The 112,925-nt window shown below is 42.9% G+C and overlaps 3 protein-coding genes across 19 annotated transcripts; all 3 read left to right on the top strand.

Moving 5' to 3' along the window:
* Positions 1-457: 457 nt before the first annotated feature.
* GTF2I (general transcription factor IIi) lies at positions 458-81,302 on the top strand. 15 transcript variants are annotated; one of them, XM_072882589.1, is made up of 36 exons: positions 458-686; positions 3,174-3,252; positions 12,989-13,094; positions 14,505-14,643; positions 27,585-27,719; positions 28,146-28,329; positions 28,529-28,557; positions 29,742-29,790; positions 30,490-30,533; positions 31,944-32,021; positions 39,603-39,662; positions 40,432-40,488; positions 43,404-43,466; positions 45,189-45,290; positions 50,066-50,131; positions 53,177-53,360; positions 55,166-55,224; positions 59,668-59,739; positions 60,447-60,630; positions 60,946-61,004; positions 63,155-63,226; positions 63,761-63,944; positions 64,463-64,521; positions 65,233-65,316; positions 65,806-65,901; positions 67,518-67,583; positions 68,432-68,615; positions 69,224-69,276; positions 70,195-70,305; positions 71,087-71,170; positions 71,983-72,166; positions 73,304-73,332; positions 74,802-74,867; positions 76,276-76,314; positions 78,972-79,046; positions 80,785-81,302. In XM_072882589.1, the coding sequence occupies exons 3-35, from the start codon at positions 12,996-12,998 to the stop codon at positions 79,028-79,030; spliced, it is 3,033 nt and encodes a 1,010-aa protein (XP_072738690.1). In that variant the 5' UTR covers positions 458-686; positions 3,174-3,252; positions 12,989-12,995; the 3' UTR covers positions 79,031-79,046; positions 80,785-81,302. The 15 variants fall into 15 exon arrangements, with proteins under 15 accessions (XP_072738690.1, XP_072738691.1, XP_072738689.1 ...); XM_072882590.1 differs by having other exon boundaries at positions 3,174-3,265; XM_072882588.1 differs by lacking the exon at positions 3,174-3,252 and adding an exon at positions 1,530-1,679.
* Positions 81,303-84,785: 3,483 nt separating this feature from the next.
* On the top strand, positions 84,786-94,068 carry NCF1 (neutrophil cytosolic factor 1). Of its 2 annotated transcripts, XM_072882023.1 has the most exons (11): positions 84,786-85,329; positions 85,844-85,924; positions 86,275-86,350; positions 87,826-87,991; positions 88,125-88,180; positions 88,485-88,607; positions 89,151-89,258; positions 90,070-90,187; positions 91,049-91,156; positions 92,810-92,952; positions 93,605-94,068. In XM_072882023.1, exons 1-11 carry the CDS (start codon positions 85,258-85,260, stop codon positions 93,721-93,723), a joined length of 1,170 nt encoding a protein of 389 aa, XP_072738124.1. In that variant the 5' UTR covers positions 84,786-85,257; the 3' UTR covers positions 93,724-94,068. The 2 variants fall into 2 exon arrangements, with proteins under 2 accessions (XP_072738124.1, XP_072738125.1); XM_072882024.1 differs by lacking the exons at positions 84,786-85,329; positions 85,844-85,924 and having other exon boundaries at positions 86,300-86,350; positions 87,380-87,991.
* Positions 94,069-94,910: 842 nt separating this feature from the next.
* RCC1L (RCC1 like) lies at positions 94,911-111,440 on the top strand. Of its 2 annotated transcripts, none has more exons than XM_072882291.1 (11): positions 94,911-95,235; positions 96,087-96,216; positions 98,750-98,878; positions 99,758-99,824; positions 100,965-101,016; positions 103,363-103,447; positions 104,474-104,655; positions 106,126-106,210; positions 107,318-107,491; positions 108,808-108,893; positions 110,534-111,440. In XM_072882291.1, the coding sequence occupies exons 1-11, from the start codon at positions 94,951-94,953 to the stop codon at positions 110,609-110,611; spliced, it is 1,353 nt and encodes a 450-aa protein (XP_072738392.1). In that variant the 5' UTR covers positions 94,911-94,950; the 3' UTR covers positions 110,612-111,440. The 2 variants fall into 2 exon arrangements, with proteins under 2 accessions (XP_072738392.1, XP_072738393.1); XM_072882292.1 differs by having other exon boundaries at positions 95,217-95,323.
* Positions 111,441-112,925: the final 1,485 nt, after the last annotated feature.

Genomic DNA, 112,925 nt, shown 5'->3' with positions numbered 1-112,925 from the left:
GGCCCCGACAGGCGAGGGCCGTCTTCGGGGCTCGGCGCTGCCGCTCGCCCGACGGGCCACGGCCGCGAACGGCCGACCCGACAAGGTGAGGCCCCGCGGGGCAGCCGGCAGCTCTCCTCGCTGCCCCGGGCCGGGCCGCAGGGCAGGAGGGAGAGAAAGGGCCCGGCGGCGGCCCGCGGGAGCGGAGCGGAGCGGAGGGAGGCCTCCCCCGCGCACGGCCATCTTCCGCCCAGGCCCCCTCGCCCGGGCGGCCCGCGCCGCTCTCGCCGCGCTCCCCCGCTCGCCGCCGGGCTCCGGCCGCCCCTCCCGCGCGGGGCACGCCGGGAGCCGCAGTCCGCCGCCCTCCGCCGCCCTCCCCTCGGCCCGGCCCGGCCCGGCCGCCGCCGGACTACGGCTCCCGGCGGCCCCCGCGAGGGGCGCGCGTGCGCGGCCGGGGCGCCTGGAACAAAAACCCTCCCCTCCCCTCCGGTCCCCTCCCCCGGCGCGGCGCTGGGCTCAGCCCGAGACCGTGAGGGGAAGAGCGGGGCCGTGTGGCGGCCGGGCCCATCGCCCCGCCAGCCGCCGAGGGGCCGCGGGGAAACCGCCTCCCGCCAGCGGGGCTCTGCTGCGCCCGGCCTGCCCCCGCAGCCCGGCGGCGCCTCCTCGCCTCCACCCAGCGGGACCGGGCTGTCCGCGCCCGGCGGCGGGTGAGTGGGAGGGCGGGCTCGGGCCTCGCCGGCACGAGCGGGGCGGGGAACGGGACCGTTATCCCGCGGCTCCCTGAGGGGAGACCTCCCCCCGCCCCGGCCCGCAGCGCGGGGGCGCTTTGGAGCGGGGGGGGGGCCGCGGCCCCCGGCCCCAGGGGGAGCTCCTGCCGCCGCTCGGCGGGCCGCGGCCGGGGCCGGGGCCGGGGCCGTGCCGGGGCGCCCGTTCGCGCCGTCCCTGCCGCTGCCTGCGCCGCCCGGCGGGGGGGAGGGCGGGGGGGGCGCCCCCTCCTCAGCGCCCCGCGCGGGGGGGCGGGGCTCCGCGCCCTTCACCGCCCCCTCCCGCGGGACCCCGGCCGCTGGGAGGAGGGGGCGCTGCCGCCGTGCCGCCGCCTCCCATTGGCTGGCGGGGCGGCGCGCACGTGCCGGAGCCCTGCGCGTGGCGGCGGTGATTGGGCGCGGGAGGGGGCGGGGCAGGGTATGCAAAGGAGCTGCGGTGCTTCCCCCCCCCACTCCGGGGGCCGTGGCGGGGCCGGGGCCGGCGGCGCCGGCGGCCCTCGCGTAGCCGGGCACCCCTGAGGGGCGAGGGGCAAGGGGCAGGCCTGCGCTGCGGGTTGCGAGCTCGGGCTGAGGCCTCAGCCCCTCCCCTGGGGCAGCACGGACCTGTGTAGGCCGGTGCCCAAGGCCTGGGGAGGAAGCGCGCAGGCAGCTCGGGTGAGGAGTACATGCAGTTACCTGTAGTACGCAGAATGATTTTTGTTTATTTTTTTCTTAAAATCTAGAGGCGTTCAGATTTTTTTTCTACATACCAGGCGACCTAACTGTGAATTCAGTCTGGCACTTCAGTTTCACCCCGCAGGTGGCAAATCTACGCTCTAGTCAGCTCTCGAGGGGAGCAGATTGCCTGGGGAAGAGCGTTAGGGCAGGAGAGCTCGGCAGAGAGACCCGGGAGTGCGCTTCTGCAGGGCGGTTGCTTGAGGCAGGGATTCAGCAAAGGTGGGTTTCTGTGCAGCAACGCGGCCAGCAGCAAAGAACTTCCCTAGCCGGCAGCAAAGAATTGTTACAGAAGTCTGTCAGCCTGATGTTTAAAGGAGGTCGACGTAAAATCGTACACCTGCCTGGGTGTGTAACATTACCTGCCTCTCCTGGATTCATGACAATGTTTTTAGTCATCATGGTGTTTTGGGTATCAGCTGTTGTGTTTCCAGTTCTTTATTTGCAGGCTTCTTTTGCCAAAGGTTTGGTGTGTAAGTTGCTTGAGAGAAACATCCACGGGGTTGTAGTCTAACAGGAGCTGGTGGAAGGCCAGTGCTCACGTAAAGCTGATAAGGGGGATTCAGGCTGGAAAGCGGAACGTCTAAACAACAATTACTGTCCTTGGGAGTAAAGCACGTCCTGGAGAAATATGTAAGCTAATTAAGATGTTTTGGGAACCGTCTGAAACAACTAGTAGAAGTGTGATAAGAAGCACCCTCGTGTGAACTATCCTCATTATAATACTTTAAAGTCACACCCCTCGAGCTGGAGACCCCAGCCCAAGCAGAGACCCCTCACCTTTGGGCGTGTGCAGAATATTAAAGTAGCACTCTAGTTTTAAGTTGAAATAAGAGAAAGGTAGACCAATCAAAAACTGCTTTGTGTCATTACTTATGCATATGCATAACTAGACTGTATAAATACTGTACCTGTATGACCAAACTTTGTGGCGGCTTTGTGGGACTACCACCTAGCACCCATCTCTGCACAGACATGAAATAAAATACCTCTGCCCTGTGTGTATATTGGCATCTCGCACACCGGGTAAACGACCTCACACTTGTGGGATAACAGGGTGACTGTTTAATGAGTGCAGCCATCCCTTGTAAGCTAATCACGTAGCTGAGTTGTTGTCAGTGTGTAAAATCTTTGAGTTAATATCTCACAATAAGGAGCAACTTTTAGACTGTGTTTCTAAATATACCTAATATTTGTTTCTGCTTGTCTAACTCTGCAATTAAAATAACAAAGCCCTATAAAACATATTTTAAAAAAAGAACAAAAAGGAAGGTTGTAAATCCATTAGGTGAATTAGATGGCATAAAAGTTTGTCCCCTGTACGGCCTGGGAAGAGGCCACTTTGTCTTATCCATCAGGACATGAGAACCTTTTCATAGAAGTTTGGTTGAAACCAGAAGTTTCATTCCTCTGGAAAGACTGTGAATTTGTAATTTTCTGACAAAAAGTTACTGACACATTCCCAAACTCTTGGTTATGGAATTGACTTTTATTTCTGATCTTGGATCCTAGGTGGAGAGAGACTTCCAATAGGATTGACATAAATGCTTTAATTCAAGGAAGAACACGTGTAATTGATTCCATGGAAATCGGTGTTCTGGTTCATTTGGTTAAATACAGTAACAGCAACAAGGGAGAGACATGCAGAGGGAGTTAAGTGACCAAATAGAGGGGACTGATTACTGCTGAAGGGTGATGGGGTGATTGGTTTCCCAGGTTTCGCAGAGTGCCCTGATGCATGCAGCGGTGGGCAGCAGCACACCGGTGTGGACACGGGGCAGTTCACTGCATGAAGGTACCGTGTGAAGGTGTGTGCTTCAGATACTGGCTATATATTAATTGGATTACTTTTTTCCAGGTGTTAAAACACTACTGGGTGTTTAGTGTCACTTTAGCTCTTTGTGGGAACTCCGGGGGAATTAAAGGGGTTTTGTTTGCCCTTAAATTGATTTGAGCCTTTTGTTTCCTGTGACCATTGCAGTATGACGTACAAATCCTGTCATGGTTTAACCCCAGCTGGCGACTGAGCAGCACCTGGCCACTCACTCGCTCACTCCCTGCCTCGGTGGGATGGGGGAGAGAATCAGAAGGGTAAAAGTGAGAAGACTTGTGGGTTGAGATAAAGACAGTTTAATAATTGAAATAAAATAATAATATAATAAAAGAATATACAAAGCAAGTGGTGGCACGATGCAATTGCTCACCACCTGCTGACTGATGCTGAGCCAGTCCCCAGGCAGTGATCGCTGCCCCCGGTCAGCTCCCCCCACTTTCTATACTGTGCATGACGCCATATGGTATGGAACAGCCCTTTGGGCAGTGTGGGTCAGCTGTCCTGGCTGTGCTCCCTCCCAGCTTCTTGTGCGCCTGGCAGAGCATGGGGAGCTGAAAAGTCCTTGGTTTAGTGTAAGCACTGCCTAGCAACAACTAAACCATCAGTGTGTTATCACATTATTCTCATGCTAACTCCAAAACACAGCACTATAGCAGCTACTAGGAAGAAAATTAACTCTATCCCAGCCGAAACCAGGACAGATCCAAAGGACCAGCTTGCACTAGTGAGGACAACAATTTCTCACTCTGGAAAAAGTGCCAGCACCAATTTTCTTATAATTAAATAAATACCAATAGAGTTTAGACTAATTGACTTCTCAAATATTATGTGTAAGTGTTGATGGACACACAGAACTGAAGTAATTTAGCATGATACTCATGTTGACTAAGTAAATATAATTACACTGGTAAAGACAGAAATTATCAGATGGTTAGGACTGCTGTGATTAATATTTCATTTTGTTTACATGGTTTCACTGTAATTCACGAATGCTTAGGTGCTGCAGTAGGACACTGAGTACTTAAAAACTCAGTGAATTGTTCCCTGAGTCTGTCTGGCTTTAATACAGAAATGGAGTTTTACACTAATGTTTTCTTAACTACTCCAAACAGGTAACACGTTCACTTTTATATAATTGCCTGTGAGGTATATAGTTAGATACTCCATTTTTATTTTGTCTAAAATTTTGTGATTATATGTTGGTCTATATCAGAATCTTTAGAAATAGTGAAAATCAAATTTAAATATCTCTTCAAACGTGGTTATGCAGACTTATGAATGAGAGAAATCAGAGGTGCTTTTCAAATAACAGTTGCTGGAATCATGTTTTACTTTTTAAACGGTTCTTAAGAGTAGCAGAGTGTCATGGTTTAACCCCAGCTGACAGCTCAGCCCCCCCAGCCGCTCGCTCACTCCCCCCAAGTGGGATGGGGAGAGAATCAGAAGGGCAAAAGTCAGAAAACTCATGGGTTGAGATAATGACAGTCTAATAGGTAAAGCAAAAGCTGCGCACACAAGCAAGGCAAAGCAAGGAATTCATTTGCTCCTTCCCATGGGCAGGCAGGTGTTCAGCCATCTCCAGGAAAGCAGGGCTCCATAACCCATAACTGTGACTTGGGCAGACAAACGCCATCACTCCAAACTCCCCCCCTTCCTCCTTCTTCCCCAGCTTTACATGCTGAGCATGACGCCATATGGTCTGGAATAGCTCTTTGGTCAGCTGGGGTCAGCTGTCCTGGCCGTGTCCCCTCCCAGCTCCTTGTGCCCCCCAGCCCACTCGCTGGTGGGGTGGGGTGAGGAGCAGAAAAGGCCTTGACGCTGTGTAAGCACTGCTCAGCAGGAATGCAAACAGCCCTGGGTTATCAACACTGTTTCCAGCACAAATCCAAAACACAGCCCTGTACCAGCTACTCTGAAGAAAATTAACTCTATCCCAGCCAAAACCAGGACACAGAGGTAGTTGCCATCTAGGCTGGCTAAACAGTCATTGCATGTTGCTGAGTATCATAAAAGTACCTAGAAAAATGGGAATTAATTATTACTGGTTTCAGGGGGGGTATTGCAGTTGTGTAATGAACCATGCCTTCCCACCCCCCGAAAATGCTGCTGGTTTCGTGTGACTTTGTGCTTTCTCAGTGCTATCGGGTGTGCTGAACACCAGGTGTTTCCCTTCGGAGCTTTGTTTGTTAGGGGCCCTTGTTCTCTTTCCCGACTGCCTTTGGTTGCTGACCTTCTGCTCAGCTGCTCTTGGAGAAAAAAAATGAAAGCTTAAATCAGTGAGCGCTACAGTAGGGATTTAGGGCACTGTGTTGGTTTACAGCGAGATCGTATTTCTGAGTGACGTGATTCTGCGTAATCGTTTCATTAATTAGAGTGGGACGTGGTGCCGTAAGTAGCGTTTCTGGTGTGTTTTGTTGGGGTAAGTCCTAATGTAAAACACTCGGTGCTGCATCGTGTTGATTCTGCTGCGAGTTAAATCCCTGCGGTGGGAGTTGGATTGAAATGGCGACAACAAACGTCCCAGCTGCCGTGTTTAATGGGTCACTGTTGCTGTGCTTGTAATGGTGTCGGGTGTGAACAGCAAGAGTGTGCTTACCAGGGAGCCTGCTCCTTGGGTGAAACCAGTGCGTGCCGTGTCTGTATTCCTGGTGTCTCGGACTAGAAAGCGATATAGCTTAAGGTTAGGGAGATAAATGCACTTAATTTTTAGTGAGCAAAGGAGCAAGGTTGACTTTAATCGTGATGTGCGCTTTTCCTGAATCAGTTGCTCTGCTGCTCCAGATAAGAGGCTGGAAAAAAGGGCAACAGAGATACTTCAGGGAGTATGTGTGGAGGGGAGAGGTGCAGAGCCTCCCTGGTACATTAAGGCTTCTTCAGGGCTGCTCTGCTGTCCTTGAGAGTGACTTTTACTCATTTTCAGGGGGGGATAGTAGCCTGGGTTCATTCTTAGCTAAGAGCTGACCATGCATATATACATGACGCTGCCCTCTAGCCGATGAGTCCAGGTTTGTACCTCCAAGGGACCCAACTTCTGTCTGGAAGAGCTGACAGTAAGCCAGAAGAGAGAAACCCAGATGGGTTTGAGTTGACTAAATGCCCTCTGGTATCTCGATATTGTCTCTCCTTCCTGTTCCTGATGTCAGGAAGCTTCACCCTCTGGTTCTTGGTGTAGCCTGTAAGCAGAGTTAAACTTTGCCAGACCTGCCTCTGCCTCTTTGCTTTGGATTGAGCTGGCTCTGAACATCTGGAGCTGCTTTCGCTTGGTGTGGTCCAGCAGTGTTTGTGTTTTAGAACAGGCTGGTCTTCCACAAAGGTAACACGGATGTTGCTCATCCGAATTGATTAATAATCCACAAGCACCAGATGCAGATGGTGAAGAACTGGCAATGTTTTTGTGAAGGAACTCCAGATCCTTTGCTTCTATTTCTCTTGGGCTATGTCTGGTGAAAATATTTCCTTTCAAAAAACAGTTGCGTGTATCTGAAGGCAGGGGTGTCACACAGTCTGAGCACCCTTGCTGTTAAGCTTGTTGTGTTTCCACTACGCATAAGCAGTCTAGTGGTTAGAAGGAGCTGAAAATTGTTGCTTATAGACTATTTGTATAATTTTAAGATGATCAATGACATGTCATAACAAGGAAAATAGATCATCTTAACAGGATCGCGTAGGTCAGCTATGAACAGATGCTGGAGGGTGAAGGTGAGAATCCCCTAACCCTGTGTGCATTGCGGCTAGGGCGGATGTGTTACAGAAAATCAGAAAAAACAGTGGTAGTAGGTTTGCATCCCAACAGAGTTTCTATGCTAGGTTAGCTAAGAACCGTCAGACTTAACTTCCTCTAAAACACAGGATCACTGAACCAAATTGTAGGAAAAATAACACAGATTTTTAGCCAAGATCTGTTTAAAAAGATTAATTTCCGCTTAACAGCTTGTGAGTATTAATCTGTACAGTTTGGAAGGAACCAACTTCTGTCCTTTGTCAGAAGGCCAATATTTGGACAGTTAAATATGCTGAAATTGTGTCTTGGCCCAGAAGGCAAAGAAGCCAAGGGGTGAAAGCTGCAACAGCCAAGAAGCAGTCTAGCTTCGTTAGATTTTTTTTTTTTAATGGTATGTTCCTAATTGTTATGTTTCTTCTTGTTCCAGCTTTGTAATGAAATGTGTGTGCCCTGGTTTCGGCCGGGATAGAGTTAATTTTCTTCCTAGTAGCTGGTACAGTGCTGTGTTTTGGATTTAGCATGAGAATAATGTGATAACGCACTGATGTTTTAGTTGTTGCTAGGCAGTGTTTATACTAAGTCAAGGACTTTTCAGCTTCCCATGCTCTGCCAGCGAGAAGCTGCACAAGGAGCTGGGAGGGAGCACAGCCAGGACAGCTGACCCACACTGCCCAAAGGGCTGTTCCATACCGGATGGCGTCATGCGCAGTGTAGAAACTGGGGGAGCTGGCCGGGAGCAGTAATCGCTGCTCGGGGACGGGCTGGGCATCGGTCGGCAGGAGGTGAGTGGTTGCATCACTTGTTTTTCCTGAGTTTTATTCCTCTCTCTGTCTCTTTTGTTGTTTTCCTTTTCATTGCAATTTATTATTATTATATTTTATTTCAATTATTAAACTGTCTTTATCTCAGCCTACGAGTTTTCTCACTTTTACTTTTCCGATTCTCTCCCCCATCCCACTGGGAGGGAGTGAGCGAGCGGCTGGGTGGGGCTTAGTTGTGGGCTGGGGTTAAACCACAACAGTGTGCTTTTGTACTCTGCTAGAATAACTTTTTTTCCCCAGGTATTAAAAGTGGCCCATGGGGATCTAGCAGGAGCTGGACTTCTTTCCCCTGGGGAGAAGCAAATCTTCAGTCGTGTGTAAGGATGAGCTCACACAAACTCGCATCCATCTGTATTTTGGGGTTCTCGGGAGTTATGTTCTTTTCCATCAGCGTGGTAGGATTTCTTTTAGTGTTTGTAATGCTAGGTGAGGGCTTAGTGCAGAGCAGCTACTTTTCTGGAGAGCAGCAGACAATGGATAGATGTATCATTTTGGGAATACCCACTTGCATTACGTCTGGTGAATGGTAAAAACATGTTGCTATTGCTTATTAAGACTCTTCTCTAAGAAACACATATTCCTTCATTTTTTTCCTTTAGTTTCCCATATGTATTCTTTATATGCCTAAAATAACAGTTTTTCTTCATAAAGCTTAATTTCTTTTTGCTTTTGCTTTTTGTGTGTCTGACAAGCAACTACTAGAGACAGTATCTGTTACAGGTGGGTTTATCAAGATTGGCATGTCTGCCCCTGTATGAATACAGGGATGATGGAAAGTGGCTGTCTTTTGTGGTTTTGTTCTCTCTTGCCTTGAGTATTTCTATTTTTTGGTTCTTAAAAGTAGAAGCCAGCAATAAACATGTGGAATGAGATACATGTTGATTTGATTTGGCTTCCTGAAAAGCTACTGGTTTTGGTCTTTGTTTTTCTCCTTGTGAAAGGAAAACCCAGAGGATTTTTAGCTCTATATGGTGGTGAACTTCTCATCAGGCAGTGTGCTGGTTTTGGCTGGGATGGAGTTAATTTTCTTCAGAGTCGCTGGTACAGGGCTGTGTTTTGGATTTGTGCTGGAAACAGTGTTGATAACCCAGGGCTGTTTGCATTCCTGCTGAGCAGTGCTTACACAGCGTCAAGGCCTTTTCTGCTCCTCACCCCACCCCACCAGCGAGTGGGCTGGGGGGCACAAGGAGCTGGGAGGGGACACGGCCAGGACAGCTGACCCCAGCTGACCAAAGGGACATTCCAGACCATATGGCGTTATGCTCGGCGTATAAAGCTGGGGAAGAAGGAGGAAGGGGGGGAGTTTGGAGTGATGGTGTTTGTCTGCCCAAGTCACCGTTACGCGTGATGGAGCCCTGCTTTCCTGGAGATGGCTGAACACCTGCCTGCCCATGGGAAGGAGCAAATGAATTCCTTGCTTTGCCTTGTTTGTGTGCGCAGCTTTTGCTTTACCTATTAGACTGTCGTTATCTCAACCCACGAGTTTTCTGACTTTTGCCCTTCTGATTCTCTCCCCATCCCACTTGGGGGGAGTGAGCGAGCGGCTGGGGGGGCTGAGCTGCCGGCTGGGGTTAAACCACAGGCAGGAATGGCTAAATGCTGCATCCTCGGTACTCTACCAGTGTATTTTGCAAGGCTTTGTTCATTGTTACAAGCCTTTCCTTGAGCAAAGGCTCATCTTGGCACAGTTAAACTGAAGGATTTATAGGTAATTATAACTAATAATAACTGATCTGGAAGTTCTTTTTTAGCAATATGTGATTAAGATTAATAGATATGTTGTAAGTGGTACTCTGGCAGACAGCTTATAATTGTTCAAAGGATGGTTTTTAAATTGGCCTTTTTGTGTAGCATGTTGGTAATGGGTAAGGTGTTAGGCTTTTTTCAAGGCTTTGCACTGGGGATTTACGTTGGGCAATGGTGTTGTCACACACTTTCTAAGGGCTGGATCTTGGAAAGGCATCTAGGTTCATTAGATCTACTGAACCATAGCCTACTCTTTCTAATAATAAACACTGCCCCAATGGTATAGATAAGGATAGTGGAGAAAACTGTTGTTTGAAAGGGAGAAGCTGGCAAAATGTGAAATCTTTCACGTGTGACTTGCTGTCACAGAAAAAATATTCTTGGCTGCCATGGTGCAACAGGATGTCTCTTGAATCTTCATTACACACTGATCTGGCACCATGCAAACTGGTTAAAGAATGGGTATCCTAAAAATACAAGGCACTGTGACTTCATATGTTGGAAAGCCTCTTCCAAATGTTATTAGAAGAGTAGTCCAATGATAACCTAACCCAGCTGGTGATCCAAATGCGATTCTGAGATACTGAGGCTGTGGCCTCAAGTACAGCAGCAGGGTAGCCTAGGATGTGCTGTCCTCTCCATTGAGCCAGGTTGGCTGACAGTGGGGCTGTGCAGTGAATCAAAGTGGGACCTGGTCCACTGGAGTGCTTCTCCTCCCCATTCCCCAACAAGCTCCCTGACTTGGTTCACTGTGTGCCTGTGGATCAGAAACCACCTTCCAGGGACGGGAGCAATTCTGCATGGGGGAGACAGCCTGAGCTGGCACTTCTCTGATGTGCTTAGTGGATCCACAGCCTTCAAATGATCGCTAGAATTTCCTTGGTCTGTTTTCTGGACAAGGTACCTCTGCAAAATAGAAAATAAGTTTACTCTTGTTTTTACACAGCCTGATTTTTCACCTAGAATGGGGTAGGTGCGTATGTTCGTGCCACTGCTAGCTTGGGAGGTGTTGAACAGATGCAGAACAGCTGCATCAGACAGTGAGTAGAGACATGGGAGAAAGGGGAAATGTGTAGTTATGTTCTATTTCATCTTTCATATTGGATTGTTAAGGTATTGTTTTAAAAAGTCTAAAAGCTATCATGTTTAAAATCACTGTCAGCATCCCAACCCTAAAGGAGTTCCAAAGATGAGCTTGAGAACTCTATTAGGTACCAAAAATCATGGCTCAATGAAGACTGATTTATTTACCTCACATCATAATCTCCCTTTTCTCTCTGATATTCCACAAGCAATAAGTAAGATGCCCCTCTTCCTCTGGAGGATAACCCCATCAGCCTCCCCATCCCCAGCTGACCCTCTTTTAGGTCACTGAACACAGTTCAACCGTTGTTATTCCTTTACATTCACTCTTGAAGTTTAGCTCCTTCTCCAGACCGGAGGCAGGACCTGTTTGCCCACTCCTCGGTGTAGCAGGCGCTGGTGTTCAACCCCCTCATTACCTGCATCCTCAAACAGCTGTGACTACGCCATTGCCAGTTTATCCATAACACAGTTTTAAAGCTGTTTAAACCTTGCTGGCCTGTGCCTGTGTCCTGGTTTCAGCTGGGATAGAGTTAATTTTCTTCCTAGTAGCTGGTACAGTGCTGTGTTTTGGATTTAGCATGAGAATAATGTGATAACGCACTGATGTTTTAGTTGTTGCTAGGCAGTGTTTATACTAAGTCAAGGACTTTTCAGCTCCCCATGCTCTGCCAGCGAGGAGCTGCACAAGAAGCTGGGAGGGAGCACAGCCAGGACAGCTGACCCACACTGCCCAAAGGGCTGTTCCATACCGGATGGCGTCATGCACAGTATAGAAACTGGGGGAGCTGGCTGGGGAGCAGTGTCACTGCTCAGGGACAGGCTGGGCATCGCTCGGTGGGAGGTGAGCAGTTGCATCACTTGTTTTTCCCGAGTTTTGTTCCTCTCTATTTTCTAATTTTCCTTTTCACTACAATTTTTTAAAATTATTATAATATTTTATTTCAAATATTAAACTGTTCTTATCTCAACCCATGTGTTTTCTTACTTTTGCCTTTCCAGTTCTCTCCCCTATCCCACCAGGCCGGGGTGCAGGGTGAGCAAGTGGCTGGGTGGGGCTTGGTTGCCAACTGGGGTTAAACCACGACAGTCTGGAGATCCAGAAGGCTGCTGGATGTCTGTTGAGAGCTTGCAGTGTTGCTAGCTTCCCCCCCCCCAATTTGTAGTCTGGAGTGCTCTGAGTCCTATCAAAAGAACAACACAGTGCCAATTTTTCCAATGTAAGCATGTATTATTGCAATGCCATGGTTATTTGTGCTGCCCTGACTTGTCTGCCCATCTAATAGGATACACGTCACCTTTGAAAACTTGAGCCATGTCGTGGGTCCAGGTTCTACAGGAGCAGCAAGCTGTCTCATTGAGCTGTTGTGAAATGTCTCATTTATCTGAGCTATCTTGACTTTTGAGGTGGTTTTTCTCAAGACTTGCACATAGAGTTGTAACAGCCGAATCTCTACCAGTTCTCTCCTCCTCCAGGCATGTCAGGGTTTAGATATGTGTAAACATAACAAGTTGCAAAACTCCAATAGAAAAATGTGCTCTTAGCAGCTGCTGAAGCTTCATTCTCAATATATTCATTCTCATATAGACAATTCTGCCAGCAGAAGCATAAACAAGTCCTGCTTATTACTTATGTGTTAAATAAGTTGAAAGTCTCCTGAATGACATACAGAAAATAGGTTTAAATCTCTTTTTTGTGTCACTGCTGAAATTCAGTTTTTAATTTTAGCACCTTAATTGGGACTACTTAGCTTTGGAGTTAATCCTACAGCTGAAGAATATGGGAATAAAAACGTCACGTTCTGGTTAGTGATACTGTAGTCTCTGAGGCCATGATTTTGGGGCAGGGTGGTGGTGGTTTCTTTTGAGCTAGGCCATGATAATTACAGGAAGGATTGTTCTAATACTTGTGTCATAACTACGATTTGCCATTTCTTTTCTGTACGTTAATGCCAGTGTGTTTTGCTGCGTTTATCTAGACTGCTGGAGTTGCAAACATGCTTAGAAAGAAAAATCGATGTAAATTCGGCTAATTAATTAATATGCCTCTTTCTAGGCACAAAGGATTTGTGATCTAGTCGTGGCACAATATTTTAACTTTTGAATGTTTAGGTCCAGCTTTGGATGAAACAGCAGAAAACATGAAAGCGTAGACGAGCGAGCACGTCCTCCTGTTAACTTACCTTTATATTTGCTTGCTTTTGTGTGAGTGTGTTGGGGTGCATTCTGGGTTTTTGAATTTTTTTTTCTTTGCTTGCATAAGAGAGGTTTTAGTTTTCTTGCACTGTTGTGTGTGTCTGAACAGGTTTTTTATTTCATTTTCTAGGAGGAAAATGTCCCAAACTACCGCACCAGCAACGTCCATCCATGATGAGGACTCCTCTGAAAGCAGAATGGTGGTTACATTCCTCATGTCAGCACTTGAGTCAATGGTTAGTAGAGAAGTTAAGCAGCTGCGTCATAACTTTGTCTTGGCGTGTGCAGGATTACACTGATATATTGCCTCCTGCTGGGGAGCAGGAAAGGTGTAATGTTATATCTTTACCTTATTGCGTGCTGTCCAACCAGTTGTAACTCTGCCTCTTTGCTTGTGGAAAATCATGCTAACAGTCGTCTTAACAGTCATCTTGTTTCTTGTTGTGGTGTGGTTGTTTTAAAAATTATTTAGTCAAATAAACAAACGGGAAATATTTCTTGATTGCTCAGGTAGAGCGTGGTTGAAAGGCAAGAGTATGTTCTGGTCTTTGTCACCTGTAATATAGAGTGAATAAATAGTCTTGAGGCTAATGCCTTGTCCTGAGCTGCTGTACCAATTCAAAAAAACTCGTTCAGAAAATACTTTTTTTTTTTTAAGTTGGCATATCACCTGTTTTGTAGAAGTTATTTAATCATTGTGTGGTGGGGTTTTCGGTTGGCCAGAGCTGTGAGTGGAAATGCCTGTCCCGTTTCCCTAAAGTTGAGGCACTGTCAAAGATTTGGTTCTTTCAAATTGTTTTCTTAAATGATGAGGAAGAACAAAAATCTTCTTTTTAGCAATGAAAGTTTGAATGGGATGGTTATAAGATAATTGATTGCAAGCCTTTTTTCCCAGTGGGTATATTCTATTCCTAAAGGCTTTGCATCACTTCTTCCTCTCATGCTGCAGTTGGTGTCCTTATAGGTTGCAGCAAACTCTGATCTGAGTTCCCAGAAGAAATTGATTTTTTGTGATCAATTCTTGATGATCCCACTAATTTTCTTAGGATCTTTGCTCTCTCCTTGTGCCGCAGGCTTCCTGCCTTACTTCTTTGACAGAAGTTTCTCCTAGCAGAGCACACGTAGATGTTCACAGGGAACATGCAATCCTTCCGCTCAGGAGGAATTCACGTGAGCCTGAGCGCAGCAGGCAGGATGAGGCAGACTGCAGGCAGCCTTCCCGCTTGCACCCACACCTTTCTGAACAGCGCATGATGTGTGATAAGTGTGCTGTGAATGAACAAAACACCTATACGCTCTGTTGAAAGTTGGAGTAAGACACTCAGTATGATTATCTAACAGGGAAGTGATAATTTCACATGGATTGATGTCATAAATCATTTTAATTAAAAACAGTGCAATCTCTGAGTCTGGACAAGGCCTTAATTTCAGTAATATATCTACAGTGCTTTTAAGATTCCTGATGAAAAGCACTCCAGATGTATAAATTATCCTTTGCTAATGGCTGATGTTATGTTACTCGCAGTACCTTCTGAAGGGTGGATGCTGGCAGCAGAAGTAATAACTGTTTTACATGATACCACATACGTTTCTATTAACTGTACTCTTAACTATGGTAATAAAAGCTTTTTGTTTTTCTTTTATAGTGTAAAGAACTTGCCAAGTCCAAGGCAGAAGTTGCCTGTATTGCTGTATATGAAACAGATGTGTTTGTAGTTGGAACTGAGAGAGGAAGAGCCTTTGTCAATTCTAGGAAAGATTTTCAGAAGGATTTTGTTAAATACTGTAAGTTTCAATGTTGTATTTCTGTATTTCACAAGCTGCTTAATGTGTATTGCATAATACTAATAACTTTGGGGAGCAAAGTTCTGTATATCATGGCTACATGTTATAATTATGTTGGCTATGGCAAAACCAGCTGTTTAAGGACATAAAAATTATCAGTAACAGTGGTCTTGTTTGGAGTGTTATTTCAACTGTGGCTGGAAATGTTCATTTTTTTCTTAGATAATGTGACAAACTAGTACAATACGAAGTATTAGACTCACAACATGTCCTGCATTTGCTAGGGCATGTTAATTTTTCTTTGTATCCCCTCTTCCAAGTCTTTTTTCCACTCCTGAAGGCTGGGCGGGACATTGAACAGGTAGTGGACTACTTCTGTCAGCTCAGATGGTCCTGGTTCTTCAGATCACTTCATGCCTTATTGAAGCAGATGCACATTTTTGACAAGATATTATTTTTTATGTAGCTTTTTTGTATCACTGTTATTTAGTAGACAGAAATATGTATCTATACCATAATGACTTAAAATTACATGCGCATTACTTTTGTACTCCTTTAAGTACATCTAGGGTGTGTTTTTTGATTAATTTCATTTTTATAGTAAAACAGTGGAAGTTTTGTGTTCATAAAATATGATCCATTGAGTACAGGACAGTATTTTTAGGAGTTAGGTTTCAAAGATTCAGTGACTCTTTGGGGGAGCATTGATGTGCTCATTTAGGAAAGTGTTTTTGATGGACACTGCTTAATCAATAATGAAATGTACATTTACCTGCCTAAGGAAAGGGAGAAGATGCAGGTCAAGAGCAAGCCATGAGAGAAGAATCAGTCTGCAGGAGTGTTTAAAAGCAACAGCTGTAAAATGCTTGTCTTGACTAATTAAATAGTGCTTGGAAAGCAGCTATGTTTAATGTGTAACAGAAACGTTTGCTCCTAAAGATGCTTTTGCTGCTAGCTAAAATCCTCCTGGAGGTTTTGTCTCGAGCTCACTTGTTCATGGTGGGGCTCTGGATTTTTGCCACTGTCCTACTCGCTTGGACAGTGACTTTCTGTGCGTGTAAGTATATTTACTCTAAGGCAAGTCACCAGAATGTTGCATTGTAACAGGTAACTGATTGCAGAATGTAGAATTACGACCTCACTGAGGAATCAAGCATAAGAAGAATCAATTCCTTTTTTACTTGTTACAGGGGCAGTCTTCTGCTACTGGTATTTATGAAAACTGTTAGCTGAATAATGGGGGGGGAGTTCAGTTTTTCAACCTGATTTCTTTTGTTGTTGTTGTTCCTTAAAGGGCTTCCCTGAGGTCCTAGATACTTTGTTTTATTGCCAGTACAGTGGTATCATGGGCCCTGATATACTGCAGGCTTTGTATACTGGGCACATCTATTGGTAGGGAGTCTGAAATAACTGAGATTTGATGTTTGATCTCTCTGGCTAGATCTGTATTTCTGGTTCTGTACTGTGGGAAGCACTGGCTTCTCATCCATGTTTGTGTTCAACTATATCAGACATGTTTTCTATAGATACGTGCATGTGTTTAAATCTTACATTAGTTCTGATAATCCTGATCCTTTGCTTTATTCCAGTTACAAGATACTCGTTCTTGGGCAGTGTTTTTGTACTGTCAGGCTGACGATATTAAACAATATCCACTTTGAAAACAGTGTTTTCATTATGCTTCTTGCGGAACATCGTGGTGTAGACCTGTGTGAATAAAGCCAACTAACCTCAGTCATTGCTTTCATGGTTTCACTAAGTGCATATCCCCCATACTTTCTGGGGAGTTTTGATGCTGGACGTAGTTTTCTCCTGTTGCTGACAAAGATGTCGATAATTCCAGAAACCTTGACTTCAGAACACCAATTTTTAGGAATAATAGCATTACATATTCCTGGTGATGCTGATTCCATCACTGTCTTTGACAACTTTGAAGTCTTGATGAAGTTTATAGCGTAATATATTTTGATCTAAACCTTAGAACTGTGGAAGCAACAGTGCTTGCCCCTCACACCTTGTTTCTTCAGTTAAATGTGAAAGCTAGCAATAGACAATGTTAGCTACAATTCTAGTAAGTGTTTTGGAAAAATCCAGGGAGGCCACAGTTCTGTGTGTTTTTAATAAGTTAGAGTTGGGCCCTTTTTGTTCCTTTATGATTAATAAAGGCTTCCAAGAGATTCTTACATTGCTGTTAGAATTAAACCTTTAAAAATTCAGCTGTGATGTCAGTCTCTGGAACATGTGGTGCTGACAATATTGAGAATTAGCTCTCTGCTTGTGTGGGTCTCTTAATTTTTCTTTAAGTATGGAAACAGAAGTGTAGTTACTAAGCATCCCTCTGGATATGTCTGCCTCTGTTGTGACAAGCCAGCATACGTCTCCAGCCTTTACTTCCACTTTTCCCACAGCTCCTTTGTATAGTTTGAGTAAATATGAAGAGTTTTCAGAATTTGGAGGGCTCAGGCTTCAAACCAGCTGCTTATTTTTAGTAATGAGTATAATTTAGTGGGCTAAATTGATGATATGTATATATGAGGTTTATGAAGGAAGTAGCATGTACACTTTCTAGCAGTATAGGACTGGTAAAAATAACAGCGGTTCAGTGAAACCAGCACTGGAGTTTGGTTTCCTGTGGCTTTCATTCATAATGACTTTCACCCACATGGGTTCCCTAATGCCTAGCTGCAGGGGAAGGAGGAGCCCTCACACATCTCAAGTACCTAGTTACCTCAAGAAAATGTGTTAGAAACAAATTATAACAATGCTTTTTTAAATGTTAGTATGGGTTGTGTAGTGAGTGTTGAAGAACTGGTCAACAGGCATTAATTATTTAAAATTGGGTCAGATAATACATTATTCTGAACTGTGCTTAATTAAGATGGCGGTGAGACCTATGTTACAGTGAAATGGTGTGTTTCAATCGATGTAGAACTGCATATGCTTGTACGCATAACATTTGACTTAGGTAACCTGCAGTGTCAGTTATTCTAAGCCTGTGGAAGTTTGTATTGTACATAAAAAGAGTATATTCTTTGAGTGCCTGCTCATGTTCAGAATATGGACAAGCATGGATACTTGTGCACTGTAAGCAATCAAGATCATGCATGTCTTGCCCTACCAGTACCTCTTTGTTTTAGTTACTGTTCCCTGCTGAAGTGTATTGTATGGTCCTCAGTTCCTCTTGGATGGCCTCAGCAAGATGAAGTGCCTCCTTGCTCTCTGGATTGCTGCGGCATTGTGGGTTATCAGCCATCCTGAACAGGAGACTTATTCCTGGGGTGTCTCAAGAACGCCGTTCCCTTCATGTATTCATCTTTGTCATCTTGGCAGTTTCCCTTGAGGGTTGGTCAAAGTTTGGTGTCAGCTCTGTGGAATTCATTCTCATTTGAAAGGAGCTGGAGGTGGTCTATAAAACAAACAAACAAAAAACCCAGAAGAGGCCTCATCATCCCCAGGTTGTATTTGCCTATCAGAAGTGAACTTTGAGAAGAGCTTCCTGACTCAGAAACACTTTTTTGGTCATCTGCTCTGGACTTTGAAAGAGATTTACCCAGCACTGTGTGTTCCATCCCATCTGCCAAGGAGCTGATTGTTCTCCCAGAATCCCGGTTGCCTCTGCTAGCATTTCCACTGGTACCGGCTGTTGCGCCATTGGTATGTAGGTCACATGGAAGCGTAATCCTGCTAGTTCTGCAACTTTCTGTCAGCTCTCCCCGTCATGCTGCTTTTTCCTTCTTTGGTGCCAGGGCTCTGGGCTCACTTGCCTGAGGTGGGACCATCTTGCATCTGTAGATGGTTCATCTTGGATGATAGGTCCTTTATTTTTAGGAGCCTTTGTTTTCCTTCTGGTGGCCTCAGGTTTCCACGCTGATCTTAATAATGCATCTGATATGGGCCAGAGTTTGGCTTCAAGTCCTACTAGAGACTTTGGCCCAGCGTCTTTCACTCTTCTTACCTGTACCTCCATGTCCATTCAGCCACAGGTTGCAAGAACTCCTTGTAGCTTCGAGAACGCTCAGAATCCGAGTGTTTTTAATGGGCACAGCTGTTCCTCCTGCTCGTGATGAATGAATGGCACACGATGCTCCAAAGACCTTTTGGGAAAGATTGCTCAGCTTTGGCTCCTCAATGTGTTTGGTATGTGGATTACTGTTCCCTTTTGGATATCCTCCATCATCTGCAGGCAAGTAAAATGACTGTTCCCATCAACTAGGCTACTGTGGACCCGCTTGAAGTTCTGTGGCTAGGCTTCTGTCTCATTGAATCCTTCTGGCCTTTGAGCAAATAGAAGTAGGAGGTTTTCTGGGGAATTCTTCTTCTGACGTTGTGCTCCCTTATGTCTTTGACTCTGTAACTAATGCAATGCTTCAGCAGTTTAGAGGGAGGTGGAAAAAGCAAACAAAACCAGAAACCTGAAAGGCTAGATCTTACTGGTTTAAAAAACAAAACAAACTCAAAACTAAGTCTCTAACTGGATTGGCAAATGTTGGACTACTTTGGCCTGCTGTAATTTCTATCTGAATAGCTGAAATTGGCATTTCTGTCCTTGTAGTAGCTTGTCCCTATAGCCTAGAGAGAATTAAGCATCTCTGGCTGAAGTTATACCATGTCTAGCTATGGTAAATGCTGGCTTCCTACTCCATAGCTGTAATTATAGCTATGCAGTGAGTGTCCTCACTTCAGGCTTTGGCTTCCACAGAAGCTGCTCTTCACTGTGCAGGGTCTCTTCTCTGTGGAAAATGAGCTTTTTAGCTTAATATCTAAGAAGGTTTCAAATGCACAAAAAGACTGTAGATCAATCCTTTGGTCTTTAAGGATGTGCAAATGGGATTCTGAGTAGTCAGTGTGTACATCACACCTACACTGAAGAGCATCAGTCTGCTTCATCCCTAGCTGTTCATCCCCATAGGCTGGAGGATGCCTGCGTGGGATTAAAGCAAATCTGTTACTGCCTAGACCTTGTTTTCCAGGCAGCGTCTTCCTGGCTATGCTGAAGAGGTACAACTCGCTTCTTCTGTCTTTGCTTTCTGTGTTCCCTTCAGTGGCAGAATTTTGCTAGGCTGGGTGCTGTCTGTGCTGGACACCAGAGATGGAAAGTGTCATGACTCTTATCTCAGCTTTCCCCTCGTTGTTTGCTTTCCTGATCTGTTTCTAGGGATTCTCCTCATGAAGTCTTACTCTTGCTGTTCTCTGAGTGACAAAAATAGTTTGTTCTTACATTAAATGTTAATGCTTAAACTATGACTGCACAGGAAAAAGCTACTCAGATGTCCCAAGTGTCTGTCTTGTGTCCCTAGCCATGATACCCCAGCACAGCAGAAGTGCTGTCAGTGAACATAGTGCACTCCACCTGGGCTTGGGGCTGTTCAGTGGTATCACATACACCGTGCTGAGATCCTGGACAGCCAGAAAGCCATCTGAACACTCTGGATACGCTTTCATCAGAAGTGATGGCTTTGCTCACTTGAAGAGATCTCACCAGCAGTGACTATGAGCTCTGTGGTTGCTGTCTGCATGATGACTTTCCTACAGAGGAATTTGTGGCACTGGCTGAAGTCATCCCCCATGGAAAAGTGCATATGGACACTACAGCCCTAAAGTCCAGCTGTTTGAAGGCAGCAGCTTCCTTTGTTGTTTGTCTGCCTGTCATTATCCGTCTTATGTTGTTTCTTACTGGCAAGAGGTAGATGCACTCCAAATTGCCTGACTAATAAGTATTTTTCAAACTAGAAGCATTTTGTGAAATAAAATAGTCAATACTTCTCTTGCGATTGAGGTTTAAAAAATGTTCATATTCTCCATTGCATTACCGCAGGTGCAATTAGTTCCAATATTGGCAATTATAAAAGCAATGCTAGCAACAGGGCCAGATCTACAAAGCAACTTAGGTACCTAAAAATCTAGAGCAGAGCTGCTGAAGTCTCCATGACGTCTACCTGGAGGCATCTAAATAGCTCCTAAATCAGTATTTTTGTCTTGAACTGTGTTCTCTTTGTAGGTGACTATATCCAAAAAGCATGGTGTAGAAATACATTACTTCAGTATTTTTTAACCAAAGCTCAGTGAAGTGTATAGCATATTGGTATAAATATAAATTTTAACATGCTGAAGCTCTGATTGGCATGTCTTGCTGCTTTCTTTCATTTTTCTAATGGATAAAGCTATTTACATGTTTGATCCCATCTGTGTATCGTCTATGTACTTTCACTATAAGCAATGCTGAACAGGCTGTGGTATTGCAGGCCTGAGAGCATCATGCACAATCTTGTGTTTAGAAGACGATGGCTGGGAGTCAAGCTACAGTAGTGTGAATATTTTATTAATTCAGTAGCTCTGGGTTAATTTTAGACTGGTGCTTAAAAATGTCTTTGATGAAATCTGCTGAGATAGCCCCTGACACTGCAGCTTGCTAGTTAGTGTGTGTACTGGATGTAATCCTTTTATAGTACTTTATTTGGATGCTCCAGTAACGATGTAAATAAAGTATTAATACAGTTGATTTGCTTCTTCCTTACTATTGTGATTACCTCTGATTATATGCTGTATATCTTACTTGTCATGCCTGTGGTAATTCAGAAGCAGTATCTAAATGGGGTGTTTAGCTTTTCACCTCTAAAGCGGAATGTCTCAGACTTGAAACCGAGTACAGACTGAATCCCCTGACCTATACGGAAGCAGCCTAATACCTTTTCAGTATTGCCCTAATAACAGAGGTTATTAGTGGGTCTAACTGCTATCGATTGTATTTGTTTGTCCTCGTTATAATATCTGAAGGACAATCTTCATCATCATCTTTGTCTCTGATTATGTGCTATGGTATTATAGTGAAAATACCGTTCTGTAACTAGCTGACATCGTTTTATGTTGCTCAGAGGCTAATCCGTTGACACTGATGCAGCTAGTTGAAAAATACCAGTTCTTTTTGATGATGATGTGCTAGCGTGAAAGCTGGTTTCCCACAGTCATTTTCTTTGGCCCTAAACTATTCTGTGGCCAGCTGAGACTTCTGTGGCTTTTGCTGCTCCTGAAGCTACAGAATATTTTGGAAGATAAAGGAGTCATTAAATTGTAGACATAAATAGTAAATGAAAGAAAAACAATAAGAGCCAGACAGAGGATTAATCCTGACAAAACACTTGTGGAGTTGCCTGCATGCCATCACTAATCTGTTACCTATTTTAAATGCAAATGGGGGGCTGTATCTGTGATTCTTGCTTTAGCTTTGGTCTTCCAGTGCGCTTCAAAATGGGTACACTTTACAGAATGCCTAGCAGGAAAAAAGGATGTTGGAATAGTTGCTTTTTAAAGCTGTGACTGTCAGGATGCTTTCCTGTTGCCAAGCTAGAGCTGTTTTACACCTCTGTAACTCTCAACCTCTTTTTTCATGCCAGATTTCTTTCCAGCTATTTGGGAGTGGCCACTTTAAAACAACCTCTGCTAAATGCTTATTCTGTTTGAGTGTTTTCTGGAACAGGCTCTTCCCAGTCACTTTTAATGGGAACTTACTCAGCTGTGGCTCTTGGTTGTGTTCCTGAGTTTTCACTTCCTTTTTTGCAGCAGGTGGCTTGGAATAATTTGCACTTCAGCAAATTGTAAGACCAGAAGAGATGGACGGCTGCTCCTGGCCGCACTGACTGTAGCCCATCACCATTTCCCAGACTAATTGTGCTGGCAAACATAATGTATTTACTCCTACCATGTCTGTCACTTGGGAGTTAAGATCTTGCATCTCTGCTAGTGGAAGGGATCACGTAAAATGGACAAGGGAACGCTCACATTACGTGAGCCAGGTTGCATCATGCCTGTTTAGTGATCTGTTAATGCTAACCTGGCTGGCTCTGCCTAGGGTTCATTAGGGAACAGTTTCATAATCCTCTTTGCTTGGGAGAGTTGTGGGCATGGTAACTGCTGCCTTCCTTTTGTGTATCTCCTTTCCTGTTCTTCTGCAGCTCTCTATGTAAGATGGTCTTCTGCATTTGTGCCCAGGCCTCTGTATGACTGTAAAACCTTAGCACTGTGATTTAGTTCTGGGGGTCCCCATCTCCCTAGGACGCTGCAAAGATGTCTGGAGTGCCTGATTGCTAAAGCATATGGGGTATCTTTGTTTAATAAAAAGCATGACTCTTCAGGTGTTCCTGCTGGAAAGCTAGGACACTTAGCTACATACATTGTGGCTGCCTCCAGCCCTCTGGGCTTCTGCTTTCCCAGTCTCTTAAAGGATTTACATTGTATGCTGTTTATTGGAAGCACTAGTCCATGTTTTGCATCTGTTTCTGCCCCGCCCATAGTTTTTGAGGGAGATTTTCTGTTGCAGTTGTAACTGCCTGATAAATTAACTGAACGGTGTTCATTCTTGGAATTCCCAAGAGCTTTTTTTTTATTTAAGATTTAAGTTTCAATCACTTTCTATTTTGTATTTGCAGAATGTAGCTATGAGTTAAAGCATCTACCCTTAAAGACTTGATCAGTTTATTCCTAATAAATCATGTACTTAGGGATTAGTTTAAAGATAACATTCCTAGCACTCACCAAACAGTTGCCATTACAAGTAATAACAGTAAAATCCAAAGCAATCAGCCCTGTCTTTCTGACTGAGAGCCTCTGGGTTTTTTTTTTGCCATTGCTGTTGCCCTTTGAGCTCACTTAAAGGCTCAGCTTACAGTCCCCTTCTCCCTAACCTTTTGAAATGCAAATAATGTAATTTTTGAGCTGTCCCATGCTGCATATTTCTCACATATTAATATATGTTCATTAGCTAAACTCTGTATTAATAGCCTAGGTCTTCGTGAAGCACAGGGAACTAATTCTCCTGTCTTTTAGCTTTAACTTGTGGCCTGCTATACTCTTCCTTTTCTCTTCTACTGCTGTTCTGCTTCCCTTCTTTTTTCCCCAACTTCCCAGGCTCGTAAAAGGGCTTTACGTGAAGTGGGTGATGGCCAGCCCTGGCTAGCTGTGCATTTTTGGTGGTCTCCTTTGCAGCCCTTTCTCATGGTATTAGGGGTGAATTAATCTGTTTTTCTTAAGTTTTACGTTACTGGCAGTTTCCCTTGTTTTACACGTCAGTTTACCCCTTTTCCCAAGTTCTCAAAATGAAAAGAAAAATGCATTTTCAAAACTTCCGTTACATAGTTAGACACAAGTTATTTTTAAAGACTTTTGTAAGATCACTTTCTGCCTCCCTTCCTCAGGGGTGCTTTCTTTGCTTCCATCGTCTGCCTCTCCACTCCACAGATGTGTGAGGACAGAGACTCTTGCAGGTCGTGTGCCAGTCCAGATGCCTTTTCTTTCCAGCACCTTTAGCTTTAGCCATGCCCTGCCTAGCTCCGAGCTCCATGCTATTTTTCCAGGTTTATTTCAGATCTGGGTAACTGGCCTCTCTTACAGCCTTGTTAGAGCTAGGTTGCTTGGCTTGACTGTGAGAAACCTTTCATGTTCTGTCTCTGCCTAGCCAGTTAAAGGGTATAAAGCTAACAGCTAGTTTAAAAAACTTGCTAAGAAAGTTCAGTCACATTTCAGTGGAGACCACCCATCTCGTTCCCTCAGAGTCGCAAACAAACAGAAAATTACTGTAGATAGCTGATCATTTTGAAATTCCCTGGCTCCTAAATTCTGCCTCAGGTGATTTGCTTTTCTTGTGGTTTAAGTGATCCTTTGAAAATCATAAAATGATTTTTCTATAATTTGAGGTTGTTGTCCAATTTCCTGAACTGTAAAACTGGATGGCCTTAAAAAGCTCACAGCTGAACTGGATGGATGCATTATAAAACAAAGCAAAATGCTTTTAGCCACACACACATTTACTTTCCCTCTTTCATTGCTCATAGTTCTTTTCAGAGAGTAATTTTCCTTAAGCACAGATGATAAAATATATGTACATGAGCGTTGTCACAAAATAATTGTTGCCCTTGAGTTGCCTCTCCGAGTGTCTGCGCAGGGGTGACATTCATACTCTTACGATCACTTTTTGGCTTTCTCTACCTGGGGGATTAAAAACCACCTGATTAAAAACCTTCTGGTGTTGTAAGATGCCTTATGTACCGTGGGACTGACAGCTCTTTTGCTAGAGGAGCGTTGAGCTCCATCAGCTTCAGATACCGAATCCTACCACCTTTTCTCTGTTGTTTGTGTAGCATCTCATCTTCAGGTCACATTTTTGAGGAAATTTCAGTTAAGTAAACTGTTTATCTGCTAAAGCTTGATTTTTCTTTCTTTGGTGAGATGTGGTCAGTGCAGGTTTTGCCACTTGTCTGCAGCGTGACCCAGCAGGGCATGCTCTGCTCCGCAGGAGAAATGCAGCCTGCCTCCTCCGAACAGCAGCTTTCCCCTTGCTTCTGAGTAAGGTGCTTTGAAGACAGATGCCCTTTATGGCCTATTTTAGTCTGCTGCACTCAGACCATGCTTTAGTGGACCTTCAGAATAGGTGTTGTATAACGCTGCTGAGCTGTAACTCTCTTCATCAATTCATAAGCGTAACAGCATCTATTTAAGGCAGGAAGCTGGAGAGTCTGCCCAAAGGTCAGGGTGTAACTATCTAATTGCTGCCACGCAACAAGAAAAAATTGCTGAATTAAAATTTGATCACGTCAAGTACTCCATTTTTTGTTCCATCACAAAATTTTTTGTAAGAGGGCTTTTTTTCTTTTAAAGCAGTCTATTCATTTTATAGTTTCATAAGGACGGTGGCAGCTGGGAGATTCCTTTTCCTGCCCTTTGGTAGGGTGGGCTGTCAAACCCAGTCTGCTGCTGATCAGGACAGGTAAGAGGAAAGGTTGTTCTGAATAACCAAAACACCTAGATAGTACAAGAAGGTAAGAGACACTCGACCATATACAGACTCAGTACAAAATGAGGATTGTTAGGAGTTGGTTCATTGTAATACTGCTGAATCCGGAATAACTTTTGCAGAGTAACTGGACTAATCCTCCCAGTGGTGTAGAATGCAATTCTTGTACCATATAACCATTCCTCACCCTTCATGAACCCTTTACCCTGTAAGTACAGCCCCTCATCCCTCTTCCCCTCCAGGTCTTGTTGCACATGCCCCAGGCATCCCCTGTCCCAGAAGTAGCCTGAATCTTGCTGGGTGCTCTAGTAATTGTGGGGGGAGCTTCGACAGAGCCTGTTAAGTTGTGTAGCCTCCAACAAGTGGAGATGTGTCTGTCAGTGCTGCCAGGAGGAGATGAATGGCTGCTAGGTTTGATCGGTTGTGCAGGGCTCTTACAAATCTTACTGTCTTTGAGACTTGATCTTGTTTGTCAGACTTGATTGAAATTGGCCAGCAAACGTGGGAGAGATCAGGGAGGTAGATGCATAATGTGAGCTTGAGAAAATGGATAAAAATCAAGTAATAACAATAAGGGTTTCTTCTAGTTAAGAAGGAAACTTTCTATGTCTTTTTGTCTGCTTTTCATTTTAATGGGAAGCGAGCAGTGTTGTCATTTTTGTTTTGCTTATTATTTTTAGAAAGTGTGGGTACACTTTTGAGAAGCTACTGGCAGTAAAGGCGTTTTCAGTGAATCAGTCTCTTATGTGGAAAAAAACCACCCAAAAACCGACATTGCATGTAGCTATAAATAGAAACTGATGTCTCTTATCCCCGAGTCTCCAGGCAAACCTTATCAACTGTCATTAACTAAGCCCCTGTGTTATGGCTAAATAATAATATTCCATTTTTGCATTATTTCTGTGTTAGGTTATTTTGGTAGACCCTGTGATATTGCAGAGAAAGCAAAAGTTTCAGGCCTGAAGAGTTGGAGAGCTAAATGTCATGTGGAGGTGGGTTTCCAGGGCACAAAGCAGACGTGTGATCTGTAGAGGAAGGAAGAGGTTCTCTTTTAAATGAAGATACAAGTTTTTAAGATGATAAATGCATTTTTACTAAAAGCATTGCTGCTTCAGCTCATTTCACAACTGATTTGTAATCAGTTGTTCAAACTGATGTTTGTTTTCTCATATTAGCCTAGAATTATGATGCCAGCAGTACTGGAAATACAAATAGCAGCGTTTCAGACATACTGCTGTGTTTGCTCATGGTGAAGTCCAGACACAACTTCAGCACTGATCATTCTCTTGCACATAGGAACATAGATCTCCCTTGCTTTTTCTTTTGTATGCAGAATATCTCTGTTGTTTTCCCCTGTTTTTGCTGGGTCATTCTCAGTAAATCTTTGCAAGAACTGAATGGTAAGAAAGGAAGGCTGCCACCTGAAATGATCACTTCCATTTGCTTTTTAATATTGAAAGCTTTGTTATTCCCCCTCTCCTTTTGCAATGACTTTTGCTCAGAGACTAGAACAAGGTATAGGGCTGAAATATTCCCTGTTCTGCGTGATGATGGCTTGTTTGCAACTCCTCCTATTCGGCAATAAGAGATGTGTACTTAAAATGTCTTTTGAAAGATAGAGCTGCTGTTGTGGCAAAAGTCAGATCCCTTCTGTAAAAAGTTCAGCTGAGCACATACAGCATAAACAAAACAGGATATAATGTAACTGCTGCATAAGACATCATGCATAGCACTGGAGAGCTGTGGGACCCCTACTCAGGCGTTTTACCTTTTCCCTGGTGACTGTCCTGGTCCTTCTTCTCTTGGCAGTTTTGCATTTTATTTCTACTCTATTATCCTCTCCTGAGATTAATAGTGTTTTCTACCTCTTCATGCCAAAAAAGGCCTGCTTGGATGTGTCTCTTAATTCATCATTCTTACACCTCAGAGGGTGATATTTACACAGGTTGCAAAGAGGATATAATAATTTTTGTGTAAATTTAAATTTACTCATTACATACCTAGATAAGTGCATTGGCTTCTAAGGCAAATAAGCTCTTATGATTTTCTGGCAGGAATCCTTCCCGATTGTCTGTAGTCTGAAATGGAGGGACTAGGTACTGGGAGGTTTAATAACTTATTATTTTATTTTTGTCTTATTTTTATAAATAACTGCCAGGTGTTACAGAAGAGGAGAGGGCTGCAGAACTGCAGAAAACAAAGACTATACCACCTGTAAACAGACTGACAGTGGATATTGTGGAACTGGAAGCTCTCAGAAAGTCCGTGGAGGACTTTTTCTGCTTTTGCTATGGTGGGTGCTTTCAAGTCTTCTAAATAGAAGTTCTGGATTTCTAAATTTTTATTCCACTTGGGAGGAAAGTACTGCATGATCTTCGCCTTCCAGCTATACTGCTGTTAAGGTGATAAGTTTAACTTTTAGTAGCCGATTTAAAAACATACACATATATTAGATAGTTTTCTTCATGATGTGTTTTGTGGGATGTGATTTGAGATTATTGCACAGCACGGCCCATTTAGTTTTCTTTCAAGAAAGCCTCTGTATCTCAGTGGGTTCCAGTGCATGTTAATGCGAGCAGTACTTGGTTTCCTGTAGAGATTTGCATCTGCACCTTGCTTTTGCTCCAGGCCTCTTCAGAGTAAAAAGTTTTATGAGGGGCTTGTCCTTTTGCTAACTTGAGTGCTCTTGACCTCAAACAATCTTTTTTTTTTTTCCTAGGTAAAGCTTTAGGAAAGTCAACAGTGGTACCTGTGCCATATGAGAAGATTCAGAGGGACCAGTCCGCTGTGGTAGTGCAGGGCCTGCCCGAAGGACTTGCATTTAAACATCCAGCAAATTACGATGTTTCAACCCTGAAATGGATTTTGGAAAACAAGTCGGGGATCTCATTTATCATCAAAAGGTTATTTGCTCTCTCTTGTGCTGGTCTGTACACTTTGGTTTTGTACTTAAATTAAGTCCAATTAATTTTAATTTGTAATTAAATACATTGCAGCCTGTTTCTCTTAAACAGGAGTGCGCTTTCTTTAATGTTACATTACCAAGTAAGTAATGATGTCTTTACTAAAGCTATGGGTTTTTCATTCCATATTTCCACACAGGCCTTTCCTAGAGCCAAAGAAACACCTAGGTAAGTTACTACTTACTCAGAGTAAACAGAAACAGATCAGAATTTTAGTTTAGATAGCAATATAGATACAAGATTTGGTCATGTGGATAAAGTGGCAAACTGGTGCAGAGATTCCTAGACTGTGAGTTGCCTTACTTATGGAACTATAACCTTTTCCTTTATGTGTTCTGCCAGGAGCAACTAATTAGAGATAAAATTTGTTCTATTGCATTCTTCATCCTTTTACTGAATTTAAATGTAATGTGAATTGGATGGTATCTTAGGGAAAGGAAAAGTGAACTGATGAAGGACTGTGCATTGCATTTTTAGAAGATGCCAAGACTTTGCAGTGCTCCATGTTCCAATACACATCTGATTTTGGCATTTATATCTCATTTTAAAAATTGATCTAATCTTCTGAAGTGGTTAGATGTTGCAGTTCCTATGAAAGCCTCTATATATGAAAAAATCTGGGCTAAAGCGAGTTTTTTAAAACTCCGCAAAGATTCACTTCTAGCCTAGAAGAAAACCCTTCCCCTGTTCCTTTCATGGGATCATGTTGCTTTACTTGCAAAATCCATATATGTGAGAATTTGTTTTATGAAGAGGATGGAGCAATCTCTGTAGGAATGTAATCAAAAAAGAAAAAGTTTCACTTTCTGAGGTGAAACAGCCAGAAGTTGATGCTGGATTAGTAAAACTGAAACGTGTTGCCTGTGCCTAGTAAGAAGACTAGAGAATGGGAAATTACAGAGATTCTGGTAATAATGTATATCTGTTGAAAAAGCAAGGCAGGTTTTCAGTGTGGTAAATGACTTTCTGTAAACATAATCTATTTGTGTCTAGCTGTAATTTAGGACTAAGCTGGAATCTCTATAAAACAATCCATTTTCTTTGAGCAGAGTTTAGGTGGAAGATCTGTTTAACTTTGTTTCCCAAGATTTTCGCTTAGCATCATGAAAGACAGCAGTGAGAAGCATGGTGATACGCATATTCGAAGCAATTTTATAGTGATGTTGCTTTATACATTAATAAAAGCAATTTAACGAGAGATCTCGCCTTCATATCTGTGAATACAGAAAATATGCGCATATGCTTGTAAAATGTGAACAGGTTTTTGCTTCATGAAATCAATGTTACATTTTCAATTTGTATTTAAGGTAAATGGAGTACAGGAAATTGAAAGATTGTCTTTTAACTTTCAGGAGCTCATATGACAGATCCTTCACATTCAATTATACCTCCAGGTGGAAGGTGAATTTAAACTAATGTAGTTTTTTTGTATCAGATATGTATTTTCATATAGTTTGTCTTTCTCTTAATGTGCTTTTTCTGTCCAGCTGACCTTTGGATAACTTTTGCTTGCCTGGGATTATAAAAAGCATGAAGTTGAATTCTCTCTTTCTTTTGACCATTATTTGTGGGGAAACTGTTACAAATTAAACAGATGGCAAAGTTTCCCCTTGGTTTAGTTAGCCCAATGAGTGTTTTAATTCACAGTCTGTCAGTCAGGGATAAGTTTGTCATGTTTTATGATATGAAAGTGATGGGGAACAGATGTAATGTTTCTTCCTTCCCCCTCCTCAATTAAAAAATTAAAATACATTTTTTTGTTAGTAGATGAAGAGATGATATCTGGAATAAATAAAAATTTGGTTAATGTGAAAACAGGGAGCAAAATGGCAAATGTTTCTGTGCTTCTGAGTTTGCTTCTCATTAAAAGGTAAACATGCTTTGAATATTGTGTATGTCCCGAAAATGTAGGGGTGGGAGATTCCTAGCAATTCCCTTGAGATAAATCAGATAAGGGTTTTTTACTTTTGTGTTCCTAGTTGGAAAAAAAATACTGGGAGACTGATTTTACTTGACAACCTGTAAAGCTTGGGGAACTTTCCAGAAACGTGGTATTTGTTTTTTATAATGTCAATGTGCTTGATTTGCTTATTTTTGTAGTTGTCCTTCTGTTCAAGTGAAAACGGAACCAAACGAGGATTCTGGTACGTTCAAAATTTTGCCCTTATTTGCAAAAAAAAAAAGAACAATCAGTTTCTGTTCAGAAGGCTGAATTTAAGCAAAGATAGGAAGCTCCAAGAAAAAAACCCAGCAAAAATACATCCTTTGTGAGGAAGAAAAACTTTTCTTTCCTTAAAAATACCCACTTTTCAGTTGGCGTTTTTATCAAGTATTTGTTTAGCCAAATGTTTCCATTTCTAGGAGGAGAAGATTTGTAAAATTTTGTAGACTAAAATAATTTGTAAATAGTTTAGTTTTAAATGGAGAAGAAGAAAATCCTCTGGTTTTTATTTTGTTCTAATTCAAGATCACTTTATCCCTAAGGGGGAGAGAAGAACTTGGTTTATTTGTTGATATTACTAAAACATTGAAGGTGACAGAATGTCCATTTTTCTAGCTAAAATGGAAATACATAGCAAAATGTGTTATTGGTGGTTAAAAAATGTCCAAGCCTTTCTAAGTTCCCCTGCAGGTAGGACCTGATCCTGCAGGGCACTGTGATCTGCAGCAGAGCAGTGCTTCTGTGTATGCTTTGGGATAAAGGCATGAATAATCCCATTAAAGCCAATGAGATGCCAGGTGTGCCTGGAGATAAGCTGGTGACTTTCCCTTTTGTTGGGTTGGGCTACACTGCTCAGCATTTTGTATAAGAATTAAGTTTTTATATTTAGTCCCTTTTTTTTTGCTCTAGTTCTTTGTGCTTCACCACTTTAAACTCGTGGTTTGGGAACCCTTCGTGGTTAGCATTTAGCTTAGTGTACACAAAGAGTTAACTTGAGCTTTTTGTCAAGTCAGTCCCAGACTCTTTCCAGTGCTGCTTTCTAGGCATTTTAAGTAATTCTCCTTTTGTGGAATGTTTTGAAAACATTTGAGGGAATGCTGTGAAGGCTTATGGAGGGGATAGTTCACTTGAAGGAAGCCAAGAGCAGTTGAGGACCTCTGGTGTTGCTCCATCAGCAGCACAGTTTGATGCAGACTGTATCTGAATTTGTCTGTACAGAGGAGTGAGCAGGAGTAGGTCTAGAAGTAATTTCAGCACAATGAGCGTCAAAATATTTTTTTTTAGACTGTGGTAGTGGGCAAAAAGGAAGGAGACCATTCTTTTTAATTTTTCAGATCCGAGATAGCATTTGCAAGGATGCCTAGTTTGTAGGGAAGCGTTTAATCCTGAATCCCTTCTGATGATGACCAGACTGAAATGGAAGAAAACAGCAGGTCACTTTGTTACCATTGTTTTAGCTCAACAATTGTTTAGTGTTTCAGCACCTGAAAATTTTTTTTTTCCTTTTTTTGAATAGAGACCAGCTAGGATCTTGGTGTGTGTCTCGTTTGGGTTTTTTTAAGAATCTGGTTATTATTAGTTTCCATATTTGATTCCTTTGTTGCTTCTACAGGAATTTCTTTGGAAATGGGAACAGTAGCAGTGAAGGAGGAATCGGATGATCCTGACTACTATCAATATAATATTCCAGGTAATGATACTAACTTTCATATGTGTTTATCTCATAAAAGGGTTGATTACTTAAGTATTGCTCTCTCTATGCCTCTCTTTTTACTTATTCTTGGTCATCAAACATGCAATGACTTAGTTCTGTTAGGATACAACATTTCCATGCTGGCTATGCTTTAAATTATTCTGAAGAATACCAAAAGAGCTAAAGTACAACTTCAGTGTACTTATATGTGTGTGTTTGGGCTGAAGGAGAAATTCCAGGAGTCTTTTGAACTACTTGGGTTTTTTTTTTTTTTTTTGAGGGTCCAGTATGCAGACTCTAATTCCAGTGACCTCTTTAAACAGGAAATAAACCATAATAACAATACTGCCTAGAGCATGGCTTGGATCTTTTATTTAGTTTAAAGTTTCAGTAACTTTTATAGTGTACCAATCACTTTTCTTGCATGGAATGACCAATATGTGTCAAAATTGTATTGAAACTTTTATATAGGCAAAGCATAACAACACTCGTGAGGTCCGTGACTTGGGCTCTGTGTATGTTTTAAGGTATCTCCCAGTTGCTGTGTCTCATCTCTACGTATCTGGTTAATACTGCACGTTAACCTCAACTAGGAGTGAAAAAAAGAAATCATTACTTCTGTAGGTTGAAATGAACAGTAATTAAGAAGTCCTGATTATAAATGGTGATATAAAATGACTAGAACCCCAAATTTATTATTTCAGGCTGTTTGCATTTCTCATTAGGTTAATTGAGCAATACAAAGGAACACAGGCAAGCTGCCATGCATCTCTGAAGGATAGCTGCAGGTTCAACAATGAAGTGCAAAACAGCACATCCTTTCTGTCCTGGTTTCGGCTGGAATAGAGTTAATTTTCTTCCTAGTAGCTGGTACAGTGCTGTGTTTTGGAGTTAGCATGAGAATAATGTTGATAACACACCGGTGTTTTAGTCGTTGCTAAGTAGTGCTTACACTAAATCAAGGACTTTTCAGCTTCTCATGCCCTACCGACTGAGAATGCTGGAGCTGCACAAGAAGCTGGGAGGGAGCACAGCCGGGACAGCTGACCCACACTGCCCAAAGGGCTGTTCCATACCATAGGGCGTCATGCGCAGTAGAGAAACTGGGGGAGCTGGCTGGGGGGCCGCTGCTCGGGGACTGGCTGGGCATCGGTCGACGGGTTGTGAGCAATTGCATTGTGCCATCACTTGCTTTGTTGTTGTTTATTATTATTATTATTATTATTATTATTATTATTATTATTAAATTATTAACCTGTTCTTATCTCAACCCATGAGTTTTCTGACTTTTGCCCTTCCGATTCTCTCTGCCATCCCACCGGGGGGGGAGTGAGCGAGCGACTGGGTGGTGTTGAGCTGCCCACTGGGGTTAAACCATGACACTTTCATTTTGTAATACTATATATGATTGAGATAACATTTTCATGCCTGTTTAGACACAAAGATTCTTGAGATTATTGTTTAATGTGCTTTAATAACTAACGACAGGATTGTAGAATCAATATTCTCGTACTGGCATGTCTAAATATACAAGCACTGTTCAGAGAGATCTTAACCATATGCCATAGCAAAATGTCACCACTCAAGTTCAGAATTTGAAAGGTGAATTCTCTGGTGTTAGAATTATCTTTTCTTCATATTTGTACATTGCCCAGCCTTGGGGAATGGGGGGTTTACAGGCACAATATAATGTAGTAAAAATAGATACTTTTTTGGAGACAACCTAATCATTGTTCCTTGCAAAGCCAAGTCCTGTCATCTTTTTTGCTTTTCAGCCCCTTGTGGCTTTCCATTTCATGCATAAAATCAATGTCAGAATTTGGCCAACAGCCTGAAGTGTAATCCAATGTCGTTTGAAGAGAGTCTGTACTGAAATCACTTCCTTACAAAATAGTAACCCACTGTGCTGCAGCGTGTTTGTCTGAGCTAAAAAATCCCATTTATACAATATGCTTCCCTAGTAAAGTCTAACCAATGTGGATTTGGAGGGGGAATTTCTCTTGTCTTTTACAGAACTCTAAATTTAAATTTTCTGATTGGTGAAGATGTATCTTTTTCAGATAAAATGGTGCTCGATTAATAATTCCTCCTTTCCCCCCCTCCCAGTGTAGTCCTCCAAGCCTGCATTTAAAATGAGGCAGAACTGAAGAAGGATGGGGTGCTGTGAGCTAAAAGAGATGTTACCATGTCATGTCGTGCCGCCTTCCCCGGAATAAAGCAGCTTCCCCTTCGTTTCTTCAAGTTGCTGACACTCAGATTCAAGCCAAAGATTGTACAAAGTGCAGAGAGCTATAAATTCAAGAGGCATGTAGGGTTTGTGTGTAGCATGATGGTGCTGTGCGGAGAAGTGAACCTTAGAAAAGTACAGTTATCCTGAGGTGTGCTCCTGAGGGATGACGCAGGTCTGCCCAAGTGTTGCCTTTGTAGAGATGTGCTGCAAAATAAAGAAAATGGCTAGGGTCATAGTTCTTACTAAAAATACCCTACAGCAAAAGCCGGGCTTATCGATTTATGAGAACAAACTACTTAACTGTTAGAGAACAGCAATCTGCTTGGGGCTTCCTGGAGAAAACGATTTACTGATGAAATTTCACGGTTATTGTTTTTCTCTGAGTGTTTGCTTCCTCTCACAAATCTGTAATGCTGAGCAAAGTGCTGTGTGCTTCGGTGGCACATGAAATTCCCCCATTAATCAAACGGGGAGGAAATTTTACCTGTAGGTGGACGTTCTTTTAATTTCTTACTGTCTCGTAGTATGTTGCAGCATTTGGATGTTGCCATGAGTTAATACTGAATTACTAAATTTAGAAATGTTTTAGCAGTACACAGTAAGAAGACTGAGAAATAAGGACTTTAGCCATCAAAAACTTCATGTGTGTGTGTTGACAGAGTATTGGGGCAATTTTCCGACAGCGGGCACTAACAGTATGGCAGTGGGTGTTTTTTTCAGTATCCTGGACAAATGTGAAGGTCACTGCAGTGTTAAATGCTTTGGGTGATACCAAAAACAACCTGTTCTGGAAGAAAGGTCCAGATTTTGACTGTTGACTAAATGAGGAAAAGGACTGAGCAGAGATCTGCAGGACGAAATAACACATACTGGAGCATTCCAGCTATCATAGTTAATATTCCTGCATATATCTTATCTATAAGTACCAGTTATTATGGCTCTTATTAAAAGAAATGTTAGTTAAAATCCTGTTTCTTGGTTTAGTCCTTGAAATGTGGTTTATACTCTTAGATTAAGCATATTACTGTGCTGTAGGGATAGATCTGTTTCCATGGCTGTTGCAGAGGAACTGACATTCATTTCTGCCTGAGCTCCAGACCAGCTGGGTATGTGCAAGGCCTGATCCTAAACCCAAGTAGGAGGGTGTGTGTTCTGTACTGTGTCCATGCAAATACATCTCTGTACCCGTAAAGCCTCCTAGCTTCTATACCAGCGTCCTTGCACTCAGGGGACTGTTCAGCTGATGCATAAAGGTATTGTGAAGTAACAGACATGCATGTTGGCTTCTTACTAGAAGGCTGTCTACAAGACCTAGGCTATCTTCAAGACTTTTCGTGGAAAAAATGAGGTCAGAATACCATCAGTGCCAGAATGAGAGAAGCTCTGAATCAATTAAGAGAAAAGAATTAAGAGCTCTACTTTTTTTTCCCAATTTACAAAGAAGCAGGAATACGTTAAGAAAATTCCTCGGGGATATGTACCATCTTCAATCCTCCTCATCAGCACAGAGTAAAACAAGGCTTTTTGGAGACATAGCCCACACAGAACTGAGTAACTTGCTGACTAAGGACCAAACATTTCCTGAAGGAGGCTTGCTATCCTGTGAATTTTGTGGATGCAAGTATTCTGTTACCACTGACGCCTCAAAGTTAAAACAAAGAACTGGAAGCAGGAGGAAAAGGCTGTAAATAATGTGTCCTGTGAATTGGCTGGCTCAGCTTATAAAGCTCTGTCTAATGAACTGACTGGTTTAGCTTATAAACCACTCAGAGTGAGTAAACAACTGCCTAACATCTTTTCTTTGTAAAGCACCATGTGGTTGAACAGTGCTATCAGTTTTGGAATTTCTGGAAATGTTAGAGTGCGGCAGTTAAAATATAGGGCATTTATCCAAAACCAAATGAGATTGAAAATATCTTCTGCTGGAAAAGAAGTCCAAAATGGGAAAGTAAACTGTGCTTTTATTCTCACTCTGGAACGTTGAAAGTCATGAACATCTTTTAGTGTGTCTCTAACAACAAAATATTTCTCCTTTGAACATCTCCCACAATACTAGAAGTAATGCCCATTTTAATGGGGCTAAAACTGTAAAGCTAGTCTGGTAGTACTCTAACCTCCATAATGTAAGACTCAGCGTGTAGATACTATCTTAAGCCAAGAAATTCCAGAGAATATATTGAGAAAACAAGAAAGCGTGATGTTGTGCTTCCTAAAGGCATTCTGATATTACCCTGTGTTGTGGTTTAACCCCAGCGGGTGAGTGAGCACCACCCAGCCGCTCGCTCACTCCCTGCCCCAGTGGGATGGAGGAGAGAATCGGAACAGTAAAATTGAGAAAACTCGTGGGTTGAGATAAGAACAGGTTAATAATTTAATAATAATAATAATAATAATAGAATATACAGAGCAAGTGATGGCACAGTGCAATTGCTCACCACCCGCTGACCGATGCTCAGCCCATCCCCAAGCAGCGATCGCTGCCCCCGGCCAGCTCCCCCCACTTTCTATACTGTGCATGACGCCATATGGTATGGAACAGCCCTTTGGGCAGTGTGGGTCAGCTGTCCTGGCTGTGCCCCCTCCCAGCTCCTTGTGCACCTGGCAGAGCATGGGGAGCTGAAAAGTCCTTGGTTTAGTGTAAGCACTGCCTAGCAACAACTAAACCATCGGTGTGTTATCACATTATTCTCATGCTAACTCCAAAACACAGCACTATAGCAGCTACTAGGAAGAAAATTAACTCTATCCCAGCCGAAACCAGGACACCCTAGTAATTACATGTTGTTCACATTGCTGCCATCTGTGTAGCAAAAGAAAGACCAAAAAAATGAGCATCGCTGATGATGCTAATCCATGAGATGATAAATCCGTTGCTTCTGCCAAGTGGCACAGGGTTGGCTGTGTAGTGTTAGTATATAATCCATTTGAAACTGAGGCTGAGGGATTTGAACTCAGGGTAAGTAAATGGTTTTACCGCCATGCTTGGTTTTTGCTTTTCTTAGTAATGTGATGTGTATGTATCTGCCTGTAATGTGCATGCATGCAGTGAAGTGGAAACATATCTGCTTTTTTTTTTTTTTAATATCTCCTGGTGGTAGAACTTTCAGTATTCTTTTAAATTTCATTTTCTAGTCTTTAGTAAAGTAAGCTAGCAGAATATATTGTTTTACACTTTTTAATTTCTGAAACAATTTTTTCATACTGTTTTTTCCTCTGTCAAAGCTTCATAATGGGGGGGGAAGCTTCAAGTTTCATAAAATAACCTCTGTGTGTCACTTAAAAAAATATCTGTTGGATTTACTACATGTACTGTAGGTTTTATTGACATTAAAGATGAGGGGATTGAATTCTCTGTGCTCAATCCCAAGGGCTGTAAGCCTAGTAAGTGTATCTCTTTAACTAGAGGAATCTTTTTTCAAGTTTTAGCATGTCAAAGACTCCTATTTTTCCTTTTTTATCTGTATCACAGCATATATTTAGCATGAAGATAATGCAATATAGAGACTATTGCAGAATATGTAGGTAAAACAATCCTGTCAGGATTTCTGAATTAAGGAATAAAAACGAAAATATGTGCTTATAATAGGATATTTGCTTATAATGGGATGCATGCTTCTGTGTGTCAGCGTGTTATGAATTATAAAAATTGCATGTTCAGAAGAGTTCTTACGAAATGACTCTCCCATCTGGCTGCATACACAGAATATGCTTATTTAAATAAAAGCAAATTTAGTCCATGGAGACGTTTTCCAGCACACTCAGGGAGGCCGTGTTCTATTCCCACTCACCCATAACAGTTGCAAATTGCACTGTTTTGATGAGAATTTCTTTTCGTGTGGCCTGGAGCACCACCAGTGTCTCTGGCTTCTGCCTTGCTCCTTTTCTTCCCCGCCGCTTTTTCCCGTCATTGGACTTTGGTCTTGGCTGTGCCAGTACCGCTCCTTCTTGGAGCCATGTGTGGAACCAAATCGGGGAGCCCCTCTAAGTTAAACAAATAGAAAAAAACCTCACCCCCAGCAAAGAAAAAGTGGCAGGAGCGGGTTAAAGCAGCACTTCCTGAAAGAAATGCATATAAAACAAAGAATCTTGTATAGGTTCCTCGCTTGAAATCCTGTTAATTTAAAATCCCTTTGAAAATCTGAGCAATCAAATTAGGCAGAACTCTCTCAACCAAACATTATTGTAACCACCTAATAATCATGTTTTTCTTTTAAGCATTTAATCCCTAAATACTAATATTCTTGAATAACTCATAGTATTTAATACTGTAGATGTACTTTCAATTGACTGAAATACACATTAAGTCTCATTGTGACAACAGTCTTTTCTATGTTTTCTTACTTAGTGTGTGTATGAAATAATGAGTTTAAAATATTTCACTTGCCTTGTTAGTTAACAGTAGCTTTTTCTATTGTGAAGCTATTAATATTCATTGCTGATACACTCTTAAACCTACCTCTAAATGACCATAATTTCTGGGGAGGTATATGATCTTCTGCAGATTGCTTTTGCAAATGAACACAGCAATGATTCGATTTACGCAGAACAATTAGTCCAAATCCTTCAGTTCCAGTTAGTCCTATACATTCCCGTATGCCACACATAGGCTAGTTTTATATACCTTTGCTATTTTTGTGGTATAGAATGATCTCTTGCTCAGTGTGAAGCCTTTTGTGCTGTAAGCAGTTCACTCTTTTCAGTGTAACTGCAGGAGTGCCAAAGCATTAAACAGTAGGATTTTAGGGGTGTTAATTTAATCTTTTAAGTGTCATTTGTGTGCTGCCTTCTGCAACAGCCTTTTTAAAGCAGTCCGTATATAGCCATCAAAAGAGCTGTTGTGATGAAAAGCAAACAACCTGGAAGTGTCGTAAATGATTTTAATCTCTCTGAATTTGTCTATTTAATGTAGGTAGAAATTTTAAAGTCAAAAAGGACTCCCTAGGAATACAAATTTTAACAAACACGAAAAAGATTTAGCTGATTAAAAATTCATAGAAAAAAGGCAGAACCATCAACATTTCACGTTTTAAAATTAGTTTATTAACACCAAAAAAATTGAAAACTTGCTGTTCTGCATGAGTCTCTGACTGTTCAGTAGTCCAGGAAATGCACACCTCTGCCATTAGCCCCTCAACATTTTTATTCTGTTGAACTGGATGAGTAAGGATTTATATTAATATTTAATATATAATATTTCACATGGTCTTTCCTTAAGTTCAACATTATTGACAGTATGAAATGAGCATATGATATATGAAGTTAAGAGTTATTTGGCAAATTCCTCTATGGACCAGGAAAATGTGTTTGTTGTGAGACACAATTTAAAAGCCGTTCTCTTTGTTCCCAAGCAGGCCCTTCCGAAACATCAGAGATGGATGAAAAAATTGCCCTTGCAAAAAGTTACACAGGTAGATCTTTTAGTTGTATTTTTCTCATATCTGTTTTGGAAATCGAATGTGTGAGTTTTACTTTTCAAGGCTCAGCTTTCTCTATTTGAAGTAAGAGTTAGGGTACTGGAACTTAAACTTCAACAGAAACTAAAATTTCAGTTGCCTTAATTTTCAGGTGTCCAAGTAGAGAGACATACAGAAGGGACTCTCATTTCTTTCTTTTCTAAATTCGAAAAGGAACATCAGGTTGATCACTAAAGCACTAGTAATTTGTGCAAGTTGATATGTTTCTCATGAAATTCAGTCTGTTTCATAATTGGTTATAAAGTTTAATAAACTTCTGCTTATGTATTATGAGTCAACTTGATAATTTATTTCTTTCAGCTGTGTGTCAGGTGAATGGGTATATACAGAACAAAGTATATGGAAAGTCTGTGTTTAGTGGAAGGAGTTCCTTACTCTATATAAACAATATCTCAAATAAATTTACTCCAAAATTGTACATTTTTTTTCAGCTTCTTACAGTCTGTATTAAAAATACTTGTTTGCCCATTTGCAAACACTGGAAAATACTAATCTGCATTTCAACACGTGAATTTCTTATAATGTCAGAGTGCTCCTGTTGTCATGAATTTAAGATTCAGAAACTGAGCATTCTGTGTTATTAATGTGAACATTATAGGTCTGGATTTTTCGCTTATGAAAATCCTTGCTTTGAATAGTCTGTGTTAAAAGTTCCTTTTGTATTTTTATTATGGTATGTTTTTTACTTTATATTTGTCTAAAGGAAGCCACCAGGGTTCCGATTGCACTGAAGGAACAGATGTGGAAATACCGGTAGAAGGTTAGAGATATGAAATGTTTTTCATGAGAATAATTTAACATCATTGGATATTTTTTTACAGAAATATTTGAAAAGATGGCACCTTAGTTCAAGTTGTACATCTTCTCCAACCATTCTCTTTCCACATTTCTACGAGGTTGGCTTTTGGGTTTTTTGTTTTGTTTTGCTTTTAATCTCCCAAATCATGCCACTCTGTGGCTTACTATAAGCAAGTTGTGATGGGAGTCATCATTCTTGTAAATCATAAATTGCATTTGTAAGGTGCTTGTCACCCAACATTTAACGCTTTGACATGATGTTAAAAGTACATCATTCTGCAGCTAGTTTCATCCTAAGCACCTGACTCTCAATCCTGAGTCGTGAGTATTTTTTGGATGTTAAGGCCAAGTTATGCTAGCAGCAATACTCATTCTTGCAAATCCCATTAGTTTTGCTTTGAAGGTAAATATCACCATAGTTAAGGGTGCCATTACATGAAATTTAAAAGCATTTCTCTTGGTAAAGGAGAATAAAGTTCTTTGCTCTTGCTGACTGCGCTATTAACTCTACTTATTTGAGAAGAAATAATCTAGGTGCTTTGTGTTCCTAAGCATAATGCTGTGAGCTTTATGCCTGACTGTGAAGAGGTAGCCTGGGGAAAGGGACGTGTGATACAAAATGACCGAGACTCTGACTTTGCTTTGGTTTTGACTGCGTAGAATTTTATAGCTACAGATGCTGAGTGTGGCCCTTTGTGTCAGAATATGGTTTTGTTACACATGCCTTCTCCTTTACAAGTTTCTGTAAGAGATATGCTGAAAGTCGCACCCTGGTTTTGCTGAATAGAATAAACCTGTTGTTCGTGAAGGTTAGTATTTATGAAAAGGCCTATAGGCAGTGATTAAAAATTGCAGGTAACAGTCTAATAACTTAAATTTCATTTGTTGTTTAAACAGGTATACAGCGTAGGCAGTCTTGTCTGGATTCTGTAAAATAAAATTATTGCTGATCCTCACAAAAATGAGTCAGAACAATTGATGACAATGTTTGGTTTTTATGAAGTCTTTGGTGTATATCCTTCTAACTATTATTAAAGAAATACATATAATATTATTAAAGAAATACATATAATAGGCATTTAAAGTTCTTCTGAAAGTTTGTCTGAAAGCTACAGCCTGTGATACAGAAGATTTGCAGAAATGACGGTTTTCTGCAAAGAAAAACATCAGAGGGATGTACAAATGTATCTTTTGGTGTCTATCACTGGGGGTTTTCACTGTTTTGTTGTTACTTGTCAGTAACCTTGAGAAGATGGTGAAAAAGGAAGTGGCAAAATTGACTTGTGCCTGGAATCCCCCAGATTAGCTGTAGCTGGTAAAGGTGTCAGAGGCCTTAGTGAGATTGGATGAGTGGGGAGCATGGTGTGGTTGAAATCCAGCAATCAGAAAGTGAAGGTTATGTGCATCAGAAGAAATTGTTTTAAACTGAATGAAATCACCTTTCAGAAACTGGAGACAGTGCCAGTGAATGACAGCATTTAGAACTGTGAAGAAGGCTGCTGCTTAGGAGCTGTGTGTATTTACCCAAGATCAAAAAATACCTAGTGATGATAATACTTTGTTAAAAAGACTTTACTTCAGTGTTTAAACGAGTTGGTTTAATATGACTTAAGAAGAAATGTCCCATCTGGGAGTTTTCTTCCAGAACTTTGTTACCATCTGTTTTGACATTTTTGCATGTTTCTCTTAATTATGACTATTTCTCAGGGATTTGGTACAGGACTAGATGGACCATTTGCCAGTCTTTGTGGCTGTTCTTAAATTTCCAAAAATTGTATTTCTTTTTTTTTTTTTTTTTTTTTAACTTTTCTGATGCTCTCAAAAAAGGTTCTAAGTGATCGGTTGATGGGATAGTTATTTTTAGGACCACACTTTATGTTCATGTCTACTAAAAGACCATTACCTCCTAATTCTTTCCTTTTGTTGTGCTTTGCATTTGCTAGTTATCTACCCAGCACTCACTCTGAATTAGATGAAAACATCACACTATGTTTTCCATGACCTAGATGATATATTTGACATAGTTCGAATATACTCCGGTTAAGGTGTCTCAATAGATACTGCTGAATCTCTACTATACACGACATCATGTGAAGAGCCTTTGAAACGGAGATTCCTTCAGACTTGCTCCCAAAGTTATATCATACTTCCAGCTTACAGAGATCTGAAGGAAGATACTCTTCAAAATGCACAAGCACAGCATTACTCTACCAGGATAATTATAATATATTCCTTCATACACTGCTACTTAGTTTTGAAATAGTTTCCAATATAATTAGCTTCACTTTTTTAAACTTTACTGCAGTTAAATGCAAATTGATCTTTCTCCCACCGAGTATTGATAGGCCTAATCCTACTTATTATGTTGGTGCAGACTGCCCCAACGAAAGCATTGTGATTATGAATTTCCCTCTCATTTTTCACTGTTGGCCTTGCAGCCTGTTATGGAAATGATTATAGTGCAACAGCTATGAGTCTGTGTAAATGGTAAAGAAATATATCATCTGTAGGGGCACACAGCCTTTGTTTATATTTTCAGTAATCCTTGATAACAAAGGGAGAAATATTTATGATTGTGTTAATCCTATTAAGCTAAGAATAAGGAATTTCCTGCTGTCATTAACACCAACTCTGCACTGCTGCCCACGCAATTTAGCAAGTATAATCTCCACCTCCTTACCCTTGCTTAGAATTGCTTAAAGGCTTATGGTAAAATATCTTTGCTTCTGTTTTTGTTGCACGCTGTGAATGCAGAATGTTTTCAGTGAGCCAGGGGGCTTCTTTGACAAGTGTTAGTTTAAATACAAAATCACGGAGTGTTTGGTTAAAAATCTCTTCTGTGTCCGTCGTTCAGCAGTCCTGTTTTGTCCCCTTCAGATTCCTCCCAGCATGCCCCTTCAGAAACAAGTGAGGATCCTGAGGTTGAGGTCACCATCGAAGGTTAGTTCTCCAGTTCATTGATTTCAGTCTCTCGGGCATTTTTATGTCCAAAAAATGTTCTACAGTGCCTGCATTGGCATTGTAAAACTTGGCACTGAATAAATAGGATTATGTGCCAGTGTTGACTGCAGTTTGGATTGTGCAGTGCTTGGTAAACATATCTAATCCAGAAGTTTCATAAAACCACAATATACCGAAGCATATTGGACTTACTGGGCTGGTTTTGAAATAATGCAGGACAGAGACTTGAATCTTTCACGTATTTTTCAAGCATTGGTAATGAAGAATACCCATTATTTAACAGCCATTAATTTAGATTTTAAAAAGATTTTGCAACATCCATTCTGAAGAACACGCTGTTTTATAAGCACACTGTAGTTACATAAAATTTCTAGTTAACAGTAGCTTCTGGGAAGAATGGTACCATAACAGAAAGGATGTGTTACAGGTGGTGTAAGTGAAGCTTCAATTTATTTGTCTAATATCGATAAATATGAGATAAAAACCTTTATACTTCCCACCTCCCTTTCTTATCTAAATGGCACTAAAGCTACTAACCAGTGTCCATGTTGTTTTCATGCTAGGATGTTGGTTGGAAGTCAGCTTTATTTCTCGTATTTGTGAATTACATGTCCTGTAACTGCTTTAAAACACTTCTGAAATTGGCTTTTGCAATGCTTACTTCTGGAATGGGTAAGATTAAGACCACCAAATCAGCAATTTAGAAATTAGGCAATGCATTTTCGGACAAAGTTGACACTTCTGGCATTACTTTCACCTTTTTATAATCCAGCAGTAAAATAATTTTTACATTACCTCAACAGAAAAGGTAATAAGAGAAGAGTCATTAAGTTCTGTGTCTATGTAAAGGCCTTTACCGCAAAAGTAAAAATGCTCTGAAAAGGCTTGCTCTAACAGAATATAATACAACTGCATAGGTGCAAGAGAAGTCAATATGTAATATTATTCTTCCTAAGTAAACTATGCCCTTGGTGACCTGGGCAGATGCTATTCTGTACGATTAATTAATTTCTTTGCTTTAACCATTTCTTTTCTCTAAGGTTGCAGGTATTGGTAATTGCACAGTCTTAAAAACTCATTAATTGGTAGGGAAGGTAGTGTTTTGGATTGGGAAGTGACTGGCTAAGTAGCAGCTCACTGAAAAATACCTGGGGTTTGCAGTTTTCCCCCTCTGTCTGTTTGTGTGTGTTTGAGGTAGGGCTGACCTCTTAAATGAATTTCAGTTACGTCCATCGGTTTTATATTGGTTTGAAACCGGTTTTAGCCCCTTTGAGCACTTCAAGATAAAACTTAGGTACTATGTTTCAAGACTTATTAACGGAAGGATACTTCCGATTAGATAAAAAATGTAGTCTGTGTCTGCACAATTTATTTCCTGATTTCTTTTGCTGTTGTGTGGTCATTTTATGAGCATGAGATGTCCAGTTGTGTTTCAGAACACAATACTGTTTTCCTTAGGAAGTACGAAGAAGCTTTGGTTTTTGCTATCTTATGCCTTGTGCTGGCTCTCTTACACAAATCGTTCCTACGCAGGCCAGTAGCTTTCTAAAGTTACTCACACAAGTAATGTGTTGCAAAATTTGATGCCCTGATAAAGCACAGTTCAATACTTGCATTAGAGCTTTGAAATTCAAAGCAGTTCCAACGTGGCGCACGAGTTCTCTGGACATTAAAGCAGTGGTATTTTTATGTTTCTTTAAGATGATGATGACTACTTGCCCCCTAACAAGAGACCGAAGAACACCGAGTCAGCTAATGAAGCTGCCAATACCGGGAGAAGAAAAGTGAGAGAGTTCAATTTTGGTAAGATACAAATTAAAAATTATTTTGTCTCTCTGTTTTATAAAAAGGTATCAGACAGTTTCACACTGCAGGAGTGAGACACACCAGTGCGAGTATTCATTTAGCAGCCCAGGGCTCTTTGTACATGTATTGCAGCAATATAGTCATCATCATAGGCTACCTCTGCTGTTTCTCATTATTCAAAGTGACCATCTAAATAGACACTGCAAGTAATTTAACAAAATAAAAATAAGTCTAGATTTTTGTCAGCTGATTTCTTGGACAAGAAGATAAGACTGAATTTACTAGTGCACTGAGTTATGGCAAACCAGAGGTCGGGAGCCTGTCTAGCTGGTCTTCCTTGATTCGTGCTGTGAACAATGAAGATGTGCTGAGGGGAGCCACGTTTGGGAAGGTAACCAAATGACTCTGTTATGCCGTGTAGCGTCCCTGTGGACACACAAAAACTTGGGGTCTTTTTGGTAGCATTCTTTCATGATACCTTATGTAGAGTTCTCACTGCAGACATGGATCCACACACTGTAGTTATTCTGGTTAAAGATACTTCTCATGTGATTTGTTGCAGCCTCATACCTCTCCTTTATTTCTTGTCTTGGTTTGGTTTCTGGGCAGATATCCCATGAATCTGTGTACTTGTATAAGGTTCTGTGCAGTCAGGAATATGTCCTTTGGCACAGTGTTTGAGATGTTTATTAGGAATGCTGGGATTTGAGGTCACTTGAAAAATCCCCATGGAACCTCTTCTGACATCTGTTTTGCATGAAATGTTATTTCGTGCTAATTTCAGCGAAAATTAATAAAACATTGTTGAGAGCTCTATTCTCAAAAGATCATTAATACTAATAGATAGTTCCACATGTAGCATTAGTTAGTTTTGATTGGGTCAGGAGAACATAATGGCCGCATCAGTAGAGAAGATTAAGCAGTTAATAACTGCAGAAGCTTGTGCTAGAATTATATTCCCTTAGTAGAAAACAGCATCTAAGCTTGGCAGGCCAGCAGTATTTGAAAGGAACAAACAGTGAGGTTGATTAGACATGGAGAGCAAAGGTAATAGAATATTAGGATGATAAAAGTTTGAGCTGAGCTTGCAATGTTGAAACATCAGTTAAAGAACATCTCACAGCTTACCTGCTCACTGTTGCTTCTGACTTGGCTTGGTAGATTATCTCTCTGGGCTGTTCTCAAGGAAACTTTGCTCTTAACCACCTGCCGTGCAGTTAGGTTAGTGTTTTGCAGCTCACGGGTTATTCAGAGATCTTTATTCCTGGGCTTCCTAAATTGTATTGAGGTTATTGCCCCTCATATTCACTTTTGGGGTTCACCTACAGAAAGTGCTATTTCTCTATGGTGTTGCAAGGTCTGGTTAAAACACAAAATGATGTGAGAAGCTTTGGAGAAATAGACTTCATTTACTGTAATGAAAAAAAGAGTGACTGTTGGTGGTTGCAGTACTGCTGTTTGCACCTTTGTCTAATGGAGTCTAATACTAGATAATTGGACAGGAGAAAGGAAGTGTTAAATTCTATCATGAATAGCTGCAGAACGACAAAGGCACATGTACTCAGAAGACTGGAAAGGAGGTATAGATGCTTGAGAGAGAAATCTGGCTCATCTGATAAGGACTTTCAGTCTTTTACATAACACTGATGAGATCCAGATGTTTGATAGCTGTGAGTTGGAGAGACTTCCTGAGTCAGACATCAGGTACCCCAAGCGGCCTGAGAAACAGGATGAATAATGTGCTGTGCTCTTAGTTTCATGGAAACAGGAAAACAAAGTGGAAAACAAAATTATTGTAACCAGGGGGAGGAACGAAAAGTGTCTGGTAAAATGCTTGATAGAAATTGATCATCTTTGGGAAGGGAGGTTGGATTTCAAAAATATTTCTGAACCAACTATTTAAGGTTAAAAATATCTTTGCTGAAAGAAACTGACATTGTCAGTAAAAATCGCCTTCCACAACTTTTTTTTTGCTTTCTTAGAGATTTTATCAAAAGCTCAGAAGCTTCAAGTTGTGTCTTGCAGTTGTGTCATACCATTTTAGTGGGAAGAAAGTCCCCTTAGCTGTTGTCTCGCTATGACAGTGATGGAAAGTGTGTATAGTTTTTCCCCGTTTTGACACGCTGTTGAACACAGGTTTTGCCAGCTTGCAGCGTGCTTAGACTTGCTGTGTGTTTTCCGTTTTATTTCCCCACAGAGTACTGTGTGACATGTTGATGGGAATAGGAATGTGCTTAGTACCTGAGCATCATTTTGTGTGCACTGTGCAGGTTGCCCCTACTATAGTGGATGTTAGCTGGAGCAGAGAATGGGGTCAATTGAAGAAACTGTGGACAGGTTGGGGAAGTTTTCAGGATTTTTATTTAGTGGGCATGGTGTTTCCCATGTATCAGAAGGTGTATATATAGGAATAGAGGGAAACCACCACTTATCTTGGTGCCTACAGGAAAACTAAACTGCTTTGCAGAGTAATTACCAAATCAGAGTATCAGCTTAGCTTTGTGATACGTCTTCAACTTTGCTACACAAGCACGAGGTGTGTGACAAAATAATGTTTTTACAGTAATTGGTCTGAATCCAAGGGGTTAATAATGTTGACAACCTGATTAAAAATAATGCCAGTTACCTGATAACCTCTCTGAATTTTGTGTCTGTGGCCTACCTTGGCAATTTACTAATAAAATACAAAAGTAGCTAAGAAACAGTGTGCTGATCAAAATGTGAGCCAGTTTATGATTATTTTTTTTCAATTTCCTATTCTCCGTGTATCCACCATTCCCAGTAAACTCTCCTGTTTGTGGTGTACTTGATTATTAATCCCTATAGTGTTTCCATTGGAGGGAGAGGGGCATGGAAGTAGTTGCTTGAAAATATCCACATGGAATATTTGGCCAGTGATTGCGGGGTTTGGTAACTGAGAAAAATGAACCCTTGACATCTTAATGGCCCCTGTAGGAATGCTCTTGTGAGCATGCTAACAAGCAGAGGGACACCAGGCTGGGTGGGAGCAGCTTCTCCTAAAATTGCAGCAACAACCAATATTCAAAGCAGTATTATTTGTACACTTTTACATGGTTGCTTTGTAATATGGTATGACATTCTTTATGACTGTTCTCCCTCTGATGAAAACCAGCCTGAGTTTTAGAGGAGGTTGTTTTGCTGAGTCTGCCTCAGAGCTTGATGAACTGAAGGGATCTCAACTCTGTGACGCTTTCCCCTGAGTTACAGTCTGGAGTCACACAGGTGCCTTTCAAAACCCTTGTCCCAGGACCATCCATGTGTGTTCACCAGCTCTGTTGAGTAAAGCAGAATTTCCCCTTTAAGCCAGTAAATTCTGACTTGTATTTTGCTGACTCTTACTAGCAAAGCTGCTGTTAATCCATTGTTCTCTGGGTCAACAAAAAATGCAGTTGGTGGTTGTGCTGGAATCAGAAAGAGCTTCATCTGGCTATACATCTGAAGTTAGAGGGAAATATTGCAAGGTTGAAGTGACATGGGAATAGAAGACATTGAACTCAAGACATGTTTATCAGCTAAGAAGTTGTGTACTACAGGATAGCAGTACAAAGGGTGGCAGAAGCAATTATATAGATTTATCCACAAGGACATTATTTCAAAATATAAACAGATTAATTGATGTAGGTGATGTGCCAGGTCACTAGAATGAAGAGTTTATGTCTGGATGAGAGGCAGTGTGCCAAAACACCCTTTCCCCTCTACACAAGGCCTTACTCTTGCCCACATCTGAAGCATGCTGTTCTCTTGATATCCATGAAATTACATCTAAAAACTATAAGCTTAAAAACAGCCACCAAAGTTGTATACATTGGTCTGAGAATGAATATTTAAAACCCTTTCGATACAGACTCAAAATTCAATCCTCTCTCTTGTCTGATATAAAAATTTTTTGACAACTGGCAGTGTAAGAGCTCGAATGGCCTCATTTTTTGACCTCTGCAGTTACTACGTTCAAGTCTTTAGTGTAAGAGATAAACTGCAAGTACACTTGCTTATTAACTCGTTCATAAAGGCCAGCCAGCATCTGGTACCATCTACAAGAGAGTTGTGGCATTTTCCTAAAAGCTTTGAGATAGTATAAAAAGCTGTGAAAAAGCGCTCTGTCACAGGCAGAGAATTAGATGTTAAAATTCTGCCGTTTAATCCAGCTCTCCATGGAACGCATGATTGGATTTGGATAACTTCTGTCTTGCAACCTGTATCTTCTTTCAGAAATAGGATTTATCAGGATGTTTTGCAACATCAGGACTTGGAGAAATACTGGATTAAGGTAGAGGATGGCATGATGCCTTCTGACCCAGACAGCTGTACAGATTTGTGCCAAAACAACTTCATGTACTCGCTGTAAGCTTTATCAAGCTTCACTAATTAAACTTTTCAGCACCTGGATTTAGATAACTATCAACAGCGGCTGCAAACTGACTTTGCCCCTGATGGTAGTGAGAGCTGCTGACTGAGCTGTCAAAGAGAAACCATTTTTGGAAGTTACTTTAGCCTGGTTTATGTTTTTTTTTAAACTTGATTTAACATCTGCACAAGTTTTGGAGGTAATCTTAAACATTTTATTCTATCCTTTTTCTTTCTGAATGTATCCGTATATTTTAAGGTATAGCCTATACCGTACTCCACAGGTACCTGTATGCAAGTGAGCAGTAAAAGCACACTGCATATTTCAGTTAGTGGTAACATAGATTTTACAAGAGATTCTCAGTTTCGTTTGTAGTCTGATATGTCCTCCCCTCTTTTCTTTGCAGAGAAATGGAATGCGCGAATTACAGACTTGAGAAAGCAAGTTGAAGAGCTGTTTGAAAAAAAATACGGTATGTGTTACACTCCTTTCCAAACAATTGCCTCTAGTCCTTTGACACCGTAAATCACAGCTCTTTGGCATGCATCTTGTTGTTGGCTCAGGAGCACACCAGTACTGACAGCACCAAAGGGTTGAATATTATTAGAAGACTTAAAACTGGGGAAAGTAGCTTTTTTGATGAGCAGAGTAATTTCAAAATTGGGTGCCTGTGTTTGGCACCTAAGTGCGAAACTTGATTTTATTTTTCAGTTGTGCTCAGTTTCCTGGAGCTCCAGTGTGCTCATGTCTTGGGCACCCACACTTAGAGAGCTGGCCTTTTTTCTGTAATTACACTGAGTCCTTAAGTGAAATGGCTCTGGGGAGAGGTTACCACTGATTGATTGTTCCTTTCTGATTATGATTGATTTGCAGTGAAGCAACAATCATGTGTTAATGGTTCTTGGCGAGAAAAAGAAGCACACGTGTTAGACTTTGGAATTTATCTCCAGATGCTGCACTTAAATATATTTTGTGCCCACATATCACAGACTAAAACAGCATCAGCAAAAATTTCAGAATAAATGGTGGTGCTCCTCTGCCGTGAAAAGTGGAAGTGCTTTCAGAATGGGCCTTGTGATTTGGAGTTATTACATGTTTTGGGTGTGACTATCATCTGACATTTAAACAGCCCACTGAAAGCAATTCACACCAAGTAAAAACAGTTCAGAATCTGATTCACAGTGTTTGAATTGCTCTAGAAAGGAACATCATTCGTGGTGAATTGCTGTAATTTTGGTTTTGGTGTTTGCACATAGCCAGCCTAAAAATCTACTGTGGAGTCTGTTGAATACAGAGCTATTCCTGACTTGCCATACCAGGCCAGATGGTATTAAATTATCCCCTTTTTCCCTGTGGATGACAACATTTCATTGATTCACAATCCAATTCCATATCAGATTCTAGTTCTTTCTATGTGTATGGGCATGCGATTTCCCATTTACTGAAATGAGTTATGGATGTCAGAATTCCCAGAATGCTCCTCAGATTTGTTGGCTTCTGGAGCTTCAAAGTGTTTTAGCAATGTCAGTCATTGTCATCCATTACAACTGACATGTCTGAAAATATATTTATTTTTGTGTTTAGATGTAAACTAAGTGGGATTACTTTTTGTAGTGTAAATACAAGATAGTGGCTGACAAATACAGACCCATTTATAAAAATTAAACCTATATTCAATAGGATTTCTATGCAAAAATGTGTAAGGTTCCAAATCTAAGAAGCCTCACTGCAGACTGCGATGCTGATCGTGTTCTAAGGCTGTCTGAAGAGTATTTGCTAGAACATTTGCTGATTTAAGAGAAATAAAGACTCTCACTTCTAAAAACTTACCTGCTGTTAGTTACTTATTCAAACAAACAGGATTTTTGTTACTCTGAAGGTGTTCTTACTTGAACTCTTACACTTGCTGTGTAGTGATCTAGATTTTAGTGATGTTCTTGATCTTTTGTCCTGCGGCTGACTGTGGAAATGCTCATTTCCATCTGAGGCTTGTCTGCTGGATTTGTTATGCTTTTCACCACTTGCCACAACAGCCTCCAGGGCTGAGAATAATTTTTTAAATTTCTTGGAAGAGGTATATGACTGCAATAAAAATCTACTTTAATGAAGGACTGGTGTGATACACATCAGCTCTTTTGATGATTGTTCTGCAGCTCCTTTGACACAGGTTTGAATAGCGTTTCTTTAGTCTATTTGCTAAGAGTCATCTTCAGGTTCGTGTCCCTCTCTGTACGTATCTATTCTCTGTCTCCAGTTTTGGCCATCTTGTATTTGGCAGTTGAAACCAAGTCTAGTTGAAACACAGTACTTCTCACAGTTTTCTAAAATTCTGATACTCAGTTCTCATCAGAATATAAGACAAAGATACATACAGTATTTTCAAAGCTTCCCTGTTTTGTGATAAACATACCTAGAGCTGTTCTGATTCCAAGTGATTGGAAGACTATGTTACCCAAATGCCTTTAAAACCTCAATGGTTTTATTGCTTTTAAGAATTTGTGAGTTAATGTGAGCATTTTGTATACATTGATGTCTGAACCACTGGCCGCTTTCACGTTACGTTACTTGAAAAGGTGCCCTGAGTAGTTTTGCTTTCAGAAACTCTGCCACAACATCGCTGTACTCTAATTTGGCCTTAGCTTGGCCTTTCTCTCCTCAAATAATTTTTTGCATCTAATTTCCATAGCAAAACAACAGAATGTACCAAACTATTTGCAGACCAGTCAGATGGTAAAAGAGAATTCTTGTTGCATGGCCTACAAAATTAACGTACCCTTGTGAGTATAAAGCAATTAGCCCTCTTGGTATTTGCAAACCATCATGCCATTCTCCAGTATTTGGCAGCCTGCTAGGTGCATTGATATGACCTCATAACTTAAAGAAATACATTGAGGTTATTTTCCAGCTGTGGGTGAATCTGTTATTTGCTTTTTCATTTGCTTCAAAGATTTCATTAGTAAGGCCATGCTTTTTTCGACCATGTTAGAAGTGTATTGTTTATTTCATTAGTGATTCCTTGGATTTCTAAATACACCGAAGCTTTAGGAATTCACTCAAAAGAAGGTATGTGTGCCCCTCTTCCAAGGCATCGATGACTCTCGTAACCCAATAGTAGTAACAAAGAATAATAATCAGAACTAATGAACTGAAACATGCTTGGTTTATAATTAAGTCTAGATAATTTCATCTTCGAAAATGTGCTATTAAACAAAACCAAAATACTGTGAAACTTCACTGTAACAGGTGCAGTCTCTGTTATTAAATGTTTACAGAGTAAAGGGAAAAGAGGAAAATCTGCATCTGTATGCAGGTCTGCAGCTTGTTTACTGTGAATTAGAGTGATTTTGCTATAAAACAAAAACAATCCCCCCCCAATATGAATGCCTGCATGTTTAAATATGCTGAGGGGGGTATTGTCTGTCTGCTAATTTTAATGTTTTTCAGAGTGATATCAAACAGATAAATTGAGTAGAGCCACAAACTAGTCTAATGTTTTTGTTCTCCTTTTTTCTTAAAGCTCAAGCTATAAAAGCAAAAGGTCCAGTGTCTATCCCATACCCACTCTTCCAGTCACATGTGGAAGACTTATATGTGGAAGGGCTGCCAGAAGGAATTCCCTTCAGGCGGCCATCCACGTACGGCATTCCCCGTCTTGAGAGGATACTTCTAGCAAAGGAGCGGATCCGGTTTGTGATTAAAAAGTAAGGGATTTTGCATTTTTGTCCCTATCGTACTCATTGTTTTCTGCTGGCTCCACTCTGCTTCATTTTATCTTCAAGAACTTCCAAACTGATTTCTACTGACGTATTCTTTTGCAGTACTGATGAGTAATTTTTAGTTGATGTTCACTCTGATAAATTCAGCTTACCAGAGCACCACAGTGGTGGTTGAGGTCTGGTCAGATCTCTTCAGTATTACGGACTTCTTGTCATGGGCAGTCTCTTTGTACTATTTTAATCTTTGTGGCTGTAGTACATATTGAAAGCCATTGACTTGGGGATATTTTATGCTATCTGAGGATCCTGGCCTAAATTTCAGCTTGTGCTTTTATTTTTTTCTTGCTGGAATGCTGTATCAAGGTGTCTATGGCCATATCTGTATATAGCATCTCCAAGGGCAGGCATGAGGCCAAAATAGCTACTGGTTCCTGTGATTTAGTTGGATGCGTGTCCTTGGTGTGTCTGGAGGTAGGTCAGATAGTGTACATGAAGAGACACCTTAGATATACATAGAAGCTGCCTGAGGGCTCAGTTGCCTGCCATCGCTAGCCTGGCAGGGTATTGTCTACCTGTAAAGTGAGGACATGAGACTCATGAGATGTTCTGGGCTCCTTGCGTTCTCTTTTTCTCCTTTCTTGCCTTGGTGTCTTTCCTAGAAGAACCCTGATGTTACTTTCTGCAAAGGCAGGTGGGATTGGACCTGAGCCTGGACCGAGCCTGATTTCAGCATGTGCAGGGAGAGATGCCGGCATCTGTGGATGCCGAGTGCTGGATCTCAGGGCTGCAGAGCACTTCGAGATCCAGTACTGCGGGTACCACTGTGGCAGACTGATAGGCAGCTTTGGTAGTGGGTGGATATTTACCTTTTATAGTTTGGTGCTTCACTTCAGACAGATGTGATGTTTCACACCACAGATGGGCATGTACAGTTTAAATGAAACTTCTGTGCGTAACAGCTGATGTTTTACTATTGTTCAGTGGTGTAGGGCCTAATCCAAGAGTTTTCGAAGTGGATCAGAATCTGCTGATTGCAGTGGTGAGGCTCAGGATTGGTGGTAGTGACAGCCCATGCCTCTGTGCATGCTGCCTTTAGCACGGATGCTAGTTTCTCAAATTTGAGAGGTATACGTTCAGTTTCTGTCATCCTAATGCTTGCAGATAACGAGAAAAGAGGAAGAAGTGTAGATCTAACTTTTGTCTCACTTAAAATCAGACACTATGCATAGATTTTAATATTTATGCAATACTGGCACCTGCTCTTGTCAAATTTGTCTTAGTTGTTAACAGTAATTAATTTATGCTGTTCATCACTTTTGTAATGTGTGGTAACCAGAGCAGCTCAAAATGCAGTTCAGCTCTGTGAGAGAAGTCAGAATTTTTAAATTTTTTGTTGCTCTAATATGGATAATACTAGATGTATTTGGGAAACAAATGTCTGCTTTGAGATTTTCATTTTTAAAGGTTAAATTTTTTATTTGGATTTTTGTTTCTGATGAAGTGCATCTTAGACTTCAGAGATAATTTAAATGTAATCTGTATGTTACCTTGAAATGTTATGGCTCAGGTAGATATGGGTATTAGGCATGAAAAATGTTTTTGTCAGTAAGGTTCCAACCAGCTCTTATAATACTTCGGTGTTAATTGGAATTGAATGTTAGGGATCATGATGTCCCCTATTATTGTTTTTCTGATCCTTCAGTGGTAACTTGAGGCTGTAACTGTAGGCTGTAACTTCTGATTTATCAAGATGTATGTCACTGTTGAAGCATGTGTCTTAAATCTTTTAGGCATGAGCTTTTGAATTCGACACAAGAAGATGTACCATTGGACAAACCAGTTGCAGGAGGTAGGTCTTCAAACGTGCGAGTGGTACAAGTACAGTATGATTTCCTGTTTGACAGTCTTAGTGGTGGCTACTGTTTGCTTTTATTAATAACACATTGCAAATAATTCCTCTTGTTTTGAATTTTCTTTAGCTACAAAGTGACAGCAGTTTTCCACTGGCTCTCCAAGCCAGTGTTACTAACACTCTGTCAACTGATTTGATTCAGCTGGCCAGAAGAAAAAACAATGAGCTAAGTGTTAGTCTGTTGAGATGTAGAGAAAAGGCAGTAGTTTCCATAGTTGATGGAGTTTACTGGGTAGGGAACTGTCTGTATCATGGAATAATTGCTTATATATGGTATTTGCCAAAATTAGATTAACTGAAATGCAGTAATGAACATACTGGTTATAGTGACATTTGTTATCGTAGAATCTGACTTGCTCGGATGATGGGGCTCCATTTTCACATGGTAGTGCAAAGACAATGCATTCTAACCACTTTTGCCATCAGGAGTACTTATCAGCAGATGCATGCTCTTACATGTTTTGTCTCCATTGAGCACCCATCCAAAGGTAACAAAAATGTTACCTTTCCCCCGTGCTTGGCACTGGTGAGGCCGCACCTCGAATCCTGTGTTCAGTGTTGGGCCCCTCACTCCAAGAGAGACATTGAGGGGCTGGAGCGTGTCCAGAGAAGGGCAACGAAGCTGGGGAAGGGTCTGGAGCACAAGGCTGATGGGGAGCGGCTGAGGGACCTGGGGTTGTTTAGCCTGGGGAAAAGGAGGCTGAGGGGAGACCTCATCGCTCTCTACAACTGCCTGAAAGGAGGCTGTAGAGAGGTGGGGGTCGGTCTCTTCTCCCAGGTCACAAGTGATGGGACGAGAGGAAATGGCCTCAAGTTGTGCCAGGGGAGGTTTAGACTGGATATTGGGAAATTTTTACTTCACTGAAAGGGTTATCAGGCTTTGGAACAGGCTGCCCAGGGAAGTGGTTGAGTCACCATCCCTGGAGGTATTTAAGAGACGTGTAGATGTAGATGCTTAGGGACATGGTGTAGTGGTGGACTTGGCAGTGCTAGGCTAACGGTTGGACTTGATGATCTTCAGGGTCTTTTCCAACCTAAACGATTCTATGAAAAATGACCATGTAAAAACAAGACTACAAGAACAGACTTTTGTTACAATTGCACCCATGAACTCATTTCCCCTCTAGTTGTGAGAAAAAAGTTTAGTAAGGAAAAAAATCAACTTTTGAAAGAATTGTGCCTTTGCATGCACACTATTTGGTAAATTACTTTCCTGGACTTGTTTTTCTCTTCAGTCGTATTCTACTCTCTATGGCTTCAGGGCGTTTTTTTAAATTGTCCAATTAAGCCAAGTGTTGAAAGCTTGTATGCCTGAACCAATGGTAGCAAACAGATTGGTCCCAACCCCAAAATGCTAACTGGCTACCTCAGCCTGGTTGAATTGTGAATTTTTAGTAATACCAGAGAAATTCTTAGTTCAGACAGGGACGCAAGCATATAAATAAATGGTAGTATCTGCACTACTGCAGCATCATTATGTTGTATTATATACTCATAGTCTTCTGTTGTAAAGCGTATCAAAGACTGTACTTAACGTGAACATTAAGGGTCTAAATTAAGCAAAAAAATTATGTCATAAGGGTGTCACTTTAACATGCAGGAATTAAACTTTTCCTGCAGTGTAAGTTAACCTAGTGTCTTGAGTCTTAATAACCTCCTGTTCCTTTGAGCACCAAATTGAACTACAAAAATAGTAGGTAGGCTAATGACTGAGCCTTAAACTTAACTGTACTCTTATGTGGGGTTTTAAATTAGCCCTTTTCTCTGTTGTTTTTGTCATATTTAATGTGGTTATACTGATTATGAAGGCGAAGCAGATACATTACATATCCTGTAAAACGCCTGTAGCTAAGAAAACTAGTGGTAACCCATTTTTATGGCACAGTGTTATGAACAGTCACTTTATGTTGCTTGTCTTCACTAACTTGTAATGATGGTATATTCATGTGTGACCTCTGCGTTATTTCTGAGAGAAGAGAAGAGAACGTCTGTGAAAGCTGTTGATAACATCTCAGGGAACACAGGTCAGAAGACAACAGCTGTCTGAGCCTCCTTTCCCTCGGTTTTCTTTTCTCCCTGTTTGGATTCCCTCTTTCCCAGTTGCTCATCATCTCCTCTGCTGCTCCGCGTGCCCGCTGCCATGTCAGAGAGAGAGCTGTGTAGCGCCTTGTGGCTCCATGGCCAAAGTCCTGCTCTGTCCACAGCCCCTGCTAGCTTGTGTCCCCAGCAGGAGAGGAATGGGATGGGTACGGAAGTTGTATTTTGACTGGCAGAAGAAAGACGATTTGCATTTGCATTCCTGTGGGAAACAGGCTGGTCAGGAAGGTTTTATGAAATAGCCTCGGCCCCGAAGCCCTGAGAAGAGTTATATTGGCTCCAAGACAGACCAGTCAGGCAGCGATGGTTTGGCTCAGGAAATGGCCAGAGAAGTGTGAGCAGGTGCCTGTGAAGATAGCCCAGCCTGGTGCAATGCAGTTATGCAGCAGAAATTGTTGCTTGTGCATGCTGACTAAACCCACAGCGTGGCAGCTGTCCGGTATCTTGTTCAAGACTGATAAGCTTCCAGTTGTTGGTTGCAAATACTTGCAAATACTTCCAGTTGTTGGTTGCAAAAACATATTCAGAAGAAAAAAGTGATTTGTATGATATGTGCTTTGATCCCTGTCACCCAGCACTGAGGGGACAGACGGGTTCTTTTAGGATCCTTGACAGAATGATGACAGCACTAAATCATAGTTACAATTAAAGATTAGAATGGCACAGGGTTTCTACAAGCAGAATCAATGTAGCACAATTTATAAGTAGCGTAATACAGAATTTATAATACAACTTAACCTATGGTTTCTAATCACCTAGACTCTCTGCAGATCGGGTCAGATCTTGATACATGGCTCGCTGTATCAATGTAACAATCATAATCTAGAGTCAAAAATGATATAAAAGACGACGAGTCACTCAGTCCTTGGAGGAAGCAGAGGATGGTGGAGGTGTCCCTGGCCATGGGGGGTCACGGTTCTCACTGTCCAGCAGCAGCTCCGGTCCAAGTTCCCCCCTTAGGACTTATAACTGCTTGATTTTATGGACAGTGCTCCGTGTGCTGTTGCGCTTCCCTGTTCTGTGCTGGGGACAGCACCACCACCGGGCTGGCTGGGTGCCTGGGACCTTCAAGGCCAGTGAGGAAGGGATTAATTGGCCTGGCGCCCAGGAACCTTGAGGCCGGTAGGGAGGGGAAGTAGAAATCTGTTTGGTTTGTCTGCTTGGTTCACAGGACCTTCAGGGCCTGAGAATGAAGGGAAAGGGAACGAATACGTGACCTGCTCGGTCACAGAGAATGGCTGCTTGCCTTACAAAATGGCGTTAGTTATGCTAACCACATTACCAGGGGTTCAGAGCAGGGGGTACCGATCAAAATCCCAAATGATGAGCACACATGACAAAACAGAAGCAAAAGCTGTTACTATTCCTGCTACCAAATATGATGGCACTAACGTCATCGTTGTGCTCTGTTGTTCTGCTGGAGGAGCAGAACTCAAACTTATGACTGTCTTCAGGTGCAAAACTTTGTCTCATGAACTCTACCAAAGATTTGTGTGCACCAGCCAATAAGCAAAGATACTCAAGTGATAAAATGATGGAAGAACAGCATTTAAACCTGTTTTATTCACAAGGATATGCTAATCTACATAGCTGCCACGTGTTGGGTTCTGTGTCTAAATTATGACTTAACTCATGCATTAGGTAGTGTCAAGAAAACATTTTGGAGAGTTGGAACTAAGCTGCTTGTCAACTCGAGAATGACAAAATCCCTAGAGTCATCTGATGTAGCTATTAACCACCATGCAAAAAGTATTGTCCACAAACAGTGGGGAGAAATGGATGCTGGAAGTTCAACACGAATATACAGCAAGGAGCAAATTGATATGTGCACCTACTGTAAAAGCTTCCTTTGTGGTTGTCAGTGCTTAGTGAAAATTCCTTGAAAGCAAGTTTTCATCCCATATGCATACCAAATACTGCACTGAATATCAAGAGAATTTCTTAGAAAATCAAACTTGCAAAAAACTAATCCCATCTCCAGATGGGATTTACAGATTCAAGGCAGATGATGAAAGCATTGCAGTTCTTCATGCCAATACACTGTGTGTGTTTTGTAGCAGGAGCGATGTCAGTGGTTCAATGGACTCTTGTACAGTTTTAATATTACCTCACTTATTATAATTCATTTGCCTAGTTCCAAGTTGAATCCATACTTCTTCTGCATAGTATTTTCTGGGTTACCTGAAAACGCAGAATGGTTATGCCTGCTATAAACTGAACAACTGAAAATACAACCAAAATAATTAGGGAATGTTGTCTTTGTTCTTTGTCGCTCAAATACAGTGAAAGAGGAGTGGTATGCCAGAATCACCAAACTGAGAAAGATGGTAGATCAACTCTTCTGTAAAAAGTTTGGTGAGTACAGTATTATCATTTCCTTCTCTTTTATGGCTTTGTATTTCTTAAAGGTTGCTTTCATTACTTCCTTTGAACGTCTACATGAATGAGACCTTTGATCAGTTTTTTCAAATATTTAAAATCCTGGCAGTTGTGTGAAAAAGAATGTATTTATCTACTGTTATACAACAAGGTAAATTCATAGTTGAAAAAAAATTCTAAATCTTATACGTACAGCTCTTCTAATTGCTCTCAGTTCCTTCCTATTTGGATTTTTTTTCCTTTGATGGTGAATAAACCGACCATTTACTTATTTATATCCTTTGCAGTACCATTAAAATTAGTATTAGAACATTTCTGGGTGAATTTTTATGTTCTCTCCAATATAAAAAAATAGTCAATTTCATAAGAGCTAGAATAAAATGTTGTGTGATGCTCTATAATAGATTAAGAACTTTGGATAAAAGCACTGTATTATGCCGCAGTGAAGAACCCAGTAATCTTCAGTCTAGCATTGTGACTGCCCATATCAACATGCTATAATATGGTAAATTTTTGTATTCTTGATGTGCTGATACTTGGACTCTGTTGGGTTTAGATATCCTGCATTGTCCCAGGTTCTAAGATGACGATTGCAACAGCCTGAAGATTTGGTAGCTTAGCTAGCTTTTAGTAAAGGTTGATGGCCAAACTGTCCAGTTACTGGATGTATTTTGCTCTAACAGCCGAGGCCCTGGGGAGCACTGAGCCTAAAGCTGTTCCGTACCAGAAATTTGAGGCCCATCCTACTGACCTCTGTGTTGAAGGGCTGCCAGAGAACATCCCCTTTAGGAGTCCCTCCTGGTATGGAATCCCTCGCCTTGAAAAAATAATTCAAATGAGCAACAGAATAAAATTTGTGATCAAAAGGTAAGTGTTTGTTTTAATGCCTAAGCATGTTTGTTTTTTTAAGAAAGAGGCCAAACAAACACCCTTTGTGTAATCAAGCACTTGGTTTCATTAAGTCATGAAGCATTCGGTCTCTAGTTACTGAATAGGCAGATTAAATATTCTGCATTTTAAGTGGGTATTTGCAATCCAGACGTCTTCCAAAATATTTTTGTAGCATTTTCTCAAGTGTGAAATACATAATAGAAAAATCCAAACTTTTCAATTCATGTCATAATAAGTAGTGGCATTTAATTTATGTCAAGAATGGGCAGATTATTTGCTTTCTGGTTGCAGGCCGGAGCTGCTAACTCTCACTTCCACTGAAGTTATTCAACCCAGGTCGAACACCCCAGGTAAGACAGGTGCTGTCTCCAAGTGGGAATGGAAGGGATTGCTGGGGACACAAATTTGGATCAATGCAACATTTTTCAAGAAGGAACCCTTCTGTGATGAGTGTGCTGACATGCTCTTCCTGAGGTTTGAAAAGAATAAATTGATCATTATGAACATGGATGGCTTTCTGGATTGTGGTGCAGTCCAGCTGTCTTTGAATAACAGAATGGATGACCTGCACAGCCCAGGAGAACTGGAGTTACTATCCTGGCCTGAACCCAAGCTCTGGAGCCCCTTAGCATTTCACAGCTGACTTTGTTGGGCTTTTTTCAGGCCTCTGTTGGTAAGGAATTGTAATGACTTCTTGTAAGCATGAAATGCCTTTAACACTGGAAGAGAATCCAGAGTGTTTTTTATTTCCTGAGACAATCGAATGCCCTGAATTGGTGTATTGATACTTTCTTGCAACAGAAGTGTACAATCCAGAGTATGAATCTGCTACTAGTAATAACACAAACCTCAGGGCTTGCTAGGTTTTTTCCCCACACACATTTTGCTGGATAAACGAACTGCAGCTTCAGGAAATAATTGCGTTGATCTCTCTGCGTTAAAAAAAAAAAAAAGGAAAGAATATGATTTAATAATCATGTAATCAGTAGTCATGTCATCACAACGTATTGTGGATTTAGTTTGGATTTTAGGAAAAGGCTCATATTCAGCAGGAGGGTAGCTCAGTAGAAAAGACTGTTCAGTATGGAGCAGAAGGAAAAGGCAGTGTTGATTGGTTTGTTTTGTTGCCAAAACCCCAGTTGTTGTCAAATCTGACAATATAACTGACAATTTGACAATGAAGTAATAATGGCAGGTGCCAATGATAGCAGTAAAAAAACCAGCTAATAAAATCCTCTTTCTGAAAGAACTGATGTGCAGTGGCCACGATTCTTAAAACTCAGACTGTTTGAATCTTCAGAATAACATTGCTTTTTTGTACTAGTTATATTTTTCACTAGCTTATAGGTGAGTCTGGTATTATCAGTGCCCACAAAGCTTACCAGGGTGCAGGGTTTGGTGTCAGACAGGTAAATGCAGCAAATGTTCTCTTGGGCTTAGAGCCCAGTGAAAACCATTTTCCCAGGCAAAGGCTGAGGATTGTGTTACTGCAGATGCAGTACTTTATGTCGCTAAAGAATATTAGCAAACTTTATGTTGCTAAAGAATACTAGACCGTTTTTAACCAAAATATCGTTCTGCTGCAAAGTAATAATCCGGTGCCCTCAACAGATAGTCTGCAAACAACATTTTAATTTTTTTTGAGTAAATTAGTCAGTGTAGTTTGCCAGTAAGACTACAACCTGTGCGTAAGTGCATAAACACAGGTGCATGTGTTAAATACCTGTGAAATCTATCAAATAAGTAGGCCAGATTGCAAAAAATATGAATGCATCTTGCCTTGACAGTATAAGAAATAAAGAAAGGTCAGGAAATTTGTTAGTCAAAAATATTATTTGGAAACAAAAAATTTCGTATAGTTTCCTTCCTGCATGCTTTCCACAACTCTGAATGGTATTAGCTCAGTAGCAGTTAATTGTTCTTTGTGGGTTATGATGAAAAGTAATGACTTATGCTGTTTGTCAGAAAAGTAGTGCTTTTTATTGCTGCTAGTGTCCTTTGCTTGCTTCTCCACCTAAGCTGCAAATTGTCTGCTCTGGCTAGCACTCCTATAATTGACTTTTATTTATAATAGAGAACAACATTGAAGATTATTTTTTTAATGCTAATCAAAATGTTTAGCAAAGCACTCTTTACATCCTCATCTTCTGTTCTAAAGAGTGTTAATTCTTATGCACTATGATTAATTAATTCCAACTTTGTAAGAGCCACTAGAATAATTCCTTCCTGCATCTAAAGGCTCTGAAGAACAAGTTCTCCCACATGGGGCAATGTTTGAAATTTGTAACTACATTTAAACAGGTTTTCCATTATGTAGAGGGAATTATGTGTATCATTTAAGCTGCCATTAATAATCATTACTCATTGTAGGGCCTCGTCTGCTCAGACATGATTGTGTTGATAGTTTACAAGTTCTTGTGTTGAAAAAAAATGTGTTCGAATGTACCTCTTTATCTAGAACTGGGTAATACTCTGACATACATCTGTTTCTGGTTTTCAGTCAAAGAAGATTGGAACGTCAGGATCACAAAGCTAAGAAAGCAAGTAGAAGAGATATTTAATACGAAGTTTGGTAAGTTACATGTTAAATGAACTGGTTTATAATGCTGTTGTGTTCTAAAACTCGTCTGTAAAAAGAGTTTTAAATTTTACTGTACTAATTTAAACATCAGAAATGTGCCACGTCAGATGTGGAAATGTTGACTCCCCTCACCTACTTTTTACTGGCTCTTCCCTATAACTGACATAAATGACTTTATAACAACATCCTAGGCCATAGTTTCTCCAGTTGCCAGAAGTTGTCCATAGTTCCATAGTTGTCCAGTTGACAGAGATGATATGTGCACAAAAAGCTTTTGGATGAAAAAAGTTCTCAGAAGAAAATATTAGGCACTGCAGACTTAGGTGTTATCTGTTACAAGATGGACGAAGTTGCCATTTGCAACTATTCTACAGAAAATAGTAGAAAATCTATTTAAATATTTCTCTTGGTTTTTTTTATTATCTCTGAGTAGCAGAGCTTCTGTAAGCCAAGCTTCTTAAAATCACTTGAGATAAAATACCACCCATTTGAGTGTGTAAACTATCATTAAATCTTTATTTTCAGCCCAAGCTCTGGGGCTTTCAGAGGCAGTGAAAGTTCCCTATCCTGTATTTGAATCAAACCCTGAGTACTTGTACGTCGAAGGCTTGCCAGAAGGAATCCCCTTCCGGAGTCCCACATGGTTTGGAATTCCACGCCTTGAAAGAATTGTCCGTGGGAGTGGCAAAATCAAATTTGTTGTTAAAAAGTATGTTTGTAATTCAGTTATTTTTACTCCTGATTTTGAAGTTATTTGATTTTCTTCCCAGCAACTTTAGGCTTTAAATGCTACCTAAATTCTGTTTCCATGAAACAGAAAGAACATTTTGCACGTATGTTTTATCTCATAAAAGGATATACCTTCCTCATTAAATTTATGTAGATGTATAAATTGCGCGTTTCGTGCATCTAGGATCTAAGGGAAAAAATGGCCTTGTACCTGGAAGCTTTTTTCCTTCTTTTTTTTTTTCCTTCTTTTTCTTTATCTTTTTGCTTGAAATAAACCCAGAAGAAAATTACAGAGTAGAAAATGCAGCTTTATGTTTTCTAACTTTTTGTGGTTATAGTAGATGGAGAGTCACCCATGCTTCTAGCAGAATTTTATTATAGAGAGCTGATGTTATGTAAATTGGAACTCAACTGAATTCCAAGAAATTTGTAACATTTTGCTGTATTTTTTTTTTTTGCATGTGTAATTGATTGGATTGTGTTCTGTTCAACTTTTAGGCCTGAGCTTGTCACTTCTTATTTGCCTCCAGGACTGGCTAGTAAAATAAACACTAAAGGTAAACAATTAAGTATTATTTGCTGCCATCAATTCCTAAATACTTACTTTCTGCTTCCTTAGCAGACTGAGAGATCTTTGTGGTTGAAAAATACAGGTGTTGCAAACGAAAGGCATTATTTGAGAGGATTAGCATAGTAGACTCTAAATCTGCTTTTATTTGAAAAAGTTACTCAAAACGTAAATTTATCTACTTTTCTTTTACTTAAGACTATTCCAATACAGAAAATGGAATTTACCCAATTTTGACAACTGTTATTTTTCTATTAATGGCCTAAACCATATTTAACTTATAGCTGTGAACTGAAGTAAATAACAATGAAGTGTTGTAAGAAAAGAATAAAAAAGAAAGTCTTTTAAGTTTAAGCTGTCTATAAAAAATTCAGAAGTTAATAATTTTGTTATTTAGATAATAAAAAGTGCCAAAGCTGTCCCTCACACTTAGAAACCATGAAGTCTTCTGTTCTGAATTAGTGGAGTGAAAATTTAGGTGTGATACCTGCCTTTTTCAAGAGTACTAAACGCACTTTTTAAGGCTGTGAGCATCACTGTGGTGTTCAGATTTTGCAATGCAGACGGTACTTAGTACAGACACAAGTGATTCTTCAGTCTGTTGGAATTTTCAGAATACAGCTGTTTTTTCATTAGCTGTGCAGGTTATATACATCATAGAGGGTTTGTGCATTACACCTTGTATTATATTGACTTCCAGCAACGAGTCCAAAGAGTTCAAAAAGGTCACGAAGTCCTGCAGGCAATTCAAAGGTCCCAGAGATTGAAGTTACTGTTGAAGAAGGTATGGAAAAAACATCATTAAATATTCTTCTACTGTTCTTCTATTCTATTCTTCTAATGTTTTCTGTTCTCAGTTTTCATAGCCCATAGTTAATTTATACATGCACCTCATGTAGCAAACTCAGTTTCATTTCAGGGCTCCAGATACACTTTAATATAGAAACAGCTTTATTTTTCATTTCTGAGTAATACTGGATTCTGTGCAGATGATGGTTATGTAAAATGTTGGCGTTTGACAGCTTGCTTGGGCTTTTTATTCCAAGCAGAGATGTGGGAACTGGTGTACTCCTGAGCAGAGAGATGACAGACGTGATCAGTAGTACCAAATGCTTAAATACAACCCTAGAAGAACTTCTTAAGGGGTTTTTTTTTATTGTACTCTTGATTCAGAAGTTAAGTTTTCTCTAGTAATCAAGTCTGATGTGTTGTTCTTTTCATATGATGTCTTGCTTCTGCTCTCTGCATGTATATATGTAATGTCTTTTTACAGGTCCTAATAAACCACAAACAACAGATGTTCGAACTAACTCTCAAACCAATGGGTCCAATATGAATTTCAAGCCACGAGGAAGAGAGTTTTCTTTTGGTAAATGTTGTGGAAATTAGCACACATGCATTCTATTAATGTTGGTATTGAAAATTCTGGTGATTACATATCAGAGATATTTTGAATTAATGTTTTATTCTACAGTTAGTGAAGGACTGAAGTTCTTGTTTTCATGTACATGAAATGTAGAGTAATCTGCATCGGAGAAATCCTGGAGGATGTATGGAGAATGCTGTACAAATGCAGCACAGGTCCATTAGATCTTATTAACTTGGGTTCAGAATCAGTCCCTTTAGACTTTTGCTGCTCTCTTATTTCACACTGCTGCAGACCCTTGAAGGAGCATAGTACCACCAGAGAGCGTAAGCCCAGCTGAGATCTGATATTATGCATAAGCTTGATAAGCACTCCACAAACTTGAAATATTGAGCATCACTGTGCAAAGATACCCGAGTGGTATGTAGGAACTAGGAAGGATTTGAACTAACATTAGTAAGCCATGATCTATCAGAGCCGATTTTGCAAGATCGCCATTATAGACCTCTCCAGTTCTGGAAAATCAGTAAAGGAAAAGCCAGACAGGACTGGAAGCCGTGTGGTTGTGTTCATGAGCATTGGGCCGGAGCTTTTTAACCATGGAGGACCAGGCCTGTCTGTGCAGCGCTCTAGCACAGAAATCTTTGCATTGAAAGCAGGGTCAAATTTGCAACCCAGGTGAATTCCTCATAGTCAAGGGAGATGAATGACTGTATTCAGAGTAACTAAGCAGTTCCCAAGTCTCATGAAACCTTTTTTTTCAGCATCCTTACATTCTGAGATTATTTGCTTATATTTATATAGGAGTTTGTTGTTATTTGCTTTTTTGTATTTGTCCCATGCTTTCTTTTTAGCAATATGGTCATAAAACGTGAAACAAAGGAATTTTTTACTCCTACTGAGCCAATTTAGAATGAATGTAAGATACTGATTTGGTGTGACTGCTCCTTTTGGCATGGGCGGCATTCGTATTCACAGTTCTGTACAGTTTTCTTGGATTTGCTTGCTATTGTTAGACCTCGCCTTTTTTTAAGCTTTAGTCTGCAACTTTTTTAAACTTTCAACTGAGCTTTTAGTTTTGTAGACCAGCTATGGACCATTTACTGCAGCCACAAGTAAACTGGTTTAGCAGTTGCTGCTGGTCACTGTCAGAAGCAAATTGCCGAGCTAGATGGACATTTGATCTTACCCACTGAAGTTGAAATTATGATAGAGCTTACAGGTCTCAAGAGAGAGGCATGTGTTTCAGGGCTGTGTCACTGAACACATGAAGAACTTTCTGCTGCTATTTTGGGTGCTGGTTCAGATGAGTAATTTTTATGTTGCTTGATATCATAAATTTGGATCATGCTTGGATTAATTTCAGTTTTAATTGCCCTGGCTTTAGTTAGCAGTATTTTTCAGAGCTTGAGGAAAATGAGGATTCATGTGGATATAGGTTTAGACTGCAGCAGAATGTTTCAGTGTCGTTTGCAAAATGATAGCCATTTTGTGCATTTTACTGTCATAGTAAATCAGTTATCAAGCATAATAATTTATTAAACATTTATTAAAATATTCTTCAAGGACTGATTCATTGTGTGCATGTTGATTTACTTTTTCTAATTTCCTCCTGGCAGAGGCATGGAATGCCAAAATTACTGACTTAAAGCAGAAAGTCGAAAATCTTTTTAATGAAAAATGTGGTAAGTTTATTGATTCTTTTTTACTGAGAAGTCTTTCTTATGAACATGCAGTTAGACATATGATAGATATATTCATGTTTATTTCAAAGGTCCTGCCATCCTTGTGTACTTTAGGAATCTCTCATTTGAGCTCATTGTTTTGTAGGTTGCTTGCAATTCTGTGTCACATTTCCACTAGCTATTTTATTTGGATTTGTAAATGGAGAAATTGTGGTTGGATTATTACTACTTTAATGACGCAGAGACATAGTGATTCCACATCCTGGCACATCTTTTAAGTTTTCCTCACTCTGCTTATGAATGGGATTTTGTATGACTTCAGCCTCTGCATGACTCGATACGTTATGGATGGTATCTGGAGAGACATGCTCCATCATATCCCAGTGCTGCTTCTGGTGCAGGCTGTTTGGAAGCTAATGACTTTTGGAAGTAATGACTTCTCATTACTCTTCTGAGTGCAGTTTTTGGAACAAGAACACTAACGTTGCCTGCCCTTGGTGCTTTCTCTAGCAGAGACAAAGACACAATACACTGCCTGTAACAAAGTAGAGTACAAACAGGACAGTCTTGTATGCAGACCAAGCCAGTGGCATGAGCTGTCTATAAATACTAATATTTTCAACTGCAAATTATGGTCAGATTTACTGCAACAGAATGAGTTATGTTTGAGACTGTTGATTTTCTTCCTGCCTATTCATAGCTGTCACCAAAAAAACCAAAAGCCTGCTGGTTCCACCTAATCTAGTATGTATGTGCCAACTATTATATACCATTTATACCTGAGATTTTCCTTTTTATAGACACATCAGTTATCTAGCTGGTAGCTTATTTGCTCTGTTGCGTTTCAGGGGAAGCTCTGGGACTGACTGAACCAGTGAAGGTGCCGTTTGCATTGTTTGAATCCTTCCCGGAGGTTTTCTACGTGGAAGGACTACCTGAGGGAGTGCCGTTCCGGCGACCTTCTACTTTTGGAATTCCAAGACTAGAGAAGATCCTGAGAAACAAATCGAAGATAAAATTCATTATTAAAAAGTAAGACTCCCATGTGTCTTTGATAATCCATTCTATGAGAATTGAAATGTAGACCAAAAAATGAAATTGTGTTGCTGAGTTGCTAAATTACTCTATAAAATACACACTGGAATATTTTTAGTAAGTGAGGAAATGGTCAGAAAGCTCTGGTAGAGGTGGAGCAAGATATAGTAATCTCTTTTTGTTCTGAAAGACACTTACAACCATTTTTGGAGGAAGAGCAAGTCCAGATTTCTTAGTCCATTTCAGTTATCACATCACTGGTTTAGCTCCTACTGCATGGAGCGCTTATGGGTTACTCATAAAACTTGCCGGCAGTGTACTAAGAGCTGAGAAGTGGAGACTCATATATTGGGGGTTGTAAGAATTTATTTTTCTTATCTAGAAGAGGTCTAGATACCCATGTGCCAGTGTAGAAACAGTGGCAAGAGAAGTTGCGGAGCCTCTCAGCCATTGCATTCTTGGCTCTGTTTGGCTGAGAATAACATAGCATTTATGATACCACTTAGTTCCTGTCTTTAATAAATTAATATTAGAAAATCTCATTTTCTTTAATGTTGATGAATGTAATTTTATTACTGTACATGAAATGTTCAATCTGTTTGCAGGCCTGAGATGTTTGAGGCGGCTGTTAAGGAAAGTTCTGCTAGAAGCCCCCAAAGTGAGTTTTGCAACTGCTTAATGTTCTAGATAACAGTCTCTTTCAAGGATTAAATACAAATCAGGAGTGCTGCATGGTGTTAATGAGTTCCTGAAAGATTCAGTCTACATTGTGGTTGGTTTGCTTGTTTGTTTTTAAGATGGGAAAAGCACTTCCCAGTTACAGTTTTAATATAGCTTTAGCAAGGGAGTATACCTTTTTTTAAGTTATTCACAATAATCAAGCCGCTAATATATTCTTTACTAGCTTTTATCAAAATGTAAGAAGCAACGTGTGATTTACAGAAGTAATTCAGATCTAGAGATAAATTATTTGCTCCTGATACATAGGTCATCTAAATGAGAAGTGCTCCACAGACAGGAGTGCAGATAGCCAGTAGAAAATTGTCAGGCAGGTCATGGATTAAATGTTTTGAGTCATATTATTATCTGTTACTATGAGTTGGCAAAACCCCACTGAGTTAGCTGAACTACGCTACTTTGTGCCACTGAACAGTGTGGCTTACAAATCTAACTGTAGGGGATTTCTTTTGTGAATGCATGCAGCAAACATGTGGATCAGTAGGTGTTACTGAATTAACTGCAAGTACTATGATTTTTCTGTTGATAAAAATACCAAAATAAATGTTCCACATACTCTTTTTTTCCTTTTCTTAATAGTCTTTTTAGAAAAACAGGTAGGTAAAGATTAACATTGTCTTTAATCTAGCCCTTTCTCCTCTTGGGTTGGAAAGACAAGAGTGGTGTGTACCTTCAATAAGTATGTCTCGTTGGAAGCTGAACCCATGTTGAAAATGGGACCGGCTCTGCATTGAAAATTTTGCAAATACCTGTTATTTTGCAATATTTTCTTTATATATGACAAACAAGATTTTGGGCTCTTTACAACTGTTTTTTAAATTAACTCTCTTACTTTTAGGAAAAAATAATTCATCTAATATAACAAATACCGCAAGCACCACAACAAACACAGTGGTGAACACAGCTGCAGGTGTTGAAGATCTTAACATCATTCAAGTAACTATACCAGGTGTGTATACTGTCAGGTTTCACATCATACTTTTTGTGCTTATATTCTCCATGACATTTGTTTAGTCTGATGAATTTTTTTCCTACAATCAAGTTGGTTCACTGAAATATAAGTACAGTCAACAAAGAACATAATTTAGCATTCTTTTTTTGCTGAGATGTTAAATATTTTCGAACACTCATGAATATCTATTCAGTGACATCTCTGGAATATTCTTGGTCCAGCCCCTAGTTAAGAAGTATCCACATTTTTCCCTTTTTTCTCACGCAATAAATTAAATACTGATTTGCAATTTTCTTGGCAACTTCAAGAGATCAGGACTCGGACTGAATTGAATAACGATGCAGACTGAACTGTTTTGTCTTAACACCGATTACTACTTTCTCAGGCCTGGATTACATTCGTTAGAAACCGTGAGGAACATTGCATGCTGTGGCCATCTGTTGAATGGCACTTTCGCTTTAACCTTTCCCCACCATTATATGTACTGTAAGAAAATAAAATATAATTTGTGGTTTTAGATGAAATTTACAAAATCATCTCTAGATAGTAAATCTAATGTTGGTTATGTAAATACTTTGACGCTTCTCACAGATTTCTTAAAAACCATCTATTTTTGCATATTTCTACCATTCTGTGTTACTGCTAAAACTAGGAACAAAGACAGAGCCTGTTTTGAAGCATTCAGATATACCTGCTTTGAGTAAACATGCAATGATAAACAAGCTTAAGGGAAAAAAAATCTGCTTCTTTCTGAGGCTATTCTAACAATTTCTTCCAGATGATGAAAGTGAGCGACTGTCAAAAGTGGAGAAGGCCAGACAATTGAGAGAGCAAGTAAATGATCTTTTTAGCCGGAAATTTGGTAATTGCTTCTTACTCCTCATTTTTACGTAGGTGTGAATGCAATTAATGTTGTTCATATTGAAGTTACTGAATCATCACAGGGAATGATATATATGATCATTAAAATGAACAAATTTGAGAATTGTGTATGGACGTTGTGCTTTGACTTCAAAAAGAATCTTTTATAAGCGATGTAGGTTGTTTGGTGTTTTAAACAAAAAATCCCAAGAGTATAGATTTCTTTATGTTCTCCCCCCTTCCTGTTTATTTCTGTGTAAGCATGGATGAAATATTTATTTTGCTGGCAAACCATGATTCTTCTTAGGGCTTCAGAGATGTCTTAATACTTGAGACTAGAGTAATTTTTAAAACGAAACTTAACCTTTTTTGCTGTGTATGGTTTTCTTTATTTCTACTTTGTATTTGCGTTGTACAGCAATAATGACCTGAGTTTGTTTATCTGGAATTCCTTCACTAGTGCTGTGTTGAATTGCTTTTTGTGCGCATTGCAGGAAATGCTTTGTCTTCCTTGATGTAGCTATTTCCTTAGATATCCTGTTCTATAGCTTTTTTAGTAAAAACAGAATCTGGGTCCTTTATGTGGTGAGCTGTTAGAGTTGAAGTTGTAACTAATGATCTCGTAGTAACATTCATCAGTGTAATCCAAAACATCTAACACTGTAATGGTTTAATTGTCAAGTGGATTTTATAGTTTCAGATCTGATAGAAAGCTTGGGTTTGCATTTAGTTTCTTAATCGACTGAGGACTTTTTCTTCAATGCGTAATCATAAATATGTAGCTTGAAAATAAACATGACGTCTCTCACTTAGGTGAAGCCATTGGCATGAATTTTCCTGTGAAAGTCCCATACAGAAAAATCACTATCAACCCTGGCTGTGTGGTGGTGGATGGGATGCCTCCTGGCGTGACATTTAAAGCTCCCAGTTATCTGGAAATCAGCTCGATGAGGAAGATTTTGGAATCAGCAGATTTTATCAAATTTACTGTCATTCGGTATGTAGTTGCCATTGATCAGATGGTACAGATGTTGGGAGGACAGCCCTGTAGCTTGAATAAATTGAGATTCAACAGAATAGAAGTTGCAGTGCATCTCTAAATAGTGGAAGATGTTGGCTCTTTTGGAAACAATATGTCAAGTCAAATGAAGCCCAGATGTTCATAGCATGAATGAAGAAGGAGAATAACTCTTTGGAGGACATGTCCACTTTAGGATGACAAAGGGCATATTATTAATACTGCATATTGCAGCGAGCTGTCTTACAGCAAGAGTTGAAATATATTCAAATTATATAACAGAGTCCTGAAGTGTTGTGGGCCTTGCTCTCCTGTTTATCAGATCAAGCTTTGAGATGGGTCCAGAGCTTGTTGGCTCTTGACAGTAAACAGTATGTTTGTAGTAGTATTAATATTTTAAAGTATTTCAGTTGTGTTAAAATTCCTGAGTTACGGTAAGCTCTTTGATTAATGGTTTTTTTCCTCCAGAATGAGTTTATCTACTATACCTAAAAATACAATATTGTCCAATTACAATATAAGTGAATTTTATTTAGGTGTTACATAGACATATATATACACACACACACACGTATATACAAAGTATATTTGCATGCATGAAGCAGAATAGATGAAACTTTGGAATCTTACTCAGAAAGAGTTCAGGAATTGAAAATAAAAATTTATCAGTTAATATAACTTCTCAAATCATAGACTGCTTCACAGGAGTCTAAAAGCTTCAATTTATCTTTAGATAGAGATAAATTTCTTAAATATATTTTACTAAGGGGTCTGAATTCTCGACCCTTAATCATGAAGAGTTCTAACTGAAAGGACTTTTGCTTGATACATTTTATTTAATTGAGCTCTGAAGAAGAGGTGGCTCCCTTGTTAATTAGCCGTGACTGAAGGAGCGATTTAGATCTTTCTGTGTATGTTAATTTTCAAAATGCTAGTGAACAAACCATGGTGCCCAAGAGCTGCTACGATGGTTCCTTCTGTTTTGTTTTCTGTTCATTTTTTAGCATGACCTCTGTTAAGAACCATTAGGTGAAGCTGCCTGGGGAGGGAGACCCCATGCAGTATATTTTAGAATCAGTAAATTTTTTTATTATTATTATTTTTTTAATTTTACAGACCATTTCCAGGACTTGTGATTAACAATCGTAAGTATTCATGAAACACTGATGGCAAATGTATTTTTGTAACTTACCAAGATTCGTTTTCTACATTTTGGCTTAGTGGCAGAGGCTCCACAGTGGTTAAGTTCTATGTATAACTCTCTTGTCTGTGTCTGTCTCATTAAGATTTCCTGACTAAACATGCATGTGCAATTAACTTGAGAGCAGTGTGATAAATTTACAGAACAGTGTAAGATTAGCATTAACTTTGATATGAAAATGCAAGATACTGATTTTGTATTTTTCAGCTGCAGAGTCCCAAAGAGATTTAGGACCCTGACTGAGCAACAGACTTACATGGGCGTGTCTGCATTTTAGGTTTGGATCCATCGCAGTAGCAGTTAATAAGCAAGAACTTTCCAGTAGCTGCACAACTGTGTTCCAGTGAAAAATTCTGCATTCTGCTAAAACTGTAACAGTTTAGAGAGGCAGAGTGTAATTACCTGAAGTGCCATGGCCAATTTGGCCATGTTAATGAAATCATTTGAGAGGGGAAAAAAAGAAAAAGTCTTAGTATTTTCAGTTGCATAGAATAAGTGACCTGGTTTTTTAGATCTTATTTAAGAGAAAAAACAAACTGCAAAACACTGTCATTACAGTGTCCCTTGTGTCACATTCTTTCTGAGCCAATGTCAGATTAGAAAGTCAGAGGCCAAATAACCTACTGTTGTTTGTGTGGCCTTAGCCAGCTTGAGCCTTAGCAACCCAGCATTCGTTCATCTGCATCCAGCCACCAGTATACTCGATGGCTTTTCCAACCTAAATGATTCTGTGATTCTGTATTCCAGCTAACATGCTGAGGTCTCTGAACTGCAAGTACGAAGTGCTCTCAGGAAGGTATTCTAGTTGACCTGCTCACCAGTCCTAGGCACACCTTCTTAGGCGGGAAAGAGATCCGTCCCTTTGTAAGAGGGAACCCTCCAGGCAGATAAGTGTGTAATAGCATTTCCAGAGAATTGAATTAGAAACGAAAGAATCTATTAAACTGTTGTCTATCCACCATAACTTTCAGCATGTGTTGGGACTGAGGCTAGCTAATATGCTGAACAAAAACAACATAGGTATCCAGTCATCTTCCATCACTGGAGGAGCAGATTGGTCATCGAACATGTGATTTTTATGCAGTATCCCTGTCCATTAATGACGATCAAAATTATCTGATGTTGATAGATACTGAGGTGAATGATTGAAAGGCTCTGAGCTTATGTAGGTATGATGCTTTATTCTTGTTCTGAAGTACATGTGAGAACTTGCAAGGAAATTTTTGGTGCTTGCAGGCAAGATATGTTTTTTCTGTAATAAAAAATATTGAACTGCAGCTCAATCACAAGTGTTAGTAACCTGTTCATGCGACAAGTTTCAGGATTTGCAGATTCAAGAAGTAAGATTGCCCTTGTGTTACATGTGGGACCATTTTCATTGTGAAGTTAAACAGTGATCATGTCTAATCTTAGAGCTGATGGAAAAAGCTGAAGCAGAAGCACCACCAACAGCACCAGCAGCAGCACCAGTACTACCAGGTGATGCAGAGTGTGACGCATGTGCTTGCAGAAGGGGTAGGGTATGGAGTTCTCGGTCTTACTGACAGATGATATTAGTAGTCATGTCCTGGGTACGTGCTGCTCGTGATGGGCCATTTTATTTTGACAGATGGTGTGTGATGGTGACTTTTATAGCTATTAAATATTAATAAATTAATAGAAAGAGCCATTGATTCCCTCAAGGTGTGTCATTGGCGTGTTCCTTGATTTGATTTTTGCAGTTGATGAGTGAGCTGAAAAGAAGGATTAGTAGGAGCAATATATAAAGCCAATCCAGTATCCATTTATTGATGTCTGCTTAACTCAAACTATGTGTGTTTCTGCACCAGATGGATGTTCAGCCAAGTGAAGTTTGCCTGTGTAACATGTAAGAACCCAGAATGGGGTCTTGATGGGATTTGTGCCTACTGCACAGCTCTGTAACCCCTGTTAGACTGGGTCTAGACTACACACACATCACTCATTTGAGTCTGAATGGAAAACTTAGCTTTATACTATGAATAGCTAAACTAGATGTAGTTGAGCAACTTCCTCTTGACCCAGTATAGTTTCTAAATGTTCGCCGACCTTTTAGAAATGCGTATCCCAAGTTGGTGTAGTGCAGGAAAGACTTCTGCAATTGACTGAATGAACTGTTACTCAAAGAAACTGGGAAACTAAGAGAAAAAGTTCGATAAACATTTTAAGAGTAAGGGACACTCGTATGGTGGAAATAATTACAAAGGAAACTACTGGCTCCTCTGTTTACATTTGGAGGTGGTGGAAGGGATGAAAATAGCTGGTGATGGTCAGTGACCTTGCTGTAGTCTGTCTGTCCTTAACTCACCCTCAGTGTTAAAAAGGTTAAATGGCTTTCCTAACACCTGTCCATCTGTGATCCATCAACATAGGTAATAGAAAAATCATTACGGAACGCAAACATACTTTTTGCCCTCTATTCTGCACCTTCCCACTCTTCCCCAAAATACACATACGCACCATTGAAGACAATACTAACCAGAAGTGATTACTTTTTTTTTAAAATACAGTTTTGTATTTAAGTGGTTTGAGTAAAGCTGTTCCAAACTTGGTATATTCTGTGCAAGTGCACGTTGTGTTCTGCTAGGACTTGGTGATACGTCTGCCACAGTGAACCGTAGTCGGAAGAGAAAGTGTTAGGTAGTGTAATGTAATAAATGTTTGGGTATTTTTTATATTTTGCTGCAGACTCTATAGAAAGTTACACACATTTATCTCAGACAAAGATATTTGAGTCTGATCATAAGAGAAAAAATGAGGTGCTTTTTTCAGGGAAAACTTAATTTCCCTAATTTTTCTAAGATACTTATCTGATTCATATTGTTGAAACTATATTCATATTCATTTGACTATATTTTTTTCATTTAAGAGCCAGCTGAACCAAGCCAAATAGAAGTATCTGTAGGAGGTAAGTGTTTGTCTTTAGTTATTATCAACAAATATTTTTAAGTAATTTTGAATGAAGTTGCATCTTTTTTTAAAGGAGACAGGTCAATCAAAACAAAAAAGGGCTTTTATTGGTTCCCAGGACATTTTTTCATCTGTATTAATATCGTGCTGCATCATGTGAAAAATACTCTGCAGCAAAAGTTGTTATTCAAATAACTTTACAAAGGAGTTTTATGAATTGTTGTTCTTGGTTGGTGAGTCATGACTATATATAGGCTTTGAGTGATTGCTCATATCCTGAGTGGTTCATCTAGTTATTCAGTGCGGTAGTTTCCACAATTTATGCAAGTGAATGATTGCCATCATCAGGAAATTTGAATGCCGTATTGGCCTGAATATACTGTGTCGGGGAGGGGGACTCGTCGTTCTTCCAGAACTTAAGCTCTGAAAAGCATCCAGCTTTGCTATTGTCCAAGAATATACTTGAGTATCCTTTTTCAGATGTTGATATATGTGAGACCAAGGAGGCTGTAGATCTTCTATCCCGCCCCCCCCCCCTCGCCTCCCTGTACTTTTGCATGTGGACTTGGAACATTAGGAATACTGAATGGACCTGAGAACTGGGATGCTGGCGTCTGCTGTGTGCTCTGGTCCTGTAAATGCTGCCTCTGCTATAGCCCCAGCTTGTCAGCATGGCCCTGGACGGCTGTGGCTGGCATAGGGGATCCGAGGTGCTGTGACAGGTTGACGGGGTGCTGCCTTCGTGCCAGGCAGCCCTGAGAGGGGCTGTCTGATGTGTCAGTAGCAGCTTGATGGCAACGTAGCCAACAGCACTGGGATGGAGGCTGCTGTGCATCAGCACTTGTCATCTTAAAACTCTCAACTTGAGTTCATTCCCTAATCCTGCTTAGATTCCCCTAAAAGAGAAAGCAGCAAGTCTCAGCACTCCTGTTCTTCTGTATGCTTTTCCATGGAAGTGCCCTTTCCAGCCTCCCATTGCTTCAGTTCCCCTGGCGTGTCACTGAACTTGGAGACAAGCCAACATGCTCAACCAGAACTACCGTTACAAACTCAGTTACAGGTTCACTCAGTGTTATGAGTAGGTCTGTCTCAGAATATAGACCAATTCTGTTGAAACATTCAAGACAAAAGAAAATAAAGCAAAAGAAAGCAAGTGTTAAGAGTTTCCAAAGTTTCAAAAGAAAGCAAGTGTTAGAGTCACGGAAGAGCTGAGCTGCAGATTTTAAGCCCAGTTATTGAAAGCTGGAACATCAAATGTCTTGATGATACCCAAACTATGTGGGATCACTGAAATTGTTAGATGATGGAGTGCATGAGTTGTTCCTGAATACCCTCATGCAGAGGAGATCTAGCTATGGGCCTGCAAATTGTTTTGAAGAAATAGACAAACGTGGTTTTGAATTTGTCATCCGAAACTGGATTCAGACCCAGTCACCAGAGGAATGATCTTGAGAAAAGGGATGCAATTGCTGAAGAACTCAAAATCGCTTCAGAACTAGGCTGGAAGGTATAAAATGATCATGCGGTGAAACGGCTTGACTTTGTAGTGATGAATTACCCTAGCCCCAAACCTTCCAAACAACTTCACTGAAAAACCAATTTCCTTCCAACATCATATTCTCTGTTTATAAAAAGAACAAAATCAGGCTCTGGGCTATACAGGCATGAGATTTCTTTGATTTACCTCCAAGCATCCCTGTGAACAAGAAAAAGCAAAGGTTTTGTAATGAAGTCTCCTGGAAATGAAAAAAAATCGTATCAAAAGATGATGAATGCTTTAGCCAACAAGATAAAATTTCCTTCTCTCTTTTTTTTAAGCATATCATAATGCCTTTCTCTGTGATACTGTGCATTGAAGAAGAAAAATTAGCTAAGGTCAAAATTTGGTTTGGACAGATTGAAAAATAATAATGCAAAAGCCGGTATCAAGCTGAGAAGAGCAGCAGTCCTACAGATGGGGAAAAAATCTGAAAAATAGTCAGTGTTGTGAAGGCAAGAGTTTCTGCAATGCATGTTAATTTAATAACTAAGCCAGAAGGCATGACCTGAGCACAAGTAGGTTCTGATGTTGTTAGCTAGCTTTGGAAAACAGCATCTTAAAAAATGTGAAGCAGTGGTCATGCCTGAAGTATTTGAAGTCATGGGCTACAGACTTACCTGTGAGTGTTTGGAAAGCTTCACCCCGCATTGCGTATCTGAATGAGGTGGATGGAGAAGGAATGGCACGGGGGATTGACAAAGAGGAGGGAGAAGGACTGAAGAGCAGGATGCAGACCAAAACAGTGATACAGCTGACGTTTTTTCACGGGTTGTATGTTGTTTCCTTTTTGGATTAAGTTCCTTTCTTGCCCAGTGAGTATTTCGGCTGCATAAAAACCATTTTAAAGTTTCATACACTTCTAATACCAATTTTTATTTCTGTTCTTTAAAAAACTAGAGTTCTCTAAGATCCCAGGCTGCTTTACATTGAAGTGAATGTGGTAGTTTCTGCAGAATCAAGATTGTTGTGAATACGTTTTTATTTCTCATTAATAGTTTAAAGTGATAAATGAATGCTTTTCATATTTTCATAGTTTTTTACTTAAGTACAACAATAACAAAAAAGTTGGTTGAGAAGTTTCCTTTTTTCTTCATTCATTACTGCTTTTTCAACAGATATTACAGAAACAGAAGAAAATTCTCAAATAAAGCAAGAACCAGACCCAACGTGGTAGACCTCATCAATACTGGGTAAAAAGAATTTAGTGTTTCTTGAAGTCAATGCCTGTCAAGGAATAACATTTGTATATTTTGGGGTGGGGAGAAGCGGGCTGAGATACAGGACTGAATGCCAGAAGGTGCCAGTCCTTTACTTGGGAATTATTTTATTCGTCTCTGGTTCTCACCTGTAAAATGTAGAATGTTTTCACCACCTTATCCAAATATAATGTAAAGCGCACTGTGTTCAAATTTGTGAGGCAGGCAGTCCTAGGAAAATGTGGCCTATAAATAAAAGTGGGTGATGGTAATTAAATACCTCAGAGACAGAGTAAATGAAAGCTTAGGGAATTAGTGTTTACGAAGAGCTCTGACATGGTTGTGTGAAAGAGCATTCTTGTTCTTAGTAAAGCCTATTTATTTCCAAATGGCAATTGAGCAGGAGAGCTCTTCACTATGACTGCAATATTGTCTAAGCTTGGGACACATGGTAAAGCTGTTAGCTAGGATGACAAACCAACCTCCTTTAAAAGTTTTTTTTCTTTTCCGTTAATTTTTATGAAAAGCTTAGTTTAATTTACAATGCAAAAATGTCTGAATCTTTCCTTATACTATTTTTAACTTCACTCATTCCTAAAAATGACATTTTGGTGGAGGTGGAGAACAGTGCTAGCGATGTTATCACATCACCAAATGTAAAAGGCTGACCCACACAGTTGTAAGTCTCTATGCTTCATTCAGAGAAAATGGCAATTTTAAGCTGTCACAGCTCTGTAGTACTTTTTCCCATTTCAGTTTTTTGATAATACTCCAAATATTTTCCTCATTGTGTAGTGTTTGACATAGTAATTTGGTTTGATTGATACAAAGTTGGATGCATTTGTTTAGTATACTCGAGCTGTAACTTGTCTAGCTGTAGTAAGAAAAAGACATTTTATTCATCCCAGAGAAGAAAACGTCTGCGTACGATTCCAGTTCTGAGGGCACAGACAGGCAATCGGCAAAACCAGGCTCTGGTTCTTCATTTCTGCCGCCTGAGCAGCTGAGAGTGATAATGCGGTTTGCCCCTGGCACGAAGGCAGTGGCTGGAGGAGCCTGGAGCCTGCGGGTTTCCATCCGGCTTTTTGGAGACGTGGACAGCCTTGGCCATGGCCCTCCGTCCGTGCAGCATAAACACAGCCTGGCACAGGGAGGGCTGCTGACGGCATCGGGGTGCGGGACTGAAGGGACAAATCCAGAAATGATTTGGTAGAAGCTGGCAGAGACTGACATACCCGCATACCAACTGTCTGTGCCCTGAGAATTAGAAGTACAGCAGTAGTCTTCCTAATAAATTGGTGAAGTCTGCTTTGGAAATATTTGTCATAAAACTGAACGTGGCGGGAGAAAATACACTAAAGAAAAACTTTTGGTTTGTCGTGGGAGGCACTTCAGCCAGTGGAGGTATAAAAAGCCATCTCACTTGTCCGTTAAAGGTCATGGAAATTTTGTGAGCGATGGCTGCACAATTTGGTGCTGCAGTGGTTCGGATTTTTCGATGCTTTAGGCCATCCACTGAATTTATACTAAAGCAAACATTTGATCTAAATTCTTACAGAGACCACTCAAGCACACATTTAATGTCATATTTATTGAGAGCAATATTCAGCTTCTGCATGCTTTCTGAATCTAGGCCTGAAGAGCTTGAAAAGGCAATGCAGACTACTCATATTTGTAATGAGATACAGAGCTGCAATGAAACTAACTCACTTTTGTAATTTTTCTTATCTAGTCGGAAGCATCCAGTTCCGAGAAGAGCCTGCCGGGACTGTCTTGAGCTGTGTAATATAACTGTATAAGAGAAGTACCTTCTATACAAACCCTTTTTGTACTTTTAGATAGAAATGTCTACTTTTTCAGCAGTTCTGTGAATTGACTTAAAGCAAAGAATGACTGTAGATTTGGAATGGCTGGTTTTACTTTGGAATATATTATAAGGACTAAATTTGATGCAGCAATGCTGGGGAGATGACAGGGATTAAAATCAACAGGGACTTAACAGAGGCTGTCTACATTGCCCAGTAAAGCTGAATTTCACCGTACCTGAATGCATCTCAGCTTTTGTAATGAAGAAAAATTCCTGCAAGTAGTTCAGTTTGTTAGTTTTACTTTGGAAAAAAAAATCATTAATTTTTGGTTCTTACTCCTTTAATGGCTGATTGGACAATAGTATCTGTATATTTGAACTAATTTTTCCTATTATATCTATCACAATTCATATGTTTTTCATAAATAAAAGATAAACTGGTTCACTTGACCGTTAGTACGCATTAATGAGATGGACTGTGAAATGGTCAGTATTTCAGTGTGTCAATTAGGAACCAATTTAAATTAAACCCTGTTATAGTTTGTTCATTAATTCAAGGTAGTAAGTGCATGTTTTATCAGAATATCCCATGGTTTGTATATGATGGGTCTGGTCTTGCAGTCCTAACATAGGCAGAACTCGCGTGGACCTGTGTGAGAGCTTTTCTCCTGAAGGCTGTGAGGGATGCCCTCTGTTCATCTAGAACTAGTTATGGAAACGTACACTACAAGCTGCTGTAAGTCCTACTATGTCAAAAGTTAAGTCCCCTATAGTCCTGGGTACGCCCCACATCATGTAAGAGACTCATGTACGCATTTTTTTTAAGTTTCACAAACCATAAGAGGTGTAAAGTTCTGGCTATATGATAATCTCGATAGAGAAGATGCAGATTATTGTAAAGGTTTCTCTTTTATTGGCATGAGTTTGGGATGACTGCATTATGCACAAATGGTAAACCTTATTCCCTGATTAAGAAATAAAGACCTTTCTGATGGTTTTCATGACTGTCCATGCAGTATACGTTTACGTATTTTACAACAAGTCAAGTTCTAGCAGTAATTCTGTAGGCAGGTAGAACAGGCTGTAGCATAGTTACTCATTCCAGTGAAGGAAGTAAGTTCCAGTCATGCCTTTCAGACTGAAATCCAGTTCTGGGTGGGTGAGGTTGTTGTATCTTCAAGGAAAGTTTTGAAGCCTTAATTTATTGGGTACAGTGTCTGTTCCCTGGGAGCAATCTGAAATTCAGCAGATTAATTCAGAGCAGCACATCTCTGTCATTCTGGAGGCAAGGGAGAGCTGTAGAACGTGCGCTTGCGTTTTCACAATTGCTCCGTGCAGATGTAGGTGCTCCCACTTAAATATTCAGACCGTGCGCTGTTGATGTCAGTAGGAGCAGGCTTAGCTCCATGCTGAGTCATTTTAAAAATGCTCGTCCCGGTTGTACCTTCCAGCTCTCCAGGTGGGAACCGGTGGTGACCGATGCAGTGCTGCCTTCCTGCCTCAGCAAACGGCCCCTATCTCAGTCCCATGGGAATGAGCCCGTTGCCTTAACTTACCTGTTAACTCTCAGCTGTATGGGTACTGTCCCAAATTATAACCACTGACGTTTTTCACTGCTGATTACTTTAATAGACATGCTCAGTTAACGTACCTCCATAAATAGGTTGTTATCAGAGCGACAGCCAGTTTCCTGATTGCTGCTAGAAGTCTTTAGAATGGGGAAATGAGTTAATGCAACTTTCCATGGGTTTTCAGTTGGCTCTCGGCTTCCCCTTTTGAAAAAGCAGAAGATGGTCCATCCCTTCTTCACTCGCAGCTACCTTTAGGAGGCACTTCTTGCACAGCTGCCTGCCCAGCAAGGCTATATATTGCTGATGGAGTCGTTAGTGCTCACTCAAAATGAGGGCGAGGCATCATAGCGAAAGAACTGTGAAAATAAGTAATTCCAGGCTATTGCCTTGTCAAGTATATAACAGCAGAGTGTGGACATCCTGTAGCTTTGCGTGCAGGAGCTGAAAAAAAAAAAAAGTGAAAAATGATGTAGTGGTTTTACTAGAAGGACTGGAGTCCTTATGTGACGCTGGGAGTTAGGGTGGTGGCGTGCGTTGTGTCCGTCCTGCTGCTGGGCTTGCAGTACTGCTGATGGGTGCGTCAGCGTTCAACACTGAAGTCTCTTTTTGGTCTCAGACATTTTGAGTTATATCCAGTAGAGAGAAATTAGACTGACAAAATAATTGCACCAATTATTTTGGTGCAATTATACCTTCCAAATATCAATTTTATATTAAAAAATTATCTATCTCTATATATCGTCCTAACAGGTAGCAGACTTTTAAGATGTTGACCGTGTATGAAAATCTCACTCATTTCCAAACTAGTAATACATGAGGTGTGTCACTCTTCGGGTATTGAGTGATAATGCCCTAAAAAGCCTTGGCTGTACTAATAAACAAATAAATAAAATTGCAACAACTTACCGGAGCTCTGAATATTTTTTGTTCCAGCAGAGAAGCTTTGTGGCGATGAAGTAGCAGACAAGTATTTATTCCCCATGTTTTACTGAACTTGAAAAGCCCGTCCTGTGCCTTGGGCTGGCTCCTTTCTCTTAAATAGGAATTTTGGATCCACGTAGCGTAGGATCCAGGGTGCCTGTGGCAGAGCCTGGTGTTCCTCGGGTACGGCACCCCGGCTTTTCTCACAGCGGTGACCACTAGATGTCAGATGAGGTCCAGCACCTCTGTCGTGCCGCTGCTGGCCAGTGTTTTTCCCTTGGGATTTGAAGATTTCCACTTACAAAACTTGAACCCTTTCTCCTTTGTTTCCTTTCATATCTGTCCTGTCAGCGACAGACTGCTAAGGAGGAGGGCAGGCTTTCGTTTTTGTGATTTTGCAACAGCTCTTGGAGCACGTAGTACTGTTCACACACAGCGGTTTGCCATCAGTGACATAAGCAAGGCCTCCCTTGGCTCTGGATTGAATTAAGCTTAAATGTAAACTACCAAAAAATCAAAAATTACATTTTGAACAAAATTAGGGTGGCATTCCTTTCTTCGGTTTTTAATTTCTAGGAGGCTTTGGTACTAGTTTTGGGTGGAGCACTACAGAAAAGAGGATAGTCCATTTGCCCAAAAAACTCTCAATCTCCAGCACTTCATCTCCAATAACCTTGATTGAAATCTGTCACCTTAAGTCCCGTATCTGCTGTTCTTGCTCCAAAGCAGGCGTGCTTTGCTGCAAAGCACTACTACCAACTCTCCATCTTGAGGCCAGTGGAAGTTCTCCATCTCTCTCAAAAATCAGGTCCTGTATTCAGATGCGAGCCTTGTTCCCCAAAACACGAATCAGCTCACGAACTCCATAAACTCAGCTTGTTTATCAGATGGGTCATTACTCCTCCGAGAATTTTATTCTAAAACGATGCTTCTTGACACGTAGTAACTCTGTGACTGTTGGTGGAAACACTAAGCAGTGTATCCACAAGAGCTACATGTTGTGTCTCCGTGAACTAACCCATCGCCAGCAGTGAGATCTACAAGCTCTGTTTCATTTCTCACATCACAGGATGAGGAAAGAGGAAGGAACGTGAATTAAGTGCCTTCCAGTAGTGCACTGTCTGTAAAGCAGTTTAAAATTTAGTACAAACAACTGTAATGATGAAATCAGCTTTCATGACAAAGTTTGTGGTGGTTCTGCATAAGCAGCAGCGATCTGGCTATTAACAGAGCAGAATCCAGACAGCCCTGGAGGTATCTTTTTTCATATTACTGGTTGTATAATTTTGCCTTGCATACAGCGAAGTCTCCGTGTTAAAATAATAAGAAACCAAATGTAAATGACCCCGTTTCTGGTCTCAGCACCTGCAAAGCACCATACTTGAGATTTGGGGGAAAGCTGTGGTTAGTATTTGATTTTCTTAATGCAGTCAGAGCAAGCTTTTGTCTTTACAGCTAATAAAGGTGTTAGCCCAGGGAGGGGCTGAACCTGCACCACAGTTTGCTGTCTGTCCTTGACCCGCTGCGAAACGGGCGCTGCAGCACCCTGTGCCATCACGGGCCAGTGTCGGCAGTCACTTGGCTATCGGGGCAGCCGACCTGGCCCGGAACCTTCACTGCCCTCTGATTTCAGAGGTGCCTCCACAGCATCCCGAGCTCTCCCCGCTGCCCGCCTCCTCCCCAGCGCTGGAGGGGCCGGGCTGGAGACTCCCCATGGGAACCACCGACTCGATACAAACCACAGCGGGTAAACAATTATGGGCGTGACTGCAGCGGGACTTCTGCTTTCCACGGGGCTTTAACAGCAAAGCAGAGCTGCGTGAAGGCAGAGGGGAGGAGAGGACGCCGAGACGCCCGGGGAGGCAGGAGCAGGGGCCGGAGCGGGACGCTGCAGCTGGGAGCAGCTATGGGGGATGCCTTCATCCGCCACATCGAGCTGCTGGGCTACGAGAAAAGATTTTTCCCCAGCCAGCACTACGTGAGTACGCAGCGACCTTCCAAGAAGCTGAGCAGTGAGGACTGGCCAGGGTAAAAAGCCTGGCCAGCATGTTTCTTTAGATAAATGTGATTGAGGGCCTAGGAGCATCCTTTGTTGGGGGGGTCATGGCGGCTGGCATGAGCTGGAGGCAGCCAGAGGCTAAAACGTCCTGAACATACAAGATTTTGGGCACCTCCTTTGCAAGCCGTTGGTTACTTCGCAGGCTTGGAAAGGGCTTTTCCCTCTTTGATTCCCACCCGTCTGCGTGTTTCTATCCCCTCTCCGTCCCTGCCAAGCTTCCCTAGCGCCCGGCTCGCTCGGTGCCTGGGCAGAGCTACTCCCATTGGGGTGGGAGTAGGGTGTAGGGAGTAAGCTACTCCCATTGGGGTGGTGGAAGAAAAGCACAGTTTATCTGAAATGGAAAGAGCGTGAGGCTCCCCGGGGGCTTCGGCCGCAGCGGGGTGTGGGGTCCTGCTCGCCCGCAGAGCTCCAGCACCTCTGCTTTGCCCCTCAGGTCTACATGTTCCTGGTGAAGTGGAACGACCTCTCCGAAAAGCTCGTCTACCGCCGGTTTACCGAGATATATGAGTTCCATGTGAGTCGCCCCGGGGTGGGCGCCAGCCCCTGGCCCAGCACACCAGGGCTTGGGTTGGGGAAAAAGAGGAGGGCGAATTCTACCTGAAGTTGCCCCAAAACGAACCTGGCTCAAAGGAGGCTCCTGGGTCCCTGCGCTTCAATCTCCTTCGCCCCTTGGAGTGGGGAGCCCCCAGCTCTGCGCTCCCCTGGCAGGTTTCTCCCGGTGTCGAGGCGCGGGGTCCAGCGAGCACGCGCCAGCGGGCAGCGGGGCGCGTGCCGGGAAGGGGGCAAAACGCAGGCAGGGGTGCGGGTGCCACGGGGGGGTCCCCCAGTGCCATCCTCACGGCCGTGCCTGGCTCTGCTCCACAGAAAGCGCTGAAGGAGATGTTCCCCATTGAATCCGGGGACATCAACACGGAGAACCGGATCATCCCGCACTTGCCAGGTGAGGGGCAGGCACCGGGCCTGGGGGCTGAAATAGAAATGGGAAATTCCCCGGCGGGCCGAGCCCAGCCAGCCGCCTCCCCCGCAGGTGCCTGGTGCGATTTCTGTTCTGCCTACAAGGCTTGAAATCAAAGCACCAGAAGGGGCTGCCCGAGCAGCAGCAGGGCTTTCTCCCGACGCCCGCCAGCCCTGCAGACCCCATCCTTCCTCCCCGGGGCTGCTTCCCAGAGCATTGGCTGCGCCCCGGGCTGGTGCAAAGGGTCTGGCTTGGGGGAGCCTGAGCTGAGCTGAGCCGAGCCCTCCTTCAGTGACACCGTCACTGGGATTGTTTTTTTCCTGCCCTTATAGCAACAGAGATATTTTGTAAGAGGAAGCAATGCAATATGTCTACAATGACAGGGAATGAACTGCTGATCTAAAGAGTTGATGGTTTGTCCCCAAGCACAGTGCAGGTCAGCAAAATTCCCCCTTTTATTTAATTTCCTGCTTTAAAAGAGGCAGGAAGGAACATGAGAAATAGCTGCGGGTTGTGGTCAGCACCTCTCAGGGAGGAATAAACCTGCACCATGCAGCAGTGCAGGTGCCACGGCTCGGGGGGCTCCCCTCGGGGCCGGACTAACACTGCCGTGCCGGGACCCTTCCTACGCACTCTCGCTGCTGTGCCGGGGCTGTTCAGAGCATCCCCGTCTCGTTTGGGGAACAGAAAGCGCTGGGGACGAGGCAGGCGTCGGACTGCTGCGGGGGGTGGAGGGGTGCCACTGGCCGCACACACGCACACCGACGTGGGGTTCAATACTGCCGTGGGTCGGGGCTGCCAGCGCATTTTGGAGCCCTGGGGTGAAGAGCGGCTCTGCAGGACATGCGCTGTGGCCAGTGGGACGGAGGGATGTGCCTGTCTCCCTCAGCCCCAGGCTGGTCCCCTGAGTCCCTCCTTGTGTCCCGGTGCAGTCGCTGCGTTTGTGGCCAGCAGCTGGGCTTAGTCTAAGCGTGGATGTGGGAGTTATCCCGTAACTGAAATGGGGTCAAACAGGGTCTTTTCCAGGCTTGCACAAGCTCTGCAAGAGTCCACAAGCTGCAGGGGACGAGTCCGTCTGCACAGCGCTCTCCTCCACGTTGCCCATGGCACCCGGGCTGGGCACTGCGCCATGCTCGCCTCCCCAGCCGCACTGCCGAAATGAGGAATGCGCAGCTGCAGCACTTCTACAAAACAGCCGTGGCTCTGCCGTCAGCTTCTCCCCAGCTTTTTCAGCGCCATGCATGGCCCTTCCACGTGCCTGCCACGGCCGGGGCCAGAGTGACGAGGGCGGAGACCAGGCCACGCTCCCACAGAGCTTTGCCTTACAGGCACCATGCAGCCATGCAGCACCCTGGGGCCAAATCCACTCATTTTCAGTGCAAAATTAATGATTCAGAGCAGCCTGCTTGGGAAATTCATAAAAACGGGACACTCTGCCTGCTTTTTCCCTTCTCCCCCAGCCCCAAAGTGGTTTGACGGGCAGCGCTCAACCCAGAACAGGCAGGGCACGCTGTCTGAGTACTGCTACACGCTGGTCAACCTGCCCAACAAGATCTCCCGGTGCCTGCATGTGGTCAACTTCTTCAAGGTCCGTCCCGACGACATGAACCCCGTCACGGACAGCCAGTGAGTCCAGCCGCCTGCCGCTTTGGGGGAAATCCTGCGTCCCCGGCCCTGGGTGCTGGCAGCAGCCCGCAGGGCAGGCACCGCTGCCGGCGGTGAGGGGTGGTTGGCATTGAGCTGCCTTTGACCCATCTAGGATCAAGAAGCCCGAGGTCTTCCTCCTGCCAAAGGATGCCAAGAAAAACTCCACCGGTAAGAGGCCTTGGAGGGGTGCAAGCGGCTGCCTCGGCAGCAGCAAAACCTGGCCGGGAGAGGGGCAGCCATCCCACAGCAGATGCCCTGACCGAGAGCACGGTCTCTGTGCCAGAGCTGCAGCTGGGAGGGAACCACAGCCTTGGGGGGAATGAGTCCCTGTCCTGGGATCCAGCTGGTTTGGGACCAGAAGAGGCTGGGAGAGTGCTTTGGGCTGTCCTGGGGCTGCTTTTGGCCTGCTTGAAACAGGGTGTTTCTGCGCCGGGGGCTGAGAGAGGGAACGTTTCTCACTTCTCCCCCGCAGACATCACAGGCCCCATTGTCCTGCAGACCTACCGAGCCATCGCTGACTATGAGAAGAGCTCCACATCCGAGATGGCTCTAAAAGCTGGGGACATGGTGGACGTCGTGGAGAAGAGCGAGAGTGGTATGTGTCTGTTCCTCCAGAGAGCCCCCAAGGGCCAGCCCCCTCCTGGCCACCATTTCAGCATGGGGACTGCCCTTGCATCTCGCGTCCAAACGCAGCATGTGAGTTAGTTACGCCAGTGCATCTGTTAAAGGGTAGGCAGTTGTATCAGGGTCTCCTGATGGAGAGGAGAAGATCAAAGCAAATGCAGTCGGCAGCACTGAACCTCTTGGTGCTTCCCGCCCCCTTGGGACATGTTTCACATTCACACGGAGCCACATGATAGTTGGGTTTGGCTGGGGAGGGTGTGAGGCAATCCTAGAAAACCCTGCAACCTCCATGCATGCCTCAGCCTGTGAGGTTTCCTGCCCAGGAGGAAACAGAATGAACTGGCCAAGGCCCCTGGTTGTGCCATGTAAACAGGGACCAGCCCTGGTGCCATCCCTTCCATCCAGGCCACGTGGATGCCTGCGCCTACGCTGGCCAGGGACAGAGCCGATGCTGGTGCCCCCACGGTGCCCCCACAACGCCCTCTGCTCTTGCCCACGGCTGCTTTTGTTGCAGGCTGGTGGTTTTGCCAGATGAAGAATAAACGAGGCTGGGTGCCAGCTGCCTATCTGGAGCCGATGGATGGTCCCGATGAGTCTGAAGAGCAGGAGCCCAACTATGCAGGTAAAATGTTGGGGTAACCAGGGTGTGTACCAGAGCACAGCCTGCCGCCGCTCCCTGCCGGAATGGTTCATTGCAAGGCCCCCGTTGGGCAGCCCACGCTGCAGCAGGGCTGCTGGGCACAGAGATGTTGCTGTAGAAGCTGCCAGGAGGGATAAATCTCATAGTTCAGTGCCTTAGTCTCAACATCAGGAGCTTCCCATGACCTGCAACTCAGCATTAGACGCTTGTTTTGACTCATCACAGATGTGTCTCTTCATCTAGGGGCCGTCCTGAGCTAGCTGGGTGCATGCCGAGTTGCTGGGTTAGCAAAGGACCACGGTGCAGCATCCGAGCCGAGGCGCAGGCTTTCCCTAGCGCTTGGCTTCTGCGCTGCCCTTACCAGCCCTCCGCATCGCCCTGCCGTGGCAGCGGGGCCTTATCACATGGAGCAGCGGGAGGATCCTGCAGACTCACGCTGATTGCTGTCTGGGCTTCATCTTCGCAGTTTTCAAAGCACTGCAGCAGACTCTATGAGCACAACGCTTCCTTCTTCCTGATTTAATCACCTGAATTATGAACATGCTCTTCAGCAGAGATAGGTGTACTTCCACTGCTTGCATTCACCAGCTTTCTCCTGGAGAGGTGCTGGAGGGGCTGGGATGAGCCATAGGCTGGGGAAGTCTGAATCCAGACTCGGAGACCTGAAGCACCCTGGGCCTTGCCTCAAACATAGGGTAGATGCTCTGGTGCCTCCTCTCCTCAGCAGCTGGAGAGGATGAGCCCCATCCCTGGCGCGGTAGCTCACAACCTGCTGTCCCACTTCTGTGTGCAGGCGAGCAGTACGTTGTCCAGAAAAGCTACACGGCTGTGGAGGAGGATGAGCTGACCCTCAAAGAGGGGGATACCATCGAAGTCATCCACAAGCTCCTTGATGGCTGGTGGGTCATCAGGTGAGAGATGCCACGAACAAGTCAGGCAAGCAGGAATCGGGCAGAGATCTCGGAGATGAACCAGCGTTTCTCCACACCAGGGCTGTGAAAGCCACAGACCATTTGGTGCTGCTGCCCAGCACTTCCTTTTGCAGAGCTGCTTCTAGTAGCCTGTGGCTTTGCCAAACGTTAAACATTGCAGCTGGGGCTTCCTCTGCTGGGGCCGTCAGAAATATCCAAGAAGGAGGCAGATGGAAAAAAAATATCTGTTCTTTTGCCTCCAAGTATTCTGGCACATTTTGCTTTGCAAAACCTCAGCTTTCATCCCAGCCCTGGCCTGCCCTGCAAACTTGGGCTTTCCCAAGGGGAACCCCAGCTGCATTTGTGCTCTGGAGAGTCACAGATTGCGCACGCACAGCAGGACACAACGTGGCTGCAGACCCTGGGGATCCCCCTGCCCAGCCTGTGCCCAGGCGAGTGGTCCAGGAGGATCTCCTGGTGTTTGCAGGTGTGCTGGGCTGGAGGGGGAGACTGGCCGGGGACCAGGGAGTGTTTCTTGAGCACATGGCGGGGTGTCCAGCAGGAGGCTCTGAGCAATGCTTCAGGAGCCCAGCGGAGGTAACATAAGCTGGTGAGACCCTAAGCTTTCAAGCTGCGAGCTGTTGCTCTGCCCGCTACCTACTTGCTTTTGGGACTCAAGCCACACTTTCAGGGAGAGCCACAGGCACACAAGGTGGGGGGAGAGTTGAAGCCCCCATCCCTGCAAGCAACGTGAGAAGAAATAGCCCGCCTAGCACCAGCAGTCCTGCCGGGGACAGGGGCGAGGAGGTGGTGGTTGCAGAGCCAAGACTGCAAGTGATGTTGCTTTGTGTTGCACTGCAGGAAGGATGAAACCACAGGTTATTACCCCTCCATGTACCTGCAGAAAGCCGGGGAGGCGAACACCTCGGTGAAGAGCGAGCTGAGGAACCGGAGCGCTCCTCCACGAAGGTAGGAGAAGCCCTGGGCGGCGGGGAGGAGGACTAAAGCACTTCTTCGAGGGGGGTGAAATGAAACCAGACAGTGGCTTGTGGTGTCCCTTGCTCACCCTGGCAATGAGGAACTGCCCAGGAGAGGTGTGAGCAGGGCAAAGACAGACCAGGAGGCAGATCCTGCAGGGCTGCAGCAAAAATAGCTCTGTGCTCCCCAACTTCCACAGGCGGAGAGGCACCCCAGCATTTCTGACGCAGGGCTGCACGGTCCTTGCTCCAGCAGGTCCTCCAGCCAGGCGTATTTCTCCTTGTCCTTCTGCAAAGTTTCTTTTCTGGGCTAATCTCGTTTAATTTTCAAATTGGCCTTTTTCTTATTTCCTAAGTGCATCCACTGAATCTTTGAGAAGCGAGGAGAGATTTGACTAATCAGAGCCGCCAAACGGCCTAATCTGATGGGAGGATTTGAGCTAATGGAAGGGATTTTATTTTGATTAAAAAGATAAAAAGCAATAATAACTCATTAATTCTTATGCAAAGAAAACTGCTAGGAAGGGCAGAGCTTGCTGCTATCTTTTCTTCTCTACAAGAAAACACGGCAGCCTTGCTATAAAATCTCTCAAAATCCAGCTCTGCTGGCGCACAGATCGAGTGTGAGACGGTGTAAAATGGCCCAAATCCACCTATTTGAGCGCAGTCGTGCCTACTGATACCCCTGGGGGAGGCGAGGTGGCCTGTTTCAAGGACAGTGACTTGTCCCCCCATGGTGAATGCTGTCCCTAGGCTGAGCCCCGTTGCAAAGGTGGTGACCTGCCATTGTGGGTAAGAGCTTTGCTTTGAGATGGATGCGTGCTCAAAGCAGGGAGAGGCTGAAGGCAGATGGGCCCAGCAAGGGGCCGTTGCTTTGAGCAGAGTAGGAGGACGATGCCATGGGATGGACGTCAGGAGCCACGTTGCTCAAGCCCTGGTAGTGAAGACAAAGCGGTGGCCTCCGTCTGCCTGCCTGGGGACGGTCCCCAACGGTGGGGATTCCCCTGCGGCAGCATGCCGTAGCACAGCCCCAGCCTGCTCAGCCTTTCACTTCTCTCAGTAGTTTCTCTGCTGTGGGTTCAACACCACACATCCAGCTGCACGCTGACACGTTCTGTTCCCCTGGGCCCAGGGACTGATCCTTGGGCATTGGGGAGCCATGCCAAACACCACACCAGGGAGCTCAGTGTTGCAGCCAGTATAGATACTGTATGTCCATCCATCCAAGAGCTATAGCTCATTTCCAGGGCTTTCTTGAACTCTGTTGGATAAACCTCATGCCCATCTTGTCCTTCCAGCCTTATGCCCAATCTACCTCGCCAACCCCATCGTTACTTTCCAGGCTTGTGCTCAAGGCTTCACCCTTCAGTATTTGCTTCCAAAGCACTGCTCCAGCTGCCTCCCAACACGCTGTACATCACGTCTCACCTATGGCTGCCCCGGAGGGCTGGCATCCACCTGCTGCCTTCCACTGGGCAAAACCGCAAAGCAGATATTGGGGCTTGGGTGGGGCAGAGGAGGGAGCACGGGGTTCAGCTGCAGCAGGTCCGTGAGAGGCAGGGCCAGGGAAATCCTCGGTGAGAAAGTGCAAGGCGTGAGAGCTGCCGGCACGGAAACTGAAAGTTTTGTTTCTGACCCACTGCAGATCCACCATCCGAAACGCAAAGAGCATCCACAAGCAGGGCCGGAAGCAGATCAGCCAGGAGACCTACAGGAGGAACAGCAAAAAGTACATCCAGAGCCGGAGGAACATGAAGGAGAATTTCCAGAACAAGGCCAATGTCATCAGTAAGTCTCAGCAGGGCCTTTGCCCTGGACACGGGCTGAAGTCCTGCAGGCACGGCCCGTGCCCTCCAACGCTGGCTGCTGGAGTAGGACAGCACATGGAGGTCACACCTTGCCTGTCCACCCTTCTCCTATGGGGAAAGCATGTGCAGGGAGATGCTTCTTTTCAATGAGGTTTCTTACCTCTGGTTGTAGGTCTGACAGAGAAGGAGGAGAATATGGTCCTGGTGGGAGGTCAGCCCACATTTAGGACCTGCGCTTTCCTCCGTGCACCTAACCTCACCTGTGCTGCCGTTACCATTATCATTACCATGTACGTTAGCTGTCAGCAAAGCACCTAGAGGGAGGTAGTGCATAAAGAAGGAGGCTGCTATTGAGGTAGATGCTTTAGATCTGGTAATGCCCCTGCAGGATCCATGACCTTCCCAAGGGAGAGCAGCTCCTTGCATGGACCTAGAGCTGGGCTCCCACCTGAGCAGAGCTCCCAGCCGGGAACCGGTGGGCTTATGCCACCACCCTGACCTCCAGGAAGACCATCACACGTGGCCGAGACAGGAGGTTTGGTGGCCATGGCATAGGAAGCTTTTGAACATTCACATGAAGGGGTTGGGTGGTGGAGAGCTCTGACCCATCTGTACGTCTGCTTTACCCGCAGCTGAGAAAAACGAGCGAGAGGAGAACAAGCCCAAGGCTCAACCTGCTGTTCCTCCCCGTCCCAGCAAAGACCTCATCCTGAACCGCTGTACCGAGAGCACCCGGAGGAAGATCCTGTGAAGCCTCAGCCCCCTCCACAGCCAGCCGACGCCATATCTCCACCAGCTCTGCGCAGCCAGGGCTCAGCGCCAGACCGGGGGATCCAGGTGGCTCTGGCAGCCGCTGCAGGCCCTGGGGGCTGCCGGCCGGATCGGCGCAGCCCGGTGCCTGTCTTCACCCGCCGGCACGGCGAGCCCGAGGTGTCCTAATGACACCGTGAGGAGGGACCCGGCCCCGCTCCACCGGCTCCTGGGGGGCTGAGGCCTCCACAGCCACCGGAGACCCCTCGCCGCCAGACCCCCTTTTATCCCCTGTTTGTGTTTTGAATGATGTTGTGTTTTTCACCAATAAAGGAGGGACACTTTATAGACGTATTTCTGTGTCTGCCCGGACGGCGGGTCAGTGCAGACACCGGGGAGCAGACCGATGTCCGGTGGCATGGCAGCAGGAAAGGCGTTTCTCCCCGCCACATCCGGTGGGGGATTGGGAAAGGGTCTCTTGCAAAAGATGCTGGTGGGGAGGAAATTTGGTTGGGGGGACGAATGATGGCAGCTTCCTCCCAGAAGGCGGCTGCTTCGCTCCCTCTGGTGGAAAGCAAGGGCGGGGATGTGGGGGTATGGCGTTTGCCGGGGTGGGGCAGGAGCCGTGAGGCAAGGTGGCCGCCCCGAATGGCGGCAGGGTGCGAGGGGCGCGGGGCAGGCGGCCCAGGGCCCGTGGGGCTGCCAGGGCGTGAGGGGTGAGCGGCTTCCCAAGGCTGCGGGCGCTGGTGCCTCCTGCCGCCTCACGCAGGGTTGCCGTGTCGGGAGGCCGGTGGCCATCACAGCACGGCCAGCGCCTGCCGCCGCCACGCCAGGTGGGCTCGGGTTGGGGTTCAGGTTTGGGATGAGGTCTGGGTCTAGGTCTAGGTTTGGGCCTGGGTTTGGGTTTGGGTCTAGTTCTGGGTCTGGGACTAGGCTGGGGTCTGGTTTGGGTCTGGGTGTAGGTTTAGAGTTAGATCGAGCTCTGGCTCTGGCTCTGGGCCTTGGTCCGGGTGGGGCCCCACCATCTCCGAAGGGCGCCATAGCCCCTTTAAGACAAGACCGTCGCGCGCCCCAGCCGGCTCGCGTCTCGCGCCGCACGTGACCGCGGCGCCGCGGCCGAGCGCATGCGCGCAAGGGGCAGTGAGCCGGCGCGCGGCCCGCCGCCCACGCGGGGTCGCAGGTGAGAGGTCGGCAAGATGGCGGCGGCGGCGGCCTGAGGGGCGCGGGGATGTGGGGAGCGCTGAAGGGAGCGCGGCGGCCGCCGCCCGCCCTCCGCAGGGGCCTGGCCAAGCCGGCGGGCCCGCGGAGCGTCCGCCAGCTGAGGGAGGCCGAGGAGGCCGCCCCGGTCTTCCAGTACGCGGGGAAGGCGGCCAAGCGGAAGGACCGCGTCTTCGTGTGGGGCTTCTGCTACTCGGGCGCCCTGGGCGTCCCCAGCTTCGTGAAGCCGGACGTGGGCTGGAAGAAGCCGCGGCGGATCCAACCCACTCCCTACCGGCTGGAGACGGAGGAGAAGGTGGGCCCGGGGGTGGCGGCAGCCCTGTCCCGCAGCGGGACGTCAGCCGTGCTTCTCGGAGCCCGGCGCCCCTCCCCTGCCCGTGCCGGTTAGTCGGGGCGGGCCTCTTCTCTCAGCTCTGGAAGGCGTTCACTAATCTGCTTTAAAGGCTTTGCCGTGATTCTTTTTTTTGTATCGATACAGCGGTATTCATCAGGATGATTTTTGGTATAGCGACAGTAGTATACAACTTGGAAAATATGTGTCAATATTCTTTTGCCAGAGCCGTAAGAGAACAAGAGTGTGAACAACGTTTGTCAGAGAAGTAGGACCTTGCATTCAGTGGCTTTCATGGCTGCTTTCACCTTGATGAAGTTGGAAGCTTGTGTTGAAAATCGTGTTATTCTTTTGTCTGCATGTTTCAAACATCATGCTCTGCTGTCCGGTTCAGAGAGGGTCAGAGCTGTTACACTGGGCTTTTTTTGGTGAAAGAAGTAAAGCGGGAGAATGTTATTCTCTTAATATCTCTTTGTAGGGTTTTTTTTCTCTTTAACCTACTGCTGCTGCAGGTCAGCAAATAGGTCTTCTTGTTGTATTTGAATCGGTCCAAAATAATGCAAAAATAAAGATGTACACACACAAACCCAAAACTCTAGGGCGGTAATGTTGGACTTGAGTTTACACCATTGTGCTTATCACTGAAGAGTGTTTCTGATCGTTTTTGCGAAGACCGTGTGCACCATGAATTTGGGCTGTATTTGGATATGGCCTAATGAAGGAGGAATGCTGGTGAACGAGTAGCATGGGGTGAAACTTGTTTTTCTAAGCCATAGTTTATAACTGAGTGGTGTGGGGTTTGCTTGTCTCCAAAGATATCCTCTGCTGCCTGCGGTTATGGATTCACGCTGCTGTCCTCTAATACCACGGACATCACCAAAGTGTGGGGCATGGGGCTGAACAAGGATTCCCAGCTTGGATTTCAGAGAAGCATAAGAGATCGAAGTAAGGATTGAGGTGGTGTAAGGGCTTACAGGGCGGCACTACGGGATACCCGTGATGTGGGGAACTGCGGGTTAAAAGGCGTAAAAAATGTCCAGGAGGCTTTGATGCAGATTGCAGGGCTACGCTTTCTTTTTTTTTTTTTTTTTTTTTTTTGCAAAAAAGAGGCCTTTATTTGGAACTTAGCTATGTTTTTGTTTGCTTTGTCACTGATGAAGGTATGCATTTGTTCTGTGTGGTGCACTTATGTTCCTGCCTGGATGTAACTAAAATCGAAGTAACTATTCTGCAGAAGCATGTGTGTGCTGGTTAAGGTGTTGCTTTGAATCTCTATAGTTTGATAGTAGGCAATGTAGTGGACTAGTTAAAATGATTTTGGCAAGATGATTTGCTCACTTCTGTTGCCTTTGCATATGTAAACTAATTTCCTTTCCCACAGAGATCTTTTTACAGAGTCAGTGGAATTTTGTGTGAAGCTGTAGGGTTTTTTTTATTTTAATGCCAAATTGCATTTTGAAGGAAAAACATGTTGTTCAGTCATTCTGTCTTATACCAGGCTCTCAAACGCATTTAAGATGATTTCTGTGCAGAACATCGCCACCTTCCACCCAAGACAGTTACGAAAACACAAACTTACTTCCCTTATAGAATGGCTGTCTCTGAAAATATTCTTCCATGTTAAGAGCAGTTTTTCCTCTTTATAGTGTGTAAGAGCATAATCCATTAAGGTATGGTGCATCTGATATGGGCAAAAGATTAAACTTTGTGGAGAAGCAAAATAAAATTGCTGCTACTGTGCAGGATGCTGAAGTTTACAGTGGTGCTGCTGTTGTGCATTGCTGCTAGCGTACTCTATAGATTTCCAAGAGTGTGTGCACACAGCAAGTGTGTGTGCTTAAACAGCAGCTGCAAAATGAAGGGACTGCAGAAACCTCCACTCACTTCTGCTTTTAAAGCTTTCAGCTCTTACTCTTAGTTCTGTAACCGTTGATGTCTCAGGAGCGTCTGTCACTTTCTTGTTTTTCATCTGACCTACAGATTATTTTTGCCAGAGAATCCATCAGGTTATGCAGTTCAAGCCCTTCTAAGTAAGGGAGCATTCAGTGTTCGATAGGATCTGTTGAAAGCGGTGTGCAGATCAGTGGGTTTGCTGCTGCTCCATGTTTAACTTCCCACAGACAAGCTTCCTGTTCGATATGCTGCTTGTGACTCAGTTTTACAAACTTACTTTGGTACCCTGCTAGTTCTAACACTGTCCCCCTGTGAATGGTTTGTTTCCAGGGGAATTTGCAACCTTCTGAGTTCTGGATGGTTATATTTCATGCTCTAACTTGAGCTGTTTCTAAGCTAAACTACTGATATTTTACTCTTGCCCTCCCCTGCCTTAGCCACCTCGTTGCCTCTTTTCTCTCAAATCCCTCAGCTATCAGTGATGGTATTGAGTTCATTACCACAGATCCCAGTAGCTTGCGACTCTGCTGGAAGGAACAGGGAGAGAGAGAGGAAAAGGTTTTTTGCTTTGTGACTTCCATGTCTCTCTTAGACAGATACAACCTCACTGTCTGTCGGTTCCTGCTATATTGCAAGGCAGGCTCCCACCATTCGCAAACACCCAGTTGTGATGCCTGTCCTCGCATCAAGTGGTGTCTTACTATAAAAGGGTGTGTGTAGATTTTCTGTTTGTTTTTTTTGATGTGGGGTTTTTTTTTTAATTGAAGGCAGTGAGAACTAGTTAAAGCACTGCTACGTGTGAGCAGAATGCTGCTTTGGGTCCTTTGGGATTTGATTTCACTTGTTACAGTGGCTTTCTTTGATATTGAAGCTTTTTATCTCCCCTTAACCTTTTCCCTAGTACTGATTTATGTTTTGCTGTTCCTTTTTTTTTTCCTTCCCAGTTGACCATAACTGATAACATATTCTTCAAGTTACAAAATCTTCTTTTTCTAGTAAAGCCTGTCATTTTATTTCGTAGACCTTAGATCTCTTATCCCCTATGGAGCCATGCTAGCTAGTGTTTCTTGCATTCTTTTTTTCTGAAAAGGCCTTTAATCTACTGTTCTTTGAATATGAAGCCCTAAGATTTTTTTTTTTTGTTCACCTTTTGTGCTGTCTTTTTGTGATTGCTGCTATTGTACCTTGTTTGCAATATCCCCAGTTGCACAGAGTACTTAGTTTGTCCTTGGCGTTAAGCTCTCTAGTAATCCAGCCTTATTCACCAAAGCGGTTGAACATATGGCTGAAAGCCTCTCTTTCTCAGTTCTGGCTACCTGAAGCCTTAATAACATTCAGCTTTTAGGTATGGTGGATTTTTGATTAGGCAGTGATTATGGGCTTCTGCCATTCTTATGGCTTCTTAACTCCCCCCCAATGAATCCCAGTCAGCCTTTTACTTTGGTTAGTATCTTGGCTTTCTAAAATATATCTGCTTTTGTAACAAAATAGAAATGTGAGTGTGTATGTACAACAGGATCGGCAAATATATGATGAATTTGCTTTGTGGAAGCTACTGACTTTAAATTTCTCTCTCTTCCTTAAGCTAAGGGCTATGAATATGTCTTGGAACCATCTCCAATTCCATTGCCGTTGGAGAAGCCACAGCAAACTCGAGTCTTGCAGGTGTCCTGTGGGAGAGCCCATTCCCTCATCCTGACAGATAGCGAGGGAGGTATAGTATCGCTTGTGCTGGTGACAATGGATGCCTGACTATGCTTTCATTGAAAGCTCTGGAAAATATTGTCTTCTGTCCTTTAGAACTAGACCCCAGATGGGCTGTCTGCACTGTAAATGGGATGCAGGTAGCTGTTTCCTTTGTGGGATTGCTGCCAGGAGGGAGAGCCCTCAGCTGATAATCGTGTGTTGAGCTCTGCTTGGCTCAAGCTGTTAAAAGTGTTGGAAGCTTTTCACTACAAGCGTTGCAAAATATGGTTTGTTTATCTAGCCCCAGGCCCCGTTTAAATGTAGCCTGTTTGTCTTGTTCAGTCAGATATGGTTTTGAATTCGGTTTTGGATGGCTATGCCAATACTCCTGTGTTATCTTCCCCTTGAAGCCTCAGAGTGCTACCTTTATAAAAGCGATTAATTAATAGGCCTTTATACAGAAGATCCTGTTTGTGAATTGGCTCTCCATGTCACTGGGAATTCTCTGGTGCCGTGGCTTCAGTGCTGCGCTGAGCGATCCAGTGCTGCTTCTCAGTGGGTGAGCTGGTTGGTTGGTTGATTTAACGCTCCTGTGGGAGCGCTGATCTATTTCTGAGTCTCCTTGGCAACGGCAGGATGAACTCGGCAATTACTGAAAAACAGCCAATGGGCTCCAGGTACCGCTACTGTGCCTGCAACAATATCGCCAGGATATTGTTGACTAGAAGGGATTCGGTCACTTGAATTTAAGTGGACTTTGGTGTGAAGAAAGCTTATGCCAATTTTTACAGTACTGTGTTCCACCTTTCATACTGAGGACCACATGAAAATATTTTGTGTACCAGAAAAGAGGCTTCCAGGGGATTGGACAGTAATAAAACCAGTGCATTTTATCATTATTTTTCAGTTTTCACCATGGGGAACAATTCTTATGGACAGTGTGGCCGGAAGGTTGTTGAAGATGAAACTTACAGGTGAGAATCCAAAGATCCTGAACTTCCTTAATGTTAAAAACATAATTGCATGAGAACAAGCCTACAGAAAAGCCTGGAGGTGGGAAAAATCTGGTAGTATAAGGTTAAGATTTTAACCCATTTAAGATTAAGGAGTCTGAGAACAGGCTTTTATGCTGCAGGCATCATATAAACAGCCTGGCTTAAAACCCAGGCTGGGCAGGAGCGCTCTTCTGACCACATTCACAAAAGACAGAAAGATGTTGGCATGTGACAGTTTTCACAGGGCATAGCAAGAAAACCCAACCTTCATAAATTGCTTGAGGTAATTGGAGTTAGTAGTCGGTCTTTCTCCCTTTAGCCTCTCGGAGTGCAAGCGCTATTTCTGAGGATGTTAGAAATGCCATTTAATGATGAAAGAGGCATCCTTTTTTTGAATCTCTTTGCTGTAACTGCCTTTGAATCTGTAGTGCTTTTCCTCTACAGGGGTTTTGTGGGCCACACCAAAGCATATTCTCAAAACACTGTATATGACATAAGTGGATAGTGGGAATATGTTGAAAGTTACTGACTCCCTGGCAAGGGCCTAGAAGAGATCTTGCTGATTGCGCTCTCTCTGATCCACAAGATTTGGCCTGTAGAGTTTAAGAAAATAGCTGTAATTTAGCTAGCTTTTTTTTGCCTTGATACTGGAAGTTTGTAATTGGATTGTTCAAAATTCCTGTTTTTGTGAAAGAATGAAATGGGTGTTAACACTACACTGTTTGTGCTCTGGGATTTATATCTGGTTAATCTCTGGTTAAGTGCAGTGTTTATAGAGGTGCTGCAGTATTGTCTAGTGTCTGTGCTCATTCCAGACTAGGGAACATGTTTGAGTGTTTCTCCCACCTCCAATTCCCATGAGAGGTTATATCTAAAAAGTGACTGTGCTTAACTTCTTAAATAAGAGAATGCAAAACTACTTTCCTTCTTTGTGCAGTAATTTTACAGTGGAACTATGCTCTTTGAATTTATAAGAGAACACATGAAAAGATCTCTCTTCTTGTAATAGCAAAGTGGCTTTCAGTAAAGGCAGGTCTACCTTCACGTTTTTCAGTTGCAATCCTCTGAAATCCTCTCTGTTGCCTTTTCTCTTCTTGGTGGCTCTTTGATGGTGTCCAGTGAAAGCCATCTGATTCATCAGCTGAAGGAGTTTGACAGCAGAGTTGTCCAGGTAAGAGGACCTTATGAATCGAATTCTGAAGGTGGATTGAAAACTGGCTGAATAGCTGAGCCCAGAGGGTCATAATCAGTGGCACAAAGACTAGTTGAATGCCAGTAACTAGTGGTGTACCCCAGGGGTCAGTACTGGGTCCGATCCTGTTTAACATCTTCACTAATGGTCTGGATGATGGGACAGAGTGTACCCTCAGCAAGTTTGCAGAAGACATAAAACTGGGAGGAGTGGCTGATACACCAGAGGGTGGTGCTGCCATCCAGGGGCTGGAGAAGTGGGCTGACATGGACCTCATGAAGTGCAGCAAGGGGAAGGGCGAAGTCCTGCACCTGGGAAGGAACAGCCCCGGACACCACTATATGCTGGGGTCCGACAGACTGGGAAGCAGCTCTGCAGAAAAGGCCCTGGGGGTCCTGGCAGACACCAGGTTGACCATGAGCCAGCAGCGTGCCTTGCTGTAGTGAAAGCAAATGGTATCCTGGGCTGCATTAGGAGGAATGCAGCTCAAGGGAGGTGGTCCTTCCCTTCTACTCAGCACTGGTGAGGCCACACTCTGAGTATTATGTCCATTTCTGAGCTCCCCAGTACAAGAGAGACATGGACATACTGGAGAGAGTCCAACGAAGGGCCATTAGGGCGATGAAGGGACTGGAGCATCTCTCCTGTGAGGAAATGCTGAGAGAGCTGGGAGTGTTTAGCCTGGAAAAGAGAAGGCTTGGGGGAGTGTGTCTCAGCAATGTATATAAACACCTGAAGGGAGGGTGCAAAGAGGACAGAGCCAGGCTCTTTTCAGTCACTCCCAGTGACAGGACAAGAGGCAGTGGGCCCAAACTGAGGCACAGGAGGTTCCCTCTAAACGTCGGGAAACACTTTTTTACTGTGGCTGAGCACTGACACAGGTTGCCTGGAGAGGTTGTGGAGTATCCCTCGTTGGAGATATTCAAAAGCCATCTGGACATCGTCCTGGACAACTGGCTGTAGGTGGCCCTGCTTGAGCAGGGGGGTTGGACCAGGTGACTCAGAGGTTCCTTCTAACCTCAACCAGTCTGTGATTCTGTAATGAAAAATAAAAAAATCAGGGTGCAAATCATTCAGTTGAAGCTCTCTGAAATGATGGGATGATCTACTATACGGTTGCTTATAAAAAGCACAAGGTGGCATTTTGCTCCATGCCTGTGCAGAGCAGTTGTGACTGGCAACACAGGGTCTGAACTTACTCAAGAATTTGGGAATGCTAATGCAGTTTGCTTGCTCGACTTCTAGGTAACACCTGCACAACAGGGAAGTTGTTTTGATGCCTCATCTCTTCCTGTCCTGATTTCTTGCTCTTGTTCCCCTTTGGCACTTTTATATCAATTGAACTGTTTTATTTTGAATTTTGTTTTCCGCATTTCAAAAGTGAGCTGTGAGACCATCCACTTAGACAAGCCAGCATTTCCCTAAGGCGGGTTTCTAGGAGAGCAGGGGACTGCAGAGCAGCATAGATGCCACTGGGTCTGCACATGGGTGCAGTATTTGCAGGCGCAGGAGCAGTTTGTTAGTATGTCTATGCCACCATAGTGGCACTCTGTGGGCAAACGTTATTCCTGTTCCATGCAGCATCCTAGAAAACAAGGGTCATATATTTAGGTCTGCGTGATGAGTGTGCGCCATGGTACAGCCTAATGATGTTTTGAATTAGGCTTGTAAACTTCTGTTTGGATTTTTCATGATTTTTTTTTTTTTTCCAAGGGGGTTGAATAATTGGTACCTGTTTGTAGTTTGATGACAGCAGTTATGTGCTTAATATTCTTGGCAGTCAATCTCTTAACTTGTGGATTAAATCCCTTTAATCTGTGGCTAATTTTTAATGTCTGCTTTTGAAGATCTTGGCTTTAATTCATGCCAAGCCTGTGGCAGACATGATTGCTAGTTCCACATAAATGTCAATTTGAGAACAGATGTGTTCCTAGAGCGCTTACATGGCAAGGAATCAATAGCAGTTTGTAGCTGGCATTGAGAGCCACTCTGGGAAGGGAGATCTCTTATTTACTCTTTGCTGTTTTATTGTGTTGCACTGCTGAATCGAGCTTTCTGTTAACTAGGCCTTGTTTTGGATCTCAGAACAAATCAACCGCAGCATTGCTTTCCACAAAGAAAATTCTGCTGTTTTCTGTGCTGTATCATGCTGTTCTTAGCCTTCCCTGTCTGTAGAGCCATTTGATCTGGAGAGAAAGGTCAAAATCTGAGCTGATGGGCATTGTAGAGGTTGATTGCTCAATTTGTCTGCCAGTAATGCTTCATTAAATCAATTTTGAACACTTGACCTTTCCTAACCAGCTCTGACTTTTTGTTTGTGTGCAGGTCGTGTGTGGGCAGGACCACAGTCTGTTTAGAACCAAGAAGGGTACGGTCTACGCATGTGGATGGGGAGCTGATGGCCAAACAGGTAGGAGCTCAGCTCAGCTTGCGTTTCAGTGAATTGATGAATATAGCAAGCTGTCCTGATTCAGAGTTTGTGATGTATATTTGTCTTGCATGTGTGGACAGAAAGGGGCTGGTATCTTTCCAGCTGTGGGCAGATGTTCTCAATACTCTTGTGCAACCAAACTGAGACAAACCGGTTCATTTTTAGAGGAGCTTTAGGATGCCACGCTGGCAATCCAAGCATGCAACTTGAGGAGAATGTGTCTGCTGTTTGAAGCTTGTGAGGGGGTGTGGAAGTGGCATGGGAAGGTTAGCTCCCTGGTTCGGTGCAGGCTTTGCTTTCTGATTCTCACTTCAGGGTCTGTTTTGCTTCTTGCTCCTTTTGAACTGACAGAGACCTTTGGCAGCTACTGCTGTCTTAGCATGGGATCTTTGGCCAGGTCCTTGTCCTGATGGCTACTGCTGTCAGAGGACTTCCAGTCCTTCCTACTGTTTAGTCCTGCTGCTCCTGAAGCTGGGTTCTGCCCATGGTTCTCTTGTGTGGATGTACAGTAGCCAGTCTTGTTTGTCATCTACATTCTGGCCTCTTGTCCAGGCAGCGATTTGTCATGTAATGTGTTTGCTTCCCAGCCTCTTTTGCCACTTCATCTGCTGTTGTCTAAACTGATTGCAGCGTGCTGTCACTCCTGGCTCTCCTTGCAGAAGACAGCACACAGCTGGTTTGTGAAACTTCACCTCTGTTGGGATATCTGCCTAGCTTGGTTACTGCTCTCTCAGACACTTTGGTCCATGCAGACAAGAGACATGAGGGCCTAGACTCTTTTGCAGGTGTGACTATATAAAGTTGTTCTGTACTCTAGAGAGGTAGCTTTGGCTAGTAGAACTGGTGTTTGTGGCTGCTTGCCCATTGAAGCTCGTAGTTAAGAGATATAGACAGAAAGATTTCTTTTGGAGGGAGGGTGATTGTCTTATGACAAAATGGTCCTATGTAGGCGTTAAAAGTATGTCTGGAAAAAATTCTTCATCATCTCTACTTTTTTCCTTTCAGGTCTTGGACACTACAACATCACCAGTGTTCCTACTAAGCTATGTGGTGACATTGCTGGAGTAAACATTGTCCAGGTCTCTTCCTATGGGGACTGTTGTCTGGCTGTTTCAGATGAAGGAGACGTCTTTGGTTGGGGAAATTCAGAATACTTGCAGTTGGCATCTGTCACAGAAACCACACAGGTCAGTTGACCTGGGGGCGTGTTTTTACATGTTTTGGTTCAGCTGCTGCACACAGAGTTAAAAATTACACACTTCTCCATGCTCTGGGTTCTTTTGACAGCAGTATAAATCAATATAAACTAACCCCACTAGCAGGCTGGCTTTACCTATGCTTACAAAACCAATCTGTCTGAAACGGTTGTATAGCTTTAGGGCAGTATGTTTCCCACCTGTTGATAGGCAAAGGCTTGTGTGACTTCACTCCAGTTTGTTAGTCTGTTGTAAAGAAAGAGTGCACCCTGGGCTCTCCTTTCCCCATCCCATGGACTTTGCATTAAATTGAGATCCAGCTGGAGTGCTTGGGCTGGTTTCAGGACAGGAATTAGTCTTTTGGCTGGCTAATCTAGAATTTTGAGTGGTCCTGCTTTGAGCATGGTGCTGGTCCAGATGACTCTTGGAAGTCCCTTCCAGTCAACCCGTATGTTGGTGAATTTTTCATGAACAACCTTAGCAGGTTTATAGCTGAGTCCTAAACAAACCCCAGTGTCTCACAGATAAGTTTTTTGGAGCACACTTATGTGGGGCAAAAATATAGTGCTGATTTGACACTAAGCATTGTAGTACTGAGGTAATTAGACAGATGGTCTCCTCTTACAGTTAGTGTAGGAAATGGAGTTAGGGAATTAATTGATACTCAAGCTATTTTTGGCAGAAGGCTAAGAGCAGACAATTGCATTAGTATGGCTTTAGTAAAATATCTACCTTTCTTTCCCATATCTCTCCTGATGTGTCGTTAATGTAGGTCTACTTACTGAGACCCGTAAGGCCTAAAGACAATGACCAGGTTAAGTAGTGCAGTAGTTTCCTGGCTGGGTGCTTGATGGAGGTCAGAGGGGTCTGAAATGGATGAATGGCATGTTTCCCAAAGCGGGAGTTTTAGGTACGCTATAGATAAAGTCCAAATTGTGTAATAGCAGAGCTGGATATTATCTGTGAAATCTGAGGTCACGGGTTACATGTATCAAGCCATGTAGGTTTCTGTTGTATTGAACTGTACCAAATAAGAGTGATTTTCTTCAATTGATTTTTCCCTAGTATGTTCAAAAATGCCACTGCAGACCAAATTTTAGTGATCTCGTCCATTGTGAAAACTTGCAAACGTGCTCACCTATTGACTTTCCCATTATGTCTGACTTACAGAGCCAGGGATATAAGCAGATGTTAAGCATTCCCAGCTTTGTTGCCATGCATATAAGCTTTCCAATGGGTAACTTTTTCCACTTCATCCGCACTCTCAGCCTTAATGAATTTCATGTAGTTTTTTTGATCTTGGGACTTGCATTCGTTCTGTTGTTCAGGCCATAAAGGTGCTCTGTATCAGGAATTCAGTGTATGTAAGCTCTAACCAGAACCAGAGAACAAGTTAAAAATGTGTGTCTAGTTTGCAGTTTATTACCTTGTCTCTAACGACTCTCTTGCAACCTCATACAGGTGAATGTTCCCAGACATTTGCCATTCAAGATTGGGAAGATAAAGGAGGCTGCATGTGGAGGGACTGGCAATATTGTGCTAACGGGTGAGTTCACGTTTACAATCATCCTCTTTAGTACAAGGCCATGCAGTAGGTGGGCTGTAACATCATGGAGCAAGCATCTTGTTCACTGGAAACTGGGAAGTACTGTCTGCTACGAGGAAAGCTGGGAGACTGAGAAACGTGTAATTTAAGAATGTACTAGGAGAGTTGTGATTTAAGAATGTACTAGAGGAGTTATTTTCACTAGCTGCAGAGCGTCGCTTCTGGTATGTGCTGTTGTGAGCACTTAGGCAAACTATAACAAGAGCATGGTTGCTGCTTGCTATTCTGATCCCTTGTTTGTTGATCACATGGGCCATGTGTGGCCTATAATGAAGATGGATATAGGGAGGAAAAGTAAGGCAACACCTGAGAGAAAGAAGAGCCCTTCAGACTCAATATAAATCGGACATGTAAATAAATCTTGATAAACTAGGCTGGCAATTAGAGAGTTTTGAGAACAGTGAAACTCTGCAGCAGGCTTCTTAGTGAATGCTGCTTTGGATTGCCAGTGGCCAGGGGACCACAGCTTGAAAGTCACGGAATAAAGGAGTAAGGGAAAGGATTGCACTACTTTTATGAAGGATCATCTCAATGAGGACGTTCATATTTATGATGCAGTTGCTGTGATGACAAAACATTTGAGCTTCTAGCATGAAGGGAGCAGAGCTAGCAGACATAGCAACTTAACTCTGTCTTATGCTGTCCAACTGCTGCCTTTCCCAGGCGCCCAGCTTAAGGCAGGATGCCAGACAGAGCGACTAGCCTACCACTGGTTTGGCCATGCCTCAAAGGAAAAAGCGGTGATAATAAAACAACAGCCTCTATCCCATTGGTCAGTAAGCTGAAGTATTTTATCCAGCCCACACTGTGGTGGCATTTTTTCCCCATGAAAGTTTTGCCTGTGAAGATTGATCTGCTTGCACAGCTTAGGAAAAAATCAAGGCATTTGAATGGGAATGCATTGTTTGCTACTTTTAAATAATCAAAAGGTGCTAGACTGCTCTGGGAGAAAGGAAAATAGCCCTTTGGATCTGATTAACTCTTGGTCATGGTATGAATTTCACAAGCACAGACTTTCTTACAGAATGTGTTCTTATTGCAATACAGAAGAAGGAAATGTTTTTGTCTGGGGATATGGAATTCTTGGGAAAGGACCAAACCTAATAGAGACAGCAGTGCCAGAGATGATCCCACCCAGCCTTTTTGGCCGGTCAGACTTCAATCCGGACATCCGTGTTGCTCACGTTCGCTGTGGACTTAGCCAGTTTGCGGCACTTACAAGTAAGTTTCTAGTCCTACTGTCACGGAGAAGTCACACTGGCAGTTAAAAGAAAAACAAAGAAAGCACCCATCTTTCTCTAAACTTCAAGCACACTGGAATGGAACAGAAGGGGCGGGCAGCACATTTACAGGTGTCAGCATGGTTTCTAACATAGGTACTGCACTAACTTATGCTTTAATTAAGAAAGTGTTGTTCCTCTAAAGCAAACAAAAAACTTCCCTCAAACAGGAAACCTGGGAAGTTTTTTAAATTTCCTTGTACAGAGTCAGTCAGTCAGTTGCACTTTAGAAGCAGCAGGAATTTATGTGATAAATGGACAAACTAAAACTGAGTCTAAATTGGAGCTAGATGTCAGGGTTTCTTGGCTCTTTGGAGTTAGCAGTCTGAGGTGGGAAGACCTACACGTTTAACATGCAAAGGGTACATACTCTGGTATGTATACCCTGTGCTTGATACCAGCCTTTAAAGGAAGTTTTGAATTTGAAAGTAATTTTAAAATGGGCAGCAGAGGGCAGCAGCACAGAAAACCCACGTATTTGGTAGCGAAAGTAGTAGTTTACTAATGAAAAGTGCCAGGTGCCAAAGTGCTTGGTTCTTCCTGGGGAAGTGGGATGCATGACACTGTCAGTCAGGTTACAGAGTGCTTGTAACTGGTCTCCCCCTGGTATTCAGGAAGCGTTAGAAACTGTGTTCCGATTAAATTGTGCTTATGTTATAGATCATGTTTTGGTTGTCTCTGCTGTGGGGCTATCTGAACACTTCTGAGATCTACATATTTTGCTGAGGGGCTTAAAACTGTCCAGCTCTGTTGAATGCAAGTTTTTTTCTTTTTCCCCAGTTGTCATTAGAAAGTAACTTCTGTCAGGCAGCTGAATAACCAGTCCCCAGGTGATGGCTTGGGACAGATTTTACTGCCTTGCTTACCCTGTTTGCTGTTGCTGATAGCTGATGTGGGTCAGCTGTAATTGTCTAACTTCCAGCACAAATGATTCACTTCACCACAAATGATTCCCTGGAATCTCTTCTGCTGCACTCTTTCTTCAAATAAAATTCCAAAGCAAGAGCTGTAAGAGGGGGAAGCAAAGACTTGTGCCCAGAACTTGCTGCTTGTCCTGCTCATTAGGCATCTTTTTCCCCCAGCACAAGTACATTTATTGTACTTGGAACTAAACTCGATGGCTTTCATGCTGCATGTATAACCCTTTATACTCCCAGAAGCACTGTAGCCACACTTGCCAGCATCACAAATAGAATTCTTCCTTTTTAATGACTATGCCCTATTTTTTTATTCTTTTTTTCTTTTTTTCCTGTATAGACAGAGGAGAACTGTTTGTATGGGGCAAGAATCTAAGAGGGTGCCTGGGAACTGGAAGAATGGAAGACCAGTATTTCCCATGGAGGGTAAGGACGGTAGTATTAAGGCCAAGAGCATATTCTTTATCTAGTCTTTTGTCACCCCGAGGGCAAGAAACATCATATGCTGCATAGTTTTGTTGAGTAATTTTGTAAGAAGTGGAAGCCTAAGATGACTGTAGAACTGCTTTGTTTTCCAGAGGTCCTTGCCTAGCCTGCTTAGGGATGGAGGTATTCAGTAAATTTTTTGAGTTTTCTGCTTCTGCTGTTTCAGTATAGATTTGAGATCCCTGGTGCTGTGCCATCGCTTCTGAACAGTTCTTACCTTAGTCCTGTCCACAGTCTTCTACCTGCTACCCTTACTGCCTCTTCCCTCCCCTTCTAACCTGCACTTCACTTTTGTACATGCTGCAAAGAAAACCACCACTATTGGTCATCTGTGACCCAAAAGACTTGCGTTACATATCTAAATCAGGTGAATGTTTTGGTCACAGTGGTCAGACTATAGTGGCAGCAGGTCCACATAGCAGTGGGCTGCCTTCCCCTGCTCCTCTTCCAAGTCAAGCAGCTATGGTGGTGGGTGACTGGGCTGCCTGTGTAGTTACAGTAGGAGATCCTTAGCCACTGAATTGTTTTCATAGCTGTTTCGCAATGCTTCCAGTTCCACTCCCTTCTCTTGGATGGCTCTGAGAGCCAGACTCTGTGGGTGTAGAAGAGTCTTTGGCTCTGGAGTTCAGCACTCAGCCTAACAGATGTTCCCAGTCTCCATGAAGGCCAAGTAGGAGAGGAGGGAGTCAATCAGTTGGACCACCCTGGAGTCCTTTTCCATGTGTCTGAACTTGCAGTGGATGTGTTTCTCTGGCATGCTTTCTCCTCCTTTTAAAAACGAACAAAAAAAGACCAACTCTGAAGCATTTACCTAAGATCACACTGCTGTGGCTGAGTGGAGTCTCTGAATTCACCAGGCATGGCACGTCCAGGTTTCCCTAGGTGTGGACACAGAGGGTTATGCTCCCTCAACCAGCCAACTCCTGTCTGACATTACTACGGCAATGTACCAAAACAAGGGCAGTTACCAGGGTACTTGTCTGTGACCACCTGCCCTAGAACTGGCCATTTCTCCTCCCCCTTAGCTCTAAGGAAAAACTTCCACTTGTAGCCTCTGCTTTCCTTGAATTTGAAAGTCAAATTCAAGTGAAAGAGCTGTAACTACACTAGTGAGTGAGCTGGGTCTGCTTAGCATCAAAGCAAAAACTGCCATAGGCCGAGTTGAGCTTTCGCCTCGTTCCAGTCCTTGTTGATGAGAGAAGAGGCAAATCCTTGTGGTGCTTGGGCAGATCCTCTTCCTGCTGTCTGGATTAGTCTCTCTTCGGTCATGCTGTTTCTGCTGATAAACAGATGGGCTGAGGCTACAGTCTCCTCACTGTCTGCTAGTGAGACCTCTCTTTCTGTCCTTCCGAAGGTTTATGTGCTTCTGTGAAGGGAGAAAGGGAATATTTCACAGCTCAATGCGCAAACATGTCTGGTGCTGAACCTTGCTTTCTCTGGGTTTTTAACATGGCACTTTTATAGATACAAGTCCCTGTGAAACCAACTGGCATCTTAAGCAGAAGGAGGATGAGAAATAGGAAATATCAGGTGCAAAGTACCAGCTTGAGAAATAATCCACTCTTGTGTGTCTGATCCAGGTGACTGTACCCGGTGAGGTGGTGGACGTTGCATGTGGAGTTGATCATATGGTGAGCATGGTTAAGTCTTTCACCTAGTGATATTGCTGGGCCTCAGCACTGTGCTAAGAAGACGAGGGGACTTGGTGACGAGCTTCTTGGAAAGGAAGCCTCATTCTGTGAAGCCAAGCAAGAAGTGACTGTGAGCAGAGACAGCCATAGCAGTGCCTGCGTGTATTGTCATCTCTGCATCACTGAAATGCTCCGGCCTGGCTGCAGGAAAGATGTACATTCCCCAAGGAGAGTGGAAATGCAAGGAGTGCTCTGGCTGGTTCATGGTGAGCTCCCAAAGAGTCTGAGGCCCAGCCCACAGCTGGTGAGTCCCTCTCTGTGTAAGGATGAAGAGCATCTCCCTCGGGGAAATCTGGCACGAGGTGAAATCTGTAGCACAGGACATTCACTTATGGATGCTTTCCCTGTCACCAGCTCTGGGGTGTGAGCGTTGGGTTGAGCCAAACTATTTCTCAAGGAAAAGGGTTTTTTGATAACTGTTTTTTATGTGGAAGAAAAGTTGTGCTGGCTGTTGGAGTCCAGTACAGGTGGCCTGGAGGCAGGGGTGTGCTAGCAGGGGAAGGAGTCTTAATGGGCAAGAAGCAGGGCCTTGTTTCTTGGTACTTTCTTAGCAGAGAAGTTGTGGTGAGCGCATTTAGTAGACAGTAGGCTGCTGGAGATGGGATGCGACAGCTGTATGTACCTCTAGCAGGCACTTATCAAATCTCATCCCGAAGCGTGGGAAACGGACTCCTGTGAAATACTCCAAACATCGGGCAGAGTTGTATCATTTTTTGTGTGGGATATTTCTACTGTGTAAATTTGGCAAAAATCCAAGCTGATGTTTTTAATAAAGTGGTAATGGAAATATTCTTGAGCTTGACTTCACACGCGGGCTGCTCTGTCTTGCACTCTGCATTTAAACTTAGGCATTTTGGGTCACAGTGATGTGACAGGAAACCTCTTTTGTCAACTGAGACACCTCTGCACCTGCAGGACTGATACTGGTGTAGGCAGGCACTGTATCTACGGCCTGAGGGGACACCACATACTCCCATTTTGGCTCCATTATCTGAAATTCTGTATCAAATCTGTTGTGTAATTACCAAAATTCAGGGGCTAAACTCTACCTTGATGAAGTAAGTCTTGAAGGACTTTGCATAAAATACAGGAGAGGTGGAACAAAGTACAGAGAAATAAAGAGATGTCTATGAGTTGTTATTAACATTGCTGTGGTGGGTTGAGGTAGAACAAGCAGAAAGCTACCATTAAATTGTGGCAGACCTTCACTGCTGTGAATTCCCATTAAGTTAGCTTTAATTTATACCTTCTTCTACGTGCGACTTGGGCAACTTGAGGTGCCCAAACATGTCTTGTTGGCCTCATGGGAGTAGCTGTGCCCTTTTAACATAGGAAGCTTAGTACAGCATTGAAAACAAGTGTAAAAGAACTATGGTAAGAAAGGTGTTTCTGACAACCCCCTTTGCGGGCGTTGCTGTTTGAGGAGCACTGCGCAGGATGGCTGGTTAGTGCTGGCGAGCGCTGCAGGCTTTTAGCTCCTCTCGTTCACAAGTGTTCCTGATGCCACCTGGGGCTGGGCCTTTTGGAGAGCTGGGAGGAGAATTAATGCTGTGTCATACCTGGTTGTGTTGCAGTCTTGCTGTGCAATAAATTGCAAAAATCTGTGTGTTAATTAGATGCCAGCAAGGTCTTTAGCCCTAAATAGAAGTGTTGTGTGGCTTAATGCAGTGGGGGTGTTTGCACTTTCATTACAGCGGCTGTGGGCATTCTCGAACACGCTGCTTGATGGGAACAAGGTTAGCAGCAGAGAGCCTACGGTCTGGCAGACACCAGCACTCACCCTTGTTTTGGCTAAAGTGGAGGGGGGGGCTGACCGTGGCCAGGTGCCCACCAAGAGGCTCTGTCACTCCCCTTCCAACAGGACAGGGGGAGAAAATACAATGGAAAGCTCATGGGTCGAGATAAGGACAGGGAGATCGCTTCCCAGTTACCATCACAGGCAAAACAGACTCGACTTGGGGGAGTCAATTTATTGCCAGTGAAACAGAGCAGGATAATGAGGGGTAAGAACAAATCTATAAACACCTTTTCCCCATCCCTCCCTTCTTCCCAGGCTCAACCTTACTCCTGACTTTTCTACCTCCTCCCTCTCCTTGTTCACTGACCTTGGTGTCTGCATGGTTTTCTCACATATTCAGACTCCTCTCTCCCAGCTGCTGTTGCGCAGCAGTTTTTCCCCCTTCTTCAATATGTTACCACGGAGGTGCTACCACCGTTGCTGATGGGCTCAGCCTTGGCCAGTGGCGAGTCTGTCTTGGAGCTGGGTGGAACTGTCTCTGCC

This window comes from Ciconia boyciana, chromosome 17 (assembly GCF_034638445.1).
Source record: "Ciconia boyciana chromosome 17, ASM3463844v1, whole genome shotgun sequence".
NCBI classification, from domain to species: domain Eukaryota; kingdom Metazoa; phylum Chordata; class Aves; order Ciconiiformes; family Ciconiidae; genus Ciconia; species Ciconia boyciana.
Note: the sequence above shows the minus strand (reverse complement) of the source record. Positions and strands in the feature narration are given on the sequence as shown.

Bases quoted from the DNA above. Each gene is read 5' to 3' on its own strand.
- NCF1 (XM_072882023.1), top strand. From the start codon at position 85,258: ATGGGGGATGCCTTCATCCGCCACATCGAGCTGCTGGGCTACGAGAAA. The intron at 89,259-90,069 runs GTAAAATGTTGG...TTCTGTGTGCAG, and splicing joins GCAGGAGCCCAACTATGCAG to GCGAGCAGTACGTTGTCCAG. The intron at 90,188-91,048 runs GTGAGAGATGCC...GTTGCACTGCAG, and splicing joins GATGGCTGGTGGGTCATCAG to GAAGGATGAAACCACAGGTT.
- RCC1L (XM_072882291.1), top strand. From the start codon at position 94,951: ATGTGGGGAGCGCTGAAGGGAGCGCGGCGGCCGCCGCCCGCCCTCCGC. The intron at 95,236-96,086 runs GTGGGCCCGGGG...TTGTCTCCAAAG, and splicing joins GGCTGGAGACGGAGGAGAAG to ATATCCTCTGCTGCCTGCGG. The intron at 107,492-108,807 runs GTAAGTTTCTAG...TTTCCTGTATAG, and splicing joins CCAGTTTGCGGCACTTACAA to ACAGAGGAGAACTGTTTGTA.
- GTF2I (XM_072882580.1), top strand. The intron at 64,522-65,232 runs GTAAACAATTAA...ATTGACTTCCAG, and splicing joins TAGTAAAATAAACACTAAAG to CAACGAGTCCAAAGAGTTCA. The intron at 72,167-73,303 runs GTATGTAGTTGC...TTAATTTTACAG, and splicing joins ATCAAATTTACTGTCATTCG to ACCATTTCCAGGACTTGTGA.